At 40.9% G+C, this 121,896-nt stretch overlaps 4 protein-coding genes and 1 long non-coding RNA gene across 8 annotated transcripts; 1 reads left to right on the forward strand and 4 right to left on the reverse strand.

Moving 5' to 3' along the window:
* Positions 1 to 22,225: 22,225 nt before the first annotated feature.
* Positions 22,226 to 38,885, reverse strand: LOC110950078 (uncharacterized). Its single transcript, XR_002595619.2, has 3 exons — positions 38,748 to 38,885; positions 26,770 to 26,940; positions 22,226 to 25,224 (listed from the first exon to the last, which is right to left on the reverse strand). It is a non-coding gene; the product is annotated as an uncharacterized LOC110950078 (long non-coding RNA).
* Positions 38,886 to 40,446: 1,561 nt separating this feature from the next.
* On the reverse strand, positions 40,447 to 43,088 carry foxa2 (forkhead box A2). Its single transcript, XM_022192479.2, has 2 exons — positions 42,757 to 43,088; positions 40,447 to 42,057 (listed from the first exon to the last, which is right to left on the reverse strand). Exons 1-2 carry the CDS (start codon positions 42,826 to 42,828, stop codon positions 40,882 to 40,884), a joined length of 1,248 nt encoding a protein of 415 aa, XP_022048171.1. The 5' UTR covers positions 42,829 to 43,088; the 3' UTR covers positions 40,447 to 40,881.
* A 12,342-nt stretch (positions 43,089 to 55,430) lies between these two features.
* Positions 55,431 to 95,909, reverse strand: prkd3 (protein kinase D3). 3 transcript variants are annotated; one of them, XM_022192481.2, is made up of 19 exons: positions 95,030 to 95,909; positions 93,581 to 94,239; positions 73,957 to 74,095; positions 69,428 to 69,559; positions 68,779 to 68,936; positions 67,670 to 67,862; positions 67,475 to 67,552; positions 67,199 to 67,385; positions 66,518 to 66,641; positions 66,212 to 66,289; positions 62,598 to 62,874; positions 61,569 to 61,621; positions 61,073 to 61,145; positions 60,868 to 60,974; positions 60,546 to 60,707; positions 59,503 to 59,601; positions 59,140 to 59,407; positions 58,618 to 58,703; positions 55,431 to 57,087 (listed from the first exon to the last, which is right to left on the reverse strand). In XM_022192481.2, the coding sequence occupies exons 2-19, from the start codon at positions 93,860 to 93,862 to the stop codon at positions 56,914 to 56,916; spliced, it is 2,670 nt and encodes an 889-aa protein (XP_022048173.1). In that variant the 5' UTR covers positions 93,863 to 94,239; positions 95,030 to 95,909; the 3' UTR covers positions 55,431 to 56,913. The 3 variants fall into 3 exon arrangements, with proteins under 3 accessions (XP_022048173.1, XP_022048174.1, XP_022048172.1); XM_022192482.2 differs by having other exon boundaries at positions 61,569 to 61,618; positions 67,670 to 67,865; XM_022192480.2 differs by having other exon boundaries at positions 67,670 to 67,865.
* A 131-nt stretch (positions 95,910 to 96,040) lies between these two features.
* On the reverse strand, positions 96,041 to 108,564 carry mocs3 (molybdenum cofactor synthesis 3). The gene is made up of 13 exons (XM_051947336.1): positions 108,319 to 108,564; positions 101,780 to 101,912; positions 101,583 to 101,675; positions 100,213 to 100,333; positions 99,282 to 99,360; positions 98,959 to 99,072; positions 98,774 to 98,882; positions 98,616 to 98,678; positions 97,996 to 98,159; positions 97,789 to 97,836; positions 97,119 to 97,215; positions 96,896 to 97,003; positions 96,041 to 96,246 (listed from the first exon to the last, which is right to left on the reverse strand). Exons 1-13 carry the CDS (start codon positions 108,409 to 108,411, stop codon positions 96,089 to 96,091), a joined length of 1,380 nt encoding a protein of 459 aa, XP_051803296.1. The 5' UTR covers positions 108,412 to 108,564; the 3' UTR covers positions 96,041 to 96,088.
* Positions 108,565 to 108,695: 131 nt separating this feature from the next.
* On the forward strand, positions 108,696 to 119,721 carry qpct (glutaminyl-peptide cyclotransferase). Of its 2 annotated transcripts, none has more exons than XM_051947338.1 (7): positions 108,696 to 108,746; positions 112,615 to 112,761; positions 114,182 to 114,463; positions 116,332 to 116,499; positions 117,127 to 117,226; positions 118,328 to 118,444; positions 118,518 to 119,721. In XM_051947338.1, the coding sequence occupies exons 1-7, from the start codon at positions 108,711 to 108,713 to the stop codon at positions 118,697 to 118,699; spliced, it is 1,032 nt and encodes a 343-aa protein (XP_051803298.1). In that variant the 5' UTR covers positions 108,696 to 108,710; the 3' UTR covers positions 118,700 to 119,721. The 2 variants fall into 2 exon arrangements, with proteins under 2 accessions (XP_051803298.1, XP_022077847.1); XM_022222155.2 differs by lacking the exon at positions 108,696 to 108,746 and adding an exon at positions 109,737 to 110,098.
* The last annotated feature ends 2,175 nt before the right edge of the window (positions 119,722 to 121,896 follow it).

Raw genomic sequence — 121,896 nt, forward strand, 5'->3', positions numbered from 1 at the left:
TCACAGCAACAATTCATGCAGCACCCCCGCCGGCATCACATTGGCAATTAATCACGTGTTTGATGTGGTTGGCCTCCCATTATGCTCCACGCCCTCAAAGCCTTCATGAATGGACCCATTGTAGCAACTTCAAAATGAAACTTAACTCAAAAATTTTCCAACATTTATTTTGTTTCCTGTGTGAGACTAATATATTTGCTCTGCTGTTTTTGGTGTGATTGCTGAAAATGTGGATTAGGAGAGAGATGTTTTGTGCTGCTGGAAGGCTTTTGATTTTCACAAAAAAAGTGACTAAAATCATGATTCATAGTGGTCATTTGAGAGCTCAGTGGAAATGAAAGTGGACAAAACACACAGTCCTGGCTTTTGGCAAAAGCATATTTCAAAGTTAATCTGAAGATGAAATGAGGCTTCATCCATCTGAATGAATTAGAAGAATCAGACACACTATCAGTCAGAAGTTTGGACGAACCTTCTCATTCAATGGGTTTTATTTGATTATTTTCTACGTTATAGATTAATGCTGAAGACGTCAGAACTATAAAAGAATACATATGTTGTAAACAAAAAAAGTTTTAATCTTCAGTATTAATCTACAAGAAATAAATAGCATTGAATGAGAAGGTGTGTCCAAACATCTGACTGGGAGAGCAGATGTTTGGACGCACTGTTTCAGTGCAACATTTCTCTCAGTTTTTTATACTTTTACAATGAGAAAACAAAGTCTGAAGAAAGAGAAATGTTTCTACTAAAAATGCTGTTACCATGGTTACTTGGAAATACATTATTATACAAAACAAGGGCTGTGAATTTTGCCACCCATCACTTAGGTTTAAAGTGCATTAAGAGTCTTCTTAGGAGGTTTTTAAATGCAGGAAAAATGATAGAGCAAGAAAAATAGTTTCATTGTTCATATGGGCAAAAATGCAAAAACCATCCTTTAATTCGAGAAGTAAAAGAACACATTTTGACTGTTTGATCTCTTTTTGTTTTGTCTGATGCCATTTAAAAAGATCCACGTAGCATCCAGTACGTTATCTCAACATCCTTCGCTTTATTTAGCCAGTGACACCCTTTTTTTTTTCATTTCAAAGGCACAATGTGTACAATAAACTGGCTTCCGTGTGCATCTGTGATCTTTTTTGGCTGTGGTAACCATTCAGCTCTCTTTCTGAGCATGCTTACTGTCTGCCACCTGCCTCCCTGTGGTGCCGCTCAGATGTGGCTTTTACTAATACCTGCGCTACGGTCCTCTCATTTCAGACCCAGGCAGGCATTACATTGGTAGGTGTGCATTAAAAATAAAAGCCCTCTTTGCAACATGCAATCTTTCGTGATTTGAGGACAATATAAACGCTTTAGTCGCACCAAAGTTCAGAGTGCAGATGGTTGCAAATTGCAGCTGATAGCAACCAAAAAAAAAAGTGTGTGGTCTTGGAGAAAGAGGACGGAGAAGGAAATGTTATCAGATATAGTCTGCAGCAGTAACATTTCTAAGAATCCTTCCAAGAAATAATCACCACCAAACATTGATAGTGACGAGTTTACGCTCTATGATGATTTTTAGTCGCAGCAGCTTAATACAAGTCACTGAAAGACATGGGTGTGAGCCACGTGCAAAAAGGTATGTGTGTCAACAGTGCTGGCCTGGAGATGAACCCTTTAGATACACCTTGTGTGGAGGGAGAAGAAAAGGGAAAGGCAGCGAGAGAGAGATGGAGGAAAGCGGGTGTGGCCTGCTAAGTGACTCAGCCGGAGCCCGAGTCTGCTGAGTGACAAATCAAATGCCAATTGACAGAGCGACTCTGGCTCCAAATTCACTGGCTCCCTCCACAGCACAGGTGGTCTTTGTCTCACACACATGCACATACACACACACACACACACACACACACAATAACACACTCACCCCGCTCGGCATGCACGCACAACCTACAACAGCGTGCAACCTCAATGGATGATTGCTCTCTGCATTAAACAGGTTAATCTCTACAGGAAAAACAATACTATTTGAGTTTGACAAACATTCCTGATCACACACAGTGAATCAATATTCAACAGGAAAACAGCAACACAAATCTGACTTCTTTTTTTTTTCCACTTTTGTGCATTATTAAGATATTGTGGGTCTTTTCCAGTGCCCTGTATGTGACCTAGTAGTTGCAACACAACATGCCAGGATCTGACCTCATCCACACACAACCGTGAAACTTGATTAATGGGCTCTGAGGTGAACCCTGTATGTCTGTAACAGGTCAGTCTTTTTGTGCTGATCCCTGAAGGGAGTGGTCAAGTTGTTCCCTGCTAAATTGATGGTGCTTCCAGGAAGCCGGGAGGTAAAACAAGCACCACACAGTGAGACCTGCTGATCCTCTTTATATATAGCTTTTCTGGCTCTCTCGCTCGCTCTTGCTCTCTCTCTCACACTCACACACATACACGAGAACAAAGAGAAACCACTTTCAGTTGTCAGTCACAGTTCTAGTTTACCTTGATAACTTTGGCATACTGTCAAACTTTAATCTATAATAGGTGTGTTTGCAAAGCAAAGAATCCTTAAGAATGATCTATTTGCTCATTTCTTAGGTCTTGTTTAAATAAATGCATTACATAAACTCTGTATTTGTTTGTAAACATCAGGAGATGACGTACTGAGCAAATTTACTCTCGTGTGTGGTCACAGGGGTGCTGAAGTAGCTCCGATTCATAAAGCCACCTATCAGCGAGGGACTTTTAACCACATTACAATGTGCAGATTTGACTTAAACTCAGTCTTCATGAAGTGAAGCTGAATTAGTAAACACTTTAGACCAGCTCACTCTTGAGTTTTCTACATTTTAACAATAAAAACTAAACTTTTTGAAGATAACTGCACAGAAGTGTGCATTTAAACTCTAAATATGGACTTAAGCTCCACTATTAATCAAAACTGATGAATAAAAATGCGGTTGCAAAATCAAAGTGCCAACCACTGTACCAGTCCAAACCAGTTTCACAGCATCTGTAAAGTCAGATGCATAAACAAGCACGTGGCTCTTTCTGCATCTATGAACTTTTGTCCATTATTGTATGAATCGGGGTTTCCACTTGCAGAAATAACCCGCCGTTTGCATCCTCATGCGGATACCATTGCTGAAATTTTGTAAATGTGAAATGCCCTGTCATGCTCAGCGTGTTTAACATCTTATGAACAGACTTGCAACCTGCCCGCCTGTCTGCATCGCTGTCTGTACTCCACCTCGGGAGACTGGGATTAGAGGCCTTGGAGGACTGACTGTATGGATGGCGTATGAATAACTTGGAAAGAGGTGACAGACGGGACAGATCGCGTCTCATCACCAGTAAAGCCTCGGGGCTCCCATAGGGGACCAGTGCATCACAGAAAGAGCTACATAAAGGGCCGCCGCAGACGAAGGCCTGGTCAAGGCCTAAGCTATAGAAGCCCTGACATCTGGCTTTCTTCTATGCTTCACCGCCAACCTGCTACCCCAGTCTGGCAGCTATATGCACTTCATTATTGTGCCTTAATACGCTCTTGAATCACAGTCAAAATTTAGTCCTGATATGTGTTTTTATTGCCAATAAAAATTTATTTAATATGAAGTATCTACCATAAGATATACAGTAAGTTATACCAGCGTGCAGTATACGACACCAGCAGTATCTTTATGCTGCCCATTTAAGTACAAATGTGCAATGTGTGTTGCGTTTTGGCCAACAAACTGTAAAGATAAAATTATGATGAGACAATAAAGGCAGGCTCAATCATTTTGAGGGGAAGATACACAGCAGGTGGTACGAAAAGCTCTGACAGAACCCCTGATTTGTGCAGAATTGTGTTGCTTAAAGGATATGGCCACCAGATGCCCATTTGGATGAAAATCTAGGTTTCAGTCTAATCTGTCAATTTCAGAAGCCAAAAACGTGTCAGCTTCATGAGCAATGCAGGAAACTTTGGTGTTAACACTGTTCCAGAACACTTCTTTACTTTACTAGATTGAGAATTGTCACGCATGTGTTTGCAATTTTATGATTACAATTATATTTTATTAATCTTATTTACAAATATCAAGTCATACATTTGTTTTCGAGCAATACTTGATTGCCTTTGTGCTGGGTGCACAGGACCTCAGCAGTCCTAGGAACATAGCCATAGATGGCAGTGTTTTGCCTTATTTTTAACAGCCCCCTCAGCTCAGTGGCTGTGCAGAAATTAAATATTGTTTCTGGGGAATATGTTTCCTGATTGGAGTTTATATTTTATTTTTAATTGAATAGTTTTGTCTGACCCACTTCGAATCTGCTGCAGATGAATTTCCAGAATTAATCAAATGTTGAGTGATATAAAACACTGATTTTCACGTACATTAACAAGAGTGCATCGTATAATGTGAACTGTGTGTTTGTCTTCTTCACTTATATTGAGATTAAACTATTGCATCAAATCATACATATTTTACTGCATCTTTTTCTCCATTTTTGTCCATTTTACAGCTTTTCTGTGCTGTAGTGTCAGTTTTTAATACTGTAATTTAAAACTGAGGGCAGCAATACTCAAATTTTCTGGAAATAAAAGGCAAAAAGGAGAACAATTATAAATGCATCAGCTGTATATCGTGGTCTAGATGTGCTACATTTTATTTTGAAGTGAAGCTATTTTTAATGCACCAGTTGATGTGATGACTACTACATTTTTAAACATGCTGTTGTCTTTATAATATTTTTTGTTATATATTAAATGTATATTTAGAATGATCCCCTTTATTTCTGTTATTTAGGAGGTAAAAGAGAACTTTGAAATGGGGAATCTCTGACTCATTTCTGGTTGATGCACCCTGATATTCTTCTTTTATTTGCTGAGTTATAGAAGATTTGTTGACAAGTTCTACTTGAATAAATTGTGTTTAAACAACAGTAAATTTCCTTGGTCTTTTGCTCCGACTGGGCCAAGGTCGGTTTTATATTCGACTGAAATCATAAAATGACACTTGAGATAAACAGAATGTTTACCCTCCCCATGTGAGCTGAGGCTGATATGTAAATGCAGCCTTATTCTTTCATCAAATTTGCATTTACCCTCTTAACCAAACACTACAGGGCTCCAATTCAAACAGCACTAATGATGGCTGGCCCTTTATGACCGATTGCCGTATCGGCAAAAAAAGGGGAAGAGCAATTTAGCCCGGAATGAAAGGAGTAAAGCATAGTAGCTATCTGTGAGTGGCTGACAATAATTGGATCAACTTTGCAGAGAAATGGATGTGTTTTGATGCTCTAGTGGCTGACTGGCAATCGCCTGGCTTTTCGCCTATTTATCATTCCCCTTTTATCTGCTGCTGCCAGACCTTTCCACAGCCTCCATTCCAGGGCCGGCTAATCAAACAACTTTTTAATAAGACTAAACGGCATCTCCACAGCCAGAGAACAGAGCACGGCTTCACAGAACAGCAAGGAGAATCTTGGGATGAATATCAATTAACACTCTGACATGCTGTTTTTCTGAGATGAGAAGTTTGACACAGTATCAAGAACAATCAGCTGACTTTGTTTGCTGCTTTCAGATCTGTCAGGCAAGCTGTGATTCACAAGGCCACAGCCTCTCCAAAACGGGCTACTTAGTGCTTGTCAGCAAGAAAAGATTCAACTTAGCTGGACTTAACTTTTCAGCTGGATGTCTTCCAGAGCTGCAGTTGGATTCATACCATTGCTGTCTTTTATATACATTTACCTTTCTTTGAAATGTTATCAACCATAACTTAAACATGTCAGAACCTTCAGTGAACCCCTACAGGCACTGTCAGCATACTAGGTTTTATATTTCACCTCATATATATGTTTTCAACATTTTGAAAAAGGTTGCGACTCAGTAGTGTAATGGGCTGCATGAGAAATAAGAGATGACATTGCTGGTGATTCTTTTTCACCTTTACACAGCTCTCTGGTCACTAATCTGAGCTGGACACACGGCTGCTCGCTAATCCGGACAGACTGCACTACAGTGAGACGGTTCAAGGTGCTGTCAAAAGCAAGCCTGGCCTGTTTTCCCTCCTTGTCCCGAGGATAAAATTGATGTCTTGTAGCCCACCGCAAGCTCACCAGCTGCTGCTTGTCCATGCGGCTATAGACAAGTTAACAAGCTCAAAACAAAACAAGTGACAAACTGCAACAAAGGGCACCAGGGAGTGAGCTGTGCTGTCTTTAAGGAGGATCTCCCTGTTGGCCTACTACCACCAAAGGAGGGCAAGGCAGAAAAGGGGGACCTTGATTCGAGTCCTTGCTAGGAAACTGAGGGTCTCATGTGTGGAATGTGTCTCCCCACGCCTGTGATATCCCACCCTGCACGTCCACTGGCCATAGGTCACACAATTTGTCTTTGTTCTCAGTGCCTCAATTATGTATTTCCTTTATTGATTTAAAAAAAAGAATGAGGTGCCCTTGGAAGCGAACAACAAACTCACATTTTGAGTGTGTCTGTCAAATTGCTATCTAATTGTTGCAGGGCTGCAGGGGGAGCTGATATCTGCTTTTCTCTTGCCGCCGGCTGCTGGCCCTGCCGTTCACAAAGCCCGGGATGCCACACACATTCTGTTTGTTCTACATGAGCAAACAGATTGTAAACTGGCTGATAATTTTTGTACTGACAATGTCATTTACGGCTGTCAGCCTTTTGTCTGCTCTGTTTGCTTTATTCAAATATGAACCGAGTGGACCTCCCCTCCACCGCTCACTTCTGCATTAAAATCACATCAATTCACTTCCATTTTGTCTTATCTGAAATTCATTGGAGGCAATCACTTGGTTGAATGCCCTGCTGTTGCCATGGAGACCAAAGGTCCTGTGTGGACTTCAGAAGGATTAGGAACTTGTAAGATTTAAGTCTTGAAGTACACAGTTGCTTTGTTGTGCTCCTCTTTGATTTGATGGGGAGGAATTTGCCTTTTCTAACTTTGGACTGAGGTGAAATAAATCTGTATATATATTAGCATCCTCCGGCAGGATTGATAAATATTCATCTACTCCGCCTTGCACTGATTTATCTCAACATTTACCAGTCTCTTTAAAAGGCACTTCTATAGTTATTTGCCTGACCCTGATCTGCATTCATATGGCATGGGGATCATAGCAGTGAACCACTCTGAAAATGACATTTTATTCCTGCGCTGCTCTGCTTCATTTGTCAAGCAGCCATCTTTGTGCTGAAACTATGACAGTCCAAGTGGCATGCAGTGCCTGGGTGCCCCGGTGGCACCTCTTTGCCCCGTTGAGGGACAATAACTCCAACTCAGCGAAACGAGCAGGGGTGCTCACTGGACGCTCGCCTCCCGGGGCGTCGCGCTCCACTCCTGAGGCATCTCCCCCCCTTTGTTCGCCAAGGTCAGGACCCAAAGTGCTGAGTTATTCACATCAAACTGTCTGGCTGGAAGCGGCTGCAGATGTTACTGTTTTTTTGTTTGGTTTTGTCTCCTTGCTCCGTCTTTTCTCTCTCCCCTGCATCTTGTCAGTGCTGGCTGCCAGGGCGCTTGGCGTGTGAGTTTTTAAAAAGCTGAAAAAACGTGGCCTGTGAAAGAGAAGTTGAGGCCTTGGCTCCTGCACCTCGTGAATTGGGTTTTTTTTTATTTTCTTTGCCTTTACAGGCAAAAGTACAAAGTAAACAGTCTGAAGTAAATGGATTCATTTTTAGTTGCGCCAGGCAGTTTGTGCACAACAGTGAGACGCTTCTTTTTGTCCTCTTTACCATCAATGCTAACATCTATTAGGCGACCCTTTATTGTCGGCCATGACAGGCGGTTTTCAGAACTTAATGCATTCCAAATATTTTCTCCACTTTCTTACAAAGGTTAAGAACAAAAGAAATCTTTTCAATAGTTTGTACATTTTAACTAACAAAGGGATAGTCTAGATCAAAACACTGAATAACGTTCTTAAAATATGCTGTAGATGTATGGAGTAATTTGCATCTCATTTCCTTATTGAATTGCACCAGACACACTGGCCAGGGTGGCTGTTGGTGAGACAGCCAGAAGAAAGCATGGAAGCCTGGTAACAATATGTTTCCTTATATATACGTTTAAATACTGCGCTATGTGATGTAAATGTTTATTTACTAATGATTTAAACATCACTGACACAGTGTTTGCAAAACTGCATTTTTCCCTTTTAATATTGTGTATTTTTTTCACAATTTAAAAGACATTTTTAAACATATTTAATGGTATCTTCAAATGTACATTTTCATAGAACCTGACATCTAATCTCTATTCCTCAATTTGTCATTTAGCACAGTCACTTTAGCAATATGTCAATAATTTTTTAGTGCCACTTCAACATTCTGTGAAATTTGAGAGGTAAACAAAAGTTCTCTCTGCTGGCATGGTGTCACCTGGAGCATCTAAACAATCAATGCACATTTGCAACTTGGTATTTACCTGGTGTTGACATCAATGGCAGCCCTTTAAATTAAGGTCATTTTGTCAGATATTGCATGACATTACACATGGCATTTTGGAAGGATAACTAGATGCTGAATATAAAGTAAAGGCACCTGCTTTGCTTTCATGTTGGACCGACTCAAATTGTGTTTCTCAATAACAAGTAAAAAACAAACAAACATGTAATTACATTAATGACTTGTAATATCTACTAAATAGATTTCCTCCGTAGACAAAAGCATTCAGTACAACAGTAAACATCTAACTGCTTGCCTCGGCTTTAATTGCACATTTCCTGTTTTCGAAGCCAGGTGGCAAGTTTATATCACTTGTTTTGTCATTAACAAGACATTTTTCAGTCTTGAGCATTGCAGATCTCACAAAGATTCGCCTCTGGAAAAGGTTTTGACAGAGTCTTGCCGCTGCCTGTCGAGACACTATTTCATCTATGGAAGGAGGATTATTCTCAAATACCAGCCCCTGTTTGAACAAAAGAAGCTGATGATGGCAAATTAGGCTCGGGCTTTTTCTGTTGGGAAAAAGAGGAGAAACCTCTAAAGTCTTACTTGGTGGTCTCCGTTTATTCATAATGTTATATTTACCTGCAGTTTACATGATTACGGAAGGCAGCGATCAAAGTAACGGTAACGGACAGTTAAATCTGCATTTTATTCAATAGATCACTGCGCTATGAACAAACCTTTTGACGGAGTTAAAAGCTTCAAAGCAGACATGATATAACAGCGTGGGTTACACTTTAGTCAAGGACACATCACAGTGGTTCGTTGACAGCCTTTATTGTGCCAAGTGGGAATGGGAAATCAATGGAACTGACCTGTCCAAGTCAGTGTACCTATAGGCTGACTGAGGTCACTGTCAGGAAAGGTCTGGCTCAGCAGAGTACACAGAAAACTTTGAAAGGTCCTCGGGGACATTTTCAACTAAATAGAGATATGGTGCATCAATATTACGCCTCGACTGCAGTAATTCCACTTCCTATACCGCAAATGAAGCGGAGGTACCGGACTGAAAAAGTTCTTGATAAAAGCACACAAGTAGATCAAAGATACAGATCTGACAATGTGTCGAGTCTGATCAGCTTTATCTTCTCTGTCTTGCAGGTCCTGCGAGGCTGCCGCCGCCGCTAGCTGCTGCACAGTTGGCCGTGCTATTGATCTCATTGTGGCTAAAGACACTTCATGTACCCTGAAAGACTGCTCCACAAAGCGGTGACATTGATAGGGCCACACTGAGGTGGGTCTTTTTGTTCCCGCCTGTGTGTGGGAGTTGAGCTGAGGATGGGGGTGGGGGCAGTGCTTTGAGCTGACCCACACAGGACAACATTTAAACTTCAAGCAACTCAGAAGCTGCTTAGGGGTTAAACTGAAATGTAAGGATGTCTTTTAATCTGCCTGTGTAACACTTTTTCTCTTTGACTCATTTCAAGTCATCAGATTTTTACAATGACTAATCCGAGTAATCTACTTTGTTGTCTAGACATGTCATCTTTGAAATACCGAGATGCAAATTTTACATTGTGAAAAATGTAATGGATGTTGTATATTATCGCAAACATAAGCACAGCATCTATCTGAAGTTCTGCCAAGTTCAGCTCTCACAGCGTCAGTGATGTTTGTACATTTTGTTAGGACTGAAGGGTTAAACCTTTCTTTGTACACTGTCTGAAAGGGAAAGTCAGTTTGCAAAGCAATGGCTGTCGACAAGGCTGCCTTTCCTCGTCACACACAAGTAACCTACATGTAGCCACATGAGACTCCTGCCTGCCCATCTGGCCTTTATTTTCGTAGCTAAGGAGTATCTAAACAGGACTGAATCCGAAAACGGTTTTGTTGTTTTAGGCCCAGGTGGAAGGGATGTCGGTCTCCGCAAAAGAATTTTCATTGCACGCCGATTTCTGTCTTCCCTGCATTCCATGCGTAACATATCACTGTCGTTAGAGGGCATTTGCTTTTATTGTTTTTCTAAAAGAAGTCCATTTTGATAGGATTAGCCATTGCTAGGAGCCTTGTTATAGTAGACTTAGTTTATCCAAATGTAGGAGCTGTATTGTGCTGTTTTGAAAGAGCCACGGCCACCCAGATTTCTGGCGTTGCAGGGGATGACTCTGCAGGCAAGGCGTGACTGATGCGTCTCCCAGAGGAGAACAACAACTTCCGAAAAGGCAAGTGGGTAATTGATCTGGTGCTTTGTTAATAGCTTGTGGCTAATTGGGCATACCCAGAGCGGCAAAATTACAGAGTGGTCAAAACGATCAACAGGACTCACTGACGCCCCTCTTCCTCCTGAGAAAGAAAGTGTTGCTCTCTGTTTACTGTGGCTTCAGTTAAAGCATATGAAATGTTGTGAGACAGGCCATTTCCACGATCGACCTCTGACCTTGTCATCGTCCTTTATCTCAAGAGTGGCCTCTTGCTGCCATGGAACTGCAAAAAAGGCATGCAACCTATGGCTAAAAAAAGGCTAAAACAAGCCAGATAAAGTTAAGTTCTGTAGTATCTTAAAAGATAAACATCTTTACCTGAGATCCAAAAATAATCAAGCTCTTATTTAATATGCTGCTGTTGACTTTTTTTGTCACGTTCAGCCCAGGATTATGACACAGCCTTACATGCAGCTTTTGGTTTTTCCCCAGACTTGCTTGACAGTACAACCCTCTATTCTATACAGTACTCTGGCTTTTCACTTCTGTGACACTTAGGCGGTCCCTAATTAGATCATAATGCTGATCTGTTGTCTTGATTAGCATTGAATGGACTTTGATCAGCATGTATTATCAGATTACTGTGATAGCCCACCTTTGGATTAAGACAAGGTCCTCGCTCATTGTGCGCCCTTGCTGGGAAGAAAGAAGGGGGTGTGGGTTGGTTGAGGATTAAGCCCGATGCCTCCTTTGTATGCGGGAAATACCACTTTATCAGGGAGGGCTGTGTCGAGCTGCAGGGTCTAGCACTGAGAAAGGGGGAGCTGACTGCTCTTCCAGGGGAAGCAGTCTTCTGTACTCTGGCCTCTCTTCCAGGCCCCAGCCCCCTTTGTGGAGGAGCAGTGACCAACAAGGATCACAAGGGATGACACACCCCAATCTGGCCTGTTTACCCAGGGAAATAATCACTAATTTTGGAATAATCATGCCTCCCGCTGACCAAGACTAATTGAATGGTGGCATGCCATGGAGGCGCTGGACCAGCTTTGCATAGTGTCTGCCTTGTCAATGGTGTTTGGCTAGGCAGCTCAAAGTGATTGATCCCCATGGAGCTCTGAACACAGAGAGGCGGAGTAGCAAGATATAGAAACATAATTAGTCATGAATATGCCTCCATACCCCTGCTGTGATGATCCTGAGATTTTAGGATTGAGGAATGTTGGATTACCCATCAGTGTTATTTGGACAAGTCAGCTGCATTGTGGTGCACGGGGATAGTCCGAAGAAATATGTGACCCAGCCTAACCCGACCTAGAAATCGAAATTTCATATATAGGGATTGCCTATTCATAACCACTGAGAGCACTTGCATTTCTTCATTATGACGTGATGCTTCAATCTTACTGCCAGCTTTCAAAAAGAAAGAACCATCCCGTACCAATAAATGGGTCAGACCTGTTGACATTTTTCCCAGCATGAGCCAATTTGATCACCCAAAATATGTATGGGTTGAGATTCCAAGAAAGAGGATTTAAGAACTTTATTCATTCATTCTGCTGATGGACAAGGTATAATTTCACCTCCCCTCAGTTACTTCACCATTGAGCTAATTCACTGAAACTGAAAGGGAAGCTTTTTGAATGAAGTAATGGAAAATTTTCAATCCATCTTTTCTCACTGACAACCCTTCCCTCTTTTAGATGCAGCTTAATGCAACAAAAGAAGCTGATGCATGTGTTTGGCGCTTTGTTTGGTATTTTTGAGAGGACAAAATGCCTCTAGGTTTGGATTACGATGTTCCAATTGGAACAAAGTCAAAGAATGCCATTAAAAATGTAAGTCTTACAACTAGATGGGAACTGCTCCCACTGGCTTGTGTCTAATTATGTGCAGTAGCTTTTATCTGTCAGAGCTGGGGAAATGCTGAAGTCTGTGAGGTTGCAGGCAGCAGTTACATGAGAATATGCACTAAATGTTGAATTTTTTTAATCAAAATTATGCCGTACCATTCTTTTGTTCTAACCCTTTGCATGCAAGCTTGGAAATAATTATATTAAAAGTGAAATATTGTAAAATCTCAACACATTTGCATTCACCTATACGACTAAATGAAGAACAAAGCATATCATTGTATGGTAAAACTGAAATTGAAAGTGAGATATGCAGGATTAACTTCATGCAAAACAAACACACAGTATGTGCCTTTAAATATTTTTCATAACATATTTGCCACAAATGTTCCAACACATGCACACACATAAGAATACAGACACAGGAAAACTGAGTGGCTGATATCAAGGTTCCCATCTGCTGTCAGATCAATATTTTGTGCAAGCCTTGTAGGCCTGTCTGTTTACGCTAGGCATCTGTGCCTAGCATACCAACCCAGCGCAATGTTTGAGCATGTGACTGTGTAATAATGGCAGATAGGGGAACTAATAGCCACTGCAATATCTGTAGCTTGACCCAGTGTGCCTCTCCCTAATTGATCTATAGATTAACATCAGACACATCAGTCAGGGGTTAACCTTTTCTGTTAGCTGCACTGTCTTTGCTGTGGATTATCAAGCAATTGGAAAGCTGACAGCGGCTGGCAAAAAGGAAGCCATAGGCAGTCTTCATTTTAATGTATTTCAAAGGAGCGGTGAAAGGAAGATGGCACAAGCATTATACCCACATGAAATGATGTGCTACAAAACATTTTTTTACTGTTATCAAAGCAAATCGTGTGTGCACACTGAGTTGTTGATGTTGTGCATTTTCTTTTCCTTTATTTTACCATGTGCAGACGTAAAATTTATATTCAGACAATCTTCCTTTTTGGCTCAAGTCTTGAATAATCTTCCTCCTCTGCGGCTTCTACCACTAAGTGTCTGTTTCACCAGTGCAGACTCACTGAGGTCAGGCCAGTTCAGTCCCAATCGGCCCCACAGTTCCCTTGCCCTATATGTACACTTGGTCTGGCTATGTAAACTTTGACAGGTGGGTGTCAATCTCTCCCATATTTACCATGGGCTTTATCAGACCATGATTAGTTTTCCGAGCAAATTTGGAGGTAAAAAGAAAAACACCACTAGCAGTATGTAAGCCAACACTGCGTGTGCCACTGTTGGGCACTGCATATTTACAAGGGTCCTGCTTGTTTTGCTAAGGCTTTCTCTGTAGGTACATGTCAACTGAGGGCTTTTGGAAGAAGCAGGGGTTTATCAACAAGCAAGAAAGGGTGCGTTCACGCATGCCGTTCCCCTCCGGCAGGTTCATGTTTGTTAGCTGTGCCGTTCCCCCTACTTGTACTGTAAATACTTAAAGTGTGGTGGATGTCAACAATAGAATTTCAGTGAAACAATCACAATATCATCAACGAGTTTCTCCAGAGGCAAATAGAAGAAAGAGGGTCTTCAGGAAGTTCATAATGCGCTCCAAAAAAGGAGATAGTTCTATATTAAAACAAGACGGATGGGATTATTTTCATTTATTGCATTAGGAAAACAATAGCGTAGGACATCCTAAGATTGAACTTGATAGGATTATATTTGTGGACACTGGTCAATGACATACGAGGGCCCTAAGTGTTTGCCTCAAACAAATGGTCCCCACTAAACGTGTACTCAAGCCAGAGTAAATTTGATTGTGGTGAATGGAGAGAGGAGGGGTGACTCGGCCATTCCTGTAAACACAGGAGAAAGAGAAACATTTGCTATGACACGGATAAAGCAAAGATGATAATAACATGCAAATGTTGGCAGATGCAACAAAGCAGTTTGCTTTTACGGACCTTGAAGAGGCCTCATAGAATAATGACAATGACCTTAGTTAGTGGACTCAATTTGCAGTGATGTCATATTTTCCAGCTGCTAAAGCTGCACAATATTGTGAATTACACTGACTTCCATTGTAGCAGGTGAGTTTGCAGCCCTTCAAAATTACATCACATTTTATTCTCAGTGTCAATTCTGAACACAACTCTGCATACTCCTCCCAGTGCTGAACCTAATCCAGAGTCAACTCTCCTTATCCACGAACACTCTCATAACCATCAACACAGATATTATCAAAAGTTATTAATGTTGAAGTTGGACTTCCTCACTCCCATGTTACCATCTCACCTGGTCCAATCCCGCTCCTCAGTGCATGGTGTCATGGTAACCGTGGGAAATGCTTGGTCTCTGTTTAATAAACGTGGTCGGACCAGAGCGAGGGTCCCATATTGACCACTCAAGAAGAGATTAAACGCTGGTGACATTTCCGAGGTGGAATTTGCAATTTCCACAAATATGAGGGCGTCCTCGAGCCCGGCATGACAGCACATAAAATCAATACAAATAACCTGAATCCCTAATACCTTGATCCCTGTTAGTGGAGGGATGCATTACAACTAAGACACTGGGAAGTGGGAGACACAGCTCTCTGTAACCCCCCCTCCACCTCCACCAGCACCACCAGCAGGCTCACTGCTGATTCCTATCGACTGTCTCCAGGCCAAACACAGACGCAATAACAATTAGGTGGGATACTGGCCCAATTCTCTCCCTCTCGGACAAACACACACATATGTCGGAAAGACACACACTCGCACAGCACAACCTACATCTTAAAAATTGACAAATATCATAAAAAGCATGTTGGTTTTTCATATTTTCTTGTTTTCTGTGGGTCAGACACATAAATCTAAACACATGAGGAGTCGTTCAGCCACCATTAGAAACTATTAAATGCCACACAACATGATTCGTAAAGCCAACATAAACATTCCTATTGATATTCAGACTGTGGAAAAGATATCTTTGGGAACACATTGGCCACACCCGTTGTGAGTCATCACACCAAGCAGGATTAGTGGGCTTACCCCAGACTTAGCCGAGGGGAGACACTGAAAACAAAACAGCTCTCCTTCTTTATATGTTCTTTTCTGTCTGTTGCAAGAGCCAAAATTGGGGGGGGATTTTAAAGGTGTGCAGCACTATACAGTAGCTACAAGGCAGGGTCTAACTGACACTGGAACTCGGGAGTTTTTATTCACTAAGCCTTCACAGAAGGGCAGGTGAGGCCAGGCAGGTGGCTCTTTTACTGCATGGAGAGCAGTTGGCCCCTCTTCAAAGAAGGCGCCCGTAAATGTCACACCACTTTGAGTCTATGGAACGCTCATAAACAAAAGGGATACAACTGCGAGGTAGAGAAGTTAGGACATTTTCCCTTATCACCAGCATTAAGTCCTTAACAAGAGTTAGGAGTGAGAAACGGCTGCTATCAACCGTCTGATCGTATACAGGCCCATATACATGATTAAAATATTGTTCAGGGTTGTAGAGTGAGCTATCAGGCTCGGCTGTGCTGCTTCATTTCCTGCTGATTGTGATGTGGCTTCATTACCTTTCTATGGAGGTGATAACAGTGCACCTGCTGTCTCCGCTTCCTGTGTCTGACCACAGCGAGTCGAGCCCCTCCTAGTCAGCACAGTCGGTTGTCTGCCTACAGGTGGTGGTGGAGCTGCTGACCCTGCACTGGAGCCGGATACACACACTTACCAACAGCTCGCATAATGGCCGTGTTCTTATTTAGGATTAGCTGCTTCTATTCTTCTTCCAATCCAAGAAAAAGGCGGCTTTTCCCTCTGCTGCCTTAAAGGGGCACTCTACTGATTTCACATAAGCAGTTCAGTGCTTCCATTAAACCCATAATAACAGTTACTAGGCTTGCACTTGGGTTGCCACCTTTCAGAAACGAAAATAAAGGACGCCCACCAAGGCTCCTCAAGGCCACAGTTCAGTAAAATTGAAAAGGCATTCACAGATTCAGACTTCCAGCATCAATAACTCATTAGACATACATTGTCAAAACATAAACGATGCCTCTTTCCCATTGTTGTAAGGCAGACAATGTGCTACAAGCCCAGTTTTATCAAAAGTAGCTGTCTTTCAAGCTGCAGGAATAACACTGGTGTGAACTGGAGCCAGTTGAAGGCTGCGGTGATTCTGTTGACACTACAGTGCATCAGAGTGAGGTTATTGAATATTTGTGTCTCTCTTCGCTGTTGCAGCAGTTTTGCAATTTGCAGACAGTCCCTTTTCACAGCCGGCTGCTCATAAACACCAACGTTATTTCTGCAACCTGAAGGACAGCTAATTTTGATACAACTGGGCTTTCAGTGGCGCAGTCATTCTGAACCGTGTGAGCCACAGTGGCGCTCTATTTTTCTTGTAAAAAAGCAACAAAAAAGGGTTCGACTTACTTTTTCTTCTCAGCAGGTGTCGGAAATGGACGGAGCCACACGAATCTTGATCACGCGCCCGGGTCATGACTCGCTCTCGGCCAATCACAGAAAAGCATTTTTTACTGCGTGAAATCTCTGAATGGTGTGCCACAAGGCGAGTCATTTGCGATCAGGAAAAGCGAGAAAGAGGAGGCTTTTGTTGAGTTTATGCTACAGTTGTGAGATATGGTACATAGTGAGGGTTGAAGAATTCGACATAGGAGGAAAAGAAGGTAAATTGGACATGAAATTAATATTTTTATGGGTCAAAACGTTTTGATCATGAACATGTTTCAGGTACAGGTTTTTCAATGGCCAAATGCATCTATACATGGGAATGTGTCTTCACCCCGACTATCATTTTTTTTTACCTCAGAATGCACCAGAATGCAGGAAAATGACTCCATTTTTTCTGCTATCACTGACACAGAAATTTGTGGCTTTTTGTGGCTCATTGTTATTCTTATGAGTGAGCCACAGTGGCTCTTCATTTCAAATTCCTTGTGCAAGCATAGATAATGTGTTCTGTGGGTCGGATTGAAGTGCATCACAGGCTCAAAAATTATTCTGATAATGGCCACACAGCAGAAAAAAATAGATGTAGAAATGTGATTTGTTGTAAATTTTCCGTTAAAATGACAAGGTGACAGTAGTAGCAATATTTCAGTAAGAATTCTGTATAAAAGTCACAATTAAAAAACAATTAAAATCCGCTTGCTATAATGAAATACTGCAAATATTGTAAGCTGTAATGAAAAAATGCAATCTACTGAAATTAAAATAGATGCAAGAATTAAAATGAGATAGAATCTGTTATCTATATCAACTATTCTGATAAAAGAATTCCTTTTTTCAGTCTCCTAGCTGTGTCAGATTTTAGGAAAGTGGTCCCTCCTGCTTCCTCACGTGTACAGTGGGGTCCACATATTTATGTGACTTGTTTCTTTTTCCAACTCCCTCCGAGATGAAGGATCACTGATGGATGTGAGAATCTGAGGCCTGGCCCCTAAAGCTCTCCTGTCAGGAGGCATTACAGCTCCGTGTTGTGCAGGAGGACAGTTGGAATCCTTCAACACTGATATCTTAATCTGAGTCTTTCAGAAGTGCGACTCCTGATGAAGTGGTCACTGGAGTGGGGAGGAGGAGCTTCGGGGAATCCAGGTGGCCCGTGACGAGGTAAATCTTAAGGAAGTGGCATGCCTGGACTCAACGTCTCCTCACTCCTTCCTCTTTTTTTTTTTTTTTTTTAAAAAAAGGACAGAAATCTTAGCTTTTAACCCCCCCACCCCACCCCCCACCCCCCACCCCCCTGTTGCTGGAGCATGTTTGCAGGCGAGGTGTTTTAAAACCTGTGCCCCAGTTAAAGCTGCCATCATCATTACGCTAAGAGGTTGAACTGTGGCGGCATAATGTGTGTGCCGAGTTACTCTGTCTGTTTGAAGGGCCCTCAGCACAAGTGTGTCTGCTGTTGACACTCCCCATTTAATATTGTTTGAATTTTTCATCAAGATCCCAAGCCTTGTTACAAGAGCCCTTTGTTTTCTGACTTGTTTGTACATTCTTTGTGAGTGTGTGTTTGGGAGTGTATGTGTATGTTTGCAGAGACATTATAGACATTTATTTAGTTTGAAATGTAACTAAGTTGGCATGGCTTTCATGTCTCTGTACACAATATTATGTCAATTATTCAGTTTTACTACAATATTTGTATTCCAAGTGTTGTCCATCCTGGAGGTCTGTGGTAGTCTGAATGAAGGATTCCAGGCTCTGGACTGGACATCCAGCTGCAGACGTCCCTGTACCCCTGTCTTCCAGTGTCTTTTGTGCAGGGGACCCTGACGCAGCCTTGAATGCAGGTCACCGCAGGTTACTGACAAAGCTTGGTGAAAGGGGGGTTTTGTTGTGTGCGTCTGAAAGAAGTGCACACGATTAAAAATAGCCTGCCCTCCTGTCAATGCATCGCCATTAAAAACAGCTGGGCCGGGCTCCTGCCTGCATTCAGCCACGTGAAAGTTGATTCTCTCTTTGTGCCGCTATCTTGTCACAACTCCCCCTTTACTGCCAGCCTTTGTTGACTGCTTTGTGCAAGTACCATCACGGAGGCAAAGTCAGCCTCATAAAAAGAGTTCATTTTGGATTCACTGGCCTCCGATGAACACTGGGAACTTTCTTTATTGTGCCTTCATCCATAAATTGGTGCTCACTCACTGGGCCCTGTCAGTCGGTCTCAAAAGATTCTTTATGGAGCATTTCCTACTTCTCCCCCTGGACACGTTTTGTCAGTTCACCCATGTAGGTAATCGGCCTAATCACACCCGGCTGATTTTGAAGCCGCCAGGATGCCAAGTATTCACCCACAATGCGAGGCGAATGCTCCGGTAATTTAATTTATTCGAATTACAGGAAAAATTCATCAATGTATTTTTGTTTCTAATGACAGCACTAGATTTGAATAATCAATTTCAATCCCACCCAGCTGACAGATAATCTTGTGGGTCTGTGAGAGTGTTTTCATTTTGCTGTCAGTTATGACACATTAGAGCTTTCGTTGGCTTTAGGATGAGTTCTTTGAGTCTACAGGTAAAAGTAAACACGCAGGATCCCACCCATGGAGCAGCTGCCAGTGGCTTCATTGAATCAGCTCTACCTGCTGCTCAAATCAGGCACTCTAGGGGTTAATGGAGTCAGAGGAGGAGGAGGACGGCCTCGTCTGTACGGCACAACCTCCTCTGTTAGATGTGGTGCTTTCAGGAAGACCTCCTTTACCAGGCTTGTCATTTTCCACCACCTCTCATTGTTCCACTCCCTGTCTCCCTCTATGACTCTCTCTCTCCTTCTCTCTTTCTCACTTTTTTTCTCTCCCCTGGGCCCTCTCTTCACTCTGTCCAAGGCCTTTTTCTGATGCCAAGAGAACACACACAAGCAAGCAGCAACATGCACCCTCACATCGACACACTCTCATAAAGACAGACACAGAAACAGACCAAGAGGCAGAAGAGACGCACACAAACACACACACACAATCAGAAAGGTGCTAAAAGGCTTTCTAATCTTATCAGTATTGTCATCGCTGTCCCATCCACAGCCAAACCTCTGGTCTGAATTTACCAAAAAGAAAAAAAAAAGGACAATTTATACTTAGAGGGAGATTTGGAAAAAGCTAAAGCTTAGAATTACATTATTACACAGAACCATATATAACTTTTAGGTAAAATAAAAGCACAGGTTTGAAGTTAACATCACTGGCAGTTGAGGCAGATAAAAAGGCATTTCTAATGAGCAGCAGTTGGTGATGAAACATTTAATTTGTGTTGCATCACTTTCTGAACCAGAGGTGTCAACTGTTGGAGAGAAAAAAAATCTGCTGCTGATATGTGAGTTGACTTTTATATACAAATAATAATAATAATCCTTATTAAATACTAATAAGAAGAAAAATAAGAGGATTTTTTTCAATCTCAGATGCACTGTATATTTGCTATTTGTCATTAGAATATCAAATTTGTTGCTCCCTTGAGGTATTTTGGTCCATATATGCTGGACACCATGAATTGCAGGACATTTAAATCAACAAATCAATTTTAAAGACATTTATTATTATTATTATTTGTTACTTAATTCCCACTTTCATCCACTTCAAAATTTAGACCTTTATTTATTAGCTGCTTTCATATTTGTTTTAATGAGCAGGAGCTGAGATAGAATTTTACAGAAGGTGTGTGGTGTGTTAAATGCATCTACATATTGCACAACAATAGAATCTTAGGAGTTATTATAAGCTATAATCATCCATAATTACCTATAAAGTCTGTAAATTCATTAATAAGCCATACACACCCACAATTTGTGGCTTTAGGATAGAAAATACCATACTCTTTCATAATCTTTTTAACAATTTTACATTGATCTATTATAAACATTCTCTTTTAGAGTGTAGTATTATTATGCAAACAGACTGTAGTGATGAAACACAGCAGGATATGACCATTAAACTCTTGATTCATGTTAATTCCAGAACCTTTTTTCATTTCATCATATATAAGTCACAATTAAACATGATGTTTTAAAATCAGGCCTTACAGAAGCATTTTTAATGCCATATTATGGTCGATATTGGAATTAAAAAGGCTTCTGTAATATATTATATGACAGATATAAGCTTCATAGAAAGTGTTTCCAGCTCCTCCTCTCATCCTGCTCATTTTCTCCCTCACAGCTCTCTGCCTCTCTCCTCTTTTGTTTCGTCTCTTTTTCTGCTCTGGCCTCTGTTGCTGCTGATGGAAGGGATTGTGTAGTTTTATTAATATGACAGGTGAGCCGCCCAGCTGCTACCTGAGTGCATCTGTGTGTGTGTGTGTGTGTGTGTGTGTGTGTGTGTGTGTGTGTGTGTGTGTGTGTGTGTGTGTGTGTGTCCATGTGTGTGTGTGTGTTGGTGCCAAAAAGCAGCAGCTGCCTCATACACGCAACGCACACATGGTCTCATGTGAACCCTTTCATACAGGCATTATTGTGTCATATCGACTTTTATTTTATAACACAATTTAAGTCGTCCGTTTACAGGATGTGCTGTGATTTGAAGTGCATCAACACATTTTGTCAAACTGCTGGAAAGCAACAACTGTTCAGACGCCCGCCACGCTGGAACCATATTTGTGCATTAACACCCCCATATATTACCACTTTGTTTACTTCCTGGGCTGCAAATCACCAGTGTAATTTTCACTGCCCCACTGAGATGGCCATAATATCCCTGCTCTTGTATATACACTTTATGATTTGACTCATATGCGGGAGGTTCAATACATCCATATTGACTCAGGTAATTGAACACGAGGGACACAGGCTGTTTTCATAAAAGAAGGCAGAGAGACATTTCGGTGAATAGAGGGTTATTGGAATGACCATGAAAAGCTCCTGGCAGTTTGATCGACGTGGTTTTTGCTTTGAGAAAGGCGTCGGGCTGTGCGTCTGTCACTGACTGCAGTTCAGGCATGACGATGGCAGCACAGAGGTCTTCCATCTGAGCAGATTTCGTTCGGAGTCGCTCCATTACCTGAGTGGGCCTCCTTTGTCTTATGGCTCCATGTGGAAAATGAATACACGCTGAAATGGTCCGGGCCAGCAGGCGTCACCAGGATTGTTTGTATGCATGTGTTTAGGGGGACAAAGGCTGAGAATGTTTCTGAATATCTACATGTTGTTCAAGCCAAGAAGCACCTGCTCTGTGGTTTCTTGAATCTGATGCTATCGTAGGCAGGTGATTTAGTTTTATGAGGGCACTGACTTGAGCTGATGTAGAAACTTGTGGTGAAAATCGCTACAAACTTGCCAGATATTGAAAACAGTTATCAGTTAACAGACAGATGTTAATAGATACCAGCTTGCTACAGTAAGAGGACATATATTTTATTAGCATTCTTTGAAGAGTCAACAAACTGGGTGGCTGATGGACAGAGATAGTGCCGGCCCACTTATTTAACGGAGTCTGGGGACACAGTCAGTCTGCACTGACCCGTGACTGCCACAGCTGGCTGCTGGGTAATCTGTCACCTCCACTGCAGTGCCATTAAGTTTTCCTCACTCTTCACAAAACAGCCAGTTCCGAAGAATTATTATCAGGAATCATTTGTTTGGGCAAATCTTAAAGACTTGCCTCAACTTGATGCTACTTTGAAGGTCATCTCATTTATTAAATCGGCACAAATACATTTTTTACTTGTGATGTAGAGATATCTTGAGAGGTAAGTGAATGATATAAAACAACACCTCAAAGAACACACAAGTAGAGGGTTGTAAAGCTTTGAAAAGAGTCCAACTCTCTATTTCTTGACCAGCCAATCTGTAAAGGCGGCAGGTAGAATTAGCACAAAGGTCCCCTCCCCTTCAAGGAGGCCATTACTCGTGAACTACATTTTCCATAGAGCGGAATATTACGTCTTTTCTAGGTGTGGGCCTGTCAAAAGACAAGGGGTTAATGCAGTGCATTGCTGCTTAAAGCACACTTTGCTCTTTTCAAATTTGACCATTGTGTCTGACAAGATCAAAAGGCCCCTTTCAACATGTCGCTGTGTTCAGTGAGCTTTCATGTCTTACCTCATTACTGGAAAACTTTTCTTTGATTGAGCCGAGGTCTGAGCAGAGTTTGGTCAGACAATGGGTGCTGGACGACTTTCACCGTGATACAATGAGGAGGCAACAAAGATGTTGTCTCAAATCCCTCTCGAGATGCCGGGCCCCCGCGCTTAACGGTGGCCAACAAGGCTTGTGAATTACAGTAAGACCCCTAAAAGTAAGGATTTGTAACTCCTCTGATCAGACTCAGCTCACGACCAGTGGAGGCTAAATCCCTGCAGGGAACCAGCGGCAGAACAGGGGGATGAGATGAGCTTCTCCGAATACATCTCTGCCTGTTTTAAACCCTCTCTGATAGCACCTGGAAGAATGGTCTCAGGAGGTTAAATTCAACTTTAAAATGTGCCAATTTTTGCAAAATGAAATATTCAAAAGTCTATCAAAATGAAAATCTTTATGGATAAAATGATTTTTTTTTTCAAATAACACAACATCTTTTCTTAAAAAGAGAATATTTTATTCATGCAGTTTCTACCCAGTTACAAGTTCTTTTTTAAGTCCTAACAAAGTGCTAACATTTCAAGCCAGGGCACCAATATTTTTCAATCATTTTTTGGGGGGAATAGAGCAAACAAAGTCTTGAGTGAATCCTTGAGTATACATAGCCCTCTCTGACTCCGAGAATTTGGCTGCAGAAGTCAAAAAACCCAGACAGAAGAGGTGTTTAACTTATCAGTAGCGTGTCTCTGAGGAAGTTACTTTTGACCTTTTTTTTCTCTATCTACTACTTCATCTCTCACACATAGACAATATCCCACATTTCCTTCTTTCTCTATATTTTTACACTCACTGTCTTTTTCCGTATCCGCATCTCTCACTTTTACAACTTAATTTCCTCTCCTGTTTAAATTGTTTGTTTTAAAACATTTTATCATCTTTCCAGTGATAACTGGTTTATAGGTTCAGGTAATTGCAGACTGTCACACCAAAATGCCAACAAGAGGCAGTATAAATATATGAGTGATAAAAAAGAGAGAAAGCTGTTCCTGTGTCCTGAGCATAAGTAGAAAATTGAAAATGAAATAAACTGTCCCTATTGTGAATTTTCTATTCTGATAATTTTCCTTTCTTTGGAGGAACAAGGCAATAAGAGCCTAGCTTTTGTTCCTGTTATCACACACTGTTCATTTGTCTCCCAGCCGGAAAGCCGTGTTAAGATAACGCCATCCTATCATCTGATTGTCTTATCAAAGTTGAGCGACACAGCACCCTCAGTCACTCCGAACAATCAGTCAGACTGGATGAAAAGGTTAAGTGCTCCAGACACCTCTTGTTAAAGTTCGTGGTGAAAATACTTGGATAGCAGAAATTAAATACTGTGTTTATTACACCTACAATTTATTCAAGATTTATTCAAGGTACTGCACCACACCACGCTCACATAAGCCAATGCTCAAGCCCTGTTTAATTTCTTACGGCCTCCTCTCAACATTTCAAGTGCAAGAGTGTGCAACCCTCATGCAGCATTTGACACCAGGGTCAGTGGAATTGCCCCACTTGAACTAAAAGACATTTAGTTTGGTTTGGAAAGTGAAAACTCGGACACCGTTAATTTGTTTGCTCTCCCACTAGTCATGACCACAGCAAATGCCATCACCTCAAAGAAGCGGTCGGCCGTCCTCACTTTTATTTGTTTGTTTCTTTAGAGGGTGTGAGAAGTTGTAGCTGTAGCGGACATTGGACTTGTGGAAGTAGGGGAGGAGGGGGTCGCAGTGACTATCCAGAAGGAAGGCTTTTGCATGGAGAAAGCTATAGGGAGCTAGCAAACAAGTTAGCTAGCGACAGAGCAAAAAGCAAAAAAAAAAGGGGGGGGGGGGGGGCAGTGGAGGTGGCGATGGTGGTGGGAGGGGTGGGGATTCATTTAGCCAGGCATAGCTGCTCTTGTTTGTGGTTGTCCCTGACAGCGTCGGCAACGCTGCTCCAAAGCACCTGTGTTTGCTCACTAGCTTTCCCCCAATCTGCTCGAAAAATGCTGTGAGCATGTCACATGGTGGCCAGATAGCCTGGGCACCATGGGAATACAAAAGCCGGGGCTTTTAGAACAGTTAATCATTAATGGAGGCCTCTCTTTTGTTCCCAATCAGCTCCACGCTGACAGAGGCTTTGATATTACATATGGCAGACAGGTCAGGACGTAGATATAGCCAAGTACATCGACAGGAAAGTGCTTTCAGGTCGCTTGACGCAGGGCGATGAAAGTAGATGGTGAGCTGCAGTGGAAAAGTGTCCTTCGAATGAAACGCCACGTGCATCTGTAGAGGACAGGGAGAACACGCAGGTCAATTTTACATAATAAAATTTGCATGTCATTTCATTCTATTTTTTTTTTTGCTAAACAATTGTGGTGCTGTTATTGGCTTGTAGTGGAAGTGAGTTGTTGTAAAGCCGACTATACGGCTCCCGAGCTCAATAGGTTTGTCTGACTGAAAACAAAGTTAAACAAGCCCCACAACATTCATGATTACAGCATTGTCACTGACTGGCGGGATGGCAGTAAATGGAACAAGTCTTTCATGGGATTGGAGGCCATTTTACCAACCCCACAATTAATTAACATGCCCTAATCTCAGTTTGCTCTCCATCTTGAACTGTCAATGAAAAGTCCGGGGCTTATTTCACGCCTGTCAAAGTGAGCTTTAGAACAGGAGGGGAGGGGAAAAAAGGCAATGCATGAACTTGCTTTCACAAAGCACGGCCAAATTTATCTTGAGGGGAGATTAGGTTTGCACAGTCACATTCTTATAAAGCACTAAAAGGGTCACAGGCAAACTCTTATCTTCCATTTACCTCAGCATGCCAATGGTTTCTTTATTGAAAGTTAGTCTCGACCCCACCCTAACCCCCCAGTGCTAATAATACTGTATGGGACTTGGAGAGGATAGTGGGACCACAAACATTTACGGCTGAAAATGCAGCACAAGAGCAGGCAAAGTGGCCACTCAATGCAGGATGCTTGGTGTGCCGAGAGTCAATCATTAACATGGTACTTTTAGTGATATCTGCACTCTTGCACAGAGTCAAAAGATAAATGAAGGTTGCGTTTCGGGAAAATGAAGTACGGCTCTAATTTACCAACTTAGGTGCTTTAGCAAACATACCAGCCCACATGAAGGTTTCTTTTGAGATGTTTGTGGACGGTTCTCATGCCTCACTTAGACAATATGCTCTCTAGCCGGCCAACAATAGTGACTCAGGCTAATGTTTGAGTTAACATCAATAACCCACTTCCCTTAAATCTATGATGGAAACCTTTTTTGCCTCTCAACCTTCCCAACATCAAATACACGCATTTCTCATATTTGTTTTATACTTATTATTCTCTTTATTGATAGCTCCGTGCAGAAGATAACATCTCCACACACAAAAACAAGATTTAAACCCAATGAACAATTTTCAGCAAGAGCATTTTCTGTGTCATGTGCGAGCGTCATGCAGCCATAAATCTTTCCTTTCCTTACATGCAGCTTGACTGCACTACAGTGTGTTTATTTGCTAAACCTGGTCACCGGTGATAAGGGCCACCGATGTCCCCAAACTGGAGCTCGCAATCTCTTTTAGAGACAGCACGTCCATGTTTCTACCAACACGTTTGCACTGTGCGACCGACAATGAGAGGAAAATAAAGGGGAAAAAACACATAGGTGCTAATCAATCCTGTGTCTCAGCTATGAGGAAATAAATTAGGTTGAGCAGAGTCAAAGGATGGGCTTAACAAGTGTATGTTTCAAACAAAAGTTCCTGTTTCAGGAGGGAAGGTGCATGGGTGATAGATGGCTTGGCAAACATAGTTGACATACCTGGCCAATGCCATGGGCCGGTCACAACCCAGGACTGAGAGGGACATTGTGTGAGTGGTTGAGTGTGTGCGAGTGCATCAGCTCTTCCACAGCTATCCCTCTTCCCTCCGAGGCGTCCTCTCCCTCCTCTCCTCCACTCGGGCCGTGGGGATCACTTCAGTCAGCAGAGCCCTGTTTGACAGAGACACAGCCTCCATATAAATCCCATCCTCCTATTTATTTGATGTGCAGTTCTACTAGGACGCCTTCGATCTGTCCTCAGGGAGCCCGCATCTCAAAACACTCAAATAGTCTGGGTGCACAGATAAGCACAGGACTGGAATTATACTCCCAAATTCCCAAATCCTTATAGAGCATTGTTCCATTGCATTTTGAAACACATACAGCGAAAGAAAATCTGCCAGATGGTATAGAGTTATGAATTATTGCAACTGCTGCTTTAGGTGATTCTGTGTGTTGTATTTATGTGTGTTATATGTAAAAGCAAATAGAGAGAAAAAAGGAGGAAAAAATGTGTTTCCAATGCTTTTTCCATGAGTGCAGTTTGGAGCGTGGGAGATGGGTCAGTGCAGACTGGTGGATGAGAGGCAGACCTTTACGGGGAACACCCAGGAATGTTTAGTTAAGTCGCCCGTCGCATTCAAGCATGTGTGTCAAAGGTGTTTACAGGGTGTTGACATTCACACACTGGCAGAGAGGTAATGTGAAAGGTATCGCCATGTCTGACTGAGATGTGCTCTGAACTGAATTTTCAGCTGCAATGCAAAGATTTGTCGCCAAAATGCTCCTGCAGCATTTAAATGATGAAACTGAAAGCACTCCTTCAATTAATTTGATATGATATGAACAATTTTGGTTTATAATAATATAATTTTAACCAGTGCAAAAATTCTATTCTTATTACAGCAGTATAATTAGATAAAAGGATAGGATTTCTCTTTTAAGACTTAAAAAAATCTTGTCATAAAATGTTTATCATAAAAATATTATATTATTTTAATATTTTATGGTATTTATTTTGTCATTTTTTGTGATTTATGTTTAAGCAATCGATATTTAATTTAACACTAAAAATCTGTGAATTCAATTGTCTCAGTGAAATAAAGACAGAATAATGGGTTAAAATGACCCAGATTTCAAAAGTAAAAAATCAACCAAGCAAACAGAAACAGTCCAGTAATTCAACAGTAACATATAAATGACATCAGCACTGGGTCACAGCAGCCCATTAGTACTGGATGAAGCTAGGTGCATCAGTGCAGTATTGACCCCACACTGAGTAAACTGTTAACCCAGTGAATTTAGTCTTTATATAATGACACAATGACATCTACACGTACATGCATATATAGATAGATTCATTTTTCAAGGTAATTTTACAGTGTGTACCACATATTAATATAAAATATCTAGAATTAGTTTTAAACATGTTTGAGTAGCATTTTCTTTTTTACTTTTAAATGGGAAAATGAGTGTAGCTGAATATAAATAATTATCCTTAGAATTATTGAATTTCACAGCATAAAAATTTACTATATTCCCTGTATAAATTAGACAAAAAGCTTTTATAAAATAAGAACAAATGCATCTGTTGTTTTTCCTTCAATAAAATTGATTCAATCTTGAATGAAAATTTGACTTTATAGTTTTTGTTTTGCAAGTAATCAATTTTTTTATTACTTTAATTTAGAATCCATTCGAATTGTTTTGTTTGCTCTTTGTAGCTATAATATAAACAAAGTATAATTACAGTGATAGTAAATTTGTTGAAGCAGTAATATGTGGTAGCACTGATAAAACTGACCTGATAATGTGCAGTTTAATTTCCCTTTATGCGATGCCAGAGCAATAAAATATAATTATACACTCATATATCCACTCATTGCAACAAAGGGCAAACATGAGATGTGTAAATATACAGGTTTAACGATTTAAAATGGTGTGACTGAGATATATTTTTGCATAAAAATACACAATTTATTTTTTATCACTTGTGTGTTCATGAAATTTGACTTCTGATGATTCATATTCAGATATTTTGTTTGTTTTATAAATGAATAAATATAAAAGGAGGCTGCAATGTTTTTAAGAGGATATTATCGGGGATGTTTTGAAAACAGTGTTACATTTTTCAACAGACACAAACGTAAAAATACAAGTATTTTATTATTTTTCTAAATTTGAAAATATGTGTGCATCTCGCGGTGCTTTTGTCTGAAATATCTGAACTTTTACAAAGCAGATATATGCCAAAAATTTTGATTATCTCTACCGCTTTGTATTTCAAATGCCAAAAATCTAATCACGAGCAAACAGTGCCAGCAAGCCCTGCCTGTCTTTCTGTCTGTCTGTTAGTCTGTCTGTCTGTCTGTCCATATGACCACCCACTGAGAGCTACGGGGGCATGAAGTGAATGCTTCTGACCATGCCCTACCACCTCCGTCACACTGACCCACAGGTGACAAAACCGCCAACCCGTGCAAGTGCCTGTACATCCAATTACTTTAGGTCACATCACATCCACATCTAGCGACTGAACCACACACCTGAAAGCTGCAGGCATCACTCAGACCGCCATTGTTTAAGGTAATTGGAGGAGTGTTGTAAGTTTCCTATGACTCACACGGCTCTTTTCTCCACCCATGAATGCTGGAAGATTGTAGGTCGTAGTTAACTTTAAAACGAAGTCCTCTCAACTCATAAATTACACGGCCACGGACAACCTTAAGCGGTGTTGAAATGCCTCGAACAGAGCTTTATTTCAGCGTTGGTGGAGCGTGAAGCTGAGAGCACCACCCCACAAGGAGCCTGGGCTCTCACAGCCGCAAATAAGACAGCTATTTATCTTGCCATACCTGAGGTCTGACATGCTGGCAAAACTCTGCTGCTGCGCCAAAGGTGGATGTGAAAACAAGCACTTACTGTTTCTTAATGATGTTGCTCTTTGAGGTATTGCTTCCGTAACAGGTCATAACTTTTTTTTGTGATTAGGGCCCCTGTGAATAAAGTCTGGTCTTAAATTTAAAATTTCTGGCCCAAACAAAAGGGTTTTCCTTCCTGGGGCCTGTCTTGGCACAGCTACTGGCACTTTGAAATCTGATCTGATAGATTAAGAGCTTAGCCATTAGAATAAACCATTGTGGAATCATCATGGGCTGTGTTTTGACTCGGGTGAAAAAAAGAACAGTTTTCATGCACATGTCTTTGAGTGTGAAAGTTGCTTGTCACCCAAAGATCATCCCTCTCTTCAGATTTATTAGCTCTAAAGAAAAAAGCAAACATATTATTTAAGTTCTTCCATGGATGTGACAGTAAAAATATAGCCAGAGAGTATCTTTTCTCAAAGGCTTCCTGCACATCATATTGTGTTGAAATCATCCTCGGTCTGACCACCCAGGGGGTCCCTGACACCACAACCTTTACAGAGGGGGATGGGCTTCAGTGTGTGTGTGTTTGTGTTTAGGCAAGTGTCTGCTCACATGCATGAATATGCTCCTTCATCTTATGTGTATTGATCCTTCCGTGACATCCCACCACTCCTCTTTTTTATTTGTTTGTTTGTTTCAGATTCATTTACGATTGTTATTTTATTCCCGGCAGACTTGAGCGGGGAAGCACGCCGCTTCTATTTCCTGCCATGCAGACAGCGTTACATGTATTGAGTGTGAATACACATTCAGCAGAGAACTGGTCAATGTAAATGCAAACACAAACCAACACACCAAAACAAAGGAGCACAATATGGATCCTTCTCTCAGCCAGAGCCACTACACTTGCTCTGTTTGCCCTCTCTTCTGCTTGGAGTTGCCATTAGGTCATATAATGGCTGCATCTCATTTCTCCCTCAAGGGCCCTCGGAAGCTTTCCACCTCTGGCTGAAAAAGGACATTTTTGTCAGGTTCTAGAGACAAGACCCCTGGCTTTGATTTTTCTTGCATTCTGGACCTAACTCTTTATCTTCTACTTCTTTAGCAGCAAAACTGATTTAAAATGACATCTTAGCCTAATGCAGAAACGCACTCAGTGTCGTTATCGCACTCGGTGCTTGACTTGTGCTTTCTTCTCTAAGACGAAAAGAGGGGTCAGCCGTTATCCCCCCTCCCGACGGCCAGCCTGCCTTTTATAGCAAAGCGAGAGCAATTCAGCCACTAAACGAGTACACATGCTAAGGTGAACAGAGATACTCAAGCGATAACCCGTTCAATTAGACAACACCATCACGGCAGGCAGAATGTGGACAGATAAATGACCATACAGTATGGCGTACAATGGGAATTAAAAGTATAGGGCAGCTGGGCTCTTATCTGACCGGGGAAGAAGAAACCAGGCAACAAAGGGAGGCCTAAGACTAAGAGGCTTGATGCATGGGAAAGCCATGGGCCGGCCATTGTGGCTGCCCTTCTGCTGAGCAAATAGTCCAAACTGTTCATTCCCCATCTCCCATTCTCTCGCCGGTACATTGTTTGTGTCCTTGCATTTCATTCTGACTGGGGAAGATTGCTCTCAGGGCCAGTGAGCAAACAGTCCAGAAAAGAGCCAGCTATCTCCTGCCGTTCCCAGGAGAACTAGCATTTTTATTTCAGCTCCAAGCTGTCAAAGGATTGGAGAGTTTATGTCAGGATCCTGAATTAATTGCTTTAAGCCTTGGGGCCGACGCCGGCGTTTTTATCACCAAATGTTCGGTAAAATGTTTCCTAGCAAATTATGCAAGCCCCCCCACCCACCCCAGCCCCGCCATCTCCTCTCTCAGCCACCAGACATTTGGTATTGGATACATACAGGATGAGTTTCTGCAACACAAATGATGTGTTTAGTTGTTGTGACAGCACAATGGTGTGAATAGTGATGGGCTATAGCACGGCTGTCAAGGATTTGGTGGAATGAAGGCAAACAGCAAACTTTTGTGTGTACGTGTGTGTGTGTTTATGTGTGTGTCTGTGCATGTGTGTGTTTCCTCCCTCTCCATGACGGTAGGTGCATGAGCCAAGCTTGGCAATAAAATGAGTAAGCTTACAGATGCCTCAATAAACCATAGCTGTTCAGACATTTGGTGGACCAAGCTTTAAAGGCTCCAAACTGTCCCCTGAACTGCCAAACTGACTTCAGAACCGTCTGTCATCCTCATATCCATCCCATCCTACTGCTTACTTAATAACTATATACTGTATATCATACATTTGGATCTCCAAAAGTCCAATGTATGCCCTGCAAGCTATATATCCACTAAAGCACCCCTTCATCATCTTAAAAAACTATTCAAAGACAAACTTTTGACTAAATTTCAATAAAGCGTATGCATAAATATCCGTATTGCTCATATTGAAAATCACGATTAGATACAGTTGATAACTTTTGGCTCCTTGTACACTTTTAATCTGATGCATCTATCTCAAATATCCCATTTATCCTATGTGGATTTTTCTTTTATATTTGCTTGTTTTCTTTGGAGTAAGAAAATTGCTCCACTTTTTTATAAACTTCACTTTATTGGCATTTTTTTTGACGCTGTGTTTTCATTCTACGTTGGGCCAAAAACAATACAGGACGACAGGCAACAGTTCCAGTCTTCAGAGCCACACGTCAATAACTGAACCTCAGCCACCATCTGGACTTTGCTTCTCTTTACTCAAATGCATAGACGGAATAGTGAACCATTGTATTTGCATCCAAAAAGCATTAGCGATGTTTTACTACACCACATGATGTTAGGCTGTTTGGATAAATAAGCCCTTTAACAAACTACCTGTCATTCACCCCTCGCTGACTACAATAAATCAAGCTGGTGGTCCTGCCATATAAATACTGATAGTGTGTTGTTCCCAAAAAATATGCAACTTCTCTTCTCATGAAAGATTTGCATGTGAAGGGAAGTCTGTGTGAAATTTGCATCATTACATGAACGCAACTGTCCCTGACACTCTGACCTCAAACAATGGTCGGCTGTGACAGGTCTGAACCCACAGCACATTTAACTGTAACCAGGGGCGCCACAAATGCTTTATGATATCTAGAGCGTGCATCCTTCACACATTATCTTTCTGGTGGGCACTTCAAGATAAGGGTATCCCAGCCCTGACCAATAAATCTGCCAGTTGACTCCTTAATCTAAAAGGATATTAAGTGACAAACGCCGTGATGTTTCTGTCAGCATCAAGCAGGCGAGGGTTAAATAGTGTGTATCAGGGGACTACTCTGCAGTGGGGCAAACATACAGGCCTCATCCTTTACTTTAATCTGCTCAACAGCCCTATAGACACCTTCCAGCTTTCCGCCATCCTTCAACTGAGCATCCGTCTTTCCATTATAAATAACACGGCCATTTATATGGGATTAAATTGGGGATTAATTTGATTCAAGTCAGGGTATGGGAATTCATTAGCAGGCTGACAGTGGCACTATACATGGAGGGAATTTAATTTGAATCCCCCATGGGAAGCACTATGAGGCACAGGAGCTGTCTTGAAATGGAAGTCTGAAAGACAAGGGGGGCATTTTGTTCCACTCTTTCGACTTCAGCACTAGTAAGGTGGCTCTTTATTGCTGTTGATTGGCTGTTATCAAATTGAGAGCGGCATTGCGATGAGGTGTGAGTGTCCTGAATTAGATGCTGGACAGAGAGGCATGGGATTTATCTGAAGGGAAAAGCTTAGCCTCCGATTTGGCCCCGTCTGTCTGTATGGATCAAGAGTGGATCTTGACACTCGGATGACCGTGAGGAGGTATACGTGGGGTTTTTCACACAGATTTGACTCTCACTTATATGGTATTAAAATGAGCACATTATTTGAATGTCAGTGATTCTCATGAATGTTGAAATGGCATATCTATCTTGGTTATTCCCGACAAGCGGAGCGGTGTAAAGTAAAGGTATTAAATTCAACTCGGATGCAGATTACAGAATTCACCCCTGCAGAACACCATTCTGGCATTCTCTAAATTGGACAAGTCCCATTGTAAGATAGCCTATCAGTGTGCACATGTCTGCATAGGAGAACATATGCAGGACAAAATATTCCGTAGTTTGTTATTCCGAGGACAGCACTGGGGGCACACGGGCTTGTTTGCCTTCGCTGGGAGAGGAGATTGGATTGGGGGTTTAAATGAATCGCTGGCGCACCACGTTTATAGGTTTCATTAACTTTTAATGAGTTGGGTGTCCTTCGCTGTGATTGGCTGGCAACGCTCTGCCTTCACTTCCTGGAACTGGAGCTGAGGGGGACGTGAGGAGATATTGCAGTGTTGGCTTCTACATTATGGGCCATGTGCTGCTGAATGCGCCACACTGGGTGGAAATGGCTCCGAAACGGGATGTAATGTGTACTATACGTGGCACTATTCATCAGCACTGCCAAGAGCTGGATCTAAAACCTGGAGAGGTATCAAGTCTCGAGGGGAATAAAGAAACGGTGGCAGATCAATCACAGCCAAGCAGGCGTCCCTTTACCACTGCTGACTGACATATCGTTTTATGGTGGCTTTGCCAACAAGGTTTGATCACAAAGACAGGCATGAGACCCACTGGGGAAATGCCTGTGGAATTACCAAAGAGGGGCTACAAGCATGAGTGCATGTATAAACACAAATGCCTCCAGTAGCCAACCTGACCCTACCTAACTTCACATTTTGAGCATCTGTAATCTCCAACCAATATAATATCTTTCTACATGGCTGATCACACTTCTTTTATCGGGCATGGAGGGTTTTTTTTTCTGGATGCTTCATGTTTCTCCTTCAGAAGCTAATCTCCCCCTCCAGTGTGGGGCTGAGCTTTACTTCAGTGCTCCTGAGAAACAAAAGCTTTGACGGTCATCTCCATTTTATCTCGATCACGCTGACATAAGATGAAACGCTCCTCTTCAGAAATTTACATTATTTTCACCAGACCTGATATTCACTGACTTGCTCCCATTGCAGAACTTGATTGCTTTGGTAAGGTGGGGACTGCTCTTCTGCCATTAGCATGGTGACAGAGCTGTGTTGCAATACTTTACAAGGATAAACACTGACCATCCATCCACTTCCAGCCATATAAAAGCAGCAGGGTAGTGAGAGGCTCCCCGTCCTGGCCTGAATAGATTGCCTTTAGGTCATTGCATGTCCCACCAGCTGCTGCCTCACAGTACTCAATGGGCATTGTTGACGGACCTCTCTCTCTCCCTCTCTTTCTCTCTCAGGACATGAAGGAGTCCTCCACTGGAATGTCACACAGTCATGTCAGAAGAGTGCGGACACATCACAGTTAGCGGCCGCATTCTCACCCTGTCCATCTTGCCATCTCTCTCTCTTTCTGTCTCACACACATCCTGCTTTTCATCATCGTCACAGCAGGTCAAGACGTTTAGATTCACAAAATAGCAGCCATATCTGCCAGTGATCTAAACAGCAAAATTTGAGCATGAATATGTCTTATTTAGCAGTGATAGGAAGTGCATAGTGGGCATGTAAAAATGTATCACATTTTGTAAAATAAAGAAAAATAGCTGCCAAAGCAGAAGGAAAGTCACATTTATGTCAAAAATCTTAGTGGTGTTTGTATGCCCTTTTGAATCCCTGATTATATCTCAAAGGATATTTCCACCCATGAGCAGAAAAACACATTTCTTCACAAGTTGTTTCTTTTTCATCTTGTAGATGATGTCAAATATCCATGCAGCATAAGAAATAATAAACAAATATTTAAATAGCTACTCATGTTGTCAAGTGTTTTAAAGATTTAGTATAATTTGCAAGTGGTGAGAGCTTAAACTTCAATTTTAAAAAGATATATTTTCAAGAATAATGTTTATTAATTTCATAAGAAGGCCACTACAGAAACACAGTTAATTCATAGTCATAAAATCTTCCTGTGATACAGTTTAATTATTGCAGAGTTTTGAACTTTTTCTTATGCATTAATTAAAAGCATCACTTAGGGGAGATTTAAGCCAAAGGACTAAATCTCAACTTTGCATTTGAGGCCTTTTTGAAGCACAACTGCACAGTAAAACAATGTTATCAACAGCTGCAAGACAGACTTACATACCTATGTGAATGTAATGTTGAATACAATGTGTTTGAGTTATCATCACGTTTGTTTTTAATCCATGTGGCTGGAACAATCTGGTGTAGCTTCATGTGGAAATGTATTTATCTTTGAAACTTATAAATGCACATTTTAGTCTATATTATGGAAAAAGAATGAGTGAATTTTACATTTTCAGTTACAAATGATCATGAAATTCTCTTTATTTATTTTTTTTTACTGTAATTCTATCATTAATTTGTAGTTTAAATTTACATTTTATCATAAGTTATTTTTTAAACTATTGGCAATTAACAGAGACCAATAAAAAATAACAGACAATAATGACATCATGATAATAGAACTGCTGTGGAGTTGCACTATAGGCTCAAATGCTTATTTCGCGAATTAAAAAATTTCATTTGTAATAGGCTAATTTATTGCAAAGCTTAATTTGGTTCCTTAAATGTGAATCTAAGTGGAGTTAAAAGCCCCTTTTTTATTTCCACGTGCTTCTAGAAATAAAATAGTAACAACTGAGGAGATTTGTTCACCGGTGAAGTGCGGAGTAAAGCGGGATACGCGTCCGGTGGCTGTGTGGAGGACGGACCGACGGACGGACGGACAGCGGAGCGACGCACCGGGACGGGCCGCCTGCACAGAAACCCTGGGTGGCTTTGAGTTTTGACTTTGTGCTCCCTTTAATATAGTGAGGGACGGCAGTTTGCCTTGCTAAGATATGGGATTAGGAGTATTTCTGGTGAAAGAGGAGTTAAGTCGGGCTAGTGTGGACGGTCCCTCCCCTGCAAAAGGCTGAGACAGAATTACAGCTTGTTGGACCGGTGTCCCGCCGTCGCCATGGAGACACATCTACTTGGGTGTTCCAGTCCGCGGGCTGCAGCGCTGCAGCGCCTCAAGGTGCGGTAGACACCCTGCGGTGTGCAACACCATCCGACTCCCTGGAATAACGCTACACCTGATTTCACACCGATGAGCCGAGCGATGAATTTAATTACTGGATTACTAAAATATCCTGCTGGCTCTGACTCTTGCTCCTCTGATTGCGCTGTCCATAAAATATCCCAAACTATCTCAGCATTATTTATTACTCTCCCTGCCTCCTGCATTAAAGTGCTGTTCTGAGTGGCAGTGCCATTACCCTGCTATAGCCAGCTGACGCCCATGGGTGGATGCGCGTATGGCTTATAGGGTACTGAGTCATTCATTGAAAATAGAGGCCCAAACTCGCCTCGGCATTAAAATGCATCGCTGTAGGGAAAATGCCTCACTTTAAAGGTCTCCTACAATTATACTATTTAAAGACATTAAAGGAAAAAGGAGGCAAAGCGCCTATTGTTGCTGCAATACAGATAAAAAGAAGCTGAACTATGATTAGCAGATAATATGTATTATTATATGTATTATTTCTCGCTTCTGTGAGTGCCTGGTTGTGGCAAAACCTAATTATTTTCGAAATATATTTTATTAATAACGGCCTCAGACAGCCTGCTTTAGATGCGTCAGGACGCACTGTGAAAAATAGAAGGTCTGATTTTTAGGCCTTAATCAAGAAATATGCAAATACAAGCACTAAAAAATGCAGAGCAGTCAGGTTAGTAGTAAAAAAAAGGGGGGCTCAACAGGACGACCATCCTTTTATTCACTTGCTATAACAACAGATGTGCAAGTCTATGGAGGAGAGGTGTCTGATGGAAACGCCTGTATAAAAGTTAAAAGACGGGGAAAGGTGCGAGGAGGTGGCCCCGGTGCCCTGACAGACTGAGGTTGGTTACCTTTGAACCAGCAAAGCTCCAAGAAGCCGTTACCTGTTACGGTGTGCGGATAAGAGGGGTGCTTTACTGGGGTTACCCCGCCTGGAAAGGGACCGAGGGGGCAATTTGGAGGGCTCTCCATCTGCTTAAGATTTAGAAGAACTCGCTATTCAACAATTAAATACGACCTCTTGAATATATATTTTTTTAAACAATGCAAAGGTATCAGTGCAAAGTTATTATTATTGTTGTTATTATTTTTAATAATGTTGTTGTTTGTTTGTTTAATAAGGTAAATGATAAATCACGATGTCATATGAAAAAAAGACATTTATCAGTGCGCATTGCTTTTACGCATCAAAGATTTAAATTTACGCATTCAAAATAAAGCCCATAGCTTATTACATTAATATAATCAAACACCCACTTATCAAAGTCATGAGCAATTTTATGTATATTAAAAAATTATTGATTAAAACATCTGCTACCTGCAAAAAAAATAATAAATTAATCTAAATCGATTTTATAGACCGGTACAAAATGAAAGCAGCAGCAGGGTCAACGCTGCAGCCAAACTCCGTTCATGACATCAGTGCAACAACAATATCAATCAGCCGCACACTGCAAAAAATAATCAGCTCAGCAAGTCATCAGGTCCACTGAGGCTCATTTGTCTCGGAACAGGTGAAAAAATCCGATATTTTATGCCGTTTCCAAGTTTAAAATATCATAATTTCCCCACATTCAAGTTATCATTTTTGCCAGAGAGGCTCACAGCTTTTATAGATGCTTTTGCTTTTCCAGCTGGCCAGCAATGGAAACAAGAGGAATTAGCTCAATAATTCAAAAAAGCTTCGATCGTTTTGCTTTTTTTTTCTTTTTAAAAAGGAACATATTTTAACAATGACTCGAATAAATCACATGTCAGTTCTTGCAGTGCAGCAGCATCTCTCCGTCATCATGCAACTCAAAGACACAGAAACTTGCAGCAGCCTCTATATCACGCAACCTGCAGATCCCCTCAGCTTTGCACCACCCTGTCGTGAAATCCAATACGTCTCCTTTCTCATGAATTTTAGGATATCAGCCTGATCACCCCCCTCCGTGCAATGGCCGCGGAATGGCCATTAAAGCGTCTCCCCCTGCGGCTAAATAATAAAGGTTTCAAGAAAGAGAGCGTTATATAAAAATAAAATGCTTCGTACCTGTGCAAAATAGCCGGTGCTTGTTGTTGGCAAGCCACACAGGAGCCCATTGTAGAAGCTCGCCTTCTGCCTTCTGCAAAGGGCTCCAGACATCACGGCATTTATTTGAGCTCAAACTCTGTCACTGTTGACTTTAGCACAAAGCAAAGATTTCACTGCCCCGCTAGTTAAAAAAATGATTATTTTACAGAGATATCGATCAGTGTGCTATAAAAAAATCAGCTTAGCATTATATGTCTAAAATGAATAGAACGAAATTTAATGTCTGTGTAAATTTACAGAGCTGCGGCGTCCTATTCAAAGTTTACACTTGTGCAATTTGGTTTGTGTGTGTACTCTTCCTATATGTGGGCATAGCCTCCACTCTATTGTTTACTGGCTTTGTTTATTCGCAGATCACGCTGTTTAAAGTACGATCTGTAAAGAGGGTCTGGAGAATAAACGCACACTTTAGGCCCTACGTGTTCAGAAGTCGAAGGGGTGTCATTTGGTTAGAAGGGGTGAGCAGAAATGTCCCCAAACTCTCTGTGGCCTTGGATTTGAAGCTCAGCAGGGGGAAGAGCAGGCAGGAGGGGAGCTGGAATCATTTGGACGACAACTAGCCTATCTTATCTAACAAGAGGGGAGGGCCCGACTACTTTAAAAATAGGGAGTAGACAATGGACCCCCAGATTGTGGGGAGAGAAGTTAGAGCAGCACATTGAGGCGGCTCTGTTGCCAAATCAGCCCCTTTTTCCAGCAACTATTCTCCTGCGCCACGGGAGGCTATTTTATGTGACAATGACACTTAATCTTATTCACTGATCTAAACTTTGCAGTGTGTGTGAGGGGCTGTTTATGTGTGTTACATGGGTGACTGACAGGCCTGCGGAGTGTTTGACTGACAGTTTTGCCCATAATGTATGTGTGGGAATTTAAATGGTTCATTTAAAACACGTGTATTATCTGCCTATCTCTTCCCACACATGCAGTCTTTCACTAGCAGAATTTGCGAAATTAAATTGGGTGCACTTGTGCTGATAATTGGTAAATTTCTGCAGAAAACACACTTGGAGCAGAATTTCTTCTTTCTAAACATTCTTCTTTGTTTTTTTTTTAAAAATCACTTCAGTTCCAAACATTACAAAGTAGCTGGTGTGTTAAATAAGCTCTCCTTTTTTCTGCATAAATATCTCGATTTGTGTTTTGGATTAATGAGCATGTATTTGTTTTGTTTACATTTCCTGGGAGACAAATTGAGAGCATTGTTCCCGGTTCTATCCAGCAAAGCTATTAATCCCTGCTGAAAGTATGCGCCTTATTAGCACAGCACATGGGTATGAATAAATTCCAGAATTTTAAAAATAAGTGGTGTGAAACTTGTTTTATGCGCTCACTTGGAATTCGTGTGCGTAATTACGCATGCCAAAACTACATGCAAGTGAAAAATGAGCACTTGTCTCAGCTATTCTTTCCTCTCCACAAACTTCTTTTTTTAATTAAATGTGGATTATTAATGTAAATTAATATATATGTATTTTTAATTCTATGCTAAATATATTTACTACAGTTTTAATATATTCTGTTAAAACGTTATGTCACCTTAAATAGGTACACAATTGTTGTAAACAACATATAGTGGTGGAGACACTAAATCTATTCCATCTACTACTACTGATGATTCTATAATAATAATAATAATAATAATAACACCATCATATTCAGAAAACAAAACCAATAACACTTTAATATAGATTCTGTTCTTGTCACTACAAGAATACACATATACAAGCCATAAATAGGAATTACACAAATGATTGAACAAATCCTTGCGAGGCATTTAAATTCATTTAGGAATCCAGTTATGCAGATGTACGCTATTTTACAGCAACTTATTGTTTGTCTTTGGGGTCCATCCTTGAAGCCGACCTCTGAACAGATCTCGTCACATTATCATTACTTTAATTATTATTATCAACATCCTCTCTCAAAATAATTAGGCTACGAACAAACTCGACAACTAAAACGGTGGGAAACGTCAAAAATATCTGAAATACATATTGTACACAAAGTCTATATTTTTTTGTTATTTTTTTATACAAATATACAAATCGAATGGGAAGAAAGTCCACATTAGACGGAGGGGGAGAAGAGTTTATGAGGAGTTCATGATCGGCCTGGAATAGACGCCTTGATAGTAAGTTGTGTCAGGTATGGAGGAAGAATCCAGGCCGGCTTTCCCCGCCATGGAGCCCATGGAAAGAGCTCCGGCCATCGGGGAGCCATAGCCAGAGTAATGCATCACCTGCTCATAAGTCTTTAGGTCCATTTTGTGATGCTGTTGCTCCGATGACATGAGGTTGTTGATGGAGAAGGGGTGGTTGAAGGAGTAGTGGTGCTCCGGCTTCAGGTGCGCTTCGTGCGCAAGGACCGAGTGATGCTGAGACATGAGGTGCTGTCCCTGCGTCACCGGGGAGGCGGCGGTGTGCTCCGGGCTCAGGGCCTGGCTCGTCTTCATGTCCGACAGGGACCTTTTGTGCTCGCTGGAGGAGGAGTTGGAGTGCGGGGACTCGTTGCCGTTGCAGCTCTCGGAGCTGCTGTTGGAGCAGCCGCCGTCTCCTGACTTGCGGCCGGTATCCTTCGTGGCCATCTTCTTCTCGCACTTGAAGCGCTTCTGCCTCCTCAGGTAGCAGCCGTTCTCAAACATGTTCCCGGAGTCCGGGTGGAGAGTCCAAAAGGAGCCTTTCCCCGGTTTATCCGGAGACCTGGGCACTTTGAGGAAACAGTCATTGAACGACAAAGAGTGGCGAATGGAGTTCTGCCAGCGCTGCTGGTTCTGTCGGTAAAAGGGGAACAGGTCCATTATCCACTGGTAGATCTCGGCCAGTGTCAGCATCTTACTGGGAGACTGCTGGATGGCCATGGTGATGAGGGAAATGTAGGAATACGGCGGTTTGGCGTGAGTGTAGCTCCTGCGGTAGGTCTTAGGGTCTCTGGACCTGTTGATGTTAGACTGTCCGTATATGGGGCTCATGGCGTTCATGTTGGTGTAAGAAGTCAAGGCGTTCATAGAGGCGGGCTGCGCAGTCATGGGGCTCATACTGGGGCTCAGGGCTGCGCTCATGGCCGTCATGCCTGCGCCCATGCCGTTCATGGCTCCGGTGCCCGGTGACATGCCGGTCATGGAGGGACTCATGCCCGTGTTGACGTATGACATGTTCATGGAGTTGGCCGTCATGTTGGCAGTGGTGCTCATGCCGGACATGCTCATGTAGGTATTCATCGAGTTCATTCCCAGGCCCGTGTTCATGTTGCCAACCGAGGTGTAACACTGTCAGTGAGGGAAAGAGGCATTCATGAGTTTCATGTGGCACTGGCATCACACAGAGACGAAATAAATAGAGCTGTATTTACTAAACACATGGATCAGTTAATATTTAGTCCTAATAAAATTCTATTGATATCATTATTGATGTAAAACAATCTGAAGACAGCGGCGTACTTTTAATGCGCGAAGGCTCGTAAAGGCTGAAGTCGTTTGGCTTCCGCATATAATAGCTTTAAAATAAAAAAAAACACAAATATTTCACAATGTAGGCAACTCCACTACTGCTTAAAGTAAAGTAAGTAGAAATGACCTGCTAAAAATGTCCAAAGCGGATGTAAATGTTTACGCCTAATAAGACTGTGCTCACAAAAAAAACAGCGCCTGCAACACAAATATTTGAATCAATCCCCCCAGCTTCAAACAGTACAGATGTTTATTGAGAAGAAACGTGACAAAAAATAATAATCTGATTTAGTAAAGACACCTACAGACTTGTGAAATTATTATCCGAGTGAAAAGTTTCCCCCCCTACATGTCAAGCAACTTTGTTAGGATAGAGCGCTGCGTGGAGATGGGGGAGGATTTGGAGGCGCCTCAAGTCAATATTTGATCACAAAGTTAATATTATCTCAGGGCTAATATTGAGTTGTATAAAATGGGATCGGCTTTAGACGGAAAAAAATATATATTTAAGGTACCCACCTCGGGCTCTCCGTAGTAGGTGCTCCAGTCGGTGTGTTCGTGTCCTTCCATTTTAACTGCTCCAAGCATCATGGAGGACTTTTACAAAGCGTCTCCCAGCAGAGGAAAAGCCAAAAGTCTCTCTAATAGCAGGTGACTGGGGACCACTGAGTGTATTTAGGTCGTCGGTGTGTCCCTTCGTCGAGAACTGGCGCATGTGTGGTGTATGGAGCCAGCCGTGAAATGCGTCTGTCAGTGACTGGAGTTCAAATGACGCTCCGTGCTGCTTGTTAACGCTGTGATATAGCTCTGTGCGCTAGGCAAGCCTCCAATCCCTACTTCTACGCCTTGGGCCCTATTTGAATAATCTCCTCGCACCTAGGCGTGAGACTCCTCAAGCTTCCCCCCCACCACCCCAATTGTACACCTGCGCTGCCTGAAAAGAACAGTTTCGTATGAAAAGCTTCATTATAAACTAATCTTATTGTATTTTGGCAGGGGTTAAAAAAAGGGAAGAAGAAAGAAAAAAGAGGGGAACTATAAAAGGAATGTTTGGCAGCTTTTCCTTGGTGCGCTTTTTCATTACGCACGTCCTCCAACGTGCTTATTCCACTTCAGCTGAGCTAAAATCATAATCCATTTTTATTGCGTTGCGTTCAAGGAATTTATAGCCTAATCCTGCATATAACTGTTAATTATTTTACACCAGCGACACAAAAGAACACGAAAGCGATTATAAATTAGATAAAGGCTGATCTATCACTACAAATCCATATGAATGGGTGTTTTAACGCAAATTTAAACCGATAATAAATTCATGTGTCATCCTTTTTACAACCTGAGTTGTCTAAATTCTGGCACAAATGTTTATGCATATAGTGGAACATTATCTGCGTTAACCTGAAGACTAGAATAAGGATCTTACAGCTGTAGGGAGCCTGCATGTGTGCATACATTGGAATTATTTCAGCATTTTTAAAATGAGTTCATTTTACTGTGAAACCTAAACGCATAAGAATAATAACATTAATTCCCCCCAGTTTTTAAGCCATTGTGTTTGAATTAAAACCCCTTTAGTTTCACTATTAAAGTGTGTCATTTGTCCTTAAATATTTTTGGCAATATTTGCAAAATAAAAGCCCATGTTTAAACCTGATTTCTTAGCCTGAATGGCTGATTTACTGTTTCTGAATGTTTTAATTAGTCTGGAATATGGCAGCAGTAGCTCCAGAGCGCCCTCTCTTGGATGTTGCTTCCCACTGGCTTTGTGGCACATGAAGCAATTCTTTGAACTCAAACACGCGTGAAACATTAAAATTGAGACAATTTGGGTTAATTGAGTTTGTGGCACCAAATACATGCACAATAATTTAAGTCACAATAAATACAGATACAAATTAAAAATCCAAACTCTCATGTCTTCTTTTTTCGTTGAAGTGAATATAGGCCTAGAAATTATATAAATGAGCCAGTTCGCAGTGCGTAAAAGGCGAGCGTATATTTGCTTATTTGGGTTTTTGAGGCGTTTTTGAATAACCTAGGTTTACCTAACGTTTCAGTGTTTCGTCCCAGCAGCAGCAGACGGCTAAGGCCCGGAGTGTCGAGGCCCCTTAATGCTCGCAAAAGCTCCGTACAGTATTTGTATGACACAAACATCAAGGTGAGGCTGCAGAGCGGTGCCAGCCACGTGTCGGTAGTTGTACATCTATTTGACTGCATATTTACGCAGGAGCATAACTATCAGTATAGAGCCCCATTAGTAAAGGCGAGTAAACCTGTCGTGTTGACGAGGGACTAACACAGTCTGCTTAACTTGGAAATGAGATCATGAGAAAAAGCTCTGTGTGTTTGAGGATTTGGGATTTCACCGGCGGAGAGCTGGAGATGGTCAAAATGTGAGCTTTCTCGGCTGGACTCAGTCAACACTGAAGTTTTTTTTTTAAATATGTTATTTCAAATAATTAAAACGACCGTTCCTTCAAGATTGATGAAACAATAAAAAAATACTTTCACATTTATATGAGATATGTGAGCAGTTTATCATTTCAACGTGCTGAAAAAGCAAGTGTATTAGATGATCTGATGTAAGATATCAATAAAAACATTCATGAATAAAGCGTGTAAGTTCATATTTTAAAACATAAATCAATTCCAAACCATGCAAATCAATTGCCTACTTATTCTTAAGTGTTTCTGTTGCATTAAAGTATGCAAAAATACGTCCAAACCATCTACACCTCAGTGCACATATATCAGCAGATGCATGTCTGTGAGTGTTGCACAAGCATGACTGGTGTTTTTTGAATGTGGAGATAATGAAGATATTTTCCACACTGGTGTAGAATCTGACCAAAACCTGACGGTTTCTTCTATAATAACTGTAAACCTACTGTATGGATTGGGAATATAAACACTTGATGTGGTCATTTCAAAATGACATTCTAAACTGGTCCTTGACCTGCTTGACATTCTGTTCCAGAATGAGACATGTTGCTAATTCCACAGTTAATCATCAACCTGCCTGAGTCCTCTCACATGGGTGAAGGTCACATTTTGGATTTAGCCAAAAACAAAAACTTTATCTGGGACCTTATGCAGTTGCTCTATCGCTATATTTAGTGTTTCTTATTTACCCTCCTGGTGTATCATGTGCGTGTCACTCCTCAACAATAACTGCCCTTGTTATCTTTTTACATGAGGCACAAAAAAGAAAAAGTTGGGCAACATCTCCTCTGGGCTGCAGGAGGACATCAGTCAGTATCGAACTGTAACGTGGCTCCTTTATATCTCTGTTTGGCTTGTCAATGCAGTGAATCATGCTGAAGCAAAAGCATTGAAAACAGTTTTGCTCCACCTGACATTTTTAACGTGTTCTAGAGCTGAATCCCTTTAAATTAGTGAGAAAATTTAAATCTGTCAACAAAGTACTGAGAAAATACTGTGAATATTAAAAGGGACTGCAAAGAGATGAGATTTAAATGTACCTTACAGAGAAAAAACAGTTAAACATGACAAGAAAATGTACCACAATGTGTTTACAACTAAAACAACAGTCTGTCCTGCATATTTTACATAGTGAACTTGCATCAGTGCTGGGGGGTGCTGAAGAAAAAAAATATAATTCACTGATCCACTGTAGTTGGGTGTCACATGATCAATGAAATAGCACTAGTCCAAATTTACTGCACTATTCGCAGATTTACCTGTGGTGTGAACAGGTACACTGTTATTGTGCAATTGTGCTGTAAAATGCAAATGGATGTCAAATGAACACCAACACTAATTTGAATCATAATTTAAAAAGATGAAAACACAAAATAACCATTTCAGCCTTTTGTTTTTTTAACACACAGAAAAATGTTCTTCACATAAAAAAATTGAGACTATTTCGAAGGTGTTGCACAGTAAAATCATGATTATATTATCTTCTCCGTTATTCCTTTAGGGAGGTAACGGCCTTATAAGAAAAGTTCAGATTGTGTAAAGGTCTTGTCAAATATGGACATTGGTTAGTTTCTGCGTATCCTATTACTTCAGTGACAACAGATTTCCCCACCTTAACCGGTCAAAGCAGACTGTCCTCCCTGAGCCTGGGTCTGGTTGTAGATTAAGAGAATTTTTCCTCTCTACTTTGCTGCTTGCGCTGAGGGAATCCTTGGTGTTAATAATATTATTAATATTGTCAGATCGTGACTTTAGCATTTAAATTAGCCAGGTATATTTGTAATGTTAATGATCAATCTCATTTGTATAGCACAAGGGTCAATTGTTTTAAATGTGCTACATAAATACTTGACTTAACCTTAATTTGTGATATGTAAGCTTACAAATTTGACTTTTTAAAAATGTCAACACTTGAATTGCACCATGATTCTTAACTCCTGAATCCGTGCTGTAACATGAACAAGCTGCAGTTGCATACCCAGTCTTTTTATTCCCATCTTTCACAACCCCGAACACACACTGGAAATGACATCAGAGCTGAATTTACTTGTATCACAAAGTTGAGTCAAAACACCTACACTGAAGCTGATTGTGTTGATGCGATACTGACATATTTCCAGAGACTAATGGTGTGACCACCTCTGCTCCTCCAGCTACATTTGCCACTCTCTTGATCAATTAGCTTCCATGATGATCAGCGTCACATTTCACACATTCAGGTGTTGCTCCTTTACTGGTTGTGACAAGGGAAACCACTAAGTGGTGAAAGTTTAATGACTCTGTTAAAGAAGTGAAAGCACAGCACCGACATGAGTGAGGCCCTAAAATGACTCTGGGAGGTTTTCCTGTGTGCAGAGGGATGGAAACAGGCTGATCTCTGCTCTGTGAGAGGGAGGCGGAACTCTTGGAACATTCCTTCAGACGCCCAGGAGTTGTTGGCGGGAATGTGTTAACTTTAAGTTTCAACTTTCAAAGTAAGGCTCTTTTCTTTTAACCTCAGCTGAAACTAAAAGATCCACTTATGAATGTCCCCTTTTTGTGCCTTTGTATCTTCCCCAAGTCACACAAAACAGCGCAGGGCAAAGGGTTAAGCATGTAATTCATCAAAATAAAATTAATAACGAGAGAGTCTTCCTCTTGGAAAGTGTTGGGAAAAAAAATGTTTGCTGCCAACTTGCCTGTGGTGACAGTAAACATTCCAGAGCCGGGCTGGAGTTTGGACTTGCCATTATCTGCCACAGCTGTGACAACGCCTGTTGGCTGCAGGTTTGTGGCTGGCCACACTGTGTTTACCTGGAAATGAATCTGAAAAGCGGCCGGACTGGGAAGGCACACAACCCAGCTAAATAAAAACTGAGAGTGGTCATTGCAACGAGATGCAGTGGGAGGGAGTCCAAAGTTATTGCACTGGCCCCAGTGGGTCAGGGCGCAAACACAGGCGTAAACGCACTAAGGATATCCTCAAATACGCACCTTTTGATATTGAGAGGAATGTGGTGAGGAATGCCATTTGATATGTTTTATGTTGACTGTATCCAGGGCATCGCAGATTCAATACTTGGCTCTTGTCATGTTAAAGGAGCCCGTGTTGACCGCTGCCCTTCATTTATCAAACAAGGTGACAGTTTATCTATTGGACCACAGGAGTAGACTGAGGAAGGTGGGATCCTGAGAGATGCACAGATCAGACGACACTAAAGAATGCATGTGGAGCTTTGGATTTCTAAAACAGGTTTAGTCACCACTTTACAATAAAGCATCCTTTAGAAAGAGTCAAAATCAATAAATAATTGCTTTACTATGATTAGTAAATCATTTACTAATGTTTTAGAAATCAATTATAAACCATCAATAAGCCCAACAAGCAGGGTTCGACTGGTGTTACCATTTTACAGAGAAGGGCAAAACAAAATCGCTATTAATAACATTTGTAGCTGCACATTTGGTTGCTTATTTAACACTGAGACAGCCATGAGCATGTATTCATAAATTACAAACATTTATACCTGCATTATTGCTAAATTTCAAGAATGAAACCCCTAGAAGTGTAACTTTTCACAACCCAAAAGCCCCAAATTGTCATTTTGAAACTATCAGTACAAAATTGAAGTGCAGCTTTTTAAAAAGCATCTTATTAGATAGTGATCACCAATTTTAAATATAATTAAATCTTTTCTAGATGAAATGGGGTCGATGATTATTTGTATGCATCTGTTAAATTGAAAACAGCTGACAAGCTGAAGAATTGAACAAAAAAAATGTAGAAATCTTGCTGTTCCTGCAGATTACATACACCTGCACTCTGACACTGATCTCCTTGGATGCAATGGCTCCTTGTAACATCTGAACTTCCCATGAAACGTGGATGGGATGTGTATTAGGTCCAGAAGATTTAATATCACCAAATCAGCACATTGTTATTCATTAGTGGACCAACTGCAGAGTCAATACACATTTAATCACAGACTGAAGGCAATTAAAACAGGAGGGGGGCCAGTAGTGCTATGTTAATTAAAGTGCCAGGCTCCCATGGGAAGCTCTGTGACTAAATATCACTACAATCAAGCGCATGCAGTAATCTATGATGAGCTATTGCTGTTCGCACTCCGCCACCGTGCTATCAGATGCCTGTCAGTGTGGACAAGAGGGCAAACCTGGCTTCATGATTAAAAAGTTGTGTATCAGTAATGATTTTTCCGAACGTAAGCATCTCAAAAGGGCAGCAACCTTTCCAAGACAGTTAAATTAACCCATCAGTCTAGTTTTGGTTTGATATAATGCTGTGAAAGTCTCCTCAAACCTACTGGACTGCAGCCAGTCGCTGAGAGACCTCTTGAGGAAACACGCACACACACATCTCTACATCTGAGTGGTCCGTTTCCTTTTTTTTTTTCCATCAATCACTCAGTCAGTCAGTGAGGGAGGCTCATATCTGCTGCTGTCTTATCTGTATTCCGGGCTGAAGGGGAAATTCAAGTTTGGGATTACCTCTGACTGCTGACCTGAACCCATCTCAGACAACCGGCCTGCTTTCATTATCCTCACGCTTCAGTGCACCCTACAACAAAATGTCACTCTCTCCTGAGCAGGAAATCACGGCTGGTGTACCTAAAAAAAAAGCTTGAACGTGCCATCTTTGTTTTGCATACGTGAGGATAGAATTAAAACGGGAGAATTTATATCTGATCGATTACAGAGGAGTCGATATCTTCTACCTTCCACCAGGCAGTTGTCTCCTTCGTGTAAGGACTGAGATCCCATCCATATGCAGATGGCTAATTTGTATTGTTTACAGAGGAGCATAGAGGGAGCTGACAACTCATGAAGAGGCCTGAAAGGAGCAGCCTATGTGTCACCCCAGGAGCCTGGTGTTAAAGCCTGGCCTAGCAGAGCAACAACATAAGTGTCCAATCTGTGTTTGCTTACCCGTGGACACCGATGGCTGAGCCCTGGCCTGGGGCCCATAAATTGTGCCTTTTTTACAGGCTCTGACAGCTAACAGGCTATTGGGAACAGGAGCCCAATGACACAGCCACTCAACAGATTAGCACCTCATCAGCCTCCTGCAGCTTCGAACAAATATGGTCCCTGCCTCCTTCAAGATACAATAGGGCGGCCACCGCTAAACAGCCCCCCAACAACAGAGCCCCCGCTCTTCTGCAGCCACAAAACTTCCTGGTCTGGTCTTTCTCTGGGCCACAGCTGCATCAAGGGGGCCTTCCCCGGTCCCTGAGCCCACCCCGACCCCAATTGGCAAGATGTGTGTATTTCAGGTGAGCAAATATTGCCACTTGCCTGAGAGTTCAATGGCCATCCCTTTTCGAGGGGGGGGGGGGGGGGGGGGGGGGGGGGTGGTTTGCGTATTGCGCCTGCCTGCTTTGCAACAGGGGTACATGTGGCCTCACACAGCAACCAGTCCACAGGATGGGTCAGGGGAATTCTCCAGGCACAGCTGGAGTCAGCAAATCAAACATACCTATGTAGCTCATCTGCATTTTCCCAGACGAGGAAACCGTTTCCAGCTTTCATTTCCTCTCTCCTCGGCTTTTACAACAAAGGAATGACCTGCTGTCCCTATGAGGCACCACACACATAGCTTTGACCCTTTTATTTCCCTGCAGCACACAGTTTAAAACTCTGACTCAACTTTCCTTTCATGAGCTAAAATTCTCTGTAACTAATCTATTAGGCAGAAAGTAAACATACAATGGAATTCAAAGTTGATCTTGTCAAGCACTCGCCACGTTTTGGGCACCTTTGTCTCCAATACACACAGGCTTAAGGTATAAAAGTCCTCTGTAGTTTCATTCATTTATCACCCTGGTCTTACTGTGGAAAGGGTTAGGGAAAATATATTGCGTGCTGTGAGACTGAGAGATTGGAGTGTTTCTTAGGACCTGTGCCCTTTATCAAGGACACAGAACACAAAAACAAAGCAGTGTGGTTAGCTTGTGGGTTATAGTCAGTTAAAGCAGAGGCCACATGACTGATAATGTGGAAATAGAGCCTAACCATACGATACATACTGTGAAAGTTGTGGGCTTCTCCTGCTTTAGTATTGAACATTCATCTGGAGAAGCGGTTATATTTTTAGGCTGTTAATTCCATTCAACATTTACTGAAAATGTACCATAATGAATCACTATTTACTGGCCGCGGCTGAAAGACAGCATTGTGAGAATGAAAGGCCACCAGCTGAATGCCACACCAACAAGTCCCTCAGATAAAGGCCAGCACCACGGCTAAAGAGTACAGGGCCAGCTTAGGTAAAGGCTACGGGCCTGTGGCTGCAGCCAGCTGTGTATTGGGTCAGAAGATGATGTGTGAGTGCAGACTGCAGACCACCTTGATCGCCCCCCTCCATGGAAGTCAAACAGAAGTGTGCCGTGTCCTGGGAGGCCTTCTCTGCCATCACAGTGAAATGGAACTGGCCCAGAGAGCAAACAAGATCTCTCCTCATCTCTCCCCCAAGCCCAGACCAACCTTGTCCGGGTGATGGGTTTTTCTGTTGTTCTGTTTGTTTGCTTGTTTGGTCTGGAGCCCATGGATACCCAGCATGAGAGGAGAAGCGTAGGAATGGAGGACGTGAAAGAGGAGAGCGGAGAGGTGGTTGTGGAGGAGGAGGCGCTGGTGTGTAGGGGGGGTGGGGGCAAGGATGCATGACACGCAGACCTCCCCTTGAGGTGACGAGAGACCTGCCGAGAAGCTACCAGGCAAAGCTGCTTAACAAATACACACAGACCCCAGGATCAGGGCCACAAAGGCCCAGCGCCGCTTCTGATCCTTCAGCAGATGTTATTTCTGACATGAATCTTGTAGCACGGTCGTAATTCATGTCAATCATACATCAGCCTTTCAGATGTTTTCATAGTTTGTTCTGAAAGAGTTTTACTTGGCTGTATTCAGTCGTACTATGTGACTGGTATCCAGATATTTGCACAGGTAAATTGTAAATATTGCAAACTATAACACACATTACGTGATAGTAACATTTCTAACGCTCTTCAGCCATCTTGACATCACCAAATGCTAAACAGTTTCCAGAAATCTTCAACAAACTAAGTGCTCCTTTACAATTTGAGTGGATAAACCAACAGAGAGTGACACCTTCTGGCAGCAAAGGGAACTGTATTCTGACTTTACACAGACTAAAGCCAAGTTACTGTATGCGGGTCAATGTATAATTGCGGACTTTTTGTAACACAGTTGACAGGTATCATAGTTGACATTTTTGCTTCAGGCCAAAAATCAACACCACATGGCATTTTTGCAGAAAGATTTTTCTAAATATTATATGCAACTGAGTAAAATTCAAATTAAAAGTTAATAATAAAGATATTGTAGTACCAACGTCCACACTTGACTCACACATTACTTTATACTAACTAGCTAAGAAAGAGGAGAAAGTACATACCTTTGAATCTTGCCAGTCTTTTTTTCAGGAGGAAATGACATCATGAGGAGCAGGTCATGTGATTTGGAATTAACACACTTCCTTAAGAGGTGTTTTTGTAATGGGTAATGGGTAACTTAGTTGAAAATGATTTCTCAGACACAGATAGAATTTGTTATTTTCCATATAAAATTTGACATATTGCCAAAAAAAGAAATATCTGTCATGATTATCTCAGTTTAATAAAAAGAACACAATCAAAACCATTTTTGAATCAGCTCATTTTATGATTGTTTAGCAAATTAGAAAGTGGTTGTTATTAAATTGGAACGGTTATTTAGTTGACATTTTAGTGATATCCAGTCATTTTTTATTCATAAGTGATTGTTTCCATAATAAATAATTATGGAATTTGTATGATCGTAATGAACATAAAAAAGTATTAGTTTTTTTTACTTTTTATAAAAATGTATGCAAGATCTGTCCCATGGACTTCAAAAGTGCCTTAAAGGGGAACTTCGGTTTTTTTCAACCTGGGGTCTGTTTCCATATGTAATTTCATACATGTGAGTGATGGAGAAATGAATTTTTGACATAGCTCGAGTATTTAGCCAGGCAGGCAGCTTAGCAGCTCAGCTAGCAGCTCGGCTAGCGAAAAGTATGGGGCAGCTGCCCGCCCCCCCCGTCAAAGTCTGCCCTAACGTGCTTTTGCCCCACACTGACGGGCTCAGATAGTCTCAATGAGTGTCCCACAACATACTAGAGATGAGAAGTGAACGAAAACCTCCACATTACCTGGCGATCGCTCTTTGTTTTGGTCTGTATCCAAATCTCAGGACGCTGGAACGCAAATCTCGTTCCGAAATCGCGCGAGAGCTCGCGCCAAAACCGGTGTTGGCAAGAGCTCTATGCACTGAGCCCACAGGATATTATCTGAGGAAGGAGAACATTCGATTTCTTTCCTTATGATAATGTGGGTTCATAATGTCATGAAATACACATGCTGCTGTTAAGGAGTACCATCAGACTCTGTAGCAAGTGGATGACTGGAAACTCGCCTTGACGTTTGTTCATAAAAATGACATCAAAATTTACTTTTGAAAGGTCCCTTCCAGATATGTCTAAAGCAGAGGAGAAATAAATACTTAGCTCTAGTAGTTAAAAATACTGTAGAAATACTGTGCTCCAAGTAGAAGCCATTCATTTAAATTATCCTCAAGTGAAGTAGAAAAGTGTTCGAGTCAAATATACTTAAAGAATCAAAAGGATACGTACTTATTAAGCAAAATAGCATATTTCAGAATGCAATGTGAATAACTGCATTGTAAGTATTGATGCATTAATGAGTTAATCATTGTCATATAGTATATGTTATATAGTTTTTCTGAAGGGTAGCTTGTTTATATCAATGAATAAAGTTTTTTCTTAATCTGTTGTGTTATATAATAAGGTCATTGTTGATTGTATTTTGTATTCCTAAACTAAATTTGCAGCATAATTGAAGTTATTAAATATATGTAGCTAAATAAAAAGTACATTATTAGCCTCTCTAATGGAGTGGATTACATATACAAAGAAACGCAAAATGGAAATGCTCAAGTAAAGTACAGGTAACTCAGAATTGTACCTCAGAACAGTACTTGAGCAAATTTCCTCACAAGATAAATGAAACACTCAGTTTAGAAGGTGAATTTGTTTGTGGTATTCTTTTTCCATCAAAAAAAAAAAATCTTATACACTACCAGTCAAAAGTTTGGACAAATCTAAAATGCTTTTTATCTATTTGCATTATTTCCTACATTGTAGATCAATGCTGAAGATTAACACTTTTTGTGTACAACATTCTTCCACATGTATTATTTTATAGCTTTGATGTCTTCAGTATTACTCTACAATGTACAAAAGAATTAGGTAGGTAGGTGTAGTAGGTGTGTCCAACCTTTTGACTGGTAGTGTAAGCACTTCTCTCCTTAGCTGAAGCCATATATAGAGTGAAGTGAAATTGAACAAAAAAGATAAATAAAAGATTATTTTCTACTATGCTCACTCTCTGGGAACTTTATTAGGCACAACAGTGGCCAAAATATTATGAACACTTTAAAATGTATTGCAGTCCAGTACACCACAACCACCCACTGTGACCTCAATAATACACATAAAGCAGAATCATCATCTGAAGATGTAGAAGCTTCATAAAAGCAGGTTTCAGATCAGAGCTGTTGCATTGGGTTGCATTAGAGACGTACCTAATAAAGTGACAAGTGAATCTATTCTCCACATTTCACAGTTTTTTTGCTCCTAAATTAGTCATGGTTTCATAACATAATTTAACAAAAGCTGATCACAGAGAGTTAGGGGTAATAAAGTTAAATTAAGCTGACAGTAAAATATGCTTAAAGCTCGAAAGTAAATCACACGACAAAAACCTGAAACCTCCTTCCAGCCAGAGGAGGGAGACATTGCATCTATTTTGTCTGATATGCGTCTTTCCGTATTGTATCTTTAAATGTGACGAACACAAGCTACATTAAACTACAGGATATGTACCAGAGGGCAGTTTACCGTGGTCACCGCTGAATGTTCAAAGTCCAGCTCAGTGGACTCAACAGTGTTATTTAGGTCTGTTCAGTGTACGAATGTCTGCCTCTGCAGCAGAGGTTAATGGGGTCATCTGGCCTGCAGACAAAACCCACATCTTGAAATCATTCTGACTAACAGATAGAGGAGAGCAGGATCGAGTATCTTTACCAGAGAAAAAAAAATGATAGGACCGCAATAAGGTTGATTGCTAACAGGGGTCAGTCGGTATCAAGGGAAGCTCACTTCAAACATGTTTCTAAATTAACGACAGCTGTCGATTCTCTGTCGAGGTTTATGGTAAACTGTACCTTCAAACAATAGACCCATTCACCAGTGCAGCCAAGGAATAAGACATTTTATTCATACGGGCTGAAGTTCAACGTGCACTTGATACTTAAAGGGAAATCTGTGATAACTTTTATCATGCGCGATTTCAAAGTCCTCCACAAACCCCCGCCTGCCACCACCCTCTTTAACTATGTCATTACTCCCTTGTGGTGATCGACTGGCTCGGCAGGCTGCTCGGTGCGGTGCAACAATCACATCCAGCTGTCGAGGATGGGATCTGACACGTGAAACCACTACACACACACAATCACTCACACATCATGATGCATCATACACAAAACTACAACTGCTTTTGCACACAAATCCAAAACCTGTTATACTTCATTTACTGTGTAGCTCTTTGTGATGTTGTCTCGAGAAAGACGCTTTATAAATAAACTTTCCGTCACTAGGAGTCAGGAGAAAGACATCCAGAGCGTTAAGACAAGTGTTTCATTTACAGCTGAGTTTTTATTCCATTGGTATGTACTGAAATATACAAAACACTGACACCTGCCAATCCAGCGGCAACAAAGACAGGAAATAGACAACAGGACACTGGAACATACTCCCAAATCACACAAACAGAGCAAACTACAAGGCTGCAGTATAACAAACTCCCATGTGAACCAAAATGTCATTATACCTAGTTTCTACTTTGTCTACTGACAACAGAATCGATGTTGAAAAGGTCCAGACAACATAACAAACAAGGAAATCAACACTTATATTTTGTTCTATGTAAAACCTAGGCTGGCCACCACTGGTGATGCAACGCTTCGGACACCAGCAGAGCATCAAAAACACACAAATTTCAAAATTGGAGGTTTTCAAAAGTCACATTCATGAACACTGCAAAAGTACAGAAAAGGGGACACAAAAACATGATGCTGTAACATAAGAGTTCGTTGCTTGTTTTAACCTATTGGCTCCATTATTGCATTTTCAGGGTTATGTCCCTCACAAACAAACAAACAAAAAAAAGAAAATTCACAATGTTAATCAAGGAAAACAGTTGGGAAAAACTTAAATGAACAACATTTGTTAACATATTTGGTCAGGGTCTCTTGGTCTCTTGATCCAGGAGAAAGTTGATAAAACTTACACACTATAAGCTGCCACTAACAGTATTCAAAATACCTGCCGGGATTTGTGCCAAAGCAGCTGATATTGTGTGAGCTGCATAAACTTTCTACTGATTATCACTTCGCACTTGTACTGGAAAAGCAAAAACTGTTTTGCTTTGTGTAGCAGCGAATAGTGTTTCTATTCTATTGCTATGTTCAATAGTAATATAGTGCAAAAACCTACCACAATTACTAAATACATTAAAAAAAAAAAAAAAACATACAAACATGTGATAGTTCCAGTTTCAAGCCAAAGGACAGTCTCACAAACAGCTCAGAAATGAGAACAAACTTGTGTGTTTCATTCTCAGACTGTAAATCCCTTGTGAAAAGTGCCCTTTACTCCTGGCCTTTCTTTTTGGCTGATTTCCTCTCTTACATCAAGCCATTAATACTCAAAGTTGTCCAAAATTGTGTATACATTAGGATTATTAGCTATTAAGTTCGACTTGTGTATTTTTGCTTGGGATTGCTCTCAAAAATGAACAAAAATTGAGCAAATCCATGGAATGTTTTCATGCTATACATAAAGGAAGTGAGACCACTCCCCTCTCCTGACAGTTTCTTAATGCGTTTCTGGGGCACGCATCTCCACCTGTTTGTAGCAGCGCATGATGCTACAAATTTTGTTGGGTTTTCCCCACGTTTTAAGCCTCTGGAGAGTGATTCTCCACCCGATCGGCTTCTTTCTGTTTTCACAACAAACAGTTTAAGAGGGAAAACCTGCCGCTTCCAAAGCTTCATGCAAAAAGTCCCTGTGACAATCCCTGCGCTTAATACATGTGGTGTTGTAAGCCTCCTGCGCCACTAGGGGTCCTCTTCCATGTCATCTAGGTTGGGAGCCATGATAAAATGTTTGGGGTAAACAAGACTGTGCTCGTCTGCGTACTCCTCCCAGCGGGCGTCATCGCTCTCGTGGGTGATGTAGCGCTCGCCTCGCCGTGTTTCGAACTCCCTTAGGTCCAGCCACGTCTGATAGTCCTGAAGAGAAGACACATGAAGTTTAAAGTTGTGTCGGTACCTTGTCCATAGTACTGAGGAACCAATGCTGACATTAAGTGATTGGGGATAATTCTGCTATGGCATTTATGCGCAGTTTCCACCCCTTTAATTTACAGCCTTTATACTACAGGGCTTAGCCACATATCCCATGTTGGTATTTAAAAAAAGGCTGCTCTAGTTGATGTGGATTTCCACAAAAGGAGTGTATCAGTGTTGCGGACTATAAAATCTGACTTGTATTTGGGGTATTCTTGGTGAGGAAGTACAGCGTTGCCATGGCAGTTGGCAGCCGCAGCCTTAATACGCCTTTCCTATTCAATATGTATACCATATTAAGCATGTCAACATACTTTTGGGTGAATAACTGGCACACACTGGCTGTGCGTTACCATGGTAACCCATCAACCACATTCCTTACACCCTGCTTGCACCTGCTGGTCTGATATCAAACAGAATTGTCAAGTCGTTATACTCCTTTTTCTTTTCAGTGAAAAGTGAACCCACAGACTTCAGTTGAAGAGTAACTGATGCTAGCGCTGCGCTGCACTGGTTTCTGTCCACCATGGTTTATGTGCATCACTGCTGCATTGCATTGTGGGATATTTATGTCCCTGTAGTGTCCAGTGCTTGCCTACTGTGATACAAAATAATATGAATATCACACAAAATTGGGTTCATGCACACACACAAAAAAACACATACTATTTTTATGCTCTAAATATCATGTTAGAGCAGAATTTTGGATTCAGCAGGCAACTAGTGAACACTAAGAGGCAGCGAATAAACTAGAGGAGAGTCTGGAGGAGCTTGGTTCCTCTTCGGAATTTTGCGTACCTTCATCATAACTGATCTTGTTTCATGGTATATTTTACTGCTGTCTTTGTTTTAAGTTACTGTATTGTTTTCAAGTTATTCTCTTGTTTTACTGTAAAGCACTTTGGCCACCCTTTTTTGCTGTTGTAAAGGGTTACATACATAAACTTTAATCGATTGATAAACTTCTCTCACTCTAATTCAAAGATCAAAACATTTTTTTCCTTGATACCAACTATTATTAAACAGAAGAGGAGGACAAACGTAACCATCTGTGGTGCTGAAAGCAGGTAGCAGGAGCTGCTCTTCATTCATTTTCTCATTATTTACATTTTCATAATAGGAAAAATGATGGATAAAAGCTAAATCAAATGCTATATAAATGTGGTATCTGTCATTTCTGACCAGAAAAAGTCATATTGTGGTTTGCACATTGCTTAGAACTCTGTTTTTATGCCTTTGTTTGTTTACATTTTGGCAAGTTCAAATTCAGAAGTCTTGCAGATAAAGCTATAACCACTTCCTGTTTGCACTGTAACTACTGATGTTCAGTCAACTATCAGCAAATTATTTTTGATATTGAAAAAAGCTTCAGATGTGATGATTATAAGATTTGACTGAGTTAAGACCCTGAGAAGCATTTTAATACAAATTGTGTCCATTTAAAGAGAAAAATAAAAAGAACAAATAAGTCACCTGTAGCCAGGGATGGCTGAGACACTTGTCCACGCTGTACCTCTTCCTCATCTTGACTTGGAGAAGATTGTTGATCAGATCTGTGGCTGTGAGGGAAATGTGCACGATGTATCAATAAACTAAACATAAAAGATGCATCTTGTCATATGAACAGCACATAGCACATGACATTAAGACTTTCAAAAGGGCAAGGCATGCAAATATAGATCAAAACTTACTGTGGCTTCCCTACTAAACATTAGCATCAGCACCTTCATAAGCTGTTTCACATTGTTATGTATTTTACACTGTATGTGGGATTGGACAGCTGGGGAGATTTGAAAATGATTCATCTCAACCGCAGGCAATGAAAAGTCGACAAAAAGTTCAGACAACCCAGACATGTAGGTGGGGAGGAACGCTGTGGAGCTACATGTCTGACTAGCAGTTTGACTCTACACTACCGGTGCAGCCAGACTAGATCAAGCACTGGTGAATTCTGGCATAAAAGGGGAAAGCAAACAAACTAATTGTTTGCCCTACCCTCTGCAGAGATGTCCTTCCAGGGTGTTGGGGGGTACATGAAGGCAGCATTCTGGATCTGGTCGTTAATGTCTTCATCTTCATTAAAAGGGAAGGTCCCACTCAAGCTGACATATACAATGACTCCCACCGACCACATGTCCAACGAGCGGTTGTAGCCTTTACTGCGCAGCACCTCTGGAGCCAAGTAAGCCGGAGTGCCTACTACCGATCGCCGGAAGGACTTCTCACCGATGATACGGGCAAAGCCAAAGTCACAGAGCTTTACCTGTAAAAAGACAGAACATCAGGGTTAATCATAATTCACACATTCATATAAACACAGCAAAACATACATATATACACAAAAATCTGTGTTTTTACCTGAGGAAAAGGCTCTGCAGAGGCCAGTAGTACATTTTCAGGCTTCAAGTCACAGTGAACAATGTTTTTGAAGTGCAGATGTCTTAAGGCCACCAGGATCTGTTGCAAACACAAGTCCCATAAGCACAGATTTAGCTAAAAAAAATCCAGATGACAATACTGTAAACTCCAACATCTAAATGTTTTAACCCATAGAGCGTTTGGTATAAACAGAGTGCTGTTTGTATAATCTATGCAGTCAAAACTATAGTGCTGCCATGTGGAAAAATAGTAGCAATATAAGCATACTAATGCCCTTAAATACTTCCATCTTGACCAGTACCTTCACATAAAGACACATGATCTCATCTCATCATTTCATCTATATTCACGAGGCCTGCCATAAGCTTGTGCTGCACGCATGTCTGCATATGGCCCTGTACCAAAACCACAGTGCGCCTGGCTCCCCTATCCTGACCCTGACTTTGACAGAAGTCCTCCCGGCCACATCAGAGCCAGGCCCGCCGCAGCTAATGGCGCTGTTGTTAATGGCCCCGCTCCCGTTTGGGACCCGGGATCCGCGGAGGCCCAGGAGCCTCCTGCTCTTCTAATCAGGCCACAAAGCCACCAGCACACTGCAGGCTGTAATCCACAGCCAGGGAGGAGGCCGTGATGCCATGCAGACAGAGCCCGTAAACAATTCCCCCCAATCAGCTCACCACAAGAATAAACAGGCCCTAGAGCTGCAGCAGAGGCTCATCACACCCCAAAACAGGACAGAGAGGGAAGAATGCTTGGGTGGAGCATTAAGGGGATGGATTTGAAGGAAAATGCAATTTAAATGTATAAAATGTAAAAAGATGATGCACATGCCGTAAATCTAATTGAGCATCATGGACTATTGTGATAAACTGCTTTCAGATTGAATATAGTTTCACTAAACCATGGCAAATCTAGATAACGCTAGAAAACCAGCACATGAATCTTGATCCCGGAGACAGGAAATGGACAGCGGGAAACAGGATAAAGGGAAGAAAAGAGTGGCATGTTTTAGCAACACAAACCTGTGTGACGAGGAACTTGGTGATTCGTTCAGGAAGTTTGCTCTTCTCGCTTGACAGGATCATCTCCAGCATGTCGCCATGCAGCTTTTCCATGACAACAAACACCCGCTCCGGCGTCTCAAACATACACTCCAGGTTAACGATGCCTGGGTGGTGCAGATTCTAAAGAAAAGCACATAAAAGTGAAGTCTTAGCTTCTAAATCTCAATCCTTAGCATATACTGTGTATGAAAAGGAACCACACAAGGCCTGTCAGTAAAAGAATAAATTAAATAAAAACTGGATTTAGTTTGGTGGTTTTACTGATGGATTCTGTCATTACCTGTAATATGGCTACTTCATTCCTTAGCTGACTCTCCTGCTTGGTCGGAAATCTCATCTTGTCAATTACCTTGATGGCCACATCTCTTCCGCTCTTTCTGTGTTTGCCTAAAATATCATAGAATAAAGAATAACTGTAAATATCCCACAAATTTAATACCGTTCTCAGTAGAGCGGCAGTAAATTTTAATAAAAGAGAAACATACCTCCGTACACAATGCCAAATTGGCCCGATCCCAGCACTTCATCAGAGAATATTTGGTACACCGAGGCAATATCCTGAACAGATATAATTTACAGCGTTGTTTAATTACTTTGTTAGACTTTCATTTGTGGAAATATTCAAGTTAACTTTCCATGCTGAAACTGGCAGTGACAAACAGTTACATCATCGATGGTTTGGCAAAACTCTTGCTCTTCCAAAATGTTTTCTGGTATTGCCAAATATTTAACTTTCACTCAATGCAGAAGTGGAACTCAGTCAAAAACCCCATGACCAAAAAAAATAACAAAAAGAGTCTGCAGCTTCCCCATTTGTGCAGCATTAAAGCTTCCACTGGATGTTTTAGCAAAAGAAACAGTAGGATACAATTTCTGATCTGACCACAACAGCTACTTTAATAGCACACAAATGCTTGAATTTGCAGGCTGTGCTGGGAAATTGTGCAACACGGTCGCAAAGAAAAAAGCGGCTCCACTTACCACATTCTCCTGGATCTGGCAGTTGGACACAGATATGCTGATGGACAGCTCTTCTGGAGGGGAAAGCACATTTCCACATTTAACAAGTGAAAAACGCCACTTCACCGATGCAAAAACCAGCCAGTGAATCCTTAAGTAACTGCCGTCAGAGGTGCATTGCTCACATACTAGCATTTCTTTTTTCACAACCTTCAATCTTATCGCAGCTGCACGCAATAAGTCACAGCTCTACATAATGAAGCATTTTATTACACAATAAATTGGCTATAAAATTGATCTGGAAAGCTATGTGTGACTGAACGGCGCAAGTATGCAACGCATTTCAAAGCTGGGAATTTAGGCAGCCGCAGGGGCTGATTTTGCATAGTAGGCAATGAATACAAAGTCAGAGATGAAAGCCAGCAGAAAACTCAGTGTGATCATTTAACTAATGCTGCACGCAGAAATTTAATTTTAATCTTGGACAGCATGCTTTGATTTCAGTTGATAGAGAGGACCACATAAACTGCACTGATATTTGCAGATTAAAGAATATTTATGACTTCATGTACTTATACTTAATGAATAAATCCATATTTATGAAGCAAGGGTAGTTGAGGCAATGTGCTTTCATTTCTGAGTGGTGAAGTGGTTTAGACAGTGACATAATGAGTTTCTTCTTCAGGTCTATAACTTCTTCCGATGGCCTTTTTTCTGATGCGATGCCTACAATCCTGTGCTGTCAATGAGCATCTTTTATATGAATCATTAATCTACAAATTAATCTTTAACCACAGAGCCTCAAATGACAACACAGACTTTTATGCTCTTTTGAAACCATCTCTGTCCTAACCGATGAGAGTGAAGCTCAGTTTCCGTACCGTCATGTTCATTTGTCATCTCCAAAACGTAATGAGCCTCACTTCCTTCTGAACACTCAAACAGGATTTATCCTGCTCATCAAATGTTAAGGCAGGCCTAAATATCTTGTGAATACACAGTTTTTTTTCTCCCAATTTCATCCATGGAGTTGTAATAAATCCTACTTACTGTGATCTTTGCCCTGACCAGCAGCACTTGCCACGCTGGGCTGAGGGGTGACAGGCATCAGGGCCTGTCTGATGGCCTTCTCCCAGCCCTGAGCCACCTCCATGCCGACTCCTGAGGCAGCCAGAGCGGGACTGTGGTAGTGACCGCCGTTGTTCTCCCCTACATAGTAGACCATGGTGGCTGTGATGATCTCGAAGCAGTGAGGGTTGCTGCCCTGAGCCAGCTTGCTGTAGTCTCTGGACTGTTCTACCTGGAGGATCTCAGACAGGGGGATTTCCTGTGGAAGCAGTGAGGGACAGCTAATAAGAAAAACAGACGGTTTTCTAAAAGGCAGGCATTTCTCAAATAAATATCAAGCGAGAGCTGAAGTTTCACTATTTCTTTTCTCAATATTTTAACACTGAGGCATAAAAAATATCTTTTCAATGAAAGAAAGTGAAAAAAGTGCAGAGGACTTAAATTAACACGCACATTATAAATTCACAGAAATCAAATGTGGTAAAAAAAAAAAAAAAAGCAAAGACACTTAAATACCTAAATGAACAATTAGTTACAGTTAGTGTGAAAAGAAGAAACAAAACATTGTCTAAACAAAAGTGGACCTATAAAGTAAATATATAAACGCAGATAAATTAGTAAAAAAATAAAAAATAAAATAATAATAAAAATTCCTCCTTAGCTTTAAAAGACACTTTGTAACTACATATGTAACAAAAGTACATGACTGTTGGCTCATTTTAAAAAAACTAACACCAAAAATCTTATCAGAGCAAAAAAACCAAAGGATGCAAAACTATACCTACATAATAAAGCAGCACACAGCAGATAAACAATATTGATACAGGTAGTAACACTCACACACTCCAAAAGTCAGCACACTCAGTAGTCCCAGCTCTAACTTTCTCCTTTCCTCTTCTCTCTCTTATGAGCACAAACAGAGAGAAGAGTTGCAGTGCACTTTAAAAGTCCCCCCTTCCCCTTCAAACTCACTGTCAAATCAAAGAGAGGAGGGAGGGTCAAAACTAAAAAACACAGAAATTTCCAGCCAATGGGGGCTCAAGAGGCACACGCTGTCCCCTCCGCGTGGCTCACCACAGAGTATCAGATGAAGTGCTTGTGGTTAGCGGAGCCGGGTCACGTGATGGGGCCCTGCGGCGGCCGAAGTGCTCTGGTTCCCTGATTACAAGGCAGGGCCAGCCAGAGGCCCCATCTGAGCACGAGCTGCTGGCGCTACCACTAGCCACTGAGACGAAAGACAAGGCAACTACCGTTCCTCCACGGGGTAGTGTGTGAGTGGGTGGGTGGGAGTGTGTGTGCTTGTGGGTGGGTGCAATGTTTCAGTGTGACAGGACACAGTCTGGCAGAGACAGAGAGAAGCCCCCTCACCCCATAAAAGGTTCTTCAGAGAAAGCCACAAGTACAGGGGTCTCATCTTCAAACGAGCAGCCGTTATGGCTTCCAAATGGTGAAAATGGCTGCCATGCCTGGCAAGCAAGCCACCACGCGACCACCACTAATCAGATTGGAGGTATAAAGAAAAGCGGAGAGGGAAGGACAGTGGCCACACACTGATGAGCAGCAGGCTAGAAACTTCAGAGAATTGAAAAGAAAATGGCCAAGATAGACGATTTCCCGGATACCGAGCTTAAGTGGTTTCAGAAAAGAAACCCCTAGAAGAACCTTTTTCTGCTATATGTACAGGAAATCATTTCACGTTATCTATGACAGATAAAAATCTTCTGCTCTGAGGCAACAGGCTTGAAACAAAGAGCAAACTTTGGTGCATGAAAAGAAGGGATTTACAGCTAGCCTTCAATTAGCCTCCTGAAGGTTTTAAACGTAGCTGAGTGCCAAGTTGATAATAAAGAACCACATAAAGCTGCCAGTAAACACACCCTGAGGAGTCGGTCCCCGCTGAGGTTTCCTCTTCAAGGCTTTAGTGGCAGGGGATGAAGGGTGTGACAGAATAATTGAGAGAAAGGGAGAGGGAATTAAGTTTTTTCATGCTTGTTTCACAAACAGCGTGGATGGGGATAATAGACAAAGAAGAAAAACACAGAATGAAGCATACAGCTGTGTATGAAACCACCTGTTAGACAAGTGAACTGATGGCTCTCGCACTGGAAACTCTGCATCCTACACACCATCCCACTGCAATGCACCTCTGACCACAGCTCAAGGAGGTGTCAAAAGTCACAAAACACACAAAACGACATGAACAATAAAATAATTACATCCCCCCTCCACCCTACACACACACAACCACCAACACACATGTGGAAGTCTTTACCTAGCAGGCTGTAGTTCCCTCCCTCAGGCCTCAGTGTGTAATTACTGCACTATTAAGCCTTGCGGCAGTGTAATGACTGACTACGGTGCTGCCGCTGAGCGGGAAGAGTCACACATTCTACCCAACTGATTTAACACGTTGAAATGACAGCATTTCACTCACAGCCACCACTTCAACTTACTTATTTAGGTTTGACATTCAACATGTCACTGTCTGGTGTTCAAATTCATTTATTTCTTAGAATAAATGTTGATTAAAAATTCTCCTGCCTATTCTTTTTTTAAACTAAGTCTGAATTATGACTTTCTTTCCAAAACCCCTTCAAATGTCCCATCTGTTCAGTTAGTGACAACACAATACCTAAAACATCGCAACCCTTTCACTTCTTACAGGGAAGAGACCAGGCTGCAGGGTGAAAAACCACAGGGGAAATTTCAGTAGGCCGAACTGACCTCACGGTAGTTTATAGTTGCAACACAGCAGCCATTAAGCTGAGTCACACAGCTACCACTAGTTAGATTATTTTTACATATCTCTCATACATCTGACAGATAATATTCCCCCATAAATATGACAATAAGTCACTTCACTTCAGAAGGACAAGACAGTACTGACATTTTAAATTCTGAATTGTGTGAAGTCATTATGAGTATTTCATAAAAAAATAAAATAAAATTAACTCTCCAGCTACCATGGAACTTTTTCACAATATTGGTTACCATTAGATACAACAGTGTTTTAAGGATTTTCATAATTTTAAATAATGTTCCTATAAGGCTAAATGTTAACTCAGACTGGTGGTTTAACTGCAACATCCAGGGGATGCTGTCAGAGCCACAGACTATGTTAAAGGATAACAAAGAAAAAAAGAGGATGTTGTCAAGGACTCAAATCACACATTTTTGTTTTTTTTTCCCTCAAATGCAATATATTAACAAAGGTAGAACATTTTTCTTTTGGGAATGCTGATGAGGCAGTGCAATATAAAATGTTCCTCCACATCATGTTAGACAACATTTCTAGATAACACAAGAGGGACGCTTGTAAAACATTTCAAGAATGTTTTAAGAAAATTAATACCAAACATCTTAGAGAATGCTATCCTACTGTTAAGAAAAACATTCTGGGAACAAAAGAAAACTTCCCACTGAAAACTTCACTTGAACGTTTTCAGGACAAAACATTCTTGCTAGGTCGACAATAAATCACCCCGCATTAAACTGAACAATTTTCTGACATTTTAATGGATGTTACTGCGTGTCAGACGAGGAGGATGAGACATGTTTTTCCAAGAACAAGGCAGAGATGATAGTTTTAAGCTTACTTTGTAGAACTTGGCTCCAGTGTCGTTCTGGAAGAGACTCAGACTCTTGCTGTCCAGCCTCCAGTAATGTCTCTTCCGCTGTGAAAGTGAAAAATGAAAAAGTTAGTCTAAATGGCAAAACATACACCCCCTTCTACCAATATATTACAGAAGTGTGAGATTTTATTTCACAATTAAAATACCTTCTGCGCTGAATTCAACAAATGTGAACAGCTTTGAAGAAGGATTTTTTCCCCAGCATACAGGCTAAGCGCAGCCACTTCAGGCTGGGCTCCTCTGTTGGGCTTTTGGGGTTATCAGTCTTACCAGGTTGTCCCTGCTTGTATAATGAACCATCCAGCCCTCCTTCACCACAGTGGAGCTCCGCCTCTTGGTGTGTTTGATGGACTGGACCACCCGCATCAGAGGGATGTTGCTGCTAGTGGAAGGGCTAGAAACACAAAAAGAAGATTTTATTGATGATTATCATAATTATAATCCTCTTGGAGCCCAATTTAATGAAATACTCGCTGGCTACAATTTATTTCACCTATAGTAAGGTCATGAAACCTTTTATATTTGCTTTTCTAACTACCCAGTGTCTGGTAGGTAGGAAGTGATGCATTTTATATTTGCAGCAATGGCAGTACTGCTGGAAACATAAAACGCTGCTGCTGGTATAGAATAAACATAGGAATTGGGCAGTTAGACCTGGTGGTTAAAACATAACCGCAAAGTCCCCGGTTTGAATCAGGCCAGTGACCTTTGTTGAAATTCTCCCCCTTCACTTCTTGTTTCCTGTCGTTCTTTAATGAAATATTCAACGAACGCAAAATGCCACAATGTAATATGAAAAACAGAACTAAGCATTTGGAAAGAACAGCAATATCTACCACTGCTCCAACAACAAAGCACACACTGCCACCTATTGAAAATTATACATCACAGACAAAAATATAATAGATGCCAAAGTGGACAACTTGTATAATTAAATCAGTATCTTCGTACCTAATAGTCTTGATGGGCTCTTCGTCCTTCTCTCTATCTAACAAAGGGGAATCCATGTCGAAAATCCTTTCATCTGGGGTGGAAGGTTCCTCTGGATCATCCAGTGATCTGCCACCATCCATATCACTGCTGTCCACCTCCATGGTATCCATGGTTGTGTCTGAGTCTGGCCCAGGGCTAGCTGGCTCTGCCCATTCAAATCGAATACGCAGTTATTTAAAATTGCAAAAATTTGAAATATACAGCTATCGTTTTGAAACTGGGAGTAGAACTTGCCTCCGTTGAAGTCGACCTCTCCTAAGCAGTCTCTTGGTACCTTTGAAGCGCATCTCTTATGGCAGTTAAATCTGCAATCTGAAACATAAAATTGAAAAATGACTCAAACCAGTGATAATTATCATAAACACTGCCATTTTTGTCAGAAATGAACCACCATGCAATTAGAACAGACGTTTTTGGATGTAGTCCTACCTTTACACTGCATGCCCTGGCGAAAGAGACCCTTGAGCAGGCGCTTGCAGTACTGGCAGATAGTCGGACGAGTGTAGGTGTGAATGGCGAAGGTGTGCGGCACCTTAACCCGCGTCTTCTCCATCCTGTCCATCCAGATAGGCCTGCCGCTCCAAGACAGGATGCGCTTCCCTGCCTCCTGATGGGACCTCTGCTGCTGGAGTTGGAAGGATGGAAAAAAAAAAAAGAAGAAATCAAATGGATATTCGTAAGAATTAAAAACCACATGCAGGGCAGGAGCAAAAGGAATAACAGAGGAAGAACAACCTCAAACAGACTATATGAGTGGTAGAGAAAGACAGAGTGAATAATGACATGGCAGAAGAAAAGAGAACGAAATGAAAAGGGAAAAAGCATCTGTCATGCAGAGTTAGCATGACTTTGCATACTATTTACAATCCCAGTGGCCTATGTAAGGTTATTAGGCTTGTCATGTTTTACCACATATGAGCATTTAGTTTTGATTTTAGATGAATAAATCCAGCAGTCTGGAGGCCACAGACAGAAATAGGAAGGGCGCTTTCTTCATTTTTTTGCCAACAAGTGAGTAGATACATAATCTTGGACTTCAGTGGACTTTTATGTCATTAGCATAATTACATTTCCTGATGACCTTTTGCGGGGACACAGACAAGAGGGGAATATTCTAGTGTGAGCTTATGCAAAAACTGTTTCATAAGACCTCACTGAAGATCTCTCCACAGAGCTCTGTGCAGCTCAATTCAATTTTCTGGATCAGTGGTATTCTACAACATGGCCCAGGAGACTCACCCATGGAAAAAAGCCAGACTTGATAAGTTTAGAAACATTTAACAGAGGAGGCAGAGCTTGTGAGCCGCATGTGGATTGAGTGCCTCAAATTCTTGGCCAGTTCACCTGGATTCTAGTCTGATTTAGGATGATGTCAAAGCTGCAGCCAGTTCATTTTATGCGTGGATAAATAAAAAATCACCACATTTCCCCCTTTCATTCAGAGGATAAGCAGATACTAAATTCTTTCTACATTGCTTTTTGGGTTTGTTCATTTCTGTCCAAACACTTGAGTCGCACTTCTAGCAATGAGAACTCACCTCATCCAGGACAACGACTGCATTTTCAGCAGGCATCGGTCGGGGGACAGATAGAGACGGTCCGGGCAGCGAAACATTGGACAGTCGCCTTTTCCTGACACCAGTACAGTTATTTGGGATCTTGAAGGCACAGCGCTTGTGGTAGTTCAGCCCACACCCTTACAACACAGAAACATAGATGACATCAGTCACAAAAACTAGAAAATATTTCATTTTAGAAATCAGCCACAAGATGGCCCCACTGATAAACAGGCACCAGTATGAGAATTCAAACCTAGGAATGTTTCTATGATGTAAATCAACTTGTCAAACCTAATTCATAGTGAGTGATGACTTCAAATGCAGCCTAATGACATGAAAACAAAACAGTATAATTTAAATCTGAAAAAAAATGAAAGGCAAAGCAGTGGGCCATAACTCCACAAGATCTGACAGTCAAGCATGTCAGTGGCTGCAGTTCCCAGACTAACTTGTTCATTCTCAAACATCGGAAATGAGTGTGGATAGTGAACACAATAAGAGACAAGATGGATCTCTAAGAGCTTCCCCAGAGAATTACAGCAAGAGGTTTTGGGGAATGGAAGGACTGATAATTACACAGTGAGACCTGAAGTGTTCATTGAAGTTTGCATGTGAGTGTGTTTCTAACCTTCACATTTAAGCCCCTGACGGACAAGACCCCATAACATCTCCCCACAGTAGTCACAAAAGGTGGGGGCCTTGTAGGAGTGGACATAGAGGGCATGGGGTCGGATCTGGAAGTCCTCAACTGTGGCTTGAGCTGAAAACAAAAAACATGTGGTGTGAGTAAAATATGGTGAAAGTGAAAGAAATCCATAAAACAGAAGAATCTGAACAAAACACGAGAAAAGATGACAAAGGAATCCAAAAGACAAGAGCAGAACGGCTATTTATCAGGTGTATTTGGGAGCTATTTCATACAGTTTTTAATATCACACAAATATTGCAGACAAAATGCACTCTCACCATTTGCATGTGAGCTTGTGTAGGGAAAAATAATGTAAAAAACAGCAAGGATGATCCTCTGTAAACAAAATGAGTGCTATATCCTCATTGCTGCAGTAGAGGGCGTCACACCTGAAGTGACATAACCTCGGTATAATAGTTCCCTTTATCTAGTGACAGGGCACACCCATGTAACATCAGAAGAATCCTGTATAATGTTGTTATATCACACCGTCTATCTCATGTTCAACATCATGTCAGAGGCAGAAGAGGTATGAATAAGTGTCCATTTCTGTTTCTCTTATTTTGCCTTCAACTCTCTGCTGCTTTTTGTATAACAAGACACACCGAGCTCATTGTGGGAAGCAAGACTTGGCTGTGAGTCATCAAAGATGTGAAGATGAGTAAGATATGGAGGTGAATGCTGCCAAAAACTGTCTGTGCGAAACTGAAGCTTCTCTTCTCTCAGTGTTCCTTGCTGTTCCTATGCAATCATTTATGTGACCTCTCTGACCAACAAGGGAATGGTTAATCTTTACACCTGGGTTGAAGAGCAAAACCTGCGTGGTGGCACTGGTGATGTCAAGTAGAGTGTGTTGGTCTTTTTCCTTTTAAGTGATTCAACAAAACATATCTTTGTGTGAACATGTCAGTTGTTCTGGTGGGATTTGGGTTCGAAGAACAAATATAATGTGGTCAAGAGCAAAAACTAAAAGCATTTCCTTTGCTAAAAATCAGCACATGCTGGGCATAAAGACAAATGAAAACATCCCTTCGGAAAGAAAATAATTTCCTAAATCCTTACATGTTACTGACAGCAAAAGGCTAGTCATGCTGAATCACTTTGATCTGTTAATTTCAGGAAAAAATTTTTACCGGAAGGAAATTATATCGGTAGATTTTAGGGTCAAACTAAATAAAGGCACTGACATAAATCAATTTTCTTAATTATTATGTCACTCCCCGGAGGCACTGGGATAAAACTCTCTCAGATATTCATCTTTTGCACAGTACCATTAGTACTAGAAGACAACATTTACGGCGCCAAACTTTCCTCCTCACCCCCCATTTCGGAGAACTCTGACGGCTGGCGGGATGATGTTCGCAGTTTGGATTTGATTTGAAAGGGAAGAAAGAACACAGGCAGGTCACATGCCATAAGGCGAACATAGCTCCCTGGCGCAGATACATGAAAAGCGGCATTCATGAGCTTTTTCACACACGTCTGCAAAACAACTGGCCACTTCTTAGCAGTCGCAGTGTTACGCAATGCTTGTCATGCTAATTAGCATCAAACAACACCAAGCACAAACTCGACACGTTGTTTTTCGCAGCATTTCTCATGAGCAGAGGGGCTTACATGAATGCACTATCTGTTTGCTTTGAGGCACCAAAGTTTCCATTTGGAGGCCAAAAGTTTTCCTCTGACAAAAATAAGTTTGTCACATTCATGACAAACAGAAGCTATTGTAAAATATCAATTTTATGCTGCCATTAGTGGTGAATAAGGAGCTTGTGAAAGTGGGTGGGAATTTAAGAGGAGTGAAAAACAGAACAAAGGGACAATCGGTCAGGCCAAACCTCAAACCTCATGGGCCGAGATGGCCTGTGCAGTGTCCGCTGTGTCCAGGGCCGCCCCGCACATCAGAGCGTGTTTACACTCCGCGGGTCTACTACAATCACTTACTGCAGGAAAAACAAGCCCTTTTCTTTGAGCTCACAGCCAAGAAAAAGCCACTTCTGCCTCCCTCTTGCAGAGAGGGAGATATTCAGACGGTCTCTCTCCCACAGCCGCGGAATCCAACAACACACTGGTTAAGGAGAAGTGAACGGAAGATGACAGGAGACAAATTGCGGGGCGGAAAAAGGTTCATATTTTCCCTGAGCCAAATGAAAGCCTTGGGAATGTGGAGCTCTCCTTTCGTGTTTCTCAAACAAAGATCAAGTATCTGACACACAAACCCCCTCATGAAGTTCATTGAGGGTTTGATGAAATAGAAAAAAAAACTGCAGGTGTTGCATATGTAGCAAAGCTGATATCTTCTGAAGTGGTTATCATCAGGTATATCTCAGGTTATAAATCGTCTGGCTCTGCTGTTGGAGCTTACACCTGCAGATGGATTTGTTGAGGTAGGAGGGATTAGAATGAGAGAAAGCGAGGAGGGAAAGAGAGCCACAAAGACTGAAACAAAAGACAGCACAAGACAAACACAGACAGTCAGAAACAAAAAGAAGGAAGTTCTCCAGTCTTTAGTCTACATTCCTCAGAGCTGATGCCTGAAGTATCCTCAGATCCTGAACCCATACAATCATCCCCTGTCTAAATCCCTGCAAACAATACCCTCAGCCCAGGAGAGAGGGGGAGATATTCAGCACAGGTGGTGTCAGGTGCTTCCCAGTAGAGACAGATGGAGCAGGAGAACAGATTAAAGCTGAACAGATACTCTAAGCCATTTGTTGGTCTCAGCACCGCAGAGGAAGCTGATTCATTTATCACAGGAAATGACAAAGAAAAACCAAACACCTGTGTAGCTGCTACAAAGGTGCACAATCTGATGGAAACTGTGATGAGGAGGACTGAAAACAAAACAAACTTTTCACAAGCGGTTTTCTTGCAGTCGCTAACCTGACGGCATAAAATTGCACAAGACTAGTATTTTGTTTGGACAGCAAGTAGTAGTGAGTACAAAGGATTCTCACAGCAAGCACCCGACCCACTGAAGTGCCCTTGAACATGACACAACAGGCTGTGTTTACTGGAAGGAGTGTCAACTGTGACTCGGCACAAAATGTAACAAGTGGAGCCTCCTCCAGTGTATTAGTTTTAGACCGTTGTTTGGATTTTAAAACACTTGGTTTATACTGCGTAGAGGAATTTTATATCCATTTTTCTCCTGTTTTGGAAGTCTAAAGAAGCAGGACCTTAAGTTTGTTTGGAGTGAAGCAGACTGAGCCAAAGCTATGCTAGCAGACACACTGTTCTGTATTACAAGCTTTTATATAAGAAATAACAAAATAAAATAATAATAAAAACAGGTCAAACTGTCTACGTAAGGTTTGGTGCCGTGCGGTGTGATTAATCAGTATCTTTAATTGTATCTTTATACCCTCCCTCCTGTAAAATAAATGGGTCACACCATACTAAAAGTCTTCTGCTGGGTTTCTCTTAAATAGATCACAGTTATCTTTATGTTTTCAGCTGAATTTAAGTTACTGCATTCGACAGTGAATAAATACGTCTCTGTATTCCCGCCTGATTGTGACCCTGAGCTTCCATGAGGGATGACACCAATAGGGCTATGGCCTCTAGGTCGGCTAATTGATCAATATGGTATCATTTGACGAAACTGTCACTGTTCGGGCAATTGCTGTTTTACTTTCATAAGGATAAGTCTGAAGTCTGAATAGCTTTCCATGATTAAGTATTTAGTAGACAACAGTAATTGACATTATGTCAAAGAAGTAATCGACTTTGGTATATTTGTTCAGACAGATGTCCAGTAAGCTGTCTGTAAACTTTGCCAGCAGCAGTTTGAATAAAAGCAAAAGCAGTCAGCTAACTTTTCAGTCATCATTTGTGTTTAACACTTGATGCTGTGAAAGTGAACATATCAGAATCACTACAACAGATACATCCAGTCACAGTTTCGACAGCTCCAGCATATGTAAAGCATCTTCTCATCATAATGAAAAAAGTGCATCACAGTGGGTCTAGTTAAATTAGAGAACATAGTTAATATTATTTATTATCCTTCAAATACTAGCTTATTTTGTGTATTTATAATTATTTTAAGGCTAGTAAAGCTTGCAGCATTACAGCTGATTTAGTTCATCTTGAGATAACATGCAGATTCTGTTTTTCTCCCTGTGACCAATCAGCTGGTGAAAGAGCAAATACAATTTCAGTTAACCAACATTCTGTCGGGCTGACTACAGCCCTAACACTAAGTTATTTGGATATCGAATAAAAAATTTGAAACACCACACGGCAGCGTTCTAACTCTTTTATTGAACGATTAAAACTATTTGTTCATTTGTGTATTTGCCAGAAGCAACAGTTCAAGAAAATCTAGTGAGTCAAAGTTTTTGTCCTTCACACTTACTTTAGTGCTAAGGTATTCATGTTTGCATGCAGAACTTGCCTAAAACATTTACAGTAAGTTTACAAAATATGCATCATCCCACTGCACTGATCCACTGCATTGTACGTACCAGAGAGGACCACCTCGATGAGGTCTCCTTCATGGATGTCTTCTACTGAGGTCAGCCTCTGCAGGATGTTTTCGTCATTTAAATTGTGGCGGAACAGCAGGATCTTGTCGTACATGCCAAAGAAGCCACACTCTGGGAACTGGAGAGAAACAGAGGTACAGATGAAGATATTAACTACAGTAAAGAGGCTCGAGAAATTCAAAACCTGATAAATAATGATAGAGGTAATGTTCTATATATATCCAGTACACTATATCAGGACATTTATTGTTTACTTTACTGTTTCTGAGTCGTAATCTAATGCAAAAAAATAAAAACAGATACACATCAACCCGGTTAGTCTGACTCATATTTGCAAGCTGTTCTACTATAAATCTTCTGTAAATACACTCAAGCACACACACACTCATATTACGTCATTTCCAGTGGCTTACATCACCACTGCTATTGGTATTGTAGTATTCTGAACCCAACGGCTCAGGAAGAGGACTCCTGCTCAGACCTCCTTTCCTCCCTTCGGAGGAATCTACACTATAAAGTAGGTGGAAATGCAATTAAGGGGAGCCGTCAGTAAAGACTAATACCCATTTTCCCCACTGCAATCAACATAAGTGGCTTGCATTTATATTCATCAAGTCATAAAGTCCAGGTGCTTTGCTTTGGGCTTGTTTTACGAGTAAAAGCAGTCTTTTATTTCACACGGTTTCCAGTAAATCTAGTGATATCTTAATCAAAACCACACATTGCCATAAGCAATGTTTATATATTGAATTGTGTACACATAAATCAAATTATCTTTGGCACAAAGACCAATTATTTGGATTGAAGCTGGCTATGACCTGGACTCAGCAGACAGTCACTGCCAGTGCCTTGTCCAAAACAAACTTTGACAAGCAGGTTATGAGCGAAAGCAGAGTAAACTGACTTAAAGTGACATGATCAAGGAAAGGGGTGGCCATGAGGGTGGGACAGGGAGACGGGGAGAAGGAGGAGGAGGTAAACATCCTGAGAGGAGTAGAAGAGAATCAGCGCACGGGAAGTGCAGCGCCAGTCAATACTGAGTCACTTCCTGCACTGAGGGCAGCCCATAACCTCTTAGAGAGCAATGTTCTTGTCACAGGGATAGTCTGTAAGGAAAGTATTGCACATGACCACATACAGAGTGCAGCACATGTGCACATATCTGCTGTACATAGGTGAAATGGCGAAGCTCGCAGCTTGTTGTCGTGCAGTTGTTCTTTACACACCTTTCTGATTTCAAAAGGAAATATCACGCCATGAAACGGTCGACTCAAAGAGAAACACAATGAATATCTGTTTGGCACTGACCTCTCCTCTTCCCTTGTATTTTTCAGAGGTCAAAGGAGAATTGTGTTTTCAATACCAGGGAAAAGGTTCTCATCTCCTGAGCAACATAACAACACGCTAGCGCACCTGACAGTGCGGAAAAAGTAGATCAACAACAATCATCAGTGGCTATTCAAAGCTCTCCTGCATGGTTTGCATCAAAGCGGGAACTGGACCGCTGCAGTTTTACACCAAGGCATTCTACACTTGATGCCAAGCAGGCTGGTATTGAAGGATCCACCAGCTGTTTCCCCCTGAACCAGGGTCATGCACAATGAGCCACACAGAACAATGCCACTGTGGCCTGGGAGAACCAGGGGTTGGCGCAGTGTCTGGGCACGGGACATGTAAGACACCTGGAGCCTTATAATTGCCAAGAAACACAGAGACAGCAAGACAGATTGATGGCTGGGAAAACATGAGTGTATCAGATGCTGTGTGTCAACAGAGCCAGAAGGATGAAATACCTAAAGGTAAAAAAAAAAATGTAATTCTGCAAAGAAAGTGATAACTACTAAAACTTTTTGTGGACTATTGATTGGACAAAAAGACACTCCAGCAAAGGGACTGGACCCCCTGCCCCCAACCTGTCCTCTGATCTCCCTCAGCGGAGGGGAACAATTTCCCCTAAAGGATCGGCAAATTAGAACATCACAACAAAATACAACACTTCTCGTATGGACATGGGTTTTTGCACTCAAACAGCCACCAGTCACAGGGTGATTACAATACCATTCATGAACTGCCTATAGGTTCACTCCAGCAATAAACAACTTGTAGTTTGAGGAATAAACAACAAATAGTTTGAGCATTAATCCTGCTCAGGGTTGCTGCAGTGCAACGGATGCAATGTAACAGAGGTCGACCATACACATGACTGGATCAAATACTTAACATTTTTCATAACATCTGTATAGTGTATCTGTACTGCTATTTTGAAGCTGATTCCTATAAAAAATAATGAAATAATAGAAAAATGTGCTACTCTGGCTCTGATGTAGCGGCCACTTTCTATCTGTAGTTACTCTGGGATCTTGTCCAATGTCCCACCCACAAACAACGAACACTAACAGCTTTGAGGGACAAATGTTGAAAAGTTTTAATCAAGCACATGAAAAACAAAAGTATTTAATCAATTTAAATGTAATTATAAATTGTAACACCCAGATTTTCATTTACACTTGAAATGGATATCTGTTCCAAATAGCTGTTATCACTCTCCTTGATTACAAATAATCAGTATGGGAATTGAACCTGAAAAAAACGCATACTGTTTAAAACCTACAATCTAAGACATATCGGACCTACCAGGCAGAAATTAGGATATTATTTCTGGAAAGACACACTCTAGCTGGGTGTTGTAAATGTAAAATAATGAATTTTACCTCCAGTGTACTGGAATGGAATGAACTATCTCATAGGGAATATTATCAGGCATAACTAGAATAAAAAACTTTAATGTGATTTGGATTAAATTATATTTATAAATATGCTTTATGAGTATTGCTCCAGTGAGGGCAGATGACTCACCTCTTGCACTGTGCATGCTGGCAAAAGGTTCTGTCTTTTCCAACCAAGATAAATTTATTAATGGTTGAATCCCTTTTTGTGGTTTTAAGCCACTTGTAGGATAAGACTTGACTTTTTTTCCTACTAAGGAGAGATGTGTTCAGTGATGATGTAAAAAGTATGTTTTCACTTCAGGAATTAACAATTAAATGAACATTAATCCACAAATAAATAAACATGAAACTTCAATGCTCATAGAAAACAGTCTATGTAGATAAAATCATTTGGTTTCAACTTGGGTAAATCCAACATGAGGACGCCTTCACTTTTTTTTGAAGTAATCTTTGGGCGCACACCTGTCTGCAATAACTAAATGGAGACAAGAGGCCTTTCCATGCATAGCCTAGCTGCTGTTTACACTAGTCCGTCTGCATGTGAGGCATTAAGGGAACATCAGTAAAATGTAGTGTATCAATAAGCAGATGTTCAGCAAGTGATGCATTTTGGGTACAGACTTACCCATGCTTTGCCTTTTAAAGACGCATTAAATTCAGCTAAAGAAGAACCATTTTGTAGGTCTTATTTCAAAGTTTTGTGAAGTTACACAAATATAGCATGACTTAAAAGTGAAAACAATGCTGCTTATTTCAATTTAAAAAAAAAAAAAAAAATATATATATATATATATATATATATATATATATATATATATTTTGTCCCTAAAATCAGTGAATAAGTGATAGATAATCATGGTTTCAATATAAATCAAAGTAATTATGCAACACAACACAAACACATTGAGATGTTTTGTGAGGATTTATCACACACACACACGTGTTCATCCTACCTCAGGCTTACGATATTTTACCTTTCACACGAGCCTACCATCTATGGCAAATTCTATTCCTGCATGAACATTATTTCAATCAAATGAAATCGATTGCAAGCACAAGCATGAGAAGCTAATGGTTATACGGAAATGAAAAGGTCTGACTACGAAACAAGGCACGTGCCTGTACAATGGAACATTTCCAACTTGCCCCCTTCATCTGACATACCTACATCCGAAACCTTGTCATGCTTTCAGGTGATTAATGCTATATGGCTCAAACGATCACCACCATGGGCGGGAGGAGGGGGCATCCTTCCTGAGCTGACTGCAGTGTCACGGTGGGGTTTTCCTCCACTTGCCTGACACGCCTGCACTCGGATACACACAGAAAAATTGAGGTTGATGCCCAAATCCAGCCCACTCAAGTCACCTCCTCTTGGCACCCCATACAGCACTTTCCACTGTACAGAATGCGTCCCATTCAAGAACAGGAGCATCTGCAGGCAAGCACGTAATGACTATGGGGGCAGAGGACACAACGTTTTTCCATGCCCCACTAAAGCAAGAGGAAGCCTGAGGTACAAGAACAATAGATTGGCAGGTTTAGGTTACTATTTTAACAGCTTGTTGTTCAGATCATACCGATAAACTGATAATTGATGGCTAACCTGTGGGCGCATGCATGTATAAAGCAGATTCCTACACACATTTTCTCCTCCCTGCACGTAAAAATAAACCTTTCACCTCTACCGAGTTCCTGTGCATGTATACATCCTTACACACCAACACCCACGCACGCTACAGCATACATCTCCGAAGCCCATAGTGACTAAGCATGTCTTTTGTCATCTTCAAATCTATTCAGCCGAGCAGCCGCGACCACACACGCACACCAAAGGCCCCAGCGCAAAGGAGCTGTGTGTGAGGTCTACAAGTCAGGCTGGAAGGACGAGTGGAAAGGGGCTTTGCAGTCGTAAGCTTTTGTTAAACGAAGTAATCCGCTATTGATATGCTAAATCCTGTTATAAGGAAAGAGAGTGAGAGGAGAGGGGAGATGATGGGGGGGAGTGGGACTGATCTGAAATACGGTGCCATTTTGCTGGTAGCCAAAAACAAATGATCTCAAAGCAGCCGTGAAAAAAGTCTGGTTTGAAAAGTGTGACATTTCGCTTTGATAAATATTGATGCTTCTTACCAACATTTTCATTGTAGGACACAAAGTCAAAATGATGAACTAGGAAGATGACTCATAGGTCATAACCCATCCATGTACATGTAATGTGACATTAAAAACCTTTGGCTTTTGCTGAATTTTATACTGAATTTCTTCGCAACTGCTGTAAAAAGAAACAAAACTAACGTGTGAAGGCGCTCAGTCATAGAGGACAATACGAGTTCTTGTTGAAACAGAATAGCGTGCACTTGATAATGTGATGTGTGGCAGAGGTGGCTGGCAAAAGGGAAACAGCAGTGAGAGCAGCGCACAGGCTCTGACAGATGGCCATGTGATTACAGTAAGGAAAAGTATGCTGCTTGACCTCAGGCTGCATCACACCTTTATTAGTCTGGCAGCGGGCCACACAGATGTGGAGGACAGCTACAGTTAAACGTCCTGCTCCACATCACTCTGCATGAGATAAAGGCTGTACATGAACTGGTGTCTTAGTAAACAGTGCAGCTCATAAAAAAAATGTGTAGTAATGCACACTAATGGAACTAACAATTATTCTCATCCGCCTGTTAGCCTATAAAATGCTACTACAGTTTCGTTAAACCAAAATGATGTCATCAAATAGCTGGTTTGGTCAGACCAACGCTCCAGCTTGTGAAGAAATTTAGGAAAAATAGCAAAATCTCACATCTGATAAACTGAAACAAGCAAATACTTCATGTTTCTGCTTTACACATTACAAAATTTGAAAACTAGCTGTGAATGATCGTTCTGTTGATAGCTTAACCGGTGAAATGATAAATTTCAGCTCTAAAATGAAGCTTTTTGTCTTTCTATCTTTCCTTGTCAGTCTATAAGGCAAATTAACAGTGTTTTAGGAGACCAACAAAGGATCTTTTCAAAAAACACTAGTATTTAAAAATGTCAGAGACAGAGGAGTCTTGTTACCTCAGGCATTCCATTGTCATGTGACTTTTTCTTGATAACTCTGACTCACTGCCATCCTTGCTTTTTACACTTTAAATAACTAATCTGACACAGTCCAACTCTCAGTTGATTGAGGCTCCAGTTGCACAACACTTAGTTTAGAAACTGCAGTGAACTGTCATTATGAAAAGCAGTAAAATCCCATTTCAAAGCCTTTTTTCAGCCCAGTTCTTCAAACTGTTCACAATTTACATGCTTACATGATGTTTTGTTTTGTTTTGTTTTGGGATGGGTTAGCAAATTCAAGGAAAAATTGTATTCTTCACCTCTATAGTGGAGGGCTTATGCTGTGGGGGCATTTTGCTAGTTTGGGTCTACTTGTTCCCTTAGAGGGACAGGTTCCTGCAATTCAATGCAAAGTCGTTCTGAGTGACCCCTTTATCGTATAATGAAACATTTCTATCTGATAGGAGAGGTCTCTTTCGGGAAACAATAGACGGTTTGATGAGCATGAAAATTATGTGAACCATACGCTGTAGCATTCACAGTCCCCAGACCTCAACACAATTAAACACCTGTAGGAGACTTTGGACCAACAAGTAAGACAGTGCTCTTCACCTCCATCATCAAAACACCAAAGTGAGGGAATATATATTGGAAACAACGTGTTAAATCCTCCCTTCAGTGCAGTTCTAGAGACTAATACCAGCGTGCCATTAAGCTACTCCAGCGGCACAGAGTGGTCCAACACATTACTAAGACACTTCACGTTGGGTTTTCTTCTAATGTGTCACCCATCTGTGGCTGTACCAGGTATTTTCTTATGCACAATAATGAAAATCACCTGTTGATAGATTTTGTGAAATGTTTTGGCATTTCAGCTGAACAGTGCACCTGGAGAAATAAAAGTGAATATGTTAGAGAGGACAGAAAACTTAGGACACGTTTTCACTGTGTTGCCAATTCTAATTCAAAGTCCAGCTGGGAAACTGAGGGTGTTAAATAAGCAACTATGTCAGCCCACAACTACTTCTGAGGTGCCCTTGAGAAAACAACTATCCTTCTCATCAGTTCTCAGTTGTAGGAATGCTAAAAGTAAAATATGTTTCCACACTGAGCTACAGTACTACAAAAGCAGAGGGTAGAAGATTATCTAACCCTCCATGAAAACTTACATACTTTCATCGAGGTACAAGATTCTTGGAAACATGTAACCAGAGTCAGGAGGTACACGGCTCCTGTTTATTTAGCTTGAGGTGGTAAGATAAAGACTGTCACAAGATCAGTATGATACAAGGTGCTTTTATTCACCAGACGAACAAGTCCATTGACTGATGACCTTGAAATTTTTTGATAGTGAAACAGCCCCAGAGACAGAACACCACAGGACACCACAGGATGAGAATTTTTTTGCTTGTCATACATTTCAGTGAGTCTGTAAGAACATCTTGAAAGCGGGCCCAATGAGAAGAGAGGAGAATAAAATGGCACACATAAGCAAACTCAGTCAAATAACTATGCATGTCTTGATGAGTTTTGATGTACAGCAGATTTAATAGACAACATGTGCTGCATCAACATTCTCTACAGTCAGTCTTCAAACCACTGAGCTGTAGTGAGGGTTTCACAAATAGAAAAACTGTTTTTTTTTTTATGTCAAAACAATGGGGAAACCATTGTTTGACTTTGAGGTGCATTTTAACGCCCACAACAGAGGAAAATACACTTCAATACTTCAACTCGGCAAACGACTGCATTGGAAAATCCAATTATGTGCTCACGCAAACCTTGGGGGGAAAGCTGTGTAATTACTTTGTTCAAGTCACATCAAACACAATGTGGAAAACTGTGTTAATTTATTAAAGTCAACAGTGGAACTGCATTTGTTTTCATTACATATTATTAATATAATACCAAGGAAAAGTTTTCCACGCAGCCTGGGTACAAGAAACACATGTGCAGCAAACTACACAATTACAAGATGTGGGCAATAACAGCAGCCAAATAATTAATTTGTCACTGGAGTGATGCATCAAAAGAGGGCACACTGGAAACACTCTGGTTTTCCACTGTCTTGCTCAACATTAAGTGTTTTAGGTCCTCCATTAACAGTTTCCATATACTTTGGCTGCATGATTTCGAAATAATTCACTTTGATGCCACAGATGTCCTCACTATACTGTAGGTATAGAGCAAATTAAATATAAAAATGTATTTGAATTAGTTTTTAGACACCATTATCCCACTGAAGTTGAAATATTAATCTGTAAGCAGTCCTACTGTGATCAAAGATTTCTTTTACAAGAGAGATCTGGCCAAGGTAACAACCATACAAACTCACACAAACACTAAAATGCAACATAGTAAACATCACATACAAAAATCCACAATATAGAAAACAGCTATTTAATTAGAGGCCTCACAAGAAAAAACAACCACATGCCTCTGTCACCACATTCTTTACAGCTTCTTTAAATTCATCAATAGACATAAACATGTCCAATTTTAGTTTTATGGCAGTTTATTCCATACCCATGCTGTATAATAGGGAAATGCAGTTTTCCTGTGATGTGTTGAAACCTGGCATACATTTAAAAGCAACCACCAGACCTGAGACTTAGAAGTAAATAAAACTATGTTGGAAGTTTATCCCAAATTGCTTTATAAATAAAAAATATATCTGTTCAGTTGTCTACGAGTAGTCAATCTTGCCCAACCCACCAAATCATATAGAATGCAATTGTGAGGAAGAGACTGCTCATTTGGAATTAAACATAGAGATGTGTGGTAGAATGAGTGAAGGCTATGTAAAATAGAGGTTGCATGCATATACAATATGTCACTGGAATCAGTCACAGGCAGAAAAGTAGTTTTTCCTTAGCATTGAAAGTTAAGCAAGTTTTGTTTCTAATACTTTTTTTCCTCACAAACAACTAACACATTTATAACGGGCCTTCAAATGATGCATCATGAATGTTTTTTTTTTTTAATTTAAGTGATCTTACAAGAGCAAATCAAATAAGAAGATCAAAATTTCACTCATCTGAAGTGGAAAATAATTGTGGTGTTTCAAGTAAAATACAAAAAAATAGAATGAAAAATGTAAAAAAAAAAATTAAGAAAAAACACTCTGGAAAGTGCAACATACCATGACTACAAGGAAGGAGGAGTAAACTCAGTATTTAGTCTCCAAACTCTGAAGAAAAAGTTTGACATTTTGGGGGGAAAAAACACTTAATATACTATATTATTTTCTTGTACAGAGTTACATGAAACTCTACTGTCTATTAAATATTACCTTAAAAATTAGAAATAGAGAGACACAACTAGCACAAACCTGTCCACATAAGAAAAATCTCCAACTCTAAAGCTTACTAATCAGGGCCTAAGATCTTGTTTGTTTGTGCAAAAATGACACATTGTGGTTTTCTACACGGTCATGTGCTGCAGAATTTTCTGGCTGGGAGCCATATTTGACCAACAAATATTTAACTTAGTAAAAAGTATTTCACAATGTTGGACAATTCGTTCAGCTGTCCCAGGATTACATTTTCATTAGAGTCAAACCAAAACTGACATATGATATTTGGGATTCAAAAAATCTAATTACAACACAGAAGAACCATTCTTTTTTAAAAGAATAGTTTAACGTGAATTTGAAAATTACAGGGCCACACTCTATACTAATCTGGACATTTCACAATCGAAAAATAAACTTGTCAGTTCTTTCAAATGGACAGCCTTTTTAATGGAGACATTGTCTTTAAATTGTCAAACAAATCCTTGCTATTTACATATCTCAACTTGTTGCTTGACCAATATCACTCTAGTTTTAATGAACTCCTCTTGAACTTTAGGAGGCATTATCAAACTGCAACAGTTTTTAAAATCTCTTCATATGTGAGCGACAGCATTAATTATTTCATTCATTTAGCAAGGCATTTTAAAAAATAGCTCTAATCTGCTGACCACAGTTGATGATAAGTCACGTAATTCATAGGATGTGCTTCACTTCCACTCTGCAGCAAATGCATGGAAAGAATGGCCCAAAACATATGCTTCATTTCAGTAGTACATAAAACTGCTTGCTCCTCCGTTTGCAGGTACAGGCCAAGAAAAACACGCTACAGCTGAAGGCAGAAAAAGTGGGGGCTGACAAAGCACTACCCTCGTATGGTTTATATTCAAGACGGCATCTTTGTACACTTTCAGGATCAAGCAAAGTCGTCCTATCACTGTCTACAGCACATTCACAGTATGTGCTCGAGACAACCTCTTTTCCACTGCAGGAAGACTTCACTAAGAGCAATCAACCGAAGCATCCGCGTGCAGCGGAAAGGAAACTCATGTGGTGGCTTGGCGGCAAAAGAAGCTGTGACTTTCTCACTCTACAGGCTGACTAACTTGTTTTCTTCCATGTGGTGGAGTATGGCTCATGGTTCATTCATAGGTTTTGCTTTTTTTTTACAGTATGAGGCTGTGTCATCATGGAAGGTAGATGCAGAATGACTGACACCTGATGCTGCTCAACAGTCAAAGTTTCAGCCAGGCATGAAATAAAGCTTTACTTGAAATATATTAGGTGCTACAGTCAATTTTAATGTGCAGGACAGCATAGCAATGCACTTTCAAAGTGCAAAACCCATCACACAAGGTGAAAATGTTAACTCTCCCCACTTAATGCAGCCAACACGTTCACAGTGCAGCTTTATATGCAACAAAGTCAGCACAACAAAAACACAACTTTTTCTTTGACCAGCATCTGACGGCACTAAGTCACTTCTCACCCTTGGTGTTATATCTGTATGTTTCAGACAAGTGTGACCATTGTGGCATGGTTTAAGCATAGCTGACGCGAGCTGTAAAATGAGAAACGCAGAGGTTTGAAAAAGTGCCAAGCGTTCATGTGCAATTAATTCAGTGCTGGTTTCCTTCTTATTGTAAGCTGAAGGTTGTGTATGTGTCTGATTGCAGCCTACATGAATTTGTGTGTGTTTATCTACAGTTCTGGTGCAGACAAGCTGGAATCAAAACTCTAACCACTGAGCCCAGGTCCACGGCCTCGTCCAGACCGCAGCATAGTAGGAGACTCTACACCTGTCATCCTAGACCCCCGTTCAATCATCAGGAGACTCTAGGAAAGCTATACCGCTTACCCAATTTACATCAACCACAATGGCTCACGGTTTCCAGCAAAATCTCCGCCTGGTTTTATAAAACGTCACTGTGAAGCATTCCAAAGAAAATCCCACAATTATTTAACCAGCTTTTGATTATTTGGATCTAGAGAAACAATACTCTTCTGTGGTAATTTGGCCTGAAAACAAAAGCACTGAAGTGAAGTGGAGATAATGGAGGTGAGGTCACTGTTTGGTTACAAGCCACTGCATCCTCAACACGAGCCAGGTGGCTTCTGTTATAACAGCAGCAACGTTTTTTACATACACGACACAAACCGTCTCATCTCTCTTTAGTGTCATACATGTGTTGGTGTTTGCCTGCATGAATCTGTGTACTTATGAGTATGTGCATGAGTTTTACATGCATTAACAGCATCCAGAGGCCAAGCAGAGAAGAGGAAGGCTGAGTCACAGGATCTAAGGCCTCGCAGGAAGAGAGCAGTGTGATCTAAGACATGCTTGGCCAGGCCCCCGCACACTGCTGATGAGTTATAGCTCCACTGTGATCCTCCGCAAGCGCCTCCACCCCAAAGATATAGTGCAGTACACACTCCATCTTCCCTTTCTGGCATGGAGTAGCAGGGGACAGCCGCCAGATTCACCTCCACAAGGGGCAAATAAACAGGTGAACCTGGGGAGAATTTATGGGAGATTGATGGCGACTGCACTTTCTCTTGTTCTGGCAGAGCGGGAGGTCAGAAGGTGTGCGTTAATAGCAGGATGTAAGAATGGGCTGCTGTTGCACAACAAAAACATTAACAATTGCTGAGAGTTCTACTGCAGAAAGTGGCTGAGGGCAAATGTTTGAAGTTTTTACTTTCTTTACAATAAATAACGATGACCTACTTTTACAGATGTTGAATTAGTAGTTTCACAGAAAGAAAATTGTACTTATGCAAAAGAGCTAAGCTAAACACTCAATCCAGCCAAATTCCAACACTCAAACTGTCACCTTCTTCAAAACAGACCCACCATAAGGCAATTTCTCTAAACGTTTAAATACACAGACAAGAATAATAGCAAGTGCAGCGTGGAGAAAAGCCATTTGTACGCAGGCACACAGACTGAACAGGCTGTGCTGCTCTGCCGACCACAGCAGATTGGAGAGCAGGAGCAGAGAGAATATGGAAACTGGGAGCGGCTCTGAGGGGGAACTAACCAACAAGTACTGAAGAAAGAGACACAGTGACAAAGGGAGTCATGCTAAGAGGCTGACTGGTCCCCTTGGGTTTAAAAATGCTCAAGCCAATCAAACAAATGTGGAATTGTAGAGTTTTTTTTTTTAGTTTAGCCTGCAGTTCTTTTCATTAGGGCAAACCGTTGCTTAATAAATGAGTACTCTATTATTTAAATGTTTCTTAAGACCCTTTTTTCTTTGTAACTCGGAGAGTTTCTTGTTGTATAAACATGTAATTTCACTTCCTCTGCCACCTTCCTATCAGTTTGACAGATCACTCTCTATACTGAAAGACAGGAAAGGCAAACAGTGCTAAGAAAACAACACAGAATAAGACATTCTGCAACCTGCTCATACTACAGGGATCAATAATACCACACACATATGATTGTGTGGTCACAGCAGAGACCATGTGGTCTTCACTGCAATGACATGGGAAACATTTTTTGACATGTTAATAGTACTGCTAAGGTCATGAATATTACAACTGTTTGTACTAACCTTTTCAGCTGGAGGGTTCCTAAAGTCAGAAAAAAGACATTAGTGATTAACTCGGTCAAACAGGTAACTGTTAATATATTGAAGAAGGTAGTGTCCTTGCCATTAAGCCAAGTTGAACTCCTTCTCTTCAGCATTTGTCATGCTTGAAATCCTTAAAGTGTGCTGAGGTTGTCAGCAAGTGCAGTCAAGATGGAAAAACTGTTAATGAGTAAATTAATAAGGGAAATGAGATATCCTCCTTCAGTGAACCGTTTTATGCCACAGTTACAAATTTATGAATGGAAACAAGAGTCTCTCAGGAAGTACTTCTAAATCACTCCATGTGGTTGACTTCACAAGGACAAAGTCACCTGGATCCCTGAGTATTAAATGGTTGTACGTTGCTGCAGCCTACCACTTCAATATAATCACAGTCAAAGCCCTTTTAACCAGCATTAGCTGAGATTGGATTGATGCGAGATTATCTCCTACCACGGGTTAAAGTCAAGTATGGTGAAGGACATTTGTGCAACCTAGAAGCACAAAACATCCAAAGCAAAAAGCCACACTTGGTGGCAGGAGCAGCCTTCAACTGATGGTTTTGGCAAAAAACAGCAGCCGTACAGCGCCCACAACCTCTTCTGTGCCTCATGCAGGGCCTGCCAACAGGGCTGTCCCAGTCTCCCCTGCCCCCTGTCCCTGGAGAGGACCACGCTTCTCCACTCTGTCATTCTGGGACTCTTGTGGCTAGGCCCTGTGTTCTGCCTTGCCACTTTACATTTAAAGGGGAGCGAGGCGGCAGAAATGTGCACTGCAGATGGTAGAAATTACTTAGCTCACTTAACTTCAGAGATATTTTTTTTCCTTTTTCTTCTCTCTCTCTTTTTTCCACAAATTACTCCAAGCCTGGGGAAATTGATAGATTCCTTGTGCAAGTAGGCTTTTGAGTTGTACATGGAAGACTTTTTTTCAGCAATCCCCTTTGTGATATCAATTTAGTCAATTCCATGGCTTTGGAATACATCAACATGTTTGCAAATGGACACTGAAAACCATCACAGTTTGAAAAAGGCTGAGGTCATAACAGTGTTTTTTAGAACCAGTACCAACAGTGAATATTTTGACTCATGGGTGACCTGTTTTTTCTTGAGACGGAGCTGAATGTGCTTTCCAGGAAACGTCTGGCCCCATGTATATCACACATAAAGTCCTGTGCTGTTGGGACGTCCTCTGGGGTGAAATATGTCCTCCAGCTCCATAGGAACATGCAGATGTGGGCTTATACTGCCGAAGGGAAGGAGGGAGGGAGATGGTGGTGATTTATTTCCAGTGTGCTTCAGCTAGTGTTGTTCGATGTGAACTGCAGTCTCTCCATTTTCCATCTGAACCCTTCTTTCTTGCATTTTTCTTCTCCTCTTATTTTCTTCTTCTTCTTACAGCTCTGCTATTCTCTCTTAATCCTTTCTGTAGATACTACTCTCCAGATCAACTCTCCAGATCAGCTTTTTTTTATCATGAACATAAGATCCCAAACAAGAGGGCTGATGAGAGCATAATCAGTTATTGATGATCAGCTTCCAAAGCTAACTGTTCAAGTCAAAAATATACACAATAGCTTTTAGCTTGAATCATCCAAAGGTAGATATAAAATCTTAACAAAACTAAACATACACAAACCAAAGAAAATCTTCTCTACTGTTGCAGCTCAATCTAATTAATCTTGTGGAGGAATGTTGAGCTGATCATGTTTTCTCTGCCAAATGTTACCTTGCATCATGCAAGTGATATTACTCAAAGGTTTAGAACAATCCAAATCCTTCTGTTTTTATAATACTTTGCTATTTTCCTGTATTTTGTCCAACACAGCCTGTTTCTAACTCAAAAAGGCCTTTGTCTTGCTAATTACAGAGGCAGCTGTACAGACCTCAACTAGAGACTAGGAGTTACGGCACTGACAAAACCAGTGGGGAAACCTGTGGCTGAGGCAGCTGCCTTTCACAGCATTTCCAGCTGGAGTGAAAATGCAGCAACATCCTTCGGACAAGTACTAAAATTAAAGCATTCATAAAACTAACATTTGAGGCAAAGGTTTAATGTTTTTTTCCATTACCTTTGCCAGATCTCTTCAAATTTCCTTCCTCCTGTTAAGCTTTATCATTCCCTTTGATGGAAGGAGAAACTTTTAAGTGATGCCAAGCTACACTGTAAATCCTCCATTTATATCAAACATGTCCACTGCCAACATTCACCAGAAGATTCTATTGTGCTATTGTAAGATATTAAGTATAATCCTATAAAGACTGAAAACTAAACTGTCTTGGCCATGCAATTAGCATTACCGCATCCATCAAAATCTGTCAAATATACTACCAAAGCAAGTGTTTCTAGCCTCAAATATTTCAGTTTCCTAACAGTCTAATCCCACCCATACCAAGCAACATCACATCATCCTCCAAAAATGCCTGGGTGAAAAGGAATGTTCTGTTGCTGGCTGGCTGTCCAGCATGACCAGCTGGCTAACTGGGAGTCATTCTCAGAGAGTCGTGAACTTTTGTCCCACCACTGCTCCCTTGCTGGCTGCACGAGAGGACTTGGGCGACACCAAACAGGAAACTCTCAACAAGTGGAAGCCATGGATGTTTATCTCGCACCATTCATCAAGCCCCAAAAACCAGACAGAGAAGTCAGGACCCATATAGTGAAACAAGGCTGTCCCAACTTGGAGTTGCATGCAGCCACAACGGGGCCATTAAAGACCATCATGAGTTAGATCTGGGCTTGACGGTACCAGACTGGGGGCGGTCTCCACCACCCAATGCCCGGCTCCACTCATCCTTTCTCACAGTCTTCAAGGAGTCTGGCTTTGAGTTGATACCCTTGTGCCAAGTGGTGACACTAAAAAAGTCAGATTTTCATGTATTCATTAGATTGCAGGAGCAGTGACTGCAATAGCTGCTCTAAGGATCAAGTTGCCCCATTTTAAGGTTGACCTTACTCACTAAAGTTGGCTTTTGTGGTTCAAACCACTCCTATCAAACCACCTTCAGATCAGCACAGAGAACAGAGAGAAAGCAAATCTATTCTGTGGAAGCAGGCCAAGTCATGTGGTTGAGTCTTTAACAGGAAGAGGAATGAGTCGTACAAAACCTATACAATACACAGCTATTACAACAGGCTGCATGATTCTCTGTCAAACAACGAGGCTGATTCAAAACTGAAGGGTTAAGGAAAGATACAAAGTGTCAACCTTGGAGGCTTGACACATTATACACATTAAAGGGAACATATTATGCAAACCTCACTTTGTGAAAGTGTTCTTATAGTAGTGTGTGTTGCAGTAGCCTCATTATGAGGTTCGAATTTGAAAACTGTCTGTTTCCTCCCTGCCTTGCTACATCACATTTTGTGAAAATGCCTGTTCAAACGTCCAATTTTGATTTGGGTCCGCTTATGACGAAATAAGCGGATTTAACTCCTCCCCCTGACTGGTCTCAGGCAAAATTTTACTCAGAGAAAGAGTTTTAGATTTTATTTTCAGAGTGGTTAAAAATCACAATGTCAGGAACATCACTGTGCTTACTGTGCATTGTAAGGTTTCTTTGTTGACAACATAATTAGAATTGGATGTAAAATTTCCAGCTTCAAATGCAACCAATAATTTTAAATTTATGTTACTTTCAACGACTGTCATCCTTGCCCGCTCCATTTCATACATACTTTACATCTCACCCAATGAGATTTCGCAAATGTTAGCCATACAAATTAGTGACCCATGTATATACTGTATGTTTCAGACCACTTATTTCCGTGGTGGAATACAATAGTGTGTATGTTCCTTATTAATTATACATCAGTCATGGAGTATGGAACTTGCACTGCTGTGGTATTGGTCTTGACTTTGTCTCAACCTATCAAAGTTTTAGTCTCGTCTTGGTCTTGGTGCACTCATGTCTTAGTTGAAGTGGTGTTGACTGCGATACTAGTGGTTACATCAGTGTCTCAACAACAAATCTGTTGCTCAACTGTCATTCAAGCTCTGTTCTGGCGGTGTCGAAGGCGGGACCTCTGTTAACACCTTGCTTTGACTGTAAAACCTGGTTTACTAATCACTAAAGTCAGTGAGAGGTAGTAGTTGGCTGTGTAAAGGGAAAACCCAAATCAGAGACAAGGCACAATGGCAGGACTTAAGCCTCAAACATGCCTGAAAGCACCTTGGGATCGAATTAAAGGAAGCTGCTGAGAAAAGTGCATCTGGGTTGCTGTTTTTGCCTCGTTGGCACAGTGACCCAGACCCAGACAATCAGCAGGAAGATGGACCAGTTGCATAGCCACTGTAACACCAGGTTGAAGGCTAACAAGATATCAACATGGTGTCTATCACAGTTTACATGCAGCTTAATCCCATGCTGTAAATTCACAACAACTGACACAGCAGAAAACCTCACACTGAACTGCACAGTTTTAAGTTGGGATAAGCATCCCTGTTTGCTACATGGCTGAGTGGTGAGTCACTTCGTGGAGCAGGCCAGCTCTCAGTGGAGGAAGCAGCACCACTGAGGGGGAATACACTTCCATCCAGACTCTATCTCCATGCAGATATTACCACATAAAGTTTAAAGCTTTTTCCTGTCTTGCCTCTGCTGACAGACACCTGAAGTTCTGCTGACTCGAGACGTCCTGGGACGACTGTCAATGGCTTAGCAAGCTCGGGTCAGAGATCCTCAGCTGGGAAAGCTGGCTGGGACGAGTGGACTTTGCAAAAGGCTCACCACTGTCATGCATGTTTTAGAACAAGAAGTGAGGCAGGGATGGACTGAAAGCACACAAGGCCTACAGTCATATTTTCCATTGATATCAAAGCCATATGGCTGGATTTCATGAAATAGTTGAGGCAGTACACTGCATTTGGCAGTGTTTAATAGAAGAACTGCACAATAATGTGGATGAAAAGGCTGAGTATGTTCTGTGCTGGTGTACAGTACATTATGTTGAAAGAATATACAGCATGTTCAGATGTTTATTGTGTACATAGCTCTCTAAATGGAGTTCCCATGACTGTGGGTCATAAATTATACAATTTCCTGCCACATCTTATCAGACTCCACACCAACCTTAGATTATCTATGTGATACACAGTAATAAACTGCACAAAAGCAATAGGTGATCCTGATCTCATCCTGGCAGATTATCAGCAGCACCCACTCACCATGAATCCACTGCACTGATTTTCTTTATGAGTTGTCTTTAAGCATCACATTTCCCACCCTTTTCCTGTTACAGATTCTTGCAACTATGCCAATATGTTACAGGATCCATGTAAATATGCGCAGTGATGAGATTTTCTGCTCTGCGGACCAGAACTGTCTATAACTAGCTAGTGAGAATCAGCAGACCTCGTAAAGAACAACAACATTACCCTGCTCCTCTGGAATGTCAAATTGGACAACATGGAAGCAAAGGACACAGGCTCAATACAAATAGCTCCTTCACTATCTTCCATTTATTGTTCAACACAAGTTTCCTCCACATTCCTTTTTCTTTTTATTGTAATTATCATCCTCCTGCCATGACTGTAGTCCTGACCTACCTAAATGTTTGATTCTAGTGGTTGATGAAAGTGCTTTGTTTAATCACCCTCTTTTTATTTAGTTGATGATAATTAGAGACGCAAATGGAGTAATCATCATTATTCACAAAAGGTTAAAAAACTGCAACATGTGGATGCTCCCAGAAGCCATTTCATTATTCCAACAGGCTTTGCACACCATTAATCCCACACAGCTATGAAGTACAGCACACACTCATGGGCTCATAGAAGGTCTGCAAGAGGTTTAGAGCACCTACATATGTTAAGAAGTATTGGATATTTAGTAGGTAAATAAGAATGGATATTAATAAATTTCAATTTTATTTGAAGGATTCATTTTAATTCTATGCAATGTACTGTTAAATTTCATTCCCCAGTTTATGTGAAGTACGTTTTTTGATCATGTTTGTCTGACAAAGAACCCCACTTCATATAAAAGGCACAACATGGCGTTGTAGCTTTACAATGCCTATTATATAGGGCTGCTTCAAATTAAAAACAAAAAATGTAAATGTTCTCTCAGTCTTACTTTGCGTATTATAAACAGGCGCACACACAAATCATGATCAGGACTTTTCAAGCACTCAAAAACGAATAAGAACAAGGAAATTAAAGCTGGCGCCATTGATTTGCACTTCTCGCACGACCAAATATGAGAAGGCAAAAGAAGTTGAATGATGCAGCCTGTTCTTGTGTTTAAAGCCTCTTTTCATGCTGAGGCTACACTCCAGTGCCATTACAACACATTACCACTGCCATGGAAAATAAAGTAAGTCCAACATACATAAGAGGCACAAAACCACTGAGTAGTTTTGTATGTATGTGTGCACTTGCATCGTGTCCAGTAACATTACACCACAATGTAAATAGCTGGCACTGCTAGACTGTGTCGTGTAACTGGAGGAGCATCAGCGCTGTTGTGTGCATGCTTCTGCGGTGTTTGACTCATTTTGAGGCACATGGCCCAGATGTCTGCTTTGGAAAACAAAACCTAAACAGATGAATATGGTAGAAGATGGCAAAACACATGCTGGTGCACCATCATGTTGGTCCCCTACCACCTTTGATATTATTGTCTAAGTCGGAAAACAAGGTCAGATTAATGGGTATGCGTGTGTCTGTGGAAAACCTTTTACCTCAAAGGAGATTGGAGATAAAATGTTTGATGAGGGGTGACCTTTATGACCTTAAGTTCTGTGTTGAATGCACTTTTATTGCTGTTTGTTTAACGTTTTATTTCTCTACCTTTAAATCGTCTTTCGAATTATTTTTAAAGTTATGTGCTGAATGCACCTTGAATTGCTTTGTGTACGAACTGTGCTATACAAATAAAATTGCCTTGCCTTTCTAACTGAGAACAGAGTGAGAATTACATGAATGGGAAGCGATTTCAGAAACTGGATGTCATCCCTACCTTCTGATCCACTATGGAGCACACCAGGTCCTTGACAGCCGACAGCGACAGGTCACTGGCCTCCAGGTTCACCGTCTCTCTGGTCAGTCCGATCTGCAGCAGGAAGGACACCCCATGGAAAGAGCTGCGGGAGTTGGTGGGGCTGGGGGCGCTGTGACTGCCGTTGGACAGTCGTGTGTAGAGCGGTCCAGGTGAGCTCGGCGTCAGGGCGGATGACGGGTGGTGCGGATGGAGAGAGTGGAGGAAGGCTCGAGGTAAGGATGGGGGAGAGGAGGCAGACATTGGGTTTCTTCCAGTTGCGACGTGAAATGCTGAATAGTGGAGAATTCACTGAGGGCTGGTGGAAAAAAGCACAGCTGGACCTCTGTGGAGTGACTCGTCGTATGGGGAATCTTTAGTCCTCATCAGTAGTAGTGACTCGACACCGTATGCTTATATTAAAGCGGCATTGTCTTTTTAGAAATTAAGAGGATAATAACCTATCCACCCACCTGAGCTGGTACAATGCACGCTCATTCACTAGATGGGCAAGTGATGGAGAAAGGGTCTCTGAGCAATCCGCAGACCTCTGCAGTAAAATCACTGCAACAAACTTCATATCCTGGAGTTTTGCTCCTTCTCCTTACTGAAGTCAGTAATCCACTCTGACCACAGGAAGCCTGTCACCGCAAACATACACACAGAGACAAACACACACACACTGCTATTTTTACAATGAAAGAAATATTCACTAATCTGAAAACAGTGGAGAACATCCAGGGAGTATGAATGAATCAGGTATATTGGTAACACAAATTCATTCAGAAAATTTGTGTTACTTATACATATATATATATATATATATATATATATATATATATATATATATGTATGTATGTATGTATACACATATACATACACACACACACACACAACTTCTATTATAGTTTGCCTTGCTGCTGCCTTGTACTGTTTTGGTTCTCAGTACTTCCTCATGGTAAGCTTTAAGCTAGCTCTTATTACCATATAGTACATAAATTGTGCAAAAAGAGCTACAACTTAAACATTTTTGTATAAAGTCAATATTTTTACAACGCTGCTGTACTTTTATGACTGTTTATACATGTAATAAAGTTGCTACTACATCGTGCCTTTACGCTAGCGCGGAAAACAATCAATGAACAGCTTAAAAGACACGTAAAAGTCGACAAAGCGAATCATTTCTGTGTATGCACCAATTCAAACTTCACAAACATCTGGAACCAAGGCTTCTGAACATCTGCACCCCTCCCACTTTCGATTGGCTTGCTGGCAGAACACAACCCGAGTCGAGAATGCCAGCAAAACAAGTTATACAAGCCCTGAATTTGCACATTTTCGCTACACTTTAGTCGCAGTTGAAGCACTTCTTCGTGTGAAGTTCGTTTAAAAGCAAACGTCGAGTGAAAGGTGACTGAAACGATACTTTACCTTCACCCACGGCGAAGGGCGCTTTTCTTTCCATTGTGAGAGCACTGAAGAAACTTTTTAACTCCATCCACTGAGGAAAGCGGAGTCTGAACTTTTATTCTTCTGCACTTTTTTGGAAGTCGCGCACAAAAGCACAGCGTCGCAGCCTACACATGATAAACACCGACTTTAGTTTTGCACGTAGACTCGCTCAGACTAACCGTGCCGTCCATTTATTTTCTCTTATCTTTTATTCCAGTTTGTAAATTCATGCGCATCTTATTATCCTTCCAGCTGTGACTACTCCCCCTGCTTGACGAGAAAATGAGCAGCGACCGTCGCTGGGGCTTGGAGTCTTTTATTATCTCCGCATAACTGACTTTCCATGTGTGGGGAGGAAAACTTGAACTACAGTCCGTGTGAAGCAATGGCGCCTCCGATGGAGCTCCAGCCAATGCGCATGTGCCTTTCTTTTCCGTTATTTCAACTTGGCCATGCCAAGAAAAAATACTTTATTCCACATGACCCGGATCGGTTAGTAATACACTGAGCCCTAAGCAGCCTTTTATGAGTTTAAATGCAGTTAAATGAGGAATAAACTGACTTGACTTTATTTATATGAAAGTACAACAAAGCAACATAGATTGTCTGCTAACTTTCAGTTTCTTCTGTTTTTCCCTCTTCATCCATGAACAGTTCAACTAGAGCTTACTGGATGAATTTAAGTCTGTGGCTACTGCTTTTACTTCATTAGAAAAGTAAGTTTCCTGAAGTACATACGGGGAGTTTTATATTCTCTGCAACTACCTGGAACTTCTAAGGATTGGCAAGAAAAAAAACAGGAAGAAGAGCCTGATTTTGCAATGATGCTTACGTGTTATCTAACTGTCAGCTCACCAGATTACACAAGAGATTTTGGGAACTTGTCCATGGTTACTCTTGCGGTGTTAAATTCTGCAATTCAGCACTAACATCAAGGGGAATTTACCCCCAAGCATACCCAGCACACATACAACTGAAAATAAACAAAGATAGTAGATAAAATACATAATTTATTAACACAATGAGATTTAAAATGCATTAATATTGTGGAAATGTGGGGTCTATCCTCTTCGCCCATGCCATGAGGCCTCCACTGATGTCTTTCACTGCGATACTGTCCACTTCTGATCCACTCATTTTCTCCAGAACCTGCACGGCCTTCTGTGAGTCATTACCCTGCTTACAGATCACATAAACTGGAAGAACCCACAGGGAGAAAACAATGAGAGATGATCACACCCCTGGAGATTTAATATACTGTAGAAGAAGAATTTACAAGATTCAGAAACACCACAAAACCTCAAAACTTATCTTTATAGGCTTGTGTTTATGTAAAGTTTTTGTAGTTTCATGCAATTTACTTGTATCAGACCTACTTAATACCTTTATTTAACATAATCAATACTATTTTTATGTTTTTTAAAATTATATTCTCGTATTGTTATTGAAATAAAGCTATACTTATAATCACAATTTTATTACTAATGGATCTCAGAATTTTACGTTAAATAAAATCAGGTGAAAGTTTAAAATTAAGACCGTGTAAAGTGGTAAGTTAAGACTTCACAAAGCTAAATTTAGCTGACTGATTAAAGAACACCACCAAAATAATGTTTTGCATGTTAATTTCTCTACAGCAAGCCAGCTGCTCAGGTTGACCGTACATGTTTTGGAAAAGGGCTCACCTAGCAACCCCATTACAACCTGTTAGTAGCCGTCCAAAATAAGCCTGCGGCCCGGCAGTATGAGACGACACAGTGGACTGTGAATATGCACGAGTGACTCTGCGTGCCTGTTCATTTCAAACAACATATACAGAGCCTGAATGGTGTTTGGCCATGTTACCTGGAGGCCGGCAGTCACTTGCCATCTGCTGTTTCAATTCGCTGATTCTTTCCTGAAGTAACTGGAGATGCTCACTCTTCCTGTCCTCTAAGCTTGAGAGTGGAATATCTGGCAGCAATATAAGCAGAATAACCACACAGGAATGGGAACCAGGAGGAATATGAAAAGAAAATGCAAAACCATGACACAGTAATTTTTGGTGTCGCCATTCCTAAAAGGATACTGAGAGAGAAGGGTAAGTGGCATATATCCACCTCCACAAGAGGGCGCACATCCAGCAAGAGATGGGGCCCTGCGTTGTCCAATATTGATTTATAATCCTGAAATCACATTAAAACAGTCTTTAATGCAGACACACTATGAGCTGCTATGATTAGTGAGAGGTGTGGTTATAGTTTTTGGAAAAAAGACATTGATTTATATCTTTAGTTAAACAGGGAAACCAAAATTACGCGCAGCAAATGTTGAAACGCTGGATTTGTAATCGGGGAGTCTTATGAACATTTTAACTGCTTTTCCTTAAATCACAGGAAACAAAACTGTTTCTAACTGGAGCCCCTTGCACAATCTCGACGGCACCCCAATCAATCATGATCCCCATCTCTGCGCCTAATGACTCAGCGGGTTTCAAAGCGCCAATTCTGCAGAAATATAAACAGATGCAATCCACTACCACTGCTCTCGATGCCAAACAGAACATGTTATTCTTTCCCATAGAAATTCTACAGGCACATTTTAAGTCATTTCCCATTTGGGGCTGGGTCAGCACTGAGATGTAATCAGTCTATGAATGCACATGAAAACTGAGAAAATTGTGAGTAATCACACAATAAACAGCACTAAATGCAGGCAGTCATGCAATGACTAACTGTCCTGGAGTATGAATTCCTTACCTGTACTGTGATCCTCTGATCTCTGGACAGGAGGTTAAGTTTGTAGCACTGAAAAGAGAATTTTCCTGTAATTAGGGGATAATTACATGTACTTTCTAAATGTCATATTAATGAAATCCAGTATAAGAAACACTTCACTACATCCCAGTGAAAACGGGCACAACCTGCCAGTATGAGGTACCTCATCAGTTTCTTTTTACCACCAACCTTATCAGTGGCAGCAGACCCACAGAAAGCCTCATAGTCCACCAGCTGGGTCACACTGGGGTTTTCTCCACACACTGCACAGCCAGGCTGTTTCGGTCGCAGCTTGATCGACCTGAATCTGGCATCTTGAGCGTCGAACATCACCAGCTGCTGGCTGCAGGAAGCTGGCACGCCCAGTCAGGGAAAAGGCTACTTTATTACCACATTTGAATGGCATGTCTCTCTCTAGTACACAACACCACAGCAACATTCGGGACTTTTGGTGGAAAAACAGTACGCTTCCTTGGCTGACACATCATCACCAGGTGCTAGCATGTGTACGGCAATGCAACACAAAGAGTGAGATTGGGCAAGTCCATTCCCTGTTGCTAGTTTAAGTATTAGCACTAGAACACAGTAAACACTACAGCTTCAGGGTAAAACAGCAAATGAAGTGTCAGCAGAGTTCCAGAGAAAGCAGATAAAAATACTTCTGTTTTATCAGCCATGCACAAAATACCCATTCAATGCTGATTTATCCCAACGACGAGGCAAAAAATTAACTCATGATGTGAAGAAACATAATGTCCAAGGAAGGAGCAGTGCATAACACTGGAGTAAAGAATGACAAAAAAAGATACAGCCTTGTCCAGAGGCAATCTTGAGGACCTCCAAAGCTTGGAAGCAGCCCATTATTCCTGGAACTGAAAGTGGAACATGTTACAAAAAAGCTTTGCTTATGTAAACTGTAATCTATGAAACTTAAGGACTTCTGAGAAAGTTCGGGGACAAGACTCACCCACTCCCAACACTCCTCCATCAGAGCAGTTGGTCACTGTCTCTGCTGGTGGAGGTACTGGGTACAGACATCTGTAGCAGGGGCCTCCACGGTAGTTATATACTGTCAGCTGCAGACACATAAAAATGACACTGCAAATCTCAAGGCCACACTGTTGGGAAAAAGAAGGCCGCTTTCAACCTTACCTGCCCCTCCATTCGCAATGCACTTGCTGACACGAGAGGCTTGCCGTTGAGCACACAGGCATCACTCACCAGATAACGAGAGGGGACATTGTCTGAGCAATCAGCCACAATGTCATACATGAGGTCAGCGAAGTCAAGGTGTCCTCATCAGGGAGCTTATCGGTATGACAGCTTATTTACAGTTTCCTACTGAATTCCTAAATGCTCTTCATGCATTACAAGTAATCACAAGCTTGAGTAAGAATTAGCAGATGGCAGCTATAAGATGTGTTCCTGAAGACAATTAGGCAGTGGCAGGTCTGTGGAACAGATGTAGGCTGAGGATACTGTTGAATGAGCTGCAAGGCGTTCTCCGGTGAGAGCTGCAGGTGGTAGGGAATACACTCGACAGTGGAATTTAGCCTGCAGACAGAAATTCACATTTGGAAAAAGCAATTTAGTTCCTAAAAAGTCTGATTCTGTCCTCCATAATTAGCAGATTTGAATCACACAACTTCTATCAATAGCCATTTTGGTGGTTTGGTGACATCATTATCAAACCACAAAACTGCAAAATGTGAGTTCTGAGTATGACATGGGACCTTAGTCACATGTCTGCCCTGGTTTTTCTCTTCCTTCTAAGCATGGCTATCTGTCTCAACTATTAATATAGAGGCAAAAAGTAACTAATAACCTCAACATTTTTTCCTGTTACAGTTTGCATCATGCACACAGCCACACAGCATTAAAGAGTGATTAACAGCAAAACAAGGAGGGATGGTAATGTGGTGTGGCACAGCAGCAAAACAGCTACTAGTTATTTGCTGGTCAGAGAAATAACGCCCCCATGTGGCTGTGTCTGTACAATGTGTGCCCTAACCACAGTAGGCCCACTGTGAGGTAAAAAGGCACCAAAAACAGCTGTCTCTAAAATAACATGTTTACACAATATTTGTAGACTTGGGAGAAATACACAACCAAATATAACTCGTGGTGAGACTGGAGAGCGCCAGCAGGAATTACAAACCACCCAAATTGTCCCAGAAAGCCTAAAAATACGCCAATTATCATAGTTGCTGAACATATACTAATAATATCAAACAGTAACTACTTTGTTCCCATTTGTTTGGGGCTGTTTTGGCAAAGATGAACAAGGGCTCACTTATCAAATGCTTATCATCTTTTTTTCTGCAAGTACTAACCCGTTGGAAGCTGCTTGTGATTTGCACATACTGTACACTGGCACTGTCTCACACTATGCGTAATTTTGTATACCTTTTAACTGCCTTGGCAGCAGACAGAGCCTTGGCCTGGCCCTGGTTCTCCTCCCCATGAAGCACTTGTCTGTGCAGGTTACTGAGCTCCACTTCGTCGTAGTCTAACAGGCCGAGGCGTCCTGATGAAGACACGAAAATGAGCAAATCACTCAGAGGACTTTAAAGTAAATGTCCAACCATGACAAACAGAGACCATTACATTCCTTAACCTGCATGCAAATTCTAAAAAGTGAGTATTTTGAAGGTTTTACTGGCAGTTTTTAAATTAAAAAGTCTAAATGTCATCTTGTTTCCTTGAATTGCCCAGTTAGAATGCTAGCGATAGACTCGAACTGTAAACTTATGACAGTTCTACAATTACACCCAAACCTTATACACTGCCTGTCCAAAAAAAAACCTATCGCACGCTCTAATATTTCATTGGACGACCTTCAGCTTTGAGAATGGCACACATTGTTTTGATAAGCTTCTGCAAAGTCACAGCATTTATTTCTGTCTAGAGTTGCGCTAATTTTCTGGCAAGAACTTGCATTGATGATGGGAGAGTTGGACCACTACACATAGTCTTCTCCAGCACATCCCAAAGATACTCAATGGGGCTGAGGTCTGGACTCTGTGGAGGCCGATCCATGCCTGAAAGTGATGTCTCATGCTCCCTGAACCACTCATTCACTATGTGAGCCCCATGAATCCTGGTATTGTCATCTCGGAACATGCTCGTGCCACCAGTGAAGAAAAAACTCTATTGATGGAAAGACTTGGTATTTTTTAGTCCACTGTTCTCTATTTTTTAGAACCCAGATCATAACCCTAACCCCACAGGCTTGTAGACATCAGTCATGATGAGTGCATCACTTCATCTGCCTCTCTTCCTACCCTGATGCGGCCATCACTTTGGAACAGGGTAAATCTGGACTCATCAGACCACATGACTGACCACCTTCGTTGATGATGGTTCACCACTACTCTTTCAGGTTTTAGTGATGCGTTGGACAGTTCATAACCCAATTTTATTAGTTTCAGAAATCTCCTTACTTGTTTTCTTTGCTTGTTGCAGGCCAATAACGTCACCCTTCTGAAACAGATTAACATCCTTTCCATGACCACAGGATATGTCTTTCACCATGGTTGTTTAAAAAATAAGCAGCTCCTCACTGCATCAGCTAGGGTTAAATAAGTTGTTGCTGCTGAAATGTATTCATCACTGCAGTGGAAGACTATTACCTATTTGCTTAGTTAAATCCAGGTGGAGAGTTTTTTTGTTTTGGACAGGCAGTATATTATATTCATAGACAACTAAAACGTGGCGAATGATTTGACCAGTTTGGCACAATGTCATGATGTTTATTATTAAACTAGATTACCTACCAACACCTGCTGCTGCAAGATACTGCGCCAGGGGGCAGCCCAGTCCTCCACAACCCACAATCAGCACTGATGTCTTGGATAAGTTTAGCTGACCTGTAGACAATCAAGATAAACTCTGTTGTGTTGACTTGTGTGATAAACCTGTCAACAGAAGGCTTATTGCATTGTACATCAAAAATAGCTGTAGCTATTCGTACCTTGCACACCCAGCTCTGGCAGTAGGAGCTGTCTGCTGTAGCGCATGATGTCCTCATTGCTGAGCGCTGCTTTGGGTGTCAGGGAGGTTAGGGGTGTCACCTTGTCATGCAGCTCCAGGACAGCGGTAGGGTTCTGATGTCACACCAAGAGAGCATGTTAACACACTAAACAGATCAAATGCATTTGTACAAAAGCTTTGAGTTGTGTGTCATCACAGCCCTGAACATTTTTGTTAATAAAAGGTTAGTAAAAGTGACTTCTAGTGTGCTTACTTGTCTTTTTATTTTGGGATTTACGATTGATTTAACTCATTTAATATGGTGTAGTTCCTTAGAAACAGGCCTGCACACTACTGGAAAAATCTTTTCTGCAATATGAAAAATTCAGGAATTTTCACCAGTTGATTTGAATAACTATTTGTGGTGGCATTGTGGTGCTGTTTTAAATGAGCAAACAAATTAGCTGAGTTGCTTTTTGTCGTGACAGAGTATCTGTTTTTGGTCAACATCATTCTTTCTGGAGCCAAAGTATTTCCATAAAACTGATGTTTGCTTCTTTTTGCAACCAAAGCTTCAGTGTTTTTCACCAGATCCTCTCTCATTTTGTTGTGCACATGTGGAGCCTGCATGTCAACAAACTTTGTGTCTTGTGAATAAGAGACAAACCTTAAAACACAATCATTTAAATGGGAGGAAACAGACTTTCCTTGTAAATTAGTCATAAAAATGAGAATTGTGCGAATTTTCTTTTTGCATCAAGCAGCAACAAAAAGTACATTGTTAACCTTGAATGTACTGCATTTCCATGTATGATTTAGATAAATAAGAATGTTGAATGTTTTATTTTGAACACATTGATTTTATCATGGGTATTGTGTAATCACTTTCAAGAAGAGAACAGGTTGGGATTTTACTCTCACGTGTATATCCCCTTTTTAAGTGCCTATCATGCATTCAGCATGTTCAAATGTGGATATGTGTGCGTGTCTACGGATTAGGAGGTGAAACAATGACCACACTGTGATTTAGCAGGTGTCATGTGGCTCAGCTATATTACAGGCAGTGATGGAAAGAAACAAGCACATTTACTCAAGAATTGTAGTCAAGTACAATTTTGAGGTACTTCCACTTCTCATTTTATGCTTTTTTATACTTCCACTCCACTATAGTTCAGTAGGGATATGTTGGGTACTTTTAAAATGGAGATGTAACACAGTCAGTGATAATACAACCTTTTAAAATACAGCACAGTGTGAAAGATTTCTGATGTCTCACAGAAACTACTGTGTAGTCGGGGACACACTTCAGATGTCTTTAAATTTTTAACAACCTCATCAAGTAGAGAAATTTTTCCTGTAATTTCTCTCATGGTTTCATTACATAAATAAATGATCCATATTCAATATCTAACCAAAAGTCAAAATTAGACCAAAAAATTGAAACTGAAAACAGATTTGTGTCAAACTTTCAAAGTTTTTGTCTTTCCTCTCTCATTAATCACCTAATCATGTAATCCCCTAGGAGTCATCTGGTGTCCCTGAATATAAAACTGTAAATACAGCAGTCCACCTGCAGACATTGCAACAGAAATATGATGTTGACACACAGATGGCAGGAACCAGTAAGAGAGATCTTATTTCTCTTGTATCAGCTTATTTTCATTGGTTCCCCATAAAAAATTCAGAATATAACTCCACATCCCTCTCCTCATATATGAAACCCTTCATGAACAAGCTCTCCTGCATATTAAAGACTGTATTGTACCATATTGTCCCAAAAGATCACTTCACTCTCACAGTGCCTTGGTTCCTACAGTTTCTTAAAGCAGAATTGTAGCACATCCTTGAGATATCAGGCTCCTCTGTCGTAAAACCAGCTACCAGCTTTGGTTTGGAAGGCAGACACCCTCACTGCTTTTAAGATTAGGCTTAGAACTTTCCTTTTTTATTAAACAAATAATTATAGCAGCTCAGGTGACCCTGAGCCATCTCTTAGTTATGCTGCTATAACCCAGACTGTACGGGGACTTTGCACGATGCAACAAGCATCTCTTTACTATTCTCCTCTACCTTGCTTCCCATAAACTTCTGTTACCATTCCATGTCACTAACTTTGTGTCTTCTACCTCCTGTAGTTTGTGATTTCTCCTCTCTGCAGGCACATCTGGCTCTGGAGCTACAGGTTTCTGATCAACTGTTTCAGGCCTTACAAACCTTTCCTTATAGGTGGTTGTCTGTTTGTCAGTAGTATACTTTTCCCTCTCCCCTTTATCCTCACACCAACTGGTTGAGGTAGAGTTAATTTCTTCCTACTGTTGCGACAGTTGTTCAAATGGAATCTCAGGGTATGTTTGCTTTCCCTCTATATTATTAAATTGTAAGGTGTTCAGTACTCAGGGTTCCCACTGAAAATTGAAAACTAAATTCCAGGACTTTTCCAGGATATTCAAGGATAAAAATCATCCAATTTCCAGGACTTTGAACGGAATTTCTGAAACAATTTTCTCATACAAACTAATCTTTCTGGCCTCCTCCACCCCTTACAGCCAGCCGATTCCACCCACTTTATTATACTATACAGTCTACCTGTGTTAGATAACAACATTAAAGTGTCAGGTAAAATACCAACTACAAAAATTCAGCAAAATTATTGTGCACACTACTAGGCTATAGATGCTATTTCAGCAGAACAGAAAGCAGACCACCACCTTAAAGGGGAACTTCGGTTTTTTTCAACCTGGCGTCTGTTTTCATATGTCATTTCATACATGTGAGTGATGGAGAAATGAATTTTAGATATAGCTCCAGTATTTAGCCAGGCAGGCAGCTTAGCAGCTCAGCTAGCAGCTCAGCTAGCGAAAAGTATGGGGCAACTTGCCCCCCCTCGTCAAAGTCCGCCCTAACGTGCTTTTCTTCCCACACTGACCGGCTCGGATAGTCTCAATGAGTGTTCCACAACATACTAGAGATGAGAATTGAACGAAAACCTCCACATTAACTGGTGATCGCTCTTTGTTGTGGTCTGTATCCAAATCTCAGGACGCTAGAAAGCAAATCTCGTTCCGAAATCGCACGATTTCACGAGCTATCGTGGAGGTTTTCGTTCACTTCTCATCTCTAGTATGTTGTGGGACACTCATTGAGACTATCCGAGCCGGTCAGTGTGGGGAAAAAAAGCACGTTAAGGTGGACTTTGACGCGGGGGGGCAAGTTGCCCCATACTTTTCGCTAGCTGAGCTGCTAAGCTGCCTGCCTGGTTAAATACTGGAGCTATGTCGAAAATTCATTTCTCCATCACTCACATGTATGAAATGACATATGAAAACAGACCCCAGGTTGAAAAAAAAACGAAGTTCCCCTTTAAGGGAACGTTTCTACAACTACGTAACAATGCACCAATCTTTCCAGAGTCATGGCCACATAAAATTGTACATGATACTTTTATAGCCTACTAATATATGTAATGTAATAGCCTACTAATATAAATTATGTAACATAATACAAAGTGAACAAGACGACATGGTCATCAATATCCCCCGCCACATGTGATGTCTATGAGTCTATCTCCAAAATAGTGATCAAGGGCCATAACTCTGTTCAATATTATCGCACAGGTCTCATTTTCAAACTTGATCAAGGTGTCCATGGTGTGAAGTTACACACTAAATTTTGTAATCCTAGCTGTAATAGTTTCCGAGAAAAGCTGTCCCCTTCATCTCGGACGGACGGACGGAAGCACGGACGGACGGAGGCCAAATCTATATCCCCCTTTCCACTTCGTGGTGGCGGGGGATAATAATGGGACATTCATAATCAGTGACCACATAGAATTCATCTTTTGATCTTTCTTGAAAATAGTCACTCCAGTGATTTCAGTTTCTGCTTGAGGCTCTCTAGTTTCTTTTCCAGTTTCAGATTTTCATCTGCCTTCTCAGACACTTTCTAGACCCCGAATTACAAGAAAATACCGAGGGGGACAGTTTTTTTTGTGCAGTTGTATTAATGCAGTGCGCCTTAATATATATTTATATATATATATATATATATATATATATATATATATACACACGTGGACAAAATTGTTGGTACCCCTCAGTTAAAGAAGGAAAAACCCACAATTCTCACTGAAATCACTTGAAACTCACAAAAGTAACAATAAATAAAAATTTATTGAAAATTAAATCATCAAAAACAGCCATTACTTTTGAATTGTTGATTAACATAATTATTTAAAAAAACAAACTAATGAAACAGGCCTGGACAAAAATGATGGTACCTCTATAAAAGATTGAAAACTATTTGACCAGAGTGACATGATTAACTCAGGTGTGTCATTTAATTGACATCACAGGTGTTTCCAAACTCATAATCAGTCAGTCTGCCTATTTAAAGGGAGACAAGTAGTCACCCTGCTGTTTGGTGAAAAGGTGTGTACCACACTGAACATGGACAACAGAAAGCGAAGGAGAGAATTGTCCCAGGACATCCGAAAAAAAATTATAGACAAACATCTTAAAGGTAAAGGCTATAAGACCATCTCTAAACAGCTTGAAGTTCCTGTGACAACAGTGGCTCATATTATTCAGAAGTTCAAGACCCACGGGACAGTAGCCAACCTCCCTGGACGTGGCCGCAAGAGGAAAATTGATGACAAATTGAAGAGACGGATCGTTGGAATTGTATCCAAAGAGCCCAGAGCAACCTCCAAAGAAATTAAAGGTGAACTCCAAGGCCAAGGTACATCAGTGTCAGATCGCACCATTCGTCGTTGTTTGAGCCAAAGTGGACTTCATGGGAGACGACCAAGGAGGACACCACTGCTGAAAAAAACTCATAAAAAAGCCAGACTGGAATTTGCAAAAATGCATGTTGACAAGCCACAAAGCTTCTGGGAGAATGTCCTTTGGACAGATGAGACCAAACTGGAGCTTTTTGGTAAGGCACATCAACTCTATGTTCATAGACTGAAAAACCAAGCATACGAAGAAAAGAACACTGTCCCTACGGTGAAACATGGAGGAGGCTCAGTAATGTTTTGGGGCTGCTTTGCTGCATCTGGCACAGGGTGTCTTGAAAGTGTGCAAGGTACGATGAAATCTGAAGACTATCAAGGCATTCTGGAGAGAAATGTGCTGCCTAGTGTCAGAAAGCTTGGTCTCAGTCGCAGGTCATGGGTCTTCCAACAGGACAACGATCCAAAACACACAGCCAAAAACACCCAAGAATGGCTGAGAGAAAAGCGTTGGACTATTCTAAAGTGGCCTTCTCTGAGCCCAGATCTGAATCCCATTGAACATATGTGGAAGGAGCTGAAACATGCCATTTGGAGAAGACACCCATCAAACCTGAGACAACTGGAGCTGTTTGCTCATGAGGAGTGGGCCAAAATACCTGTTGACAGCTGCAGAACGCTCATTGACAAATACAGAAATCGTTTAATTACAGTGATTGCCTCAAAAGGTTGTGCAACAAAATATTAAGTTATGGGTACCATCATTTTTGTCCAGCCCTATTTCATTAATTTGTTTTTTTAAATAATTATGTTAATCAACAATTCAAAAGTGATGGCTGATTTTGATTATTTAATTTTCAATAAATTTTTATTTATTGTTACTTTTGTGAGTTTCAAGTGATTTCAGTGAGAATTGTGGGTTTTTCCTTCTTTAACTGAGGGGTACCAACAATTTTGTCCACGTGTGTATATAAAAGGGGCAAAAGAGGGCACTTTTCAATACGAGGCAAAAAGGGCAGGGGCTGAAGCCCCCCTTTAGGTCTATGTGTGTACGTGCATGGCTGCCATAGTCATGTGATAGGTGCAGACATGACACACTGTAGAATATTGAGCACAACCAACATCCATGCAACACTGAATTCAAGGACTTTCAATGACTTTTTTAGCTGATAATCCTAATTCCAGGACCACCTGATTTGTGGCAGTATTTCAGGACTTTTCAATGACTTTCCAGGATCACTTTTTTTCCAGGACTTTTCAGAATTTTCAAGGACCGTGGGAACCCTGAGTACTGTGACTTATGTTATCAAGTCGTGCCGTAAAAACTAAAACTGAATGGAAAAATAAATTGATGGGTCGGTATGAAGAATTTCATGATTTCATAGATTTAAAAAATGTAAATTAGAGAGTTGAAAGCAGAATTTTCAGAATAACTAAATACTGCATCAGACATTTAGGTACTTTACCTTAAGTAACATTTGTAATGCAGGACTTTTACTCTGTATGCTGTATTGATACTTGTACTTAAGTAAAGGATTTGTATGCTTCTTCCACCACTGTTACAGGATCAATATAATGTGAATTTATTCCTCAGCTGTACATTATCTTGAGAGGACAGTTAAGTAGTTGTGTAGCTGGCTAAAACGCTAGCTAGCTGTCTTTATTATATCATTACTGCCTCATACAACGTGCTGTTACGTTTTGTGGCAGACTATAGGGAATGTTTGGGGTTATGTCGACTAAACTCGGCTGCAAAATTGCTAAAGTTGTAGCTACGCTTTTAACAGCCACTTAGAAGTCTTTCGTACCTTTTCCAGTTGTGCCAATTTCTTCTTCAGTGCAGCAATCACTTCTTCTTTCTCCTTTAGCTGAGTCTTCAAACAACAGACCTCTTCAGCCATAGCAACACACGGGCACAAAAAAACGCCAACAGTTACAAAAATATACCGTTTTACCACAAAAAATTATAAGTATGCTTTAACTGTACAACGTCAAGATGTTGACATATGAAGCACACGCTGCACACTTCCGCGTTGACCACGTGAAAAAGAGATCACGTGGTAGGTGACGTACGAGACGCTGAATTTACAGACGCTGCTGGATTCCTCCCACTCGAGCCATCAAAATTTTAATCTGATAGTTGCACCGTAGGCTCTAGCATCCCCCGCAACCCTAATGAGGATAAAGCGGTGTATAGAGAATGGATGGATGGATAGATAGTTGCACCGTTGTCAAAGTAAGTAAAATTATCATTAATTTTGAGAGACAAAGTAAGATAAAATCGCTTTTTTTTGTGTGCTTAGCCCATATTAATACCCCAGTACATGCAGACTGCCCAGAGTTGTGGTTCTCAAACTGTGTGCTTTAGGATTAGTCTTCTAAATCATGTTTAAAATGTCTTTAAAATACTTGTCTTCGCAAATTTATTTGTAATCGTAATTTGGGGACAGACCCTTTGAATAGTTCAGGAGAAGAGATGCAGGGATTGGTGAGCAGAAGAAAAAAAGCATCCATAAATCAACCAAATAATTAAAGCTGCCTATGTTTGCTGACGTTTAAAAAAAATCTGTCCGCAGTGATAACTTATCTAGTCATAACAATTTACACTAAAACAACACAGTGTGATTTCAATGCTGCTCAGCTATGTGGCACCATATTTTGTTAGTTACTTGTGATTAATGTTCTCTATGTAGTCATGGGGAAACATCCATACACAGAATAATGTCACTGCTGTTATAAAAAAAAAACTTGACATGGCAGAAGAATATTATGATTTCCATAGACAGATCTGATCTGTAAAATCAAACTTTAAAATAGCATCCCATCGTTTTTTCTCAGCTTTATCTAGCTATATAATTTTGTTGTTGAATCCTTTGACGCATGAATGGAGTGACAGATAAACAGACACAGAGCCTTTTTTTATTATTTGCACACAAACACACACACTCTTATTTACTTACCTATTTGTTAAATTGATTTTCACTTTTAATTATCATTTACAAGCAAAATATGAGCTCCTGAATAAATGCCTATGATCATTTTATCTTAGCAGAAATTCTTACTCTCATTCTTCTTATTATTACTATTCTAAGTAGTAGCAGCAGCAGTAGTAGTAGTGCTTTATTTATTTATTTATTTATTTATAATAAGTAGCTCTCATTTCAACCCTAACCACTAATTATGAGACACAATGATTAGTCTGTGTGTGTGGCATACTGTAAATGTGTTGGTTTGCTGGTGAAAATGAAGCACTGTCAACAGCCTCTGTGGGGTCCCTGTGCCAATGTTGTTCACATACACTGATGTGGTTTCAGGGAGTAGATGAAGCAACACACATACACACACACTCAGAGCAGCAGCAGCAGCAGCACAGTGACGTGCTGTGGTTCAGACAGCCTTGGGTCCTCCCTCCTGCTTTTCACATGATCTGAAAGCTCTCACAGAGGAAAGACAGGAATGTGGAAAGAGGCGACAACATCGATGGCTGAGCGTGGCCACACTTCCCCCACAATGCGTTTGTTTTACACTGTGGTTGTCTGGGTGGCATTTATCCACTACACCAACGGCATCCCTTGGACACAAGAAAAGGTAAACAAATAAATAGGACCTGTTTACATTCTGTGTTTTTTCAGATATTGTGTCATTGCCCGGCCGCCAGAATTGTCTTTCTAGACGCTCGAAAGACTGTTTTCAGAAGTGAAAGCATTTATAAAACTTGACATGTGCAGAGCTCTTACATTTCCAGTCTCAGTACTTTGCCTCTGATTAGTGTTAAATGACTAATTAATTATTTGCTAATTGTTTGTATTTTGTTGTTATCATTTAAAATTATTTGTGCCCAATTTTTCTGAATAATTTTGTTAAATTAATAATTGCAGAGGAGGAAAATAATGAAATTGAGTGTGCCAGTGTGTTCGTACTGTGGTTGTGCATGCACATGTAAACCATTTTAGAAATGGACCTGTACTCAGGCTGCTATTGTTTTCACACCTTATATGAAGACAATAACTAGCAACAAGTTGTCAGCTGCATTTTTTGTAATTACACGTAGTGATGTACGTGAAATATTCATTCCTGATCTTCCACCAGCCCTCCACACGGTGCTGCTTCTCCACACTGTTGTGTAATTCTCCTGAGGCGCACCTGGGTATGCCTGGCCATTCATGTTCCTCATTTATGTTCTCTTCTCCTCTTTGCCTAGTTGCTATGGCAGCACAGTCATCGTCATTGATCCTCCAATTGTGGGTCTTGATATTTATAGACCTTAAGTGGACCCCCTTTTTATCCCTCTCTGAGCTCGGTGAGCCCCAGCTCTTTGGAAGCCTATATTCAGTCTGTGTGACCACATAATTATACCTTTTGTGCTGAGTGCCTCTCCACTGCAATTACAGGACTGATGTATTCACTGAACTGGGATTTGGACTGAAAAAATGCCACTTTGATGACAGCATTGTGTTCTTTGGGAAATGTTTTTCACTAGTTCTGGACATTTTGTAGACAATTAAATAATGTATCTTACAACGATCAAGAGAAATGTTAATTTTAGGAATAACCCTGGATTTGATAACCTCATAATTATTTGCATTTCAAACATTATTGGAGGGCCTGTTGTGGGAGAGGATGGAGCAGTGGTGAACACAGACTCGGGGTTTGACCAGTCTGTGATATTTACTGTCAGCTTTTTCAGTCCTGCTCCCTGTCCCGCTTTGTTACCAGGACAACCGTGGTTCTCAGCAGGTGAACTTTGAGACCAAATGAAAAAGAGCCATGGGATCAGAGGATCGATACGTTTTTTTAGCCTGTGACTGTAGTTTCGTATTTATGGGTTTGACACTTGCAGCTTAAAGCTTGAATCCAGATCTAAATTTCCAATCACACAAACCAGCTAATTTGCTTCTGTTTCTTACTATTATGTTTAGAAAGTATTTCTTCAAGCAAAAGAGAGCAATCACATGTTAATATGTGCCCTTCTTCATCCCGCGTCTGTATTCACTGTATCCTTTGTTTGTATTTGAAACCACTCAATCAATACGCCTTCACACAGCCCTAATTGGCTCCTGTGTCCCTGGTGGCGTTTTTAACAACTCATACACAGCAGGACACAGTGTTTAATTTAACAGCATTACCACAGGATCAGCAGATTAGGGGTTTTAATACAATAAGTCTTGTCATTTCTGAGTAAGTTGCATTATAATATCTGGCTATGACTATGGAGAATATTCTCCTGAGATGTCCCCAGGATATGAGGACTAAGCATAGAAACTCTCAATTCGATTTTGTCACAATATGCAAGATCGTAGTATAGCAATTCTGCAATGGTCAGTCCATTTTAAGACAATCATCTGTGATACATTATGATATTTGTGCAACTGAACTATAGAAAAAACACCCCTGGAACGGGCAAAAAGGAGGAATTCTGTATTTATCCACTGCATTGTGAGGTCAGTGTTTGTGAGTACTATTATTAAATTTCAAAAACACATCAATTCCATTAATTAACACTCCGATTTGCTTCTCCTGTTCTCCTGTCTGCACTGCGTACCATTTTCCCCAGTGAGTTTCTTCTTTTTAACTGCAGGTTACTTAAGGGTTGCTCCCATTGGCATCATCACAAGCATTCATGAATCTGATAAACTGGTTCTAAGAACCTGTTTGAAGTGCCTGCATGTACTTGACACCAGTGCATAGATAAAGTACAACAAGACGTTATGATATGGTACAGTATATTGCTGTATCATTATTTTGTCCTATTCGTAATCTGAAACACTGAAATTCAAAAATTCCCCTGTTAGTTGGCTTAGGGAGTTTTTACTGGTAATGTGACAACTGATGTGTCATTCCCGTCGTAACTCAATTTAAATGCGTCAGAGGAAGACTTTCCCCTGCTCTTATTAAATAGTTGTTGATGTGAAACTGAGCCATGGCAAACACTTAGTGAAAATAGATTGCTTAATTAACAGGATATCACAGTAATCTGATCACGGTGCTGACTTTTTCCGGCAATATGATCAGATTGCACCAGTTTTTAATTGCTCACTTTCCTTTCTAAATACTCATTGCACTGATTGTGTGTCATCTTTTTTGTTCCCACTGCTCCTGTACAGCTCAATCACAGAGCCGTCACACTAACACGAGACGAGATCAGTACCGCCCTGTCTCACACTGATCTAGAGCAGATGTGGCAGAGAGACCTGAGACCCCTGCTGGTTATCAGGTATCCAGGATCTACAGGCAGCCAGGCTGTGCAGGATGTAAGTATATCATCTGATAAGAGATAGCATCTTGATGATGTTATCTACGGACATGCCTCTGCCTCCACTCTTAAACCATTAAATTCAGTTTGTTGCTCCACCCCAAGATTTATTACACGCAACATTTGTTTACCCATCACTGTAGTCTATATAAAAAATTGGATGGGTGTCTACAACAGTAAGATTTGGCAGGCACTGTTTTCTGTTTCTTCATAAAGCCCTAAATTACATCATATACCACTTCCTTATTAAACTAGTCCCACACACATTATTTTCTGTTCATTAGAGTGACTGGCTGTTGCTCAAAGTCCTGTGTGCAAACACTAAGCACTTTTGTGCTGCACACACTTGGATTAAATTACAACACACCTTAAAATGTACTATACTTATACCTATAGATAAACTCATGAGTCCAAAACACACTACTATTGGATGTAACTGTTTTAATAGTTTTTTTATTTTGTTGAGCTTACTGAATTCTCAAGATTTGCATTAACACTGAAAAATGCATGAACAAAAGCAATATATAGTGACTAGACCACTTTAGAATACAGAAAGACTTCTACACCGATCAGCTGCAACATTAAAATCAGAGACAATTAAAGTGACTGACACAGATCATCTCATTGGAATGCAATCTTCTGCTGGGAAACCTTCCGTCCTGGCATTCAAGTGGCTGTTACTCTGACATGTAGCACCTAAACGTTACTGCAGACCAGACAGACCCCCATAGCAACAGCTCTCCCTGCAATAGCAGTCTCCACCTATAGGACAATGCAATCCCAAAAACTGTTCAGGAATGGCTTGAGGAATTCAACCAAGAGCCCCGGGCATTCACTTAGCCTCCAATCCAAGATCCATTTCAAATTGAGCATTTGTGGGATGCACTGAAACAAGCCTCACCGCACAACCTACAACACCCAAAGGATCCACTGCAAATGTCTTGGTGTCAGATGCAACAGGACACCTCCAGATGTCCCATGACCATGTCCTGACAGGTCAGAGCTTTTTTGGCAGAAACAAGTGGGATCTACACAACTTTAGGCTGATGATTATAATGTTGTGGCTGATCTGTGTGTGAGCATTTAAAACATCCATATTTCTTACCACTGCCTATAAAGTATTACCTGTCTTGATAGACATATTTGACAGGAATGGGAACAGAAATACCAAAATCCTGTTACTTCTACCTCATGAAAAAGGTAGTATGTTTCTGGTGCCATCATGACAGCTAAAGTTCTATCTCAAATTCCTGTTTAATCCCTAAAAAAGATGCCAGAACATTTCAAAATTGGGAATGTTCATTTTTCACAAGTTTAATTGTCACAGGCTTGTTTCAGTTAATTAATGAGGTAGTGATCAGGTAAAATAGGGTCTGATTCTCATTACTAAGAAGTTACCTTTGTTTGTATGTCTACAGCACATCAAAACAACCCTGGGTTCCCTCGGAGCAGGCTGGGAAGTGACAGAGGATAAGTTTATGTCACAAACACCCTATGGCCCTCTGCCCTTCACCAACTTAATCGCCACCCTCAACCCTTCAGCAAAGCGCCGCCTGGTTCTAGCGTGTCACTACGACTCCAAGTACTACCCACCACAGTGGCATGGAAGGGAGTTCCATGGTGCCACTGATTCTGCTGTTCCATGTGCCATGATGTTGGAGCTAGCACGAGCCCTGGATGAAGAACTAAAAGCCCAGAAGGTACACATCTAACTTAAAGCTACAACGTAGAATTGGTCAGAACGTTAAATTATACAGGCATTTCGGTGATAGTTTAGTCATTTGGGAGGTTGTAACATGTTTGTGCTTTTGTGGTTGTGGTCATCTCTGACTAGAGTGTGGCTGTGAATCACAGGGACGTCATACAACAATAACACAATGGGGTAAAAGGTCTTGGAAAAACACCGCCTAACTTTTGGTAGACAGGAACTCAGATTAGAGTTTTTTTACTCGATCTTCTTTGCATCACTCAAACATAAAAAAACCCCAATGTCACTTCAAGTTAACTTACAAATGCTGGAGTGTATACTTGAGGAAAGAAGGAAGCGCAAACAACATATTATATCATTTAAATAATAAATGCTGTTCTATATTTTCCTTATCAACACATCATGTCTTCAAATCGCAAAAAAAACAAGACTGTGCTAGTCTGTTTCTCAGTATTTGCATGTTCCGTTTCCTGCCTGCAGCGCTTTGATGAGGTCACAAATGTACAGTTTCAATTTCAAAAAGACAAAGGGATTTCCATTAAAACATCTACATTTATCAAACAATACTAAAACCAGACACTTGGTTATGGACTATTTTAATACACTTCCCTGTGTGGTAATACAGAAACCACTGTGTATGTTTATTTTCATGAAGAAGCACGGCACCCAGGACACCAGCATGGCTCATCAGTGCATTTTTAATGACACACTATAGCACTCTGTAAGATTTATCGAGCTTTGCTGATACCCACTATGCTTCTATTCATCCACCTAGAGGCTTTACCTGCCTTATCATGTGGAGGGTCGCTGGGAGGTTAAGCCTGTCACAGCTGACACTGGTTGGTTCCCTCGACAGGTCACCAGTCTATCACAGGACTAACACAAAGAGACAGACAACCATGCATGATCACATCACATCTACCACCAGTTTAGAAACAGTAATTAACTTAACAGACATGTCTTGGGACTGTACCTGGAGTAAACCCATAGTCAACACTGGGGGAACATGCTGGTTTTGCATGCTATACTAAAGAAAAAAGTTAGACTTCTAGTAGAGAATTGTTGAGAAAAAAAATAGAATTTTGACTGTAGCTTTTCATTAAGTCACAACAGACATATGATACATAAAAACAGGAAAAGTGCACTTTTAATTAATTGCAGTTAATGAAGACTGTATTCCATATAGGCGAACCAGATCCAGGACCCTGGTGTTGTACGTGCACGGTTGTTAGACAGACTTTCTGGGGCAGTTACTGAAACAGGGCTATTGCTAATTTCAGCCATGTTTTTTCTGAATGTCTGCTGTGAAAAAGTTCTATATTTTTTGTTGTAAAAAGATGAAAAACACACACTTTGTAGGTACAAACCTAAATATAAATAGCTTTTAATATTAGGTCGCTGTAAATTCTGGTTGCTTCAAAGCAATTGATGAAAACTCCCACCAACAATGTTTAATTGTTCCCCAAACTATTGATGCGCAAATAAAACATTAGCATTCATGCGGCTCGCTCCTCTGCCCTTTCCCTGCCTCACAGTTGAGCTCCGATGCCTCTCAGTGTCTGTGACGGGGAGATCAGCCAAGGGACATGTTTATCAGACTCAGCTGTCTGTCACAGAGGTCACTCAGAGAAAAGGAATCACCCTGAATACAGATACAATAGGTGGTATGGAGGAGGACACATGTCACAGCTGATGAATCACGCAGCCGATATTGTTTGTTTAGTTTAATGAATGAAACTAATTCATAAAAGCAACAAATGCAAGTAATATTATGCATCTCTAGCTGTTTTGTGTCGTGACCACTAGATGGAAGCAGAAGTCTTGGAATTGAATTGAAGTTTCTTCTCGCCACCTATGCAGACCTCCAATCCTGACCTGACCCTGCAGTTACTCTTCTTTGACGGAGAGGAGGCTCTTTTCCAGTGGACGCCCACAGACTCTCTGTACGGCTCTCGACACCTGGCCCAGAAGATGGAGATCACCCCACATCCTACAGGAGCCACAGACACCAACCAGCTGCACGGCATAGTACACATCACTTCTACTCAGCCTTCTCTGTCCAGACTATCTGGGATTAGCATAATCACTTAATCATACTCCAGATCATCCTTTTGTTTGTCCACCTCAATTTCAGCCCAATCTGCTTAGCCCTGATCTCCTTTAACACACACAAACACCTTCAAAAGGGAGTTCTTATATAGTTTTGTGGTTTCAAAGAAATCTCAAATCACAAAAACACCCGTTTACTAATCCTGTAAGCTTGGAAGGCTCGATATGGAACATCATTAATTATAATATGATGTCATGGTGACTGGTATCCTATGTTTCTGTATCTTAGATCTGGAAGGATAGCTCAACTGTTTATTAAAAAATGGAGACATCCTGTGTGCACAGATAGAGATAAATGAGACATTATCCAAGGTGTGTGAACATGTGTGTGTGCATGTAGTCAGGCAGTTTGTGTGTTGTGGAGATAGTGTGATGTCAGAAGGCCACACCGTGGAATACATGATGTCATCATCACACTTCAAAGCAGTGTTACCAAGGAGTGATTCCTATGGGAACAGGCTTCTGTATCCTCAGGCAAGACTAGAATAAGCCTTCTCATAAGAGCTCACCAATGCTGTCTGCCCCTCCCTGCCTCTTCTCTTCCAGGATCTGTTTGTGTTGTTGGACCTGATCGGTGCCCCGAGCCCTCGCTTTGGAAACCAGTTCCCCAGCACGACACCCTGGCTCACCAGACTGCAGAGCATTGGTGAATAATAAACTACTTACTGTTATTTTAATACAATATAGGTGTGTCACAGACCCATGTTTGTGCCACACCTATATTATTGAAGGTGTGTCACAAACAGGAGTCACGCTTATCATTAGTCATTAATACAGTTGTCATGTTAGTCATCATCATACGGAGGCCAGTGTGGCAACAACGCTGACAGTCACATTATTGTATTTACAGTGTAAATCATTTTAGGTTTGTTCAGGTTGGTGACAGAAGTTTCACTGCTTAAAAATATGAGTTAACTGAACTTATGGGTTTTAATATGTAAAGCTTTGAATCAGATGTGTCATCTCTCAATACGATCATGACAGACTTGCTTTACTTTTCTTACGTCATTATACACTACAGATCAAAAGCTTGGGGTCACTTAGAAAGGTCCTTATTTTTGAAAGAAAAACAGTTTTTCAATGAAGGCAACATTAAATTAATCAGAAACACACTCTAGACATTGCTATTGTGGTAAATGACTATTCTAGCTATAAACGGATGATTTTTAATGGAATATCTTCATAGGGGTACAGAGAAACATTTCCAGCAACCATCACTCCTGTATTCTAGTGGTACATTGTGTTAGCTAATAGTGCTGAAAGGCTAACTGATCATTAGAAAACCCTTGTGCAATTATGTTAGCACATGAAAAAAAAAGTGTGTTTTCATGGAAAATTTGAAATTGTCTAGGTGACCCCAAACTTTTGAACAATAGTGTGTATTGAATATCTATGATAGTTTCTCAAGAAGTCAGTTCTCCAAATGCTGAATTGATTTCATACGTAACACAGTGTCTGAGGCTGCTTCAGCTGACTTAGTTATATAATACTTAAACATGGGTAGGGACTGAATTCAATACTTCCTCATGGTTAGCATTGTTTTCGCTATTTTGTAGAGAAGCAGCCAGGAGTTTACACATCTTAAATGACAAAGAGCAGGCCTTCATAAAAACTGGACTCTGTAAGCTACAAAAGACGTTAATTCTTGACTTTGAAGCTAATAAATATTACTTACAGATGTTTTTTGCTGTTGTTGTTCTTTCTTTAAACTAAACTAACAGATCCCCTTTTCACTCTTTACCCTCAGAAAAACGTCTACACTCCTTGAACCTGCTTGTAGATCATCCCAACAGTGTGGAGTATTTCTGGCCTAACCGACCTGTGGGCAGCATACAAGACGATCACCTTCCGTTCCTGGACAGAGGTATACACACAGAGAAACACAGCTATGATTACGCTCGTTGCATTGGCTGATCCTCATCCTGTGACTCTGTCAGGTGTTCGGGTCCTCCACCTCATCCCCTCCCCGTTCCCGTCCGTGTGGCACACGTTTGATGACGACGAGCAGAACCTGGATCGTGCCACCATTGGGAACCTCAACAAGATCCTGCAGGTTTTTGTTTTGGAGTACCTCAACGCCAGACCCACTGTTCCTTCAAACCCACAAAATACTCTGTAAACCTCCTTCTTCATCTTCTCTCGCTTTACTGTAGTCAAAATCTTCAGGTGTTACTTTGGGACTGAAAAAACACACGTCATTGACTCCTATGTGTACATCAACACATTCCGTGGTTTAATGATTAAGATGAGAAACTCAGCGTGCCTACTCCAGAGAACATTTTACACAGACAGTATATTTAGACATACTTCTTGTCATCTACATGGGCAAGTGCACTTTTCTTTTCAAAATTTACATCTGAGTAAAAGTGTATATTTTGTCTTTTGAGAGTAATATGACATGCATTTTCTTTTCTAATGGCTTCAGGAGAGAGGCTCAGACTTCTAACTTAAGTTTTCTCCCCAGCAACAAGGTCAGCACACAGGATCTTCAGTGTATTTTTCACTACACTGCTCTCTTTATATCAGCCTAAGGCCCTCATTTACACAGTGAGGAGGCATCTGAGTCTTTTTCTGCCTCAAAGAGGGTTAAAAAGAGCAGTGCAAAGTGAAAAAAGCAGTTCAAATGAAGATTTTCATAGCAACATTTTATTATATGAAGGCATCGCAAGTCTAAACTAGGTGATAATTTCGTTATGAATTGCTTTGAGAACAAATTAAGCCTGAAAGCATTTGCTTCTAGTCACATAATGACATCAAGGAATCCCTGATCTGTTATGTTGTGTGAAAAATATAATATGGCCACCCACACAGATATTGCAAAACATACTGGCAACGCACATGAGGTGGTGCAGAGCATTTCCTCTCCTACAGTAGATCTGTTCAGTGTTTAGAGAACAAACACGTCAGTGGCAGGAGCAGGGGGGTTCATCTATGCTAAAGCAACATCTTCAGCTCTGTATATCCTGCCATCTTACGTAGTGAAGTGGATAACTTCCTGTGCTGATGTTTCATGTGCCTGCCTTTGTTTATTTGACATTATTAGCCTGAATTTAATGTAGATGCTCGAAATAATATACACTGCCAAAACTGGACGTCCTGTATCCTGAGACCGAAATAAATGTTGATTCAGAAAACAAAGGAGATCATGCTGAGTTTGCTTTTCTTTACACATCTTTGTTTTAGTATTGGGAGCTGGGGGTAAAGACTTGGAACCTGCTCTGAAGTCTGGTTCTTGTGATGATCCAAAGCGACATTTTGCATAAGGAAGCGTGATACTTTTCTGTAATTTTTACCTGAATTGTCAATTAGGTTCTCCCAGTTTTGCGTCATGCACTCAGGCCTTTCCCTCTTCTCTGAGGCCAACACTCTTTCCATCCGTCCGTCTCTCCAACAACAATCCTATGATTCTCTTAATCCTATCAGGAGGCCCTCCCCTGAATTCCACACCACCTAAATCCCCTTCAGTCCAGACCACTCCCATGAAAAGCTTACACAGTGTTGTTCCCGTTTGTTGCAGGAAGAAATGTTTGCGATGCCTGGCAACAATTTATACAAAGATAGTGTACATCTAGTATTAAAAGAGATTAAAAGCATGACTACGTAAGGACCATGAGTCACCCAAGATTACTACGTGCTGTATGTGTGTGTAGTGAAAATTCCACCCAAAAAGATACAGATATAGAAGTCCTGTTACATTATTTCCTGACTTTATACTTTGTTGATTACACTCATCCTCAAGCAATGTACTAACTTCTTTTCTCTTTGTGTTATACTAAATACATTTTCTATAAACCCTTACTTTAGGCATTTCACCTTTCATTTACACTGAAATGATGCAGCTAAGAGATGGAATAGAAAATATCTTCCTTTAACTTCAACCTAAAGAATGGACTTATTCACACGGTATCTTAGTTCAGTTCAACGAGCAAGAAAGCTGGCAAGTTCAAGCAAGGAAGAGAAGGAGAGCCAAAACAAAACTTGCATAATGCTGTGTTGTGGCTTCCAGTATGTCTGTGACAGCAAATTGATGCATGCCCAAGTTTAATAACAGCAGAGCTTTAATCTGCAGCTGATTACAGTGCAGAGCACACAACAGCTTCCAGCTGCACAATAGAGGAGTGATGGGTAGGGCCAGGACTCTCTCCTATGCAAGGTGTGTTTCAGACAAAACAATGAGCAAGCAAGGTTACTTTCTCTGTGAGGTTGATTGACTTTGAGAAGAGACTTTATAAAATGCAAAACTTGACAAAGTCTCATGATAAAGACATATAATTACATCTTGAAACAGTTCCAGCACTACACAGGCACATAGTAAAGGCACCTAAGAATTTTTAACCAAAGAGGGCTTTTAAAAAAAAAACTCCCTGAGCACCATTTTCAAAAACACAGATTATGCGTAATGTGACCTTTATGTTTTCTATTCATTTGTGTAGCAGCCACCTGTTGCAGCGCTGTAAACTCACACTACCAGCTGCTCTCAGCGAAGTAAGTCTGAGTCAAGTTACATAGTATATATCTCTGTATTAGTCATGACCACGGAAGTAGGATTTAGTTTGGGCATGTACGAACTGATGATACACAATGATGAATGAATTGATCATACACCGCTTATTGTCACTGTCACTGGGGGAAAAAACACCACACAAAAGGATTGCAAGGAGTCTCTTCAACACACCCCAAATAATATTTTTTGCATTCTAACATTCAAACAGGGCATTCTATCTGTGAATAATTTAAGCAAAAAATGAAGACAACTGTATTCTTTGAATTCCTCTTCAAAAATCGATTCTCCAGTGCAACAGACTTTTTACAACATAAAATCCAGTTTAATTGAATTTGAGTTAATGTGAAGTGTTACAGTGTAGTCGAGTATTGCAGACATGCAAATTATATGACTTGCAAAGAAGCAAGTTACCATTAGAGAGCAGTAGTGAGTCATGGTGAATTTAGTGGAAAGAACAAGTATCAGCTGCTTCTGTTGTTTTGTCACGACAAACATAGTATTGTATGTTGGTGACTGCAAATATGATTGAACAAAAACAAATGTCTCACCAATGTCTTATAAGTAAGGCACCAGCATTGTGTTATTAGACACATGAATACAAACAAATAAGAGCAAGATCATGCACAGATATTCAGCCATTTAAATTCAGCTGACAGATTTACAGTACAATAATCTGTGTGTTCTTGCACAACTCATTTTGCAGGAGCAGTTTAATGTAAACTGTGGAACACACCATTTGTTATATCCACGCCTCCATTTTCAAATGAGGGCGGTGAACACACAGGAACTACCTACATCACACGCCACATTCC

This window comes from Acanthochromis polyacanthus, chromosome 1 (genome assembly GCF_021347895.1).
Source record: "Acanthochromis polyacanthus isolate Apoly-LR-REF ecotype Palm Island chromosome 1, KAUST_Apoly_ChrSc, whole genome shotgun sequence".
Taxonomy (NCBI): domain Eukaryota; kingdom Metazoa; phylum Chordata; class Actinopteri; family Pomacentridae; genus Acanthochromis; species Acanthochromis polyacanthus.

Bases quoted from the DNA above. Each gene is read 5' to 3' on its own strand.
- foxa2 (XM_022192479.2), bottom strand. From the start codon at position 42,828: ATGATGCTTGGAGCAGTTAAAATGGAAGGACACGAACACACCGACTGG. The intron at 42,058-42,756 runs GTGGGTACCTTA...CCTCACTGACAG, and splicing joins CCTACTACGGAGAGCCCGAG to TGTTACACCTCGGTTGGCAA.
- prkd3 (XM_022192480.2), bottom strand. From the start codon at position 93,862: ATGTCTGCCTCCTCTCCCCCATCCTTACCTCGAGCCTTCCTCCACTCT. The intron at 69,560-73,956 runs GTACGTACAATG...TTTTGTTTTCAG, and splicing joins CATCGAGGTGGTCCTCTCTG to CTCAAGCCACAGTTGAGGAC. The intron at 67,866-68,778 runs GTGAGTTCTCAT...TTCCAACTCCAG, and splicing joins CAGTCGTTGTCCTGGATGAG to CAGCAGAGGTCCCATCAGGA.
- mocs3 (XM_051947336.1), bottom strand. From the start codon at position 108,411: ATGGCTGAAGAGGTCTGTTGTTTGAAGACTCAGCTAAAGGAGAAAGAA. The intron at 99,073-99,281 runs CCTCAGCCTACA...GACCTCATGTAT, and splicing joins TGCAGCTCATTCAACAGTAT to GACATTGTGGCTGATTGCTC. The intron at 97,216-97,788 runs GTAAGGAATTCA...ATGTGATTTCAG, and splicing joins ATCAGAGGATCACAGTACAG to GATTATAAATCAATATTGGA.
- qpct (XM_022222155.2), top strand. From the start codon at position 109,967: ATGTGGAAAGAGGCGACAACATCGATGGCTGAGCGTGGCCACACTTCC. The intron at 114,464-116,331 runs GTACACATCTAA...CCACCTATGCAG, and splicing joins AAGAACTAAAAGCCCAGAAG to ACCTCCAATCCTGACCTGAC. The intron at 117,227-118,327 runs GTGAATAATAAA...CTTTACCCTCAG, and splicing joins CACCAGACTGCAGAGCATTG to AAAAACGTCTACACTCCTTG.